The sequence below is a fragment of the Argopecten irradians genome, chromosome 7 (genome assembly GCF_041381155.1).
Source record: "Argopecten irradians isolate NY chromosome 7, Ai_NY, whole genome shotgun sequence".
NCBI lineage: Eukaryota > Metazoa > Mollusca > Bivalvia > Pectinida > Pectinidae > Argopecten > Argopecten irradians.
In genome coordinates, this window is record NC_091140.1 from 19,689,335 (window position 1) to 19,811,230 (window position 121,896).

General features: G+C 33.4%; 2 protein-coding genes across 2 annotated transcripts; both read left to right on the top strand.

Moving 5' to 3' along the window:
* Window positions 1-65,209: 65,209 nt before the first annotated feature.
* LOC138327069 (uncharacterized) lies at window positions 65,210-113,115 on the top strand. Its single transcript, XM_069273054.1, has 16 exons — window positions 65,210-65,249; window positions 66,557-66,881; window positions 75,731-75,795; window positions 88,659-88,733; window positions 90,017-90,096; window positions 90,454-90,574; window positions 101,030-101,121; window positions 102,292-102,418; window positions 102,794-102,913; window positions 103,197-103,401; window positions 103,630-103,694; window positions 105,079-105,186; window positions 105,828-106,010; window positions 106,814-106,911; window positions 107,422-107,563; window positions 108,516-113,115. Exons 1-16 carry the CDS (start codon window positions 65,210-65,212, stop codon window positions 108,800-108,802), a joined length of 2,133 nt encoding a protein of 710 aa, XP_069129155.1. The 3' UTR covers window positions 108,803-113,115.
* Window positions 113,116-114,130: 1,015 nt separating this feature from the next.
* LOC138326845 (uncharacterized) lies at window positions 114,131-118,348 on the top strand. Its single transcript, XM_069272841.1, has 5 exons — window positions 114,131-114,148; window positions 115,057-115,283; window positions 116,839-116,937; window positions 117,368-117,487; window positions 117,902-118,348. The coding sequence occupies exons 1-5, from the start codon at window positions 114,131-114,133 to the stop codon at window positions 118,125-118,127; spliced, it is 690 nt and encodes a 229-aa protein (XP_069128942.1). The 3' UTR covers window positions 118,128-118,348.
* The last annotated feature ends 3,548 nt before the right edge of the window (window positions 118,349-121,896 follow it).

Below are 121,896 nucleotides of genomic sequence, written 5' to 3' on the forward strand. Positions count from 1 at the left end.
ATAATTTCATCAACTCCTCAGTGGTTATGTACTGCATTTGTTTAACATGCATGACTTTGGCAAGGGTATGGGTACAGTGCACATGTTGTACCTGCTTCATAGTATTGATCAACGATTTGGAATTTCAACGGTATCAATCAAAACACTAAACAATGTGAAATTTGTCAATATTTCTTGTTATATGTTTCATAAGGAATATAGAACAATACATTTATGTCATATAGTTTGCTTCGTGGTTATGTAACAGAATTAGCCTCATTGAATTGTCCCTTTAAGGATCTAGTGGAAATAGTAATTTCTGAATATTCACGTCTGTCTTGTCTTCAGTAAAATTCCCCTTTTCCCCATCAAACACCGGACTAAGACCATGACCACAAAACAGAAACGAGACAATATAAGGACACAAACATTGATAACGTCACACAGGTAAACTGGACATACGTACACAGGTTTATACAGCTGGTGACAAACGAAACGAATTCGTAAAAATGGTCCTGTTACACGTATTTGGAACCATACCTTTTTCTATATTAGCACATTTACATTAAAACACGTTTATAAGGAACACGCTTACAATGAATTCGTTGTTATAACGTTATATTTACAGTCAGTGGTGAATTGATAGCATAAACCCCGTTGATTTCAACCAAAGGCTACTCAACTTTATTTCTCGATAAATTGAGTATGTCACGCGCAATTCGGAGGCGCGCGGATGAATTTATGATGGTCCAAATCAGAAACTTTTGGTGTTTTCAGTACCGAACGTTCGTTCGATGAACATGTACATGTATCAAAATAACACATATACATGTACGTGTGTAAATACAAATGTAGAAAAGCTACATTGTTTATGTTACTACCGTACCTCTTCGAGCAATGCTTCCGTGCGTATGATAAATAAACAATGTTGTACAATGTACAGTTTTGCACATTCGATGACGTCGCAATGTTTACATGTTGTGTGTCGGCGAGTCTGTGTTGTTCGCTAGAACATGTAGATCTACATCCTATTTGTTACATCGTATTTTTAACATCTTTGGTTGTACGCAAATGGATAAGATATGTCAGGACAACATCAGTCTTTGAGTTGCATAAGTTTACCCAAAACGACCTAGTACGATAATGCATTTTTGTTCGCCTCTGAGGACAGACAAGTCCTGTACGTTATCTACTGTGAATCGGCGAGAGTAGGCCTTACATACACAATGTACGTTTGGATGTTTCAGATATCAATGAAACGGAATCCTACAATTGTAGCTTTACAATACTTGTAATAGATATCTCTAATATTTATTGACGTGTTTGAAACAATAATATGAATATAAGCTAACATTTTGAGAGCGGTAAACGTTTACAGTAGTGGGCCTACCTGTGTTTGTACATGTTCCTCGAAACGTCGTCCGATACATTTGCAGATCTCCAAAATCCGGACATAATGACATGGAACTATGTAAACATCCGTGTATTCAAGAAATTTCAAACGTGAACTGATTTAGTAGAACTCAAGTGATCACAAAATTGAAGAAACTCTCTGTTTGTCATACCTCCTTGACACAGGCGGTTTGAATCGGACGCCGCGTCACAACTACGTTAAATATCCTGACACGTTATGAATTGTGTAAGCGTGTACTTTGCACCATGGTGTTTTTAACAACAGATAAATAAAACGTTATATAGTTTCATACCGGGAAAACCCCAGATATATGCTTCATCAGACGAAACTCATTTTATTTGTATGTTCATTGATAAATTGGCGGGAATTTACGCCACTTCGAGTGGCTGTTCCAAATGCCTGTCGGAACCAAACGATATAATTCAGTTTTAGTCTTATAAATGCCATAAACACTGTTAAGGATACATTTCTAGCTATGAAAATAATAATTAAGACTGTAAATATGAGGATTAAAGTCTCTTTCTGGTGGTTCTATCGAAGGATAAAATTGAGTAGGGTATCGATATTTGTTTCATGGACCGCTTCGCGGTCCATTCCAAATATCGATACCCTACCCAACTTTATCCTTCGATAGAACCACCAGAAAGAGACTTTAATCCTTAAATATTTACAGTCCCCGTCAAGGTCTTTATACGATGATATATAAAGTGTATAACGGACTATACTTACAACGATGTGATTCCATTGGTCCCAAGAGTTTCGTTATGGCATTGTTTTACTGCGTTTACACCATACTTTTTGCGTACTAACCAACGAGCATGGTATGTGTCGTAATATCGGTGTTGCAGTAAAAACGACAACAAATAAACGTATTATAAATTAAAAACTAGAAATGAAGCGCTACAAATAGACAAAACTCGGAATATTAAACATATATAATTCAAAGTTAAATAGAGAAACAGATAAAGACAACTGATGGGTGGTGTCATCTTTTTATTTGCCTATTAGAAACTGAAAACAATTGGTAAAATATACCATAAGACATTTCAAAATTAGGAAAATACTACATGTTCACAAGATCTTGAACAGATAAATCTGTTTGACGGAACATTTTCTTATAAATACAATTATAAAATATATGGTGTTGACTTAAAACAAGAACTAAAACAAACATATCTGTTTTCATATTCTTCATGCAGAAGACAAATTATTTGATATTTAATATTTGTTTCATTTCATAATTCCAATAAATGAAAATTCGCTGACAACAACACTAGGTAAACATATAAGTATAATGAATATGCTATTTATCACGTGTCTTAGCACAATACACGTGCTGAATTCGTTAATTTGCATGCAAAACTAGGAAATACTTTAGCAACTTTGAGAGTCAAAACTGAATTTGGTACAATTTCATCTGTTTCATAAGTAAAATAACTTTAAAATAGAATATGATTTCGTTTCCAATAATCTTTTATTCTTTTGTACAAATCTATCTAAATATAGAAAATATCTTTGCAGTAGTTACGTACACTTTGGTAGACAAACGTCTTTTTGCGATGGAGGAGTTAATGTTTGTTAGTTACGTAAACCAATAACCCAAATCGTTGTCTTTCTAAAGTTAAGAATTCATCGACCTATTAAAACGTTGACATTAAGCTCTGCCATTGGTAAATGCTAATCGGATTCGGCAAGTATAGTACTAGCATGACGTTAGTATTACGTTTCTGATCATTTTTAAAATCTGTCATTTCTTTACAAGATTCTGAAAACTCTCGTGATTAAATAACATCTTTTCTTCGTTGTAACCACGGTCCATGCCAGTTGTTTATTTACTATATCAAAAGAGTATCCTTAAAGATGCTCCACCACTGACAAATGGTATTTTTTCACTATCAAAAACAGGAGCAGACGATTTAGCATTTTTCTTCAGTTACAAAAGTTACTTAATTTACACCATTACCACCATTGAAAAGTTTGAGCTTCTTATTTCACTTAGTTAAAAATATGAAAAAAAAATTAATTGCATCCCGAAAAAATTCCGTGGCACTATATCCTATATGGAATGAAGTACTGATTGCGCATGCACCAAATGCGAATTTTATATTATTTTTTGTGTTAAATAGGCATATATATACATGATGAAACACCAATTATTGTTCAAATGATTCATATCATTAATACTCTGTCGGCGGTGGAGCATCTTTAAATATTGTTATGAAAGAAGAGTCTTTTTTCATATTCTCATTTGCAGTTTCTAATTTTGTAAACTAATTTTGATTTGACAAAACTGACATTTGTTGGAATAGATTGGTTTTATAACACGAAATTGGCTTTTTTATTACAAAACACTGAACACAAAAATACTGAACCACAGGAATCTCGTTTTGTTCTCAAAATAAACATTTTGTAAATAGACTAACATTTTCTCACCAAACTTATGTTTGTTATTTTATATACAGAAGGAAATGTACGTTCATGTACAAAATGTACGATCCATGTGGTCACGGAGAGAAAACCAAATATGAATATAATATACAAACTATGAATATTAAATAGGAATACTTGAATACTAATGTTTGCCAATTGGAAGATGATTTTTACATGTATATAACACATCAGTATCGGTTGCTTGAAAATAAATGAACTTACGATATCCAACATTCATTAAGTCACTGTTTGGTCAGTTATTACGCATTACATTGAATTCTTTAAATGTTGAAATCGAATGTTGTCACGCAACCTGTCTGATACTGTTCTTAGAATTAGATAATAAAACATAGTCATAAGGTTGACTTTTTGCATATGCCGGACACTCAAAATATACGGCTCGATGTAGCTCTATGCATAAAGTCATTATGACCTTGACAAGTGTTAATTGCATAACATATCATGTATATATATATATATATAATGATGTAATACGGTTGCATTATTTTGAATCTTGTCCCAAAAAAATATTATATGTCGTGTCGTTAGCTCATAATTTTCTAACCATAATTTTGTTCTTGTTGACAATTTGTTAATGTATTATTTATATACATACGAATAAACATACATTGTGCTAAATACTATGTACCCTTCAAAATACATCAAAATACATTTTGCCTAAACGGTTTTGACCCTAGCGATTGCAGGTAATCAGCTAACTGCTCAGTGTATTATATAGCGGTCTGCTGAGTCCAATGAAAAGCAACTCTCGTGCCTCTTTCAATTTTTCAGGTTACCAGGAAGAATTGTACTTGCCTCATGAATACTGGAGCGTTAAGAAGATGTGTTGAACTTATCTGCTCTGCCTGTCTAGGGCAGGCGAAGTGAACCGCATTGCGGCTTTCCTTCTTTTGTCGTAAATTTGTTCTGAGAACGTTTTCGGTAATTAGTCGCAAGACTGATATTTCGTTCTTTTCAACAATTCATCCACTTAAGTTAAAGATACGAGAGCGATTAGAAATGAGTTTCTTTCCTATATCGTACTCTTCGCACAACACATAAGCACATGACTTGTGAAACAGTATAGTTTACAAATTAAGGCGAATGCAACTAGCAGTTGACATTAGATGGAATCCTTTTCATGGGAGATTTTAAAATCGATTTTACCTTTATTTATATTTTTCCGAAGTAGCATTTATACAGAAACTATAAATGAGTTTAAAGTCTTATTGTTTTAGTGTTTTGTTCTTAATTCAAAATTATATTAACTCGGCTGATAGTTTATGATACGATTCAACTTTTTCTATTCATAGAATTCGGTACATGATATTTACGAAAATCAGCTTTAGGTCTTTGCTGGATTTCTATAATCTACAAGGAATTTTCGAAAACTTTCGAAAAATAGTAAAAACTATTATATACATTAAGTCAATTAATGTTAAAGGAATCAATCGAACTCTCTCTGTACATTGTATTAATATTTATATTTACATGTAAATAAATGAATAATAGAAAAGAATTTATACGTCTATACTACACAAATATATAGATCTAAAGGGAGTTTCTGATAATGTAATGTTTAGAAAATACAAATGAGTTTGTCGCTGACCTTTTATTTATGTTACGCACGGTGTCAATAGAGAGGTTTTTAATCCAATTAAGGTATGAGGACAATTAGGACTTTATGTATCCGTCCAGAAAATTAGGCTTGTCTTGTCCCATTAAATATATTACAACAGCCACCTGAACTGAAGATGACAGACATATATATTTCTAGTTCTGCTGGGTTAACCAACGCAGTCTTACCCTATACGAGTTACGAGTTAATCTCCATGTACTTTCGCTGGCGTTCTTTTAAATGCATCGCTTTAAAATATATTGATAATGTCTCTCCCAATAAAGTTATTGTTGATTTTCTCTACCTTTCTCTCAACAGTAATTATGTACTAACATTCCGTAGGTATTATTGTTCTTACCTGGGAGTGTGCTTTTGGGAAAATTAATCTTGATGTACCTTAACGTTTTGAGCGAAAACAGTTGAAAAATTTATTTACATTGTGTTTAAAGTTCAGACGTCGCCATCTAATTTTTAGTCTCGAGTTGACAAATAATGTCAGCGTACAGCTTTATCAAATGCGTTTGAACAATCTTAGTATCTAACGGAAACCAAAGGTATTTTAGTGTTAGTGACGATCGAAGATTCTCCTGTCATTCATCTGAGGGAAACAAATGTAACAGCTCGAATAAATATTGATGATTGTTTAACTTATTGCTATGATTGCCACAGGATAAATGGCATCATCAATTATATTTGACTTCCTAAATCCTTTGGAAACTTGAATGTAAAATTTTTGTGCAATAGTCAGGAACACTTGGTGAATGGGTCTAGGAAAGTGCAGCCAACAAGAAGAACTGCCGTATTTTTAATTGTTTTTGAAAATAATAAAGATAACTTAAAAATTAAATATTATTGGTTAACGGAACATCTTCCTATGGCTTCCATTAAATTGAATTTAAAAAAAAGTGATTATTAAATTTCTATGAATAAAAAGAGCATTTGAATTACGAATGATTGAGATGAAAAAGGTAGTAAATGCCTTTGATATAATAGGGTTAGGTGTAGGTTATGTTGCGTACCAAGAGGATAATTATTTTACAGAAACAGTATGCAGGGACTACATGCATGAACAAACAATTAGAATATGAGGCTTTATATATATTATCTTACAAAATAACAATGGACGATTCACGTGAGTAGGCGCCATTGATCATTTCCATTAAGCTACTATGATTGCAATGATTTGATGACGAATGTACATGTATTGATGTTTTTTGTAAAGATCACTGAAAATCTCTGTAATTTGGAAAGGAAGACATGTACTTTGAAGTACATCGTAATTATTTTTTTAAAGTACAGATGTAATCTGTGAATCTGTACCCGAAATAGCAAATGCATGTACTGCATATTTATTTCATACGTGTGATGCTACCGTAAAAGTTGCTATCACTGATTAGATTAAATTGCTATATGTAGAAAGCATGGTGCATAGTCTGAAAACGAGAGTAATCAACTGTTGTAGCTGATATTGATGCAATGGATTTATTTACTAAAATTAGTCAAATGCATACATATTATATTCATTTTTTCTGAAGATACATGGATAGCAGAGAAACCTATGAAATGTTTTATAAAAGTTTTATCAAATACTTAAGGTCGTGGTGACCGAATGAAAAACATGTCTCGATAGATCACCACAAGCCTCCTAACATTGGGTCGTGAATTCGAATCTTATATAGGGTAGGTGCTAAGTATTGACTGCTGGTCGGTACCTTTTCTCAAGATTATCCTACTTTCCTTCATCTATAAATCTCGCACGTTCTTAAATGGCACTGGCTGTTTGTTGGACGTTACACTAATCAAACCAAATCGCATAATCACTCTTATATTTCATTATCAACAACATTTTCCGCTTTCTTTTATATTTTATGTACTAACTATATGCTATAATGTATACATTCAATTTAACAATAAAAAATGATATTATGGTTGATTTAAATCGATAATAGGGACTATATTTGACTGCTAGGTATCTGTATCTGATTTACTAAAATCAAAGACACCATCAACTAGAATGAGTTATACTCTGGGGATAGCATATTACAATAGAAGTATTCTGGAAGAGGAGGGAGGGACTCCATTCATAAACTTAGTTTAGATTTAAAGGATACAAAGTAAAGTAATAAAGCTGCCCTATGCCAATATCAATTCTCCAGTATCAGATTGCAATCTTATTTCGGCGTAAATACAGCCCTGAACCCTTGCCATCTTAAACTGATATATAGATTAAGATGAAAATGAAACACTTCACCAACCGTTAATTAAAATGCACACATAAGCCAGTCACATATACCACGATAGGTAGGTGACGTTAACGATGAAGGTTTTCGGTTTAAAGTAATCTAATCAACATATTTGATGTCTATTGGGAAATTCATTTTGAATCTGTTCTCAAATCAACGTGTTTGTTAAGATCAATCTCAAATTGGCTTTTTAAATTGCTCGTCTTAAATACCAGGATATCACCGTTTTACATTCGTATACGGGGCCATTTTCTGAGAAGTTTGTTGATTAGATCCAGGGTCGTTTTTCTCTACGGAGAATTCCTGAAAATCTCCGAAGACGATGGCAAACAAAACCTGAAGCCACTACATGACTTTGTATGAGGATTGAGAAATAGATTAATTACAAGTTGGTCAATCTGTCATTTGACATATTTATTCTTTTTTTGCAGAAATGAGAATTGTGACCATGAGATGATGAGTTAGTTATTAGTGAATTAAGTAAGAAATACACCAATGACGATTGTAAAATAATATGATGTATTTGTCGCTCATTACTGAATAAGGCACTGGGAACGATGATCAGGCCTTTTTTTAAAATTATAGATAAACCTGAATTCCGATTGGAATTTACATGTTATGATGATATCGAATTTAGCATTTATATCATCCTTTCTTTACATTCACATGATACATTGCAAACCTAGTTCATTTGCTAGTGATTTCAGATTCTAGTGTTTATGTTGAATGAACTTAATCACTGCGAGGACGGGTCAGAACATCGAAACAAGCTCTCTGAGGACGAAATATAGAGATGTAGAGAAATGATAGAGAAAGAATAGCCGTTTGTTTTATCAGGTCGAAAAGTACGCGATTTGGACTCAAAACGAGTAAATATATTTAGCAAATTTGAAATTTCACGATTCGGCCATAAGGGCTTATATAATTCTTTTATTTCTGAATTTTTCAATTGAATCAAAATGTCGCATCCATAAAACCGCAAAACTATAAACCATGCAGACATTTATATTGTAGTTTGTTTGTTGGATTAAGTTATTATTATCATATTTTGGAGATAAAAAGACTTCAAATGCCGTTAAAGCATGCATATTTTTATCATAAATAAATATGCAAACATAATTAAAACTTTATCACTACCATTGAAAGTTCAAGGCCTATTTCCGCTGGTTCCGGACCGTTAGACGTTCTTAATAACGACATAATTATTTAACAATATCCAAGTTCAAAGGTAAATGTAAAAAAAGATAAAAAATTACACACGTGCTTATTCTTATTCTTTGTTTTATAATAAGTATCCTAAGGTATATTTTTGAAAATCAAATAAACAATTTAGCTAATTACTTATCCTCATGTGAATGTTAGTAATTAGTAAGCATCGGATTTCTATATATTCATCCTTAAAATAAAAGTTGAAAAAATACGATTCTTCCTACTCATTTTTCGCCAGAAATGGTAGCTTTGTATGTTAGACACGTGCACATACTATTTGACACGTGACACGGAACCTATTCAAAGAAAGATTGAGTCAGTCTTCAAGAACATGAAGCAGAATTCATTGCTTTTTATTCGGCACGAAAGTATGCTACAAAAAACTTGTCGTTACCTAATCATGGTGCCGGTTTAAAATATCTCTTCTCTCTGATTGATATCGGTTGTCACACTTCCAGCAGCCTAGTAGTAATATCAATATCTGTTTCTCTGTGTACACGTGTCTCTAATTGTTTAGAGGTTTTTGCCAGCAATCGATAATTACATAAGCATGGACGGTGAGTGAGTAAACCCTGTCGAACCCAATGAACTGTTATACATTATCTGCACCATTTAATATATGTGTGCTTACAATACTAATAACAAAAAGTACAAAGTATGATGTGAAAAAGGAAAATCATGAAAACATAAACATATATGTAAAGCATGAAGACGGATCGCTAGCTGTCAATCAAATCGTCAATGTACCGTACGTGACTTTGTGTTTTGTATTATGTATGCGTCGACATTTGCTACAACATCAAATAGATACACGTGCGTTTGTGTGCATGAGTCGTTGCTATATACTGTTTGTTGAGGGCCCATACATGACCATATTTACTGGTGAAAAGGTAATATCGACGTAATTGCCGAATGCTTGTTGTAGTTTGAGTGACACTGTTGTAGGACATACATTTCTTTACACTTGACCTGGTTTCAATGCATCCAATTTAAACACACAAAAACAAGCCTAATCTTTCAAACGAGCAAAGCCTTTTGCCAGTGAATGATTAATATGGATTAAGTGCACGTGTTCAATTAATTGGAATTTGATTTTGCAGATGCTTAATCTATATATTGTTATTAACTTCCATTGCGAGTTCATCCTAAGGTTTCGTTCATATGTTTGACACACCATAGGGATATTACTTGACACAACACTTGTGCCTTTACACAACCTGGCAGCACGGCACCAGATTTCTTTGTTTGAATAACGATACATGAATCTGTTTCATGCCATTCAGATATTGATTGAAAATGCATTAGATTATCTGTTTCATCTTTTTGCGTTGATTCAATATATATAATTTATATACAAAATTCACTTGCGTAAGCCCGATCTTTATGGTTCGTTATTTGAGCAATAAAATCTCCATACATTGCGTAAAACGATCTGACTGTCAACACAAGTCAGACATGATTGACTTAAAGTCATGTAACTAGTCATATTTATACAAAATATTATTTGATTCTGACCAAATGTAACCCCAAAATAAAATATCTATGTAATTTAGGGATAGGGTTTTCAGCGCTGGAGTAAAGCTATTTTGTCTGCCATGCTATCAGGCCATCATGACAACTAAACATATGTAACAAGAGTCTGCTTGCCCGCTAATCTATGGCATCGGAGTGTTGACTAAATTATCCCCCTGCTGAAACGATTATCTATTCGAATAAATCAAACATGTCGAAAACATAATTTTGGCTATCGCGTCTGATGGCCGCTGGAGCTGAGGAAGAGCAGTTCTTTTTGATCTGTGTCTGTCACGCGAGACACTCGTATACATATATATTACAATATCGTATAACAAAGGTACTGTGCTAAGTAAATCGATAACCGATTTGCACAATTATCTCATCAGGACCTGAAACACAATATAGAAAAATAAATGACTTCCTATCATTTGAATGTTCTATATGTTTACTTAAGGGTAATGTTTCAGTCGCGGATGGCCTTTACATTGTCATGATATTTGATAGGTGTAAATACAAAAACAAAACATAAAAAAACGCGAAAACATAAATTGATATAATTGACCGATTTTAGTATTATATTTCCGTGTAAATAATTTTTGAATGAATTTCACCTTGCCGCTTGTTTAAGTCTTCGAACAAGTCACATTGAGATGGCACCGTTTCTCTAATTTGTATTAGTTATATTATGTGACTTATCTAAAAGACATCAATATAATAATATCAAAATGTGATCAGACCTATTAGAAATTGACGGTGACTACTCAAAGATTTTACATTATAAATGACAGGTAAAAATTCCCATCACAACGTCCGCCTCCTACTAACAGATTATAAGCTTTTTCCGCCTGGTTGCTGTATATTTCGTTCAGAATGAGATATACCATAGTTATGCTGAGTATCATAACCAAGCGGCATTAGTTATTTTGTCGTGTTCAGTGCATGTAGTTACTAATCCTTTGCACCACCATGTGGCTAACTCTATGCCTAAGTTCAGCCTTACTCTGAACGTGGCCCCTGCGAGATGGTATTCATGACATCATGAATATTCATGAATGATTCATTAACTTTCAAGAATATTAGCAGATTGTGGTTCATGAAAAAAATGTTCATGAATGTTCATCAAATAACTCTCGAAAAAAAGAATCCATGAAACATTCATGATTGTTCATGATCAATTTGTTAAGAATTATCCATGGAGTTTTATGTATGACTAATATTTATTAAAATTCTTCAAAATGAATGAAAACGATTCATTCATTTTAAAGAATTTTAATGAATACCAGTTATGCAAAAAACTTCATTAATGATTCTTGACATGCTATTTCATTCATTTTTATGAATTTTAATGAATATCCACTGAAGTCACATGACTTGTCACATGACCACATGAGTTACATGACTTCTATATATACTTCCCGCCAAAACAAGCACATATCTGCTGGCATGTGGAAGGGGCACTGGCATGTTAATGAACGGATTATTCCATTCCTGGATCTTAAAAAAATATATACATGCAGATGGAACGTATTCTTGGTTTTCCTATGTTTCTAAAATGACTATTCGAATAACGAATACCGAATAACTGTCCAATTTTTTAAAGATGATAACAGATTCATATTGCGACATTCAGCAACATTTATAGATAAATAAACATTATATTGGTTAATAATGGCAAAATGTTTATTATCGTTTAATCTAGCTATACACAAACATCAAATGATAGTTATTCCCGGCTAAAAGTAGAAAGTAGACATGTCTAGGTAATGTGACCCGTGGGAATATAAACGAGAAGTTGATGAGGTGTGATCGGTATCAGTCTGCATCGCCTAACGTGAGAAAAAACTGGTGGTGGATTGACAAAGTACTTATTACAATTACCAGAATCAACATTTGTGGGATTGTTAACGTTACACATGTATGGGTTTGAAATGAAATTCTTATTTGCAATAAAACATTTTAAAACACCTGTAGATTGGATTTTTTTTATTTCAACACTTATTCATTTTAATGAATACCAATCAGGATAAAATGCATCATGTCAAGTTTACATTTCTACTCATTCATATTCTTACAGCTATGATGCCAGACACCTAATCGGCACAATTTATGACGATACATCCATATTCCAAAATGCTATTTTTCAATACAAAAAACATTATCAATCTTTCTTCTAAGAATGATATCCTCTATCTTACGAATATATCAGCGACTTTTTGCGATTCAATGAGCTTGACAATGGATGGTCTTAATATCTAAGTCTAATGGTAAAAATCTTAATGATTTGTAGAAAATGACATCCAAACGTAAACTGATAATAGTAGGCCCCATTTATTACATCAAGAGATTTTGAAGGTCATAATTATGTTCTAATGACGCCTATCTGGTATCAATGTCATATGGATTTAGTTTAGTTTTATAAAATCATACAAATACATAGTATACTCATATGAACTTCTAATTTATAGAAGTAGTAGTGACATTTCCAGTTTTGTCATCCATTGATCTTTTTTTTTAACAATAATACATTTTATGGTTGCTGAACCATTTGAACGTTTCCGTGCTCTTGCCTATTTTCATAACATTCCTCTGTAGATATTTTCTATACCAACAGTAATTGAATTAAAACTATATATGTACATGGTTTTCTCTTGGTATACATTGATCATAAAACACCATCTTTAAATGTTAAATTAATAAAGTTAAGCAATAAAACCATTAATATCATTTTCCGCTACATAAATTGATTTTTTTTTTAAATTCAATATTCAAATTTTTTAAGCGTGGAATCGTATAAGTTTAAGTTCAAAGACCTTGCGTTGACATTTTTGTAAAACTTATATTATATTTCGTATTTACTATTGATAATAATTCATTTGGGGAATTGCGAAAAAGAATAACCAGAAGGATCTCCTTTTGAGTCAAATCAAAGTGTAGCGTTAATTCAATTCAGTTCACGTGGCCAATTCTGAAACTACATGGAATAAAGGATTGTCAATTATGAGCATATAAGCATCTTTCCCCAGCTAGGAGGTATACGTTTAGATAATCTATTTATAATATATCATATGTCAGTGGTTACAAAACCAATTCATTAATCATTATGTTCTGTATTAGAAAAAATATGCCAAAAGTAATGAATTTAACGTTGTAATACAATAGAATGATGACGTCATGACATTGTTAAAATACTTATCATATAACCTTTCTGTCATATTTAAAAGAGATAACAATATAATATTTCAGTCTTCCGAGCCTCATACATAGAAGGTGAATGTTCTAGACCTAGACGGGTCATACAGAGGTTTGACTGCTGAGGACTTTGCTACATGTAACCCTTGAGATATAACACCTTCTTTGATATCTCTTTACCCGCATGTACATCCTGTGCACATATCGCGCCATTTTATAACCACATACACATTTTTAATATAAGACACAATATATAGCCGATCTTGGATTTTAAAAAACCGAAATACGGGATATTAAACTATATGAAAATGCATCAATTGAAAATGCTTATGGCGACAGAGATTTGAAAAAAAAATCTAAATGATGTCGTAAACCTAGGATAAGACTGAAGGGGGTTCTAGAAGATTCTATTCTTTAATACCATATACTGTAGGTAAAAAATGTTTGATATAGTTAACGTATATCATGTTCTTAAATTGATTATTAGCTTGCATTCTGAACTCGTGTGATGCTAATACCAACTTTTCTGTATACAGTTGTCTCGTTTCTATCAATTTATTTATGTAATGTGAGCTTTACGATTTATAACATATTAAATATATGGAATCGGAAATGGAATAACTACCTTAACTATGAAAGATTTCTAATGTTACTTTAAAACAGTAACAGTTTTTGTTATTATGAAGAAGCAACTTTTTCTGTTAAGTTAAAGTTAGGTTTACACGCAATTTTAAGTCTCCACAGACTTAGTTTGCTTTTCGTATTGCCCACTTATTGTTTAACGTAAACTTTATTTTATTCATTCATTATAAGTAATACAATACCCAAACAATCAAATAGATATAACATGAAATGGATTAAGAAACAAGTGTTTACACTTATATTAACCCGTCTCCATTGATTATTTTAAACTTATTGTTTAAGTTATGGTACAGTATTATATAAAACCTTTATCGAGTAAATATACATTATTTAAGGAATGATTTTTGTTGTATTTTTTGTTGTTTACTGGTGTGTAAACTACATTTGTTGGACAAATATTTCAAATGACGTTCGGTAGTGCGTCATGATGAAATATCTGTCGAACAAATGCAATTTACACACCAGTAAGCCACAAAAAGAAAAACACTTCCTTATATTTACATTTTATCCGACTATTTCTTTTAAATTTTATGTTTCGAAAAAACAAAACTTTTTTCAACGATAATCGATTGATGTAACAGCAGGACAATTGATGGAATCCCGGAACACCTGACTCCAATTTGGCGGGAAATATTGTCAAATTCAGAAAGTACACATAATAAGGTTCCACAATAATACTTTTTCATTCCATTGATGCAATATTTCTCTTTTTTATTTTCTGAAATATAATTTAAGATATTCATTACATTAAAATTGTTAAATTGAAAAATTAAGAATACAGAGATAATATAGGCCAAATCTGATGCGCATTAACACTACTTGCAGAAGTCAGTATTCCGGTGTACGTATTCTTGCGCGAAAGCAGACTTCGTTTGCACAGGTGTAAACGATTTCCCAATTGGAAGCATTATATAACAATGAAAAACGAAAATGTAAATATATCAGATTATGTCAATATGAATTCCAATTCAAATATAAGTGATAAATACAAATAAGCAAATTGATCGTTTTTCATATTTTGTATTGAAAGTTACTTAACAACATCGGTATAATCACTAATCTTACAACCAAGAATAAATGAAAGAAAAAATAAATAAAAAAATAAGAAAATGGAAGAAAAAAGAGGGAAATAAACATTAAGTGTAAATAAATGGAAAGTATTTTTTAGATGAATCAGAAATTTAGAAGAATTGAAAATAGAACATAACGAATGTTAGAGAAGTTTATGAAATATATACTAAGACCACAAACCCCTTGAAAATAAATGAATTATGAAACATGGATATGCTTCCACAACTATGCCAGCCATAAATTAGAGTCTCAGATGTTTAAGACTGGATTACCAAACTATCATAAAAGAAATATGCAGGTAATTTTCTCGAACTAAAACCAAACACACATACAGACAGCGTTTCTATTGATCTGAGCAGACTGATTCTGACATAGGTAGTGGCAGAAAAGCAATCTGTCTTTGATCCCCGGGGCAATTGTTTATTTCGGCTTTGCTAGTCATTTCCCAATAGGAATGTAATATTGAAGATGAACACTTTCACATATGGCAAAGTAGCTGAAGTCATTTTTAAATGTGAATTTATCATACAAAACACGCTTTAGTAGTTACTTAAAACCAATAAAAGGCAACATCATTTTACGTGTATGTGACGCAGACAAAAACAATGTACCTTTTTCTGTTCATTTTGTCGGTCAGTACATTTGATGTATTGTTCTGTATTAGACAATAGTATCAAATTTTAATAAAAAAATAAATTGATTAGTTAATGATGAAACTTCTACTTTGGCCACATATCGCCTCACGTTCTCTGAGAAATGGAACAGTGCCGGCCGATAGTACAAAATAGAAAAGACAAGTGTATTACAACCTTACAAATTAATGGTAGGCAAACATCTTTTCTCAAGTCTGTTATAAATTGTGTTTGAAAGTACAGAAATTCACTGAAGAGTCTTGAATGCTAGTTGTATGATACCGATAGACTGATAGTCCATTGAATAAACGTAAGGATGTAATGTAAGAAATGGAAGTTGAAATTTGTGTATGTTAGATAGTAATAATCAAATGTCAAGATAATGAAATTATTTACACAAATGAAGTAAACATTTGCTATTAAAATCAACTATTTTGGATGTGATGAATATAAGTAGAACGATATTGACAACATTATCCCTATTTAAGTACACATACAAAACTAGTTCATACACGTCCAGTGTTAGTTGCAAAAGAATATACACGTCCAGTGTTAGTTGCAAAAGAATATACACAACTGACATTTTGTGATATACCCTTTTCGAAAAGGTTCGACTTTAAATATGCCAATACATTTCTTTTGAAAATATTTACAGCTGAAACATAGGCTGTATTAAAATGTAGATGCCTTTGTTTATCTGGTAATGCTGGGGATGGGACTAACAAATTTGTTTTTTCGACATTCTTATTCAATATGTCTCAACCTGATGCAATGCTACTCCTATTGACTTAACCAACATTAACATCGATCGAGGTCAGACATATAACCACATCAAGTTCCCCTCCCCCTCCCAAACTGAGTTCGAATCCGATGTGAGCCAATTGGTAACGTTAAATTTATTATTCATTCCAACTGTCGATCAAAGCATAATAACCCAACTTCTTACGATTTCAATTTTTTTCGTGAATACTCTGGTATTCAAAATTGAATTGTACATCCATAGCTAGACACCAAACCAAAGGTACACTTTTCCTTTAATTATCACACATGAAATATGCGATGATACTGGAAATATTTAATGCACCCAACGGTTACTTCAATACCGTTGACGATGATGTATGCATTATCTAATTCAATTTTAACTCAAAAACCTTGTTACCAGTAACGAAATTGAAGACAAAGCCTGAAAACGTTTTAACGTTTTGCAGTGTAGTGTTCAGTGGGGATATCCATTTCTAGGAAAAGACTTCAAACACACACCTGAGCTAGCTGTAGGCGTTGAATCCCACTCTCAAATTGTCGGCACTATATTAAATGGACGACTAAAGAGAAAATCCGTCCATGACTTTCCCACAACGTCGTGCAGATGTAAGTCTGATATGTACCACCATCGTCCCTTCTCAGTGCTTAAAGTATACCATTATATGTGTTATATTCTCTCAAAATTCTTAAATAATTTGATACTCTCGATATCATATTCGCTTCGGGAAATATGTAACTAAATTATAGAATACATACTAACCATATACTATGATTACTTTTGCAGATGGTAAGTCCAAATTATTATCGAAAACATACATCCAGTTAAAACTGAAATAGTTCATATCGGTGCGCGTAATTTAGTTATCTTACCTTAGTATAAATGAAAAGATGATTTGATTATGTATAGTATAACAATGATGTCTTCAAAGGGTATATTGTGCAGAGAAGTTCACATATAGTATGTATAAACTTTGATACATCTCCGATTAGATGAAGTGACATCAAAACTATTCGGGAAGATTTATGCATGTTTTATCTCTAGATAGCAATATTAGACGAAAGAACAATCATTTTTTGATTGCATTTAAAATAATTTTGATCGCATAAATTCAAACGGAATACCTCAGCAACAAAAATGCACTGGCACTAAAGCAAACAGTCGCATCATTGCGTTCGACATCACATAAAACTGATTAAAACGGAAAACGAACACCATAAACTTACAGGGGTTTGATTCTATAAATGTGCCTTTTTCGTACTTGGTTTCATATTAATTGATTCTTAATACGTTTTTAGCTTATTAATTTGTTATACTATCTGTCGAAATGATGGCACGTCAGCTGTCAATGAAACTTTTTCTATACTGTATATTACTTTGTAAATGGTCTATACTTCCACATTTCCTCCGACAGTTAATTAGTACACATGCGTGATCTTGGCCGCATACAACTTGACGATCGGGCAATTCCCAATGCTGCTGTAACAGTATTGGTCATTGTTGAGATTAAGTCGTGGATAAATGTTTTGAAGGAAAAATAAATGAATAAAAAAATAAACAAACGTTCCTAAAGGTTAAAAGAGTATAGTCAGCACCACAATAATGAAATATATCTAAGTTAAATCCTATCATATTATCAGTGAAATGTTTATCCTTTGGGGTTTTACGATGTTCTTTTGTACTTTCAAGATAAATTTTATTTCCTAGAGAATTATCTATTTCCCCCATAGATGGTTATAGCTTAACCTCTTTACACTAATCGCACTTTCTATTTAGTTTTTTTTCACATTGTGTATGTTTGTGTTTCGCTTTGTAAACACAAATTTCATTGATGATATATGAAATATATAAATACTGAATAAAGATTGATCTATTGTAATGCTATAAACACAGGTTGGCCTATATACCCCTACCAGGCATATCTGGTTCACGTAGTTTTCTGCGACAATTTGAACATTGTAAAACACGAATTACCTCGAGGGTTTGGTAACCTAATATTTATACCGATAAAAACACAAGAAAGTGGATAGGTATCGGGATCAATAAGATCGGGCCTAATAGGTTCCGAATGAAACACGACGTTATTAGGCCGGCTGGTATAATAACGGTGTTATTAGTTTAGAGATGTTCCTAGAGTATTCCGGATATTTCAGCAATATTGATAATCATCCAGATATCGCTTGTTTGTATTGCAAAAGTAATCCTATGAAGAAAAACAGGCAAATCTCGAGGTAACAAACTGTCGGCCCCAGTGCACATGCATGCGGATCATTTGTTGTAGAAAGTACGCATAATTTAATATGGAGGTTTATTAGAACTGAAACATGCCAAGAATACAATACAGAGTTTCTGGAAACAGCCTCGCCGAATGCATTTCATCGACAAGTGGACATGCCTTATTTATAACGAAGTTCTATAGGGTCCATGGTTATGGTCTAGTAAATATAGTTTGCTGCGCGCTCATAAAACAACTCAACATGTCCGAAACTCTTCATTGATTGCGTTCTGAGAGGAGATGCATAAAGCATTGTTATCTTGCGTGTTTCAGATTACAACTTTAAGGAAATGATATTTTATAATTCTTTCATAGATAAGAAAATATGAAATTATATATGAAAGATATATGATATATATATATATATAATATGAAAATATATTGATATTAATCGTTTATATGTTCAATAAAGCTGTATCAAATTGGGGACAGCAATATCATTGTTCCTAGAAAGGACAGTGAATATCCAAGCATGATGTATATTTCATCAATAAACTAAATATCTAACTCTATTTACGACCTTTGTGTATTGATTAAACGTTGAAGATGCTTTTCTTTGAATAAAGATGATCTATTCAGATCCTCAATTAGGTCTCTTTTGATTTACCAATCATTCAACTAAAACAATTATTTTACATTTTAAAAACACATTAGCAAAAGTATTTATAATGATGTATTTTTTTTAATTTATTTAGTGTTTGACACAAGATTTCATAAATAAGATTAATATTTATCTATTTTATACTAAGCAAGTAATAATTGATAGATCATAATCCTAACTCTGTTTTATATATTATGTAAGTAAACAAATTAAAGCAGTTCGAAATATAATTCATCTCAATGAGTGCCAGGTATACAGTAAACAAACGCGTTTGCGTATGTGATTAAATTGGGTGTCTGTCACGGACGATCAAAATTCGCGAAACTAACAGCCGTGAAATAGTTTCAATCGTAGATACATTATAACAGTATAATTGTAATTTGTGAATTTAGAAATCTTCAGACGCGAAAACGTTAAGTTCAGTCGCCGCGAAGACAGATTTGTTTAAAACAAATACTATGAATGGAACCTAACAGGAATAGCGACAAACCCATTAATCCACGTGCCAGTTTGCTCTACGTTCTGCAGTACAGCCTGCTCACTCCCTACATGCCTACTCTCTCCTAGCGTTATATTATAGCAATGATTTAAGAGCGACGATGTTTGATATTGGAAAAGATATAGTCCTCCCAATTTGTATTTTGGCCCAATGCGGTTCTAATCAGATGATCCAATATCGCCTTGTATTTAGCTGTGTGAAACAATTGCATTGAGCACTATACACTCCGCTATCAGGCGACTGCCAGAGAACCTGGTGATAACGTATTAGAGAGTAATACTCGTGTGTTCTGATCACTCTGCACTGTCGTCAGAATAACAGGTGCCCGTAAGGCAAAACGGAGAGAAAATTTCCTGGAAATTGTGTAGCTAAAACTGGTCCTTTTCACTGCTATCAGACTATCGTTCCTTTGAATCGGACGGGAACAACATCTACATGTAATCAAATTTTGGCTACAATTTAGGTTTTAATTAGAATCGGGGTCCGGATATTAGCATGTTTTAGGACCTACTCGTATGAGAAACAAAGTTCCGAAACAAGAACGATATTGAATAATAGTCGTGGTCGGCACGTATTCCTGGCTTCTGTCAGACGGGAATGGAATCATTATTTGATGATATTTATCAACAAAGAAATATCGGCCACGTTGATTGATCAGGTTATTGGGATTTAATCATATTTGAGAGTGCCCGAACAAATGCTAAAAGATGGTTTCAATATATATCTAATAAAGATCTGCGATTCGCAGGAAATGAAAACCGACTACTCGTGGAGGGAAAACATATTAGATAAACACACTAGGACGGACCATCGACCAGAGAACCATTGTGTAGGGTACAGGGTACAGAGGAGAGCTGGTCTCACATTGGTGTCAGAACAGAAAGAAAACTTCACCGTTAACCGACTGTTTTGAATAATTAATAATTGCCAGCTCGTTGAATGGACAGCAGCCTTGTGAGGAGGCTCCCAATGGCTGTCAGTGGGTTTTCGAGAAATAAATACACACACACATATATATATATACTGTATACACCTTTGGGATAGCGTGTTATTGGACCAGTCCTACTAAACATCGGATATCGACATTCGATCGTGTACTGAACGGTTACAGCAAAGTGCAGTCGTGATATCGACTGTGATTTATAGAAACATAGATTTGACGAGTTATCATTTACCTGGACAAACTTTGGGAATAAAGTTTAGAGCAGTTAGCACAATTCTCTGGCGCCGTCACATCATGTGTATAAGCAAATTGACAGTTTAAATCTTGAAAAAAAAATATGTAATAGCGAAGACCACGTGATCTATTGTTTCCTGGGAGCTCCTATGAGAGGTGAGAAGTAAGGAATCTAACTAGTCTGCCCTATAAGACATTCACAGACTGGGGGACGTCTCATTAAATATTTACCTAACTCTATTAACACCGCCAGGAAACTTAGTGTGTGATTTTCACATAGACGCTCAACAGGGGATTCGGTACGAACGAATTTTTAAAGCATATTGGAACTTGAAGATCACAAGAAAATAGGATAGACATTCACCTGATGTGATATAGTATACCCTGTTATTTTTCCATCCTATGTCTATGGACACCAAATCGGTAGCCATACAGAGGAGCTGAAAAAGACATTTGTTACTTTGAGTTTGGACTGCGAAGACAGTCAACCATTCTAAATGACAAAGGATTCCACGGCTCGAGGTAGGTTTGTGCTGCTATTTGTCTTTACACCAAATAAAACGCCCATGGGATGTGTGGCGGGCTGCCTTCAGTGGGATTAGGCCACTGTAGTGATATGTTTCCTTGTCCAGTGATTCGTTTTTAATCAATCTTGTCTGTTTAACTTCTACTTGTCCATCTCTCCTCGTTTGCCAATATCTTTTCTGTCTGTTACGAGTTTGAACTACCATAGGGTAATTGGAAGTTTTTTCTTTGTTTAAATCGTGTCTCATGCATCTTATGTTTCTGAAGTCAGCCTCTTACTTTAAAGTGTTTTGTGTGTGTTGTATTCCACGACGTTTCACACTAAACTTACTGCATTACTGTAATTTCGTACATATTGTCCTCACCTGGGTAGAGCCATCTATGATTTTGCAGTTTGAACACTTAAATGTTAAAATATTTTACATAATGATGATATATGAAAGGACAATTCTAACAAGGTATTCGGATATTTTCTCACATTTCATCTGTGATAGGTTCATAATATCCCAGAGCTATAGCAACATTTTCCTTAAATAAAACGTATTTATGAAGTCCTTAAGTAATTATGAAAATATCGTATTACAACGTGGTGCCATAATGTTCAATTGTGCATGATTCGATACCAATTTCAACCCGGCTGCTATTCTTTTCTTGATAACCTTAATTTTCCTACAAAATTCAGGCATGTTTAGCATTTGAAAAATATTTCCCTCACGTAATGATCCTTCAATTGACCCTATTTTGCTCTAAATGCATTGTCTATTATTTCATGGTGTCAAAATGCGTTATTGGATCAGAGTATATAACTATGGAGTTCAGTTCCATGTAACGGCATATTTTATATAAAAAAAACTAGTTATTATAGTGTATATTCACACCATTTTGATATTCGATTTCCTATCCGAGGAATGGTTTTGTAGCAAGGAGGTTAGATGAATCATTATAACAATGAGTTAATTTGCTAACATCATTTGATATAATGCCGTTTGCGCATTAGCTTTTAACAAGACTTTATTCGGTAATTAAATACAATTTTCCTGATAAATGTTGCATGAATTCGATCTTTTGTGTTAAAGCGATACTTTTATCATTAAAACACAAGTATCGCAAGAAAAAGGTTTGGCACATACCCAGGTTAATGTTGTATTCTGTGCAAGGATAATGATTCAAAAACTATACATATAACGCTTTCAACTATAGAGATGCTGTTCAGATAGGATTTTTTTCTGATACATGACATTCAAATATCTATCACAGAAAAATCGTGATCAATTGGTGTATTCATATCAGTCATTGGTAAACTGAGGAAATACAAACATACTTTAAAATTTGATAATTTTAGAGCGATGCTGAATTACAGATATTTACTATGATTTGATATTGGCTGATAGTAAAAAATGTATTGTACAAGCTTCACGTTCCAAGGTTGATCTTTTAAGTTGAAGATAGTTCTGAAAATGTATGACCTAAAATTCAAGACATAAATACAACACACATGTTTTTATACATTTGATATAATTTGACCTTAACATTAGTCAAAATATCAAATTTTCATTCTTTGTATGAGAAGTTAAGTTGATTTATTCGCCTTTTATCAAAATAAGTGACAAATGTATGGATAGGACTGAAAAGTGGGTGTGTTCGATTAAAAACACATATTCCAATTAGATTATAACAGAAAGAACGAATGCTAAATAAAAATAACTCAATTAACTTACAATGTATCGAGGAAGTTGGTATTTCAAAAAAAAAAAAAAAAAAGATGCCAGGCTCGTATAATAAATACTGAAATTGCATTATTGTCTAATTGGAAACATGCTTTTTCCTGGGAGAAAACGGAAATGTAATTTATTTCTATTGACAACGGTACCAGCGATTCTGAAATTGTCTAAAAATATCTGATGTTGATTGAACGTAATAAGCATCCAGTTAAAAATAAAAAGTGTCTATTCCATGTCATACTTGCTTTTGATCAAGTGCGTATCAAATAGATCAATAGCTTAAATCAAACTGTACAACGTAAAGCATATTTCGAAAGTCAGTATTACATATGAAAGAAAACTTTATTACTGATTTTGAAATATGGATGACATTAAAATATTTCAAAAATTAATCGAAGAATACGTTAAGTAGCCAAACAATATAGTTAGCACGGGCGATGAAAGAAATTGAAAGTAATTGTTGATGTTGTGTTATCTTATAAGTGTTTTTTTCACATAACTATGCATGTTTCACAATGGAAAAAACATGTGATAAATTCCATAGCTGTTGGTTATCATTTATTGTTTACACACTCCAGTGTGTAAACACTTACGGCAACTCTGATTGGTCAACTCCAAGATCTCTTATTTCCGATTGGCTCTCAACTTTGGGCTACTTTTGATAGCACATTTTCTTTTAAATAGCATTGCATTTACCCTTTAACAGGTAGTTGCTTATTCAAAGTGTTAAACAAGAGAATATTGGCTTTCTATCTAAGCACTATATTTTATGGCGGAAGATATAGCTACACACTGTATGGTGGTAAGTTTCCCTGAATGAAGACGAGAAAATGGTCACCACGGTATAAATATAGAGTTAAAGTTATGGGATAAACAAGTTCCCTACCCCGTGACTGATGTTCATTATGTTTTTCTAAACTCTCGTTAGTTAATTTTCAATTTTTTAAAAGACAATCGCTAAAGCTCGTTTCTTTTCAAAATTTGAAAATTAACTTCATGTATCTCGAGTTTGATAAACATGATAAACAACAGTCACTTGTTGGGGAACCTCTATGTAATCTCTAGTTTTATGTAGTAATTTGCAGGGATTACAAATTGATGTATTGGATTGGACTATCTTAACAAAATCACTAAAGTAGCAGCGTTTGTATTAAGTGTGGGTGGGTAGTGATATTATAATCTGTGAACGATTAAGTTCAAAAAGTGGAATGTGTGAGATCATTTGCTTCAGTGGTGTGGGCATAAGACAAAAAGGCGTCATACTTGTTTATTCATAAAATATGATTGTTACGTGTACTGCAATTACAATAGCACCGAAATTAATTGTTCAAATTGATTTACGCCAACTAGACAATGTTTAATAGGCTTTTGTAAGTGTCGGCCGATATTTACCGCTCAAATATAGTTGAATTAGAATTGCTTGCTAGGCGTGGGTTGGCAAGTAATTGGTCATCGGCGACATGCTTTTTTAGTCGGTTATTAAACTATCAAATTCTAGTAGGACGCGTACGCATTTGAAACTTTATAAAAAAGACGTATTGTGTTATAGTGTTTAAAAATATAGTAACAATCACGGTCGCTATCATAGTTTTAATCAATATCAAGTTGCTTGGGACCAATAAACGATATTTGTACGATGGGACGTTGACATTTCTTAATATTTAATAATATCATAAATTATTGTACACTAATACGCTATATAGTGAATGAAATGATATATGTACTATAACATTCTTAATATCGCGTGTTTGTACTCGCTGGTTACCTGGTTTCCAAATTGTCCTAAAATAGACAATTCACATGTACATTGAACGGCTATGGGGACGTAAATGACACTTATTATCATTGGATTAGTGATCCTTAATCATCAAACCATTCTAATCCTTTCACGATAGATCTAATAGGTTGAGATAAGTGCATAGAGAAATAAAATCAGAACCTATAAAAGCATGCTGAAAACGGCAAGTATTTTTGAGTTTTTTTTCTGTCCACTTTTATAGGATTATCGAATTTCAGCAGATAAATGCATCACTGCATAATCCATTGATTTCAATACCATCTGCTAGTTTCTATGTCCGCTTCACAGTTTAAAACATCTTAACATATAATGGTGTTCATAGAAATACAAATAATCCTAAATTAATTAATTAAAAAGTAAATCTAAGATTAGTATTTAAAGAGCTTACAAATAAGCTTATCTATAAATGGTACTGTCTATTTCCGAAATCCACCATAAAAATTTCCTCTAAAAGGAAACTGATAATTAACTGTGGAAAATAGTCCATATTGCATTAGCCATGTAATGCATTAGATAATGACAGATGAATTGTCTCTCCTTTACACAGAGAAAATCGACATCATACTCAAGTCGGTTTCATTGCATTTTTGCGTCTTGGAAATATTAGCTTTATATAACATTTATGGTTTTGTTGTTATTTTGCAAACCAATAAATTTTGCTTAATTGCCCTCGTAGGAAACTTGGAGCGGCAATTTGTCAAACCGAACGTCGCACTCAAAATTAAAACATAGTGCATCGCAAAAAGACGCATCAGTCAAATTCCTGCCGACTACTGTTGTACTGTTGTAGGTGTTATATATTCAATGGACAAGCGTTGAAACAAATTCACAGATATTGAAAAGAACGTTGGCGTTTTCTGTGATTCACGCAAGCAGAGAAAAAAAACATTGCATATTCACAACTGGTTTACTAGATCTAACAAAGACTTTAGTGTCTCAAAATATTTAATCACGTTTTATCTGATAAAAATGCTAAAATATAAGTGTATATGATTACAAAGTGGTAATCATGGACGAGCAATTATAATGTTGCTTTCATTCAAGTTTATATCGTGATTTACTATACTTATTAGTTGTAACTACGGCTGAAATATGTACGATCAATTCACAGAGTGAACGCAACAAATTACATTTTAAAAGGACCTCCTACATACTGTGAATCACGTCATTTTTGCGTATACACTACGTGTATATCGCGTCATCGTTATTTTCTACATATACGTGAATACATAAATTCGCGGCCAAGGATCCTTACTGACAATCGTATCATTCATTTATACGTTTTTAAATTCTTTGCGATACATTTGGATTCACGTTCGAAGTCTCAGACAGAATTATGTGAAATTGTATAAACATCGCGAAGCTAAAGAGGTTCATAGTATTTTATCTTACTTACCTTTATCATAATTCAATGACACGGCTTAGAAGTGTTTTTTTTTATATTTAAATATGCGTTAATGGAGAAATGCTATGAGTACAAGAAAAAAAAAGAAAAAAAACCCACCGACCTACAGCATTTCATCTTAAATTGCCCAATATGAGTCTCGAATCTGCGACAACCACCCGGGGTAGATAACGCAGAAGCAGAGGGTGGGCACTAAATGAATCATCTCACAAATGTATCAGTGATCAAAATGGCCTCTGTCAACATATTTGAAATGCAACGGTTTGTTTGACTCAAAGTACGCCTTTCGTGACGGTGATAAAATACAATTGTATCTTTCATAGAATGAAGCTCATTTAAATTAATGTCTATAATGTAGCCTGCAGTTTATAATGATATATAGGTTAGCTAACATGTAACATGCTGCTGCTGTCGATCAGAATAAGAAGATGAACGGGTTGTCAATATGATCAGTAAAGCACTAAAGTTCTAGCATTAATTTACATATTCCTATAAAAGTACACTCTCTCAAAGTACAGGTCAAGATATAACACGATAAGAATAAATGTATGTTGGCAGTCTCACCAATTGATCACATTAGAACCAGTTTTGGTGATTAAATAAACCAAACACAACTGATTTTTATTTGGTTAGTGGAGGTAATATGACAGGACAATATGAACAGTTTATATAATTAGTACAATGTCAGTTAATTTTTATGTATATGGAGTGTCACAGCCTGCTGAGCACACGTAATTTTATCTTGAGTGTAATAAAATTCTGAATCACAACTTAATTTTGGAATGATATAGTACATCATGACTGCTGTTATATCGTAATTGTACATGTGCTTCAAAATGCATTATAACGTAAAAGAATACCGATAATCAGGTTGTAAACCTTCCGGGTTTGGAAGTACACTTAAGGTAGGCATATGCCTTTTAATGACGTATTAACTATATGCATGAGATTTATGCATCCTGTGATAATTTTAAGTATATTTTCTGTGATTGTTTATAAATTTGCTTAATTTTTCTGCTATTTTAACTAACAAATGATATAATTTTACTAACAGGAGGACCATGTGGTAGATAAGCCTTTGGCTTAACATGTAAATCCATCCTCAATAAATAAAGTTTATTATTATTATTATTATTGTTAGTGATTTTTCAATATCTTTTCAGCCGCTTAAGTGATTTAAGTACAATATATATTGTTAGACAGAAGTATACATGGGAAAAGTGTATGCAAGGATTTCAGAGACTGTAATTTTTGACCAGGTGACAACATTGAAGCTGTCATTCTTCTGAACCTCAATTTACACCTAAATCCCCCCTGATTAATCAACACGTACACTAGCTACCCGCGAACATGAATTAAAATGTTTTGTGAAACGTTTGTTGTTATATCAAGGATAAATTACATTACGAACAAAAAAGTATTATTTCTCTCATACCTACGTGACTGGTTCATCTTATGCAAACTATTTTACGGCCGCGGTGGCCGAGTGGTTAAGATGTCCCGACATTTTACCACAAGCTCTCAACCTCTGGTATTCGGGTTCGAATGCCACGTGGGAGAGTTGCCAGGTACTGACCGCTGATCTGTGATTTTTTTTCTCCGGGTACTCCGGCTTTCCTTCACCAGCAAACCTGACACGTCCTTACATGACCCTGGCTGTTAATATGACGCTAAACTAATAAAACCAAAGCAAACTACAGCCGTATTTATGTTGTCCGAGGCTGTATCACATACAATACAACCCTGCAGTCAAGGCACCTAAAAACAAAAGTTATTTGTCAGATTTTTTTTTAAATTCAGACATGAAGGTGCCAAAGATACATACATATTTGAATCCATTAGGTAGGTTTGATCTACCGTTATCAAGGACGTTCTTTTTAATCTACCTAGCATGCGGAATTAAACTAACATTCCGCGAATCCTTGACTTCACATATCTACTGTCTAAAAAGATAAGTAATACATGTATGTCACATCTGTACTCGCAGTGATTAGAGAAGATGAATAATCCCATGTGATTTTGTAGGTAACGAATATCCTTGAATGTTTTTTATAATTGATTTTCTACCACCATTACAAGAAAAACACTGCCACAAAGATTGACGTCATATTTAGTTGGTTTTCTTTAAGTGTCATATAATAGTTCCTATATAAAATTCTTATACGGTATTTTGTGTTTGGTTTCACGGAGTTGATAGTGATACGCCTCATGTGATGATCAGGGTTACGAATTAGGACGTAGCTGGTTTACTGTTATCAAAAACCCTGAATGGCCCATTGTAGAACATGTTATGAAATCATCACTCAGACGATTGTCATTAAATCCTGTAAAAGACAATGACAATGCAATGTAATCATAAAATAGTCATATTCATTTCAATTGTATATTCACAAAACATTTCAAAATTGTTTATTTTTTTGCAAAGGATGACAAAAGTATTTCTTTAAAATACATTGTTTCTGTTGTCTATGATGTTGCTAATGCTTCATTTAACAAGAATGGAATATGCATAATGCTCCAATGACGAGATAATAGTAAGCGATGTATTGCAGTATCAGCTAACACACAACAATGCCATCATGTGAAAGCGCCAAATGAATGTATGTAACGGAGTAATTATAATGCAATAAACTTGAATGGCTTAGTGACCTGATTAATATCCAAATATAACTAATTAAAAGCTCGAAAGATTTTTCTCTGTATGTAGGTGTAATTGTATTTTTTACAAAAATAAACGTCATTGACAAAAGACAAACTGTATGTCACCGGTCATGGCAATATAGGACAGCGGACATCTGCTTATCAATTATCAGCCAGCATAATTATTTACTCAATACTTACATAGATTTTCTACCCGATCAATGATATGAATACTAACTTTTATGAAAAGCCATTTTAATAGTACATTTTACTAGATACCAAATGTTATACGATACTCCAAATGAGTTTCCGTTAACACAAAAGCAAATACCAGTTCATTATTCGTAATAACGACCAATAAGATGTGACTCGAGAGTTTCCGAGAGGATAACACATAAGCTTGATAGTCAATACGTTGTACGATAATCATTTCATGTATTATTGACATTGAAATGCTATTCCATTTTGTTTACGTTTTCTTTTCCGGTGACTCTATAAAACTCTGCTGACATTGATGACGACAGTTTCAGCTAGGTGACGTGATGAAAATAATACTTCATTTCGATAACAAATTCTTCATGAAAATTTCCCTATTATTCAGACGGTAAAATGTGTATCAGATTAAGAACTTCTTGATTTATGGAACGGCGTTGTTTTGTAAATGGGCAACTGATCAACTCAATAATTGATTAAGTAATCATCTTTTTATCAACACTATCACATTTCAAGTGAATAATTTGAGCGGATATACTAATCTGTTTTACAACAGAGGGATCACCAATCGAATGGCCTTCATGCCTACCCTAATTAAGAGCTTTATGCTTAATAAACACTAACATTGTGTTGTTTTTGTTTTTTAAGACTAAATAATCTGAATTAACTAATTACCCTAAATGACCATGACCATGAATACGTCATTAAATAAAAACAACAAACAAATCATAATTAAAATGTCATTTCTGAAGTTTCTTTGGCTTAATTGTCGTTATTAATTTTGTTGGCGATTGAGACATGACCCATTAACTAAAACTATGATTGCTTACCGGTTGAAATGTTTGTCAAATGGTCAATCTGAATTCACCATTGATAATAGAGCAAATAATTTATCTATTATCTACACCTATAAGTCACTTCATTGCTAATATCTATAAGAATATATTACCAGAAATCTACTTATCCAACAAAATACAAATATCCATACTTTTGTGAAAAAAGTTCAAAGATTGACATACTTATCAAGTTGAGTATAACATTTAAATAAATACAAATACGAATATAGTTCAATAATATTTTAAGTATCAATATCATATTGTTTATATATTTTGTTACTTTTCATACCACTTTGAGATTCAAATCGATCATGATTTCTAATTCAATCGCTTTGTATATAGTTGCTGAGAATGTCGCTTTCACCCAATATCAACGCAAAATCAGCTGGGAAGTAATGATGGATCACGATATTTGATAAATGTTGTTTTGGTAACGAACGCACCTTGTAAAAGAGGAGAGGCGTACTAATTCCTATAGACGAACAGGTGTGACAATTTGATGGTATGCAGGTAATCAGCCCCGGCATCACTCTTCATGTGCTCATTGATGCAGGTGCGAATCGATATCAAATCGATTGACAGATGAATTGTAGGCTTAATTGCGAATGTCAGGCCCTGCAGCATCACTAAAATGCACTTTAAAACATCAATAGTGGCCCAAAAACACAAACATAGGATATAACATTACTATACAGAAATATTAGAATTTTGTATCCAGACGGATTATATTCAGAAAGAATTGAAAGGTTATTCAAGTGCATTTTCGATCACATGAAATATTAAAAAGCTCATAGACTAGGAGAGTTGGATGTACTTCCGAGGAGAACAGCAAGGATCGCTAATGAAAACACTCCCGTAATCTGGCTGGACTGTTCAAATAACGAATTAAAGTGTCAATAATCATAATATTTTATTAAAAAAATAATAATCAGTGATACCATTATGGCAGGATTCAGAACCAATGCCAAGAAAGATTATCATATGAGAGCCTACATAATATCAAGGATATAACTTTAAAATGAAATGAATAGATTTAGAAATGGTAAACATTTGATAGAATGTTTATCTGATAGACCGTTCACACTGTAAAAGGTCAAGATTTAATGAAATAACACGTTAAACATTAATGTAGTTGTACAATATACGTAATGTTTATAGACAAGGCATTGTCAATTATCACATCCCATAAAGAAGTAAAAGCAATGCGTAACATAAATGTGGTTTTTTGTAGGGCAATTTAGTAAATTCTTTCCGGCCGAAATCAAAGCCTAAAGGGGTCTCAGGATATTGGTGTTGACTAAAACTATTAAGCACTATTAATAATGTAGAATTTACCACTTGTCATACGCCAACATGACTGTGTTTGTGATGTATCAATTATTCTTTTTGGTTAAATGTTGTGTTTGGTCCGATCATTTGCATAGGAAATTTTCACAATATAATATTGAAGATTTCCACATTTTTAATGTCAAGTTTAGATTCTGTTTATTCCAGGAAAGTATCACACCTTTGTGTACATGTACGAAATAAGAGATTTCTAACGCGGTGTCCTTATCGATCGCATTAGGATGTCTCATTATGGCATTAAACTGAATTTCTACTGTCCACTTTCTATGATAGTGAAGTATCACTGTAAGTAAATATTTCATATAGACTAATTTAGAAATAATTAGACTACAAGAGTACCAGGTAATTAATTGAAATATGATATCAAAAACAAATATAATATAATTATTGATAACCCATAAAATATAAGAAAACTTTCAAAATAAATTTCAGAATGTTGCATAATAGTAAATCTGTTATTTAATAGATATGTAGGATTTTTTATGTTAATTAAAAAAATCCAATGGTTTTAGAAGAGCCTGATTAGTGTATTGCTTATCTTGTTAAAGTAAGTAAACCCGAAGCTGACCCTATTTTATTATCCACGCTCAAAGGGTGAATATTGTTCTTTCTTTAACATTATGGGTCTAGTTATTGTTGTTTTGTAGTGATTGAGGATATCAATGTATGCACCTTATCATCGCTCTAGCCTTCTAGTACCGGTGTGTAACTGGACGCATGCAATGACCTCAATCAACTCGGACGCTCCTTTCATGCCTTGCTAGTTATTTAATGTGTAACACACACACGTATAAGAACCTCACCGCAAAACACATACATTATATATAAGACGACTTGTGATAGAATATTTAATGATTTGATTACTGGAGGATAGTGTTGATACAATCAACGGAAACAAAATCTGCCAATGTGTTCTTTGATGAGATTTTCCCCTCACTACCAGACACATCATTTCACGGAATACCTTTCTTCCGGCCATGAAATGTCTCTCAAAGGTTCTCAACTCCTTAAAAAATGTCTGGTTCTGTACAGGATTCGTGTTGTATCAATCCCTAAGGTATATACGAGCTGAATCTAAAGGTTTTGTTCAGAGAATAAAGTACATAGTTTAAATCTTTGATTTGATGAGCTGTATTAAAGCGCCAGGATCACATATTATTGGGTTAAAGAAATATTAACACCATATTCAGTGTTATCATATTTCGTCATATTGAATAAATAGGCCACTGTGCCTAGTCCGTGTTATGGACAGTATTGTAATTGAAGGAGCATGTGTATATGCCGAATGTATATACGGCAAATAATACATGTCTGCTAAAACACAAGATATACTGATAAAGACAGGAAACCCATTAACAAGAAAACAAGAGTTAGCACTATTGGAAATTAACATGTAGTATTAATGTTAAAACAGCAATTCTACTCAATTTAATCATTAACATAATTTTATTACAACATATATGTAACATCGATTGTAAGACACATATATATTCCAAGAATACGATTTGCCACGTAATTGATATATGGATATTTAAGTTTAGATAAACAAAGCATTTTTATACCAATTACCTCTATGTAAGCAAATTTTGTAATGAATCTGTAGAAACATAAACATGCAGCACATAATGCATTGATATAAAATTGTATTATGCTCATATGTATCTATCAGTGAGAGTTTATTAGTCAACCATGGATTATTAAATGACAATAGAAGCAATTTGTAGCAAATGACTGTTCTTGCAGTGATGTTTTGTTTCCCCATGAATGAACTGTCATTGTGAGTAGAATGAGTGGTATGTTCTATCACAGCAGATATACTAGTGATATAAACTATTGTTTGGTCCTACGAAATTGGCTTTATCAACAACCATCCTGGAGCCGTATAATGCTTCTGTATATAACCATATTTTACGACTCTTAATAATGTAGGTTAATCATGACAAATGAAGAACGAAGGGTCGGACAGAAAACAAGTTCGAAAACATACTAGTTTCATGTTAGATTATTCTCGCATAACGTCTGTCTGTCGAACTCAATGCCACATTTGTAGAATCGTTATACAGATGAGACGTAACTTAACAATGCCATTTACCAAATAAGGGCATGGAATGGAAAGCAGAGAAACAATTTAGCATTAATCAGGAAAAGATATATATGGATTTCTGGCATGTAAGTCTAATATTCTCCGAGGTCTGATACAGAGACTGTCTATATTATCCTCCCTTTCCCTCGAGCCATCCGCGTGCAGAATAAGCTAACGTGCTCAATGTCATTTCCATTACCTGTAACCACGTATCATATACACCTGATGCTATTTTCTTCATCAAAACCGTTGGGTAACAGCGCCCCCTTTGGTGTAGCCTGCACTATTTGATTCTAGTGCTTCTCTACGACTTTACTCTTTACGGAACAAAGATATAGGAGCCCAGCTGCCATGTAAAGTATGATTGGGGGAGAAGGAAAGAGAGTCTTCGAGTCGTTTATTCCTCACCACATTGATCCAGGTACAAGTTCTGGTATGAGGAGAGCGAGGATGAACCCATTCGTCTAGCACAGTAAAGCTACACAAGAAGCCCCGAGTGAAGTCAGGTCGTAACGTCAAATTACTTCAATTACGTAGAAGTAAATTAGATCTAAGGTAATTGAAAGAATTTTAAATGCACACAAAAAGTCTGGAAATAATTCCTTACGTTCTTTGTATTGTCCAGAGTGACATTTCTCAGGACAAATATATTCAATTATGTACCGTCCTTATTTCCGGTTGATTTATTTAGGGCTCAGCGGAAAACGAAAAGATAAGGTTCTGGACCTTCAGTTCGGTTCCTTCAACTGAGTCGTAACACTGTCATTTGTTTTGTCTTAAATTGGAATGAATTGCAAACTAACACTTAAATTATGAGAAAAAAGGTCAAAGTTTTCTCAAATGTGGATGTATGACTTCTCTTACTTCTTTTTTAATGCAAAATTATGTAAGAGGAAACAAATGTGTACAGATAAAACATGTTAATTCTATTTTTTGTGTGGTATACCGCGAAAAGTGACCGATTAACAATATGCGATGGTAGGATCTTGTCAAAAGATACCAAATACCCATGTGTGATAAGTACTAATCCATGAGGAAACAGAAAAAAAACACCGATGGGAGAAAATAGCACAGATGGGAGAAAAAAAAACAATGATGGGAGAAAAAAAACCCAACGATATTTTTAATTGCAAAACACATTCCAACTCACACGAAATGTAATTACCGTGACCACCTTAGGAACAATTCTCAAAAGACGGCACATGATTTAAGGATTGAATCTTGCTTTGGTCGATTCCCAAAAAATCGACCGAAGCAAGATTCAATCCTTATATTTTAGTTCAATCGTAATATATTTGTATTATATTTTATTACAAAGTTTTTTAAGTCTCTGGGCTGATTTATGTCGAGACGTAAGAACATTAGAATTCAGCTAATTAAAACAAATAGCGCAATATTAGAATTTGACATATGTTTAATTAGAAGCAATTATATTATCAATGCATTCCAGATGAAACATAAAACATTTACAACAGATTCAGAAATGATTGCAGAAATCGTCCGCTGAAGCTGCGGAATGATGATGTCTAGACTGTGTGATACGGTTGTCTACCGCTCGATTCAAAATGGAGAGTCACCGTAACGTGATGAGAACGGAAAGGTTTCATTGGTTTATGTAACCTCTAACTTTGATACAAGTTGAACAACTGATTAAAGGTGGATCAACATTAATTGACTTTTACATATATGTCGTTTTCTTATCGCCGTTTAGGCTCATCATTTGTTTGTAACTAAATGTTCTAACTTTTCGACATACGTGACACAGGGACATGACACATTTAATTATTCTACGGTAGGTAATGTTGCTCGACTCGAACGATAAACAAGAGTCAGTAAAACAATGAAAGGGTAGAAATTGATCCGATAGACCCAATCAAAGCATATAGTCAAATCGTATAAATCTGTCCGTAATATTTTCACTTTTTTCAACCACCAGTTTAGATCTACGGCATGGTAGGAAGCTATGCCTAGGCAAAAGTAGATCTAGATAAAATATTTTCATGCGCGAAGACTGAAGTTAAGATACTCAAGTTCATGAGCAAATGAAACAGGATTTATTAAGTAGTTTCATTGAGTCCAACTTCAGTAAGAATTCACCTATATCATATTATTTATTGTCCTGTTTGACGCATCTGATAATCCAGATAATGTACTATGCTAAAATGTAAAAGGTATTGTATGGTCAGGAGGTGAAGGTGGTCTTCTTAACGGACTCTCAGATGATCCATAAATAAAAAAATATTTGAAACATGATATACATCGAGACATCTAAAATTTCAAGATGGAGCTTAGTAGAGTATTGGTATGATGCCTGTATATACGTAACGTTGTAGTGTCGCAGTGACATTTATCACAAGTGTTGGCATCCGTGAACACAAAGAAAATAGTGTATTTGAACGGTTTAAGAGTATGTCACATTTTGTATGCAACATATTACGCTATTAAGGTACAAGAGGAAAACATCTTTGTAATGCCATTAAATAGTAAATATATGAGCAATGCATTAACACACATTCAATTTCATTGCAAACTTTCTTTTCAGTTTGTATTTAATCAATAACTAAGTTGAAACCTACTTTTGATCGACTCTAATTACTATATTACATACCTTACTTTTACAATGCATCACATGCTGCATATACGTCAATTCATAGTGCTCTATATTCGGTAGCTCTGTCATAGTCTAAGCTTAAAGCCTTATCACCAATACATCTCAATAGAACATAATCAGTATTGACTGACAGGGACACTAAGTTGGCAGGACTAGACTTAAGGTGACAGTCTACATACCAGCACACCATGTCCAGGGCTGTGTCACTGCACTTGTCCATTAGACGGACGCCGTGCACTACGAGATCCAATCAGTGATTGGCGCTATTAATAGTTTATTGTCGCCAGCATTGTTATGCTTTCTAGATGTCCCGTACCTGAAACCAAATCCGGCACTGTATATTTTGACAAAGATGAATATATTACATCAAACTTTTTATTCGCGTTGAAAAAGACGGTTCTGCTTAAATATGTATCGTCTAACTACATGGTAAGACTCATCTTAAAAACAATTATTTTGTCATTAATATAGGAAAGTTTGATGATCTTTAAATCCACAGGTTTAGTTCAATAGTGAATGCGGAAAGTGTATCACTAGAGAACATGAAGCAGTTTTGTATAAATTAAACACAAGTAGTGCGTTTAGAAAGAAAATTTAGCGGTGGACACACGGAGTGACGAAAAAAGCAATTAGGCTTTAGACATCGCTTTGGACTACATATACTCTTGATGTTTGATGAATGCGAAAGTCTAGAACTTAATTTGCTAGACCCTGTTATATCCATTTTAGGAAATTCGCAAGTTTTAGCATGTCAAAAGGAAAGTACAAGTACTACAAAATATCCTTTTGTCATGTTTGAGAATTAGATTTTTAGTTATTTCCCTAAGAGAAAAAGCGTGTAAAAATCTTCCTGGACCCCCCCCCCCCTCCTTTTTTTTTTATCTCATCAGGTATTTGTTAACGGAAGAACAGCACATCAAAATATAAGCAATACACTTGATGCACTCTTCCTTAACATTTGTCATACATCCGTACGTTACTATTTTGGATTTAATTTTGAAACTTGGTGATGCCGAGGAGTAGTCATCACTATGTGAGCATATACTGGCGGGAATAGATTATATCATTAATCATTCACAAATACATATATTGTAGCCGAACCTTTTGCCGTATTATTGACTACTGGATACCGCTTTGTTTTCAAGAGAAATAAATTCTGCACAAACACGCTAGGAAGACCAAACGCAAATTCAAAGCGTACACGAATAAGTATGTATGGAAGCACTACGAGTATTGTCAGTATGAACCTTTGAATGATTGTATTCGCGAATATGTAGAACATTACGAAGACGTGAAATATTTTATACTCTAAAAATGAAACCAATACATGATGTCCATTATATAAAGTTCGGTCGTACCATATTGAAGTTGAAGTCAAGTTAGTGCCACATATAACGGTGAAAAACAGCGTCATCTTGTGACGCTCTCTCATAGCCGTCTTCCAGCCATCCATGTGCTTGTTCCATAGATCAAGGTCGTACTGACTCCTACAAAGGTAGTATTAGTTTACCCCTCGGTGCCAAATCAGGATTTTTACGACGGTTCTTTTTTTTTCTTAATGGTGATGAAACACCTACTACTACAATCGTTTGACCTTCTTAACGTGATTTGTTTGCTCTTTGACCGGCGACAACTGTTTGTCTTATATGTTTTACGATACAGTCAACGCATTCATGATAATTGCATATGCTATCAAAAGAAAGGCACGTCAATGCAAATTCTAACACAAGTTAGGTTGAATTTAATTGTTTTGTAACCATTGTAATATAGCCAGTGTAATTATTAAGCTATGTGTTCATGTATGATTTGTACTTACTGTTATAGTATCCACGGGGATTATCAAGTCAATTGAAGTCTTGTGACTGTAGAATTAAACCACAGTTATAGGTACTTTGTTTGACAGAAAGAGGGTCATGGACATAATGCATGTTTCAGTTTCCACACAGTGTAGTTATATAACATGAGGGCGTTACCGAGTAAACATATACAACTCTACATCCCTGCTGGCGTACACCTATATATCATCTCTCGAGTTGATATTTACATATCCGATCCCTGTACTAAATGGTAAATTGTTACTATTTACGAAGAATATTTACTCATTAACTTTATTTTTCAATTACTAATGTTGCTATTATTGCACCAATACATTCGTAATCATGCTTTTTGTAGAAAAGACAATCAATCGCACAACCCCATATATGATAGACAATACATACATTTTTTTGTTAAATGTATTTCTCGGTCTATTACATATATTTGTACATCGTTGGTTTATGTTCGGTGGTTTTCCTTTAAATCTCAATTACAAAAAAGTGTTATAATAACCTTTCCAAGAATATCAAGTTGCAAAACACCCGAAAATACTATTCCATGTACCAGGATTCTGAAAACAGTGCCCTTCATCAAAGTCAAATAAAAGTGAAAATCTGTAATTCAATTACAATGTGACGCGCAATTTGTTTGATATACCGCTTACATATACTGTTTGGAAGTGTCGTTCCAACTTTTTGGCGGCCGAATCGATTGTTCTAGTAGTTTACCCGGAGGAATTATAAGTGATCGGAGTATGCGGGTTGCCTCCCATCTGATCTGTAAAACCTGCGGTAGTTGAAAGCAAACTTTTTGATTTCAATTAAAAAAACATAATTCAGTAGATTAAGTTTTGTATAGGGGTGATAGAAGCGTCTACTTCCGGACGTGCTATAATCTGAAATAATTATGTCGGAAGGTGCAAAGATGCAGGGATCCGACACAAGCATGTAAATAAATAACAAAACCTTTACGAATCGTTGAACTCAGGTGTAAAATCACAGACACTCACTCTTCCTGTGTTGCGTCAAAGGTCGACTGGAGCAGAGGGACGACAGACGTTTCTGGTAAACTATTCTGACATATTGACACCTGAAGAATCTATCCTCAAACCTTCTGTACCCTCTAAATCCATACTAGTTTTCTAATGTTCATTTCTATAAGATTGTTTTCACTGATTCATTTTTCTTTTCTCATAATTTGTATATCTTTATAGTATCTTTATAGTATTACATATGTACATGTAATTGTAATAAAATCTGTCTGTCGTAGACTTTCCATTCAGGAACAGTCATCATAATGCATGCAAGCCCAAAAGCTATTTCACTTTTCTGATATTTTGTGTGTGTTTAGTATTAGTATTTAAACTCTTGCCGTTGGGTTTTCTCATTGTTTGTCCAAATTATCCCATGATATGTTTTTTTTCAACATACAAACACAGATTCGTGGATATAGTGATATATAATAAAGCAGAATTCAGTATTCTTAATTTCTTCTCAGGTTTCTGAAACAAAACAAAGTAGAAAATCATACTTGATCGATGATGTGGTCAGCTGGCAGCTCAACAGGTCAACAACATATTGGGAAATTTGGCCAGAGAGACTTATTTATTATCTATGTGTTTTAACACAACTGAAGTATGACCACTATGACCACAAAAATGACCCCCCAAGACGAAATCTGCGTGGCGCATTATAATAGTATAATCTGTATTGTTCATAGGAGATCAAAATGCCAAACGACATGTTTAGGATGTTATTGTTGTTCTTGAAGATTGAAAAGATTTAAGTATCGCTTCCAAACTATTGTTTAGTCATCTACCAATATTACTAAGGAAATGATAAATGACAACCAGTCGAAAATAAAACTCAAAAGTAAAGACGATGGCATAATGTTTAAACCAAAGGAACCAATCAGTTGATATATCTTTCTGACGTTTGAGCATCGGAATGTCAATGACACCAACTTAAATGTATTATTTTGAAGAAAAAAACCCAATATGATATACACCTGACCATGGCATTTTTTCACAAAGAAGGGAAGTCACTAAAGGTCCACAAAAATAACCAAAATGTCAAGATTCATCCTTTTGGTAAGATCATGTGGCTTTTATAAAAAAATAGCACACTTGGTTTAAGCACTATCGCTCTTTTATTTTTTGTTTATATTTTGCAAGATAGCGCACTAGGATTAAGTATTATGCAGTATTGTTCATGGTATATATAACTTGTTCAAGACCTGCTATGTCGTCTGTGAGGCGGTTAGGTGTTAGGCACTAGTCTGTCCACATAGAGTGCAGTATATATAGCCCGGTCAGTGACAGATATATAATTCTGAAGAATTAATCTCCATGATGTATTGGTTCGATAGACGAACATGATTCCTGCGATAGTTAACTCGTCCCCAAGGTCCAATGCCATCCATTTTGTTTATGGACAAGAGACAGACAATAAGTGTCCGAAACGTCCTTTTCCTTATGATTTAAATGTGGGAGTGAACGTTTGTATATGTATATTGCACTAAAACAGCAACATAAAACTTAAAAAGAAATCTTGTACTGAACATTGTCATTGACTTATACAATTATGTTATCATCTCATAATCTTAAAAATGACATCATCGTTTGTAACGCCATCTCTGATTGGCTGAACAGATATTTAGAACATTCACGGGGAATAGATTAAATCATATAATTAACTTGAAGTTATACATAACTGGAACAGTAAGAAATAAAGGAACAAGTACGTAGAATAAAATTATTCATTTATAAAAATTCGTCAAATTATTGGCGCTAGTATTAACTTCAACGATTTACTACTACTACACTTTACGCTTAATCAAATAACTTTACACTATGAGAATGCTTGACCTGCTAAATGCTAGGTTTAATAATCCTTTCTGGTGTTTTCTTTTACAATATATTATTTTTATCGGCAATTTTAGTGGAATCGTACCAAAAGCCATGTCTATATTAGAAAATGAAGGTCATTATTTCAGGTCATTAAAAACTTGATACCTTGATGGCATGATATGATAAACATCATTTTATGATTTTGTTTTTACATTATGATGGTGTAATTACCAAATTTGCTCCATCACGCTGTGAGTTACTTTGGAATATTGAATATTACATGTCATCCATCTTTGTGGCCTATATGAGATGATGAGATGAGATGATGATCCAGCCAAAGTATGGATTATAAGCAGGGGATATGTAGAGATTGCTAACAGTGTTTATCTAAACACGTTATTGAAGTTAGCGAGTTAAATGGACATTTCAGTGAGGCTACTTATGTTGTATAACCACGAAGCAAACTAACACATAAATGTATTGGTCTACATTCCTTCTGAAACATAAAGATTGGTAAATATTTTGATTGATAACGTTGAATTCCAAATCGTTGATCAATACGATTAAGCAGGTACAACATGTACTCTGTACCCATAACCGAGCCAAAGTCAAGCACGTTAAACAAATGCAAAACATGACAACTGGGGAGTTGATTGAATTATTTTTAAACAATTATATGCATCTAATAAAGTAAACACACTATTAAAAGAGCGATTTGAGAAGTTCCAGATTAAAAAATCTTAACTACACTGGCAAGGGCCAGGGTTCGGCATACAATGTGTAATTTCACACAATTTCTACCACAGATAGGTTTCTGGCTTATCACAGTAAAACCAACTTTCTAATTTCTGTAATTAGTTTTTGAATTTCTGGTTTGTTTCCGATATATGTGCAAATCTTAATGCACACTTAGACTGTATAAACTAATACCTCATGTCACTTGATAAACCTGGAATTATATAAAGTGTATACTTGATACATCGCAACCCCCTCCTAAAAAAAAAAACAAAAAAAAACATACAATATTTTTCCTGAGAATACAGCAGAATATGCAAAATATGGTATGAATATTTTTACAATAAAATGCGAAATTCAGGTTGGAAATTTGACATTTGTGATGTGATATCAAACAAAAATACCTCACCATCACACATTTTGAAGTGCCAACTCTCATCAAACTATTCGAACGTTCCTCTGATAGTCTGTATCTACAAAGAACATTTAAAGTGTAGGTCCCAAATGTATATTTTGATCTTTCGTACATATGTACTTTATCTCTTTCAAGCCCGTCAAACTTGAGACCTGAGACATTTTTCAGTGTAGGTTTCAGTTTTCTCTTGTGAGAGTGTGGGAGCAGGTGTGTTTATAACGCAGTCAGTTTTAACGAACATTCATGTTGTTTGTTTTGTATCTGACTCGACTTAGTCCTACACGAGTTTAGCAATAGCGGAGGTAGAATGCATTCCATTTGGTATTTGATAGTTGTCTCTGATACTATTACGTAATGTCGAAATAAGGATGTTACACAATGTCTAAATAACGGTATTAATTTTTTTGAATCTGAAAATGTTCCTCTTTGAATTGGATATGTTTTAAGTTTTGGGACGATGTTCCTGATAAAAATGTAGTTATTTTAATTCATAGAACAAACATTGCTTAAAATGAGCAATATCACTGATTCGTTTGATTTTAGGAAAAAATATAATAAAAAACGCAGTATTTTACCTGCTTTTTTAAAAATGAAGACCGTTTATTTCGTTTAAGAAATAGTAAATAGAAATACTGATTATACAAGTATATATTTAAATGAATGTACATGTACTCGAATAAATAACACGTGACAGCGTTTAAGGGGTCATCAGAATATCTCAATAACACTGCTTCGTTGAAAGAACTCTCGAACTCTGAGTTCACGTGATTGACATCATGTTTGCATCCACAGGATTACTGAAGATGAACTATATCCGGTGACATCCGATTAACTGTGTGTGTTTGTAGGTAGAAATAATTAACTCCCTCTTGTGAAATATCAACCTTCCACTACCAATCATTGTAACGTATCCGGTACACAATATCAATATTGATACTAATTTGAGTCAGTTACATTGAAGCATGATTGGATTGTTCCTGAGTTTGTTTTTTTTTTTTTACGGACTTTGAGAGTCTGTGGTCAACTTTGAGATACCGAAAACGACGTGTAAGGTACGATTTGACGTCTAATCCTACCTTCCGGCGATTATGAAATCATATGTTTACATGACTTTTGTGACGTTATTTAACCGAAAGTTGGGACTATTTGACGCTAAATCGTACTTTACACGTCGTATTGGTATCGTAGAAATCCTGATCTGGAGTTTGATTGTGGAAAATTCAATGAGCGCAAATCAAAATTCATACACATAGCTTCGTGCAAAATATTCGTGATAGTACAAATAGCGCGGCATGTTTTATCATTAATATACATTGTAATTCAAAGTTAACATAAAAATATGTATATCTAAATTGATACAAATCAACAATCATATATTGATGTGCTTGTTTCTTTCTTCAACTTCCAAATCGATTACCGGGATAAGGCCAATTTTAAATGACACCATGCATTAAATATAACCAATCAGCGCTTCGTAGTGTTTAAATAATCGTGACATCATCTGTTTGGCCTTAAGAAAAAAAAACGAAAAAAAAAACGCGTCATTGTCGAATTATTCTGGGACACTATGGCACAAACAAGCGGTGGCTAGTCGTTCTGTAAGTACCTATCGAAGAAATCATGGGCTATTTTGTAGATTTATATTAACATTTATTGCCAAAACGGGAAAAGTTATGTTTATTGGAATTCCAACTGAAGATATTACCCTCTAGGCTTTTATGTCAATGCTTCAATGACGCTATACCAGTTCGCCTCTTATTTGTCAATATGAAATAATTGTGCATGGAACAGTTTTAATAATCTCAATGTGCCTTTTATCGTGGTACCGTCAGAATTTAAGATGACTTACAAGTCAAACGAAGATAGTTTCACTAAGATTACATTAATACGTGGAATACAATCGGAATTAGTTTGACCGTCTGATTCCACATTTTTGGCATGGATAACTATGGATAGTATTAGCAACATATCTTGTGCACCTATGCCTTCGTTCATCGTCGGAACCCCACGAATCACAAATTAAACTATAAATTTAACTTTCGACGCTGGCCTTCGTTGTGTTTATTCACACAATGTAACTTGACCACATTCGGGAATTGTTTTAGCTATCCTCCTATAATTATCAAGTTACATCCCCATTGTTTATGGTGAAGAAAATAATATCAGCAGTGAAATTAAACACATTTTAATCAGGTTCCAATGACACCGTGGGTAACTGCCACTAATTTCATGACAATCAAATTGGAGTCATACGTTTTTAATCTGTATTGCATCTCTGATTGTTTGAACACCATGTTGTGCAGTTTTTGGATTTTTTGTGTGATTTAGAGCACGCATGGGATCGTTTTACCACTGATTAAACATGGTAAAAAATCGTTTATACTTTAATTTGGTGATACGGCTTGAAAGGAGAAAATTTAATTAACAACATTTCTGATGGTGTATTGCGTGTGGCAGAAGCGTCCGGAATTTTAATCCAACTCGTGGTAGGGGTGGATTGTGTTGTCGGAAGCCATGTTACCTGCAGTCATAGGAAGGAATCAGAAGATCAGGAAATACCTCAGCTATGTGAGTGAAAAATGGCCAGGTGGTAGACTATCAAAATGAAATAATTAGAATATTTTAATCAAAATCCACCTTCACACTTTTAACAAAATATCGGTCAGCAGAGGTTATATAGTTCATCAGTACACAAGGCAATGGTCATTATAGTTTCCAGATAACCATGCCCTTGCATTAACTGTTGTTTGTTTAAAGTCATGATTTAGGTAAAACATCTAAGCGAGACTTCATCCCTCCTTTCTTTTTTCTCAATACGGGTTTGGGAGTGGCTAGTAAGTAAAGTAAGAAGTAAATAACATTATTTGAAATAATGATGACATACGATGAAACAGGACATTCGTCAAGCCTTTTTGCAGCCAATGATCAGTGCTGTTGCAAAGGAATTTATTCAAGCAAATACTTTTACAAACCATGTAATGAATTGGAAGGGGTATTTGGTGCAATAGTGTGTACATTTTGCTATGAAGAAAATAAGATAAATATACTAGTAAATATACTGTGCAGTTTCTAACGACAATTTCAGCATGTAGATGTAGCAACGCAAAGATTTTAGTGCATCACGTATGAATTGGTTGCCAACGCTATTACTTTACTCGTTTCATCCGGTAATCTTTTTGTGATATTTAATGTAAAATTCGAAGTTTAATGAAAGTATGAATGTAGAACGTTTTTTGATATGTTGCTTGTTATCTGTATGAGCTCGTGTTAAAACGTGTGAAGTAATGAAAGCATCGTTTGCGCTCACGCAATTGTGATATTCATATGAGCGTGTATCAAAGACCAGATGATACTTTGCGTTACTTGATTACGGTTGGTATAAATATGCTTAACACCATCAGCGTAATTTAAAAAAAACACTAATAGTTGTTGTGTAATTATACCACATGGAATATCTTTCCATGTAACGTTATATACCCTTTGGGTTTATGTTCACACTTAGTCCGCCACGATGTTTAATTCCTTGGGGGGCATTCATTATCTCACTTAGTTATATTGTTGTTTAGTGGGAGAATTGATTATTTTACTAGCTGGTTATTGAATTACGATTGGACTTATAGGGTCAAAAGTCTGTCGATAATTTAAGCTAACATATTAATATTCCCCGTGTTAATGACTTATTTATGAGAAAACGTAGATAATTAACAAATCAATAACGAGTTGCCGAAATTTCCCCATAATTTGCACCGTGTAGTAGTCATTATTGCACAGACAGACCATGTTCCCCCCCTCCAGGCCCTTTTCTGTATTAATTGGCTATAGGCTTATTTTTTCCTTCTCACATACCATTGAATTAGTTTCCGGATGCTTCTATTTCTGTATGTATATGTTCTAAGACTTCAACGGGAGTGTTCAGTAGCCCACTAATTGTTTAGCAAGAGTTGCTACATTATTCAAGCGTGTAGCTTTGGTACGGTACAAGACAATTCCCAGCTATTGTCTGCTGAATTATGCAGACCACTATCGGTACTATCGTCTCGGTATGGTATAAGTTGATGGTTTGCCGAACATGCCAAATGCTCAATTTTTCAATCCTTCTTGCAAAGTACTTGATAACTAGTCAAGATAACTTTCTATCGAATCAAGTATATTGAATAATACATTAATAGACAGCGGGTCTTTATTTAACTTACTTACAGTTTTCCACATAGTCTAATGCACAATATTAATCGTAGGTTCACATCAACGTGTATATTTCATCGCATTGCTGATGCAGTTTTCGAATGTTATGCAACCACAAGACCGCGATATGACCCCGTGATCTCAGACCGCCAGACGGACGTTCCAGTAATTCAGGGTTACTGACCCAACCGATGGTCAGCCAAATGTAGTGCCGATAGATTTTCTTTCCTTTCGGCATCTTTAACCCCAAAGACCAGCACGCGAACCGTTTCCATTTCTTATCAGTATAGGCGCCAAATGTGAAAGTTGAAAAAATTCCATGATCAAACAGCAGGACACCCATGGTATCCAGACAAGTGCGAAATCATGTGTTCAACAGATATGATTACTAGTTGTTTGTTGATGACACGTAAATTATGTTAGGAATAATGCAGTACTTTTATTGGATTACTTCATTTTGAACATGATTATGTTATTATAGAACAAATGATTATTGTGCTTCCGTAAATGAGACCTAGAAAAAAGTTACATATTGTTGGAATACAAGACTTTTCGTGGTGTGAGCTTTTTCAGCTGAAGGAAAGAACAACGTCTTTGAAATATTTCATTATTTCAAACGAATTCCCAGGTGATTAAACAAATAAGAAGACAAATATAACAAGATATGAAAGAGCTTATTTAGCGACCTATTTTAGACTGGAATGCCTGACAAACCCTGACGCCTCTCTGTAACTAGCTAGTTGGCTCATTATAAAGCGTCCACATTTAAAGGTTTGGTGGGTGGCACTCCCTGAACAACATGATGTTTTACATAGGTTTTATTTTGGATGGCATAAACGTTTTCTGACATTTCCAGCCCCCGCACTGCACACCGCACTAAATATGGGTGATCCTTGCTATTCTCCAAGACATTAACGATAAACTTTGCACTGTCTTCTTTATATTAAGAGCAATAAACAAATCACTATTTTGTGATGGATATTGTCTCTGAATAAGTTAAGACGAGTTTTAAGTGAGATAACATATTTATTAATCAGCGAATTACGACTTGACAACATGTAGGACCTATCAATCAATATTGGAATGTCTGCACGTGAGCGTTAATGGGGAGAGGTCGATAGATATGTCAAGATAAGTCCCACATAAATAGGTATACTTAATTAAAAAGTTAGATGAATCCTTGAAGAGCTCTTTCAAGAACAGAATCGGTTGATTCATTACATTCTTCATACATATGCATTGTTTTCTCTGCTGTTACAGTATTTTAACGAAGAGGTTAGATTACTATTATCATCTCAGTGCGAACAATGTAATTGAGAGTTACTTCATAAGAATACAATGGGTAATATGGGTAGTGTTTTGTTACAACATACTTGTTTAAGGTGGTATTGCCAAGGGCAATATCCTTTATACTTGTTCTATCAAGTAGATACAAATGCATGGTGTAATGTATCTTCTGTCAAAGCATGGAAGAAATAAACCGGTCAATTATTTCTAGAATGACATATTCATTGGTATACAGTGGAAAACGTATCGACATATTAAAAATCGTTATCCAAATTCAAAAAACAACTAACTAATATTGAAAAGGATTCTGTTAGAAACCATGATTGAGCATCTACATTGAGCATAAAATCAGATACTTCTGATGGTTAAGCGTTCGCTGTCATCCTTTATTCAAAACAGGTCGAATACAGCTCAATGTAGAATCCAAAGTGATAGTAATGCTGACAAAGCATGTTAAAACATTCAATTGACATGGAAAAACGCACTTCTATTTCAAAAATCGTTTATGATACATTTCCCTGACGAAGACAGCCATTTTTATTTTCTTTCTATCGTCATTCCGACGCGCTCACCGACTCCTTAATATATAAAAACGTGAATCGACACTGTCCTAAATGGGGTGGGCAGTCTTTCAAACCATTTTTGAATTATGTAACCTCATTATGTTGTTTCAAATCACAGATGCACGTATTTTAACATACATTGTCAGCTTGTACAGCTGTACTGAGTAATCAAGTCATCAGATTGTTTTGATAAACGAATCTAGAGTACGTATAAACCATAAATCGTGTTTATACTAATCTGTGGAAATGCCTGAACAAACAACTGTAAACAAGAGTCATTGAGCATGCCATCCTTTTAAACACAAAAATAATTCAAGTACCTATAGCAAATCGAATGTGTTTACTCAATCGTCATGGAACGATAGCATTCGGAGTAGATGATAAATCATTATTGAACTGTGAACGGAAAATAATTGGATATTCTTTGAGTATTCAAATATTTATACAAGTGGAGTTATATAAACGATAGCAGATTTTTTTTTCCGAATATGGCTGAATTACTGTTCAAAACATTAATCAACATAGTCGACTGGTTTTGGTAACGTAATGAACCTTCTTCAATAAACTGTAAAACAGTATAACGGTAAACAAAAGTGTGTCAACAGATTTATATAATATGTCCATGGTGGTAGATACGTTGAACTAACAAATCTCTATCCGACTTTGAGAACAGTATTATCGTTCTATGTTGGCATTATAAACGTTTAATGCATAGGCGACAATAAATTCGCGCAACACGCGATAACTTTTCAGCACAGATATATTGCTAAAATCGGAACGGTTACAGTATTTGGCTTGTAAAAGGTAAAAACAGAATCAATATTGTATACTTAATCACCATTCGTTCTTTGTGGCAGGGCGTGGTGAGCTCGGAGGTTGGCAACTCAACATCAAAAATTCGTCAATTGTTTTTCACTACACATACAATGTAAAGCCATTTGAATATTTCTCACGTTACTTAGTCTTCCGGAACTCGTGGTCTAAATGATTTTGCAATTTTTTTCAGCTGTAAGGATCCAAGTAACTCTTAATTCAATTTCAGATCCATTTCTAGTAAAAATTGTTATGTTTTACGTGCTTTTAATGGTTTAAAATCATGTCCAATATGTTTTTTAAATCTCCAGTGAATATGTTTGTTAACCGACAAACGGTTATGATTTCTGATTTAATGTACCTGACTTTGAATCCCAGCTGTTGTTTACTAGCCGTAATTGCTCTAATTCTCTTCTCATCACACAGTAAAGACCAATATCGCAATCGATTTTAAGATAGATTCAGTAGGCAGTGTTGGGAAGTTGCACTTATGGTACTCTGAGGAACAACGAACTCCCACGTGAGGACTACAGATTCTAGCACGTGGATACCAAGCGTTCAGTACAGAGGGATAGTGACATTGTTTGATGACAATTGATCTCTTTTGGGGGTCTTTAAAAGTTTATGTCGTGATTTAGTATATTGTGGTACGACTTCTTACTACTAAAAACTGGTCGATTTTCTGAGTATTAGCTAGAAACTCACATTATTTCATCGAAGGTATTCAATAGAATCCGTCGTCTGTAATCCGTCGTCTGTAAACAAGGTTATGGTAAAAAGGAATTCATCGTATCCAGTCTTAAATAGAAGACGCGAAATAGGAAGCTTACAATACTGATTTTTTACATCAATTTTTATTGCATTATTGTATTACGTAAAATGGTATAAGGTTGTGTTTTTTCATTTATCACGAAATTTTGTAAATTCGTAATTTTTATATTTTTTAAAAATTTGATATTATCATAAAGAAGACTTGACTATGTTCATCGCTAGGAATGGAGGTGATGACAAAATCTTAGCATATAATATCAATATATCTGACTTGAAGAATGATTTTATCAACAATAATATTGAGATTGAGAAATTCGTCACGAGCTTTTTATTTGCCATAGTTTAAAAACATAATACAACTGGTTTAAACTCTTTGAATTGTATGCCCTAAGATCCGATATAATAGTTGTTTTAAATTCTTATACCGTGTAATGGATAATTGGTGTCTAAAATAAATATACATTGTATTAGGGAAGATATATTTATAACAAATAGGCAGAAATAGTATAAAGTAGAAAAGAGGATATCTTGTATGTTTGGATATATAGATGCTTCACTCGAATGTGATTCTCAAATCGATCCACTTCAAAACTTGTTTATATTTGTTTAAGGATTTTGGTAACATATATACACCAGAAATAGTAATAATTGAAATCAGATGATTTTTAAGTTGATGATCACAGGTGGTATAAAATAAAAGATGATTTAGGACACAGACAAGTATCTGGTATCTATCGTTGTGTCTCTGGATATTTCTTTTCTATGCAAATTACACGGCGTCCACAGGCGATTAACGTACTCTCTCATGTCAATAAAGATCGGTATGCAAATCACTTACTAATCTCTGGTAATATGTCCAAACAACTGCCATGTTTATATGCTTCAAGTGCTAAGTCAATACCATTAAGAGTTGATGGTAACACGATCTGAATCAACAGATGCTTTGGTAAAATGGACTTCCTCCTATAGCATACAAACGCATCCTTTATCGCGATGCTTTAGCGAATTTTGTAAGCTGAAATAGGTGGATAGTTGGTAAATGTGCTTATCAAAACTCATCTGTGTTATAACTCATTTATCATAACATTTATCAAGAAGAGAAATGACAATATTGACAATGACAGTTGATGCTGTCGTCTGTCAGACGAAGCTGTCATTTGTCAAAAGAGATTGTAATAAAATCCGTGTTACTCTTATGTACAGCAACACTACCGAGTGCGTGGCACGTGGGTCGCGCACGCTATCTTCCAATTAGACCGTCAAAATTCATGTGCTACGTATGATCCATTGTCGACGTAGAACACATACCCGACTGTTCCTAGAAGTATATACCATGCTTATTTGTATGGCGCTATCTATCATAGACTGCTCCCTCACTAAAACACTGTCTTAGGCAATGCGTTATTCTCATAGCCCGTTGAAAAGACTGACTGGATAAGGAGTGTTCCTATAATGGATCAACGAGTTTCAGTGTGAGGCGATCAACATGTGTTGGATACGATATCGATGCTACTTCAAAGGTATTTGTCTATTTTTTATTTCTCTTAACCCTGTCTGAGGTAATCGGTTGGGAGTAATCCAGTGACTTAGGTAATAAGGTATAGCGTTGAGAAAAGTATTTTTTTATCTTTAGTGTATTTGATTTAACGGCGCGATCTGATAGATATCATGGTACTTTAATAAGCGATTTTTTTTTCATGGATCTAAATAATATATTGATATATGTTAAAGCATCGAAAAGTTATATTTTGGTAATGCCGCAGTACTGACTTAGGGCGTAATGTTCAGTAAATTGAATAAATGTTTAAATAATTAAATGGATTCCACAATATGATCTGTAAGAGAGTACTTTTCTAAACCGAATATCTATTTTCATAAATATTACAAAATAGATTTATCAATTCGTTTAAAATGTTAATTATAAGATTTTTTTTTCAGTACGCTTTATGTTTTAAAATGTGAACACAAGATCTAGATTTTTCTTCGAAGATATTGCCAAATACGAAACTGCATGCAATGTCATTTAGGAATGAACTGGCATAGATAGGCATTTCAATTTATTAAAGTATAATTTTGTTGAAATTGCAATTGAATCAATACAACTAATTAGTAATTTGCTTACAATTATCATATAAATTAACATGTTTACACGCATTACAATGCAATCACATGGTGATATTCATCTATATGTTGATTTCTATCCAACTTTATCAATTAACACATTTAATACTGTGCAAGTATGAACCAAATGATTTGTTGATTGGCACCAACCAAAGTAAATAAGGACGTTTTACATAGAATAAAGCCGACATCATGTAATACGATGATGCAATAACAGAATAAATATAAATCCGGTTGTAATAGCAGCATCCTCTATAAGTCGGCCGATATGTTATGAGCCTGCATGATCCGGGTCTATGGCAGATGTATAGGTAACCATTATCGAGCTTTGTCTGCAGGTGTCGCTGTTACCACCGTAGGTGAATGGTGTACTCAGCACCAAACAGCTCATCATTGTCTCGTATTTGTAAGTGTGATATGACATATCTGAAAAAAAAATAAGTGAAGGCTTGTCAGAGACGTTTTGTTCTTACATAAATGTTTTCGGTTAAATTTGCGTTATCTTGTTTTGGGAACTTTTTCCACGTCGATGTAATTTGGCGATTTGAAGCCTTGGTTCTGCTGTATCTGTGCTTGCAATATTTCGCAATCTTTCCGCAGGTGTTTGGCGAATGCGAAATACACAATTCTAATATGTTCTGAACTTGTGATTATTTTTTATATATATATTTTTTTATATTTACAGCTTCAATACATTCTCGATGCTCAAATAACGTTATGCCCTCTTAAGAACACTTACCATTTTCATAGCATATTGATGACCAGAAACTTTTCATATTTTACAGTAGTTGTCTTAAATCATTATGAGGTTCTAATAAAGCTATGCACTACTATGTAATAGCATATTATGTAAAATGGATCCCAGGTGTTTATTCACCGTCAATATGCAGTTCCTGAGATGGAAAAGGATACAGGGTGATATACGAATGATCTGTGTGTAACGTAAATGGTAATGACGAATACAAACAAAATATAAGCAACATTTTACTTGGTTTTAAAAACGTATTTAGTTTTTACAAAATACAAATGTGCGATACATTTTGGTATTGCAGACCGAGAATATTTTTATACAATTTAGAGATGAAACCCGATGTTTTAAACAATGCATATGATATAATGGTTCTTAGTAAAAATGATTTTTTGTCAACCATTATACGGGTATTAAATAAATCATCATTACATTAATGAAAAAAACCCAGTTCTTTCCATATTGCTACATGTAATACTTAAATGAAGTCCCTTCAGGAAAAAATGTTAGAATAATTATCTTTAAAACGTGATAGTATGATGTAAAACATGAATAAGTTTTAAAACCCGATCGGCTAGTTAAGAAAATATCATAGATTTTAATTATAATGCTGCAAATAAAAGTCGATATCAGTAATTCTGTAACTTTATTGACTTAAAATCTTATTACATGTAGGAGGCCAAATTTCCAGTAGTCTACAATTTGATCCCGATCGATTTTTTTGGTAAACAAATAATCATATCTAGCAGTTGACATAACGACGCATTCACATGCGTTTATTGGAAATTCGTATTTCTCCTATAATACGATTTTCATTTCAACCGAGCCCGTTTAAACAGATTGAATCTCATTTATTTCCCGACAGCCAGTATTGACATTCCCTAGACGTCCGTTGCTTTCTTTGTCCTTCAATTATAGGCTATTTTTCTAAGAAACTCATGGGTATTACTTATCCCGACATGGGCTAACGTCATGCTTGTCAGATGATAGGGACATGCTTTATTTCCATGTCACAACGTTTCTGATGCTATTGAGGAATATATAAAGCTTTTGGCGATGAATACATGGTTTTAGTTACGTTGATCGTGACCTTGTTGACCCATTCGTTACAGAGAGTGAATACTACTCGACTAATTTGTAGCTGATCAGACCCCTTGATTTATTTTTGATACTTCATTAGGTACGAAGAAGCCTGAGACAAATTGACTATGAAATAGCTATCAATTTTCCAGTATACAGAACATTTCTACTGTGAAAATTCTATAGACATGAATGTACCAATTAAGCGCAAACAAACCAGAAAATATTTAAATTAGAGTTGCAGTATGTCTGATTTCTGGTATACAGACATATGATGTTGTCATTATTGTCATAAACTTACTTGATGCACATTATACACAAATCAGTTTTATTTGAATGTTTCCCCAACTGTACTGATAACTCTTTACATCGCCATTTACAATCCAATCAAGCCTATTTGTCCTCTTCGGTACTCACCCAAGCCTTCTTAATGTGTGTACTGGACCAAAAAATATCTCCTTTCTGTTTTTCTCTTCTACTCCAAAGTTTATGATGGGTAAGAGCAAACATTTGAATCGCCTAATCAATGCATAAAAGCGTTATTATTCTTCTGTATAGTGTACACGTCTATGGTGTAACCTTGAATCTTTAAAATATTATACAACGTACATGTATATGTAAACCTGGTGAATACTAGCCACGATATACATTCTATTCAGTTCCATCGGTTGAGCGCCATACTAGAAACCCGGGTGTCCCGAGTTCGATCCTTAACGACGGCAATGAATATATTTATGTGTTAATCCTGTGCTCTGTTCCGTATATAACAATGAATGCTAGAAATCATACTAATTTTACTAGTTTCAATAACAGTTATTGTAACGTGCGCTTCCTTTTACGAAACACGTGGCATATTACTATTTTGCTGCTGTCATTATTGAGCTGATACTCTTGTTTCACCCTGCTGTTGTGATGTTGAATTACAATAAAGCTGTTGTTGTTATGCGGGCAATATCTAACGATTTGTAATTAAATTAAATTAGCTACTAGGGTTCTCTGTTGAATTTACGTGATACATATACGCCATTGCAAGTTTAAAGTGTGATTATTATATATATATAAACAGTACGTACTTTCATTCTATAAATAACAAGCATGTGTCACCAATTAAGCGGATTGTTGACACATGTAATACACTATATGTAACTAAAATGTAATATATAGTTCCCCATTCCTTTTCATAGTTATCCTTGTTTTTTTAAACTTGCATTTCTCGATGAAGTAACACTTGAATCAGCCATTTAATTATTTTGTAAAACGTCCGCCATATACTTTTGTAGAGTCCCCCCACACACACACACACACAAAAAACCCCAAACAACAACAACACACAAATCAATTACCATCCATAAAAACAAAAACAAAACAACAAATACCAAATACACCCTCACAAAACCCACAAACATATTTCTCCATAGTTAAGGTATACCGATCTTCAATGCATTTTACCGTCATTTTGTCATATCTCATTTATTAATATACCTAATATTTTTTTGGATACATCACTTATAGTGTCGATGGTCGTTACAATTTACTTTTAATATACGGTGAAGTGAGTGAGAGCAAACTTTAAATAAATGTTTGTTTTTCTTTTGTTCATTACAATATCACCAGAAACCTATCGATACAGACCTTATAAAGGTACAAACGTGTAGAATGCCATAACAAACAGGCATACTGCTCGGAAATACGATACATAGACCTCACAGTTGTAGTGCTAGGCAGAAGCTGTTTTGATATAGAATTCCTCTTGCAGATATAGAACCAAGCAAATTGCCTTTAAGCTGTATAACCCTCAACACATTCTGCTGCTAATAGCAAAGTTAAGTGCGATAACCTATCCTTGATAGTCCAATTATTGAAACGACAATTCTTTGCTCACTTCGCTGCTAGTCTTTTGGGACGGTACAATGACATCGTCCTACAACACAGCATAGAGCCAGAAATAACGTGTATTGGGTAAGACTGATTCAGTATTGTATACTTCTGGTGTGGCCCTGGTACACTTTTCAAGTCCGGATGTCTAGATTCCTGCATTAGGATGTCCTATAAGAGACAAGCTATGGAGCTTTGCCGCAAAATGTTAATGTTTGTACCAAATATCAAGCAGAGTTTTTCTTACAAGTTTTACATTTGAATAAACTCATGCAAATGTTAAGCCGAACATGTGAAATGAGTACTCGAATGTAAGAGGAGATTTGATGTAGGCAGAAAGTTAGTCTGACTTCGGTGAAGACAGATGCATATGTAAAATTTAATGCAAGTAACAATTCAAAATTTTATTTACGAGACATACATGTAGTTGTATGTATGGATGTTCTAATAACGAGACCAGGATATACTATATGTAAATAATTAAACTGTGCAATGGCTCCTTTAGAAGATAAACTTTAGTGAAGAAAAGAAATAAGACTTTGCCACAATGACTTTCTGCCTACACTGGAGTCTTCAGGTGTAATCCAGAATTGTCTCACGGAAAAGTCTGAATTTTTTTCCCATTAAAATGAACCATTGCATTAATTTTGGTTTACGTATTCTGTGTTTGCATATTACCGAGTTTTCTACCCTTGCGGGTAGTTATCGATTGTGACGCAATGTGTTTACAAGCATACTTTTCGGAGCAAACGGCGTCAATTACGCTAAAAAATAATGACGTAACAAACGATACCTTCCCGCAAGGGAGCTAACTCTATAATTATACGATACAATACTTGACATGAACCAAAATTCAGCTGTTCTGTATGCTTAGATATGATTTTCAAATGTTTATTAAAGATTATAAATATTGCATTGATTAATTTTTAAAACGACATAATAACATGCAGAATACCAAATCCAAACATGTTAAAAATAGACCGCAATATTTCATTTTTGGAACACAAAATGAAAGCTGATCGAAAGCGAGGCTATAATGAATATTATAGTTGCTGACACTTTTCTAATTTACGATAGTTGGCATATGAAGTATAAGTTATATTTGTTAATATTCGTTATAAAACGATTTCTGTTTAGTGTAAAAATGATATAAATCAAAAGTCAAACGAGAGTTGACAATCGACGGGACATCGCAAACGGAGGTTCTTGACTTAATTGCACATGTACATCACGCAAGTGTAAAGTTGAAAGTTGTTCCAGTCTCTTGCATTCCATTAATATTTACCTACTTTCCTAGTCGCGCACAATACTGACCCTTGTCATACTCTGTTTTCTATTGGAATTTATTTGTGTTCGCTTCACTGACGTTTTCGACACATCATTTTGTTTACAATCCCTTAATTTGTGCAGTGCATTGTGGGAGGTCCCTATTTAGATGGAAGTTCCATTATAATTATCTAATCTGACATATTTGCACAATAACTGGTAATTTATTTAGTAAGCTACATGTATCTGGCACGTCATAAATGTATTTTATTCAAATTTACATATTTTTTAGGTTCATGTCCCTTTAAAAGGATTTAGTTAATTTCAAATATTTATTTTAATTTTATACGATTATAAATAAAATATGATATAAACTATTAAATAATAAAGTATTATTAAATAGATCGGACAACAGGAAAAGCCGATACAAATCCTTTCCAAAAAGGAATGGACACTATAAAACAATAACGACTAGCATAAAAATACCTATGTTACTAAGAATACAATCACATCACAATCATCTGTAACTTAAATTCTTTAAGTACATGATGTCTGTGTCACTAGAAGCTTTAAACACATTTACACATCTGCTGGCAAGACAACGCGTCTATCCCCCATATAAAGTGTTGGATCAATTACAAGGACTTACTGTCGCGATCATGTAAGTTCTATGTGAAATAGGACTGTGTGAAATACCAGACAAGAGATTGTTTGAAAATAGCACACCACAACAAAGGCAAATATAGTGTTGTAACACTGACGAGGACATAGTACATTTTTATGAATTTATAATAATAAAAGTAAAAATATCAGTAAGTTTGAAAACAAAAGAATGTTGAAGGAAGGAATTTTGATATACTTTTATGTGGTGTCCAGTACTAGAGCGTGCTTTGCATTTGTTACGATTTGAGTTTCAGAAAGAAAAATACGCTAAAATGATAACATCATCACCCCTGTTTTACACCATTTCGTAAAATATCAGATGACTAAAAAACAGCTGACAGAAGATAATTGTTTACATGCCACATAAAAAGGCAATAAAAACAAATTTAACCCCCTCCCCCCCTCCAAAGGAAAGGAAAGGAAAGTAGTCCTCATAAAACTGTATTATGTCATAAGTCAATGTCAGTATATTCATGAACAAGGTTGACAGTGTGAAATTGTTATGGTATCATGATGTCATTCTAGAGTTGTAAACGTTAAAAAACGTCAATTAAATTCAATTCGGGTCATCCTCAATTCCAATTTTATTTTTTTACTTATTTCATTATAAGACATGGATCAAATAAAAATAATCATTTTACCTTTCATGACTGACAAATGTCAGCGCATTAAAATTAGATAAACGAAGTTTCCATATATATTGAGCCATTGTTTATTTCTATTTAAATATCCTAAATTGACCGTAGCTAAGAACATTTACATATCCATGACGAAATCAATGTTTAAATAGAAACAAAGTATCAATATGCATGAGAACGTCGTTTATTTAATTTTAAGGCGTTTCCATTTGTCAATCATAAAGCATTAAACTAAAACAAACAGACGTTGATTATGATTGAAATTAACCGCAGTAATACCATATTGTCTACAAGTACACCTAAACATTGCCATCCTTGTAAAGTTTTATTATCGTCTGCTAAAGTCGGAGGCGACTAAAACGCTCTATTTTGTCCCCTTTTCCATGGCAAAGTTTCCATTTTTTTTGATGACTATGAGGTCACCTTTATGGCCTATAAGGGGAAGTTTGCTTTTAGATAAGTAATTACACGTATTATGGGTTTCTTTATATGTATTGTAGCCATTTTGTGTCTGACTTGCATTTGAAGCTAATTCAGCATAGTTTGGAGCGATATTTGCATCGCGAGTGTCGATCAAAAGTAGTATACGCTTACCCTTGCGAATCACATGGTGCTATAATCATTGTACCCTTTTAGGAACTATATACTGTTCTTGATGTTCATGACTATATTCTATACATTACATAACAATGATAATGAATCATTAGTAATAAAAGTGACTTGTCTGCAGCAAATTAAATACCACATCCCTCCAAAAACCATCCATTTATAATATCTTTGAATTTGTACATCATGTATATATTTTTCACAATTACATTTTGAATATTTTCTTGTTTACATGTGTAACAATGGTTAACCTACTTTTCAGTGGTCTCATTCCATCAAATATGATATTATTGAAAATCATGATGAAAAAACCATTTGGTAATAGACACACACTTCTGTGTCTGGAGAACCTTTATCTTCATCTTCAAATTGACATGTTGACACAAATAGAGTAAATGTGATCTGAAGTACGAACGATAGACTCGAGATCTTTTACAAAATATTCTATCCCTGTGTGTTTCTGATATAAACACGAAGCAATGATAACGGTTTTTATTATCTATCCAATAAAATAGTATTGAAAGTGACATTTTATAGTGATTGATGCATTTTCTTTTTTGATGGCATTTCTTTATTCATGATGTATACTGTGGGAAGGAGGAGAACTATCGATACACGATGTGCATTGCGTGTTGAATGTATTATATATAAATGTACCAAGTTAGAGGGAATCGTGAAATCACTAGAATTCCATATGGTAAGAGAAAATCAGTTCACAGTGTTCTTTTGAATATATATATTTTTAATTTTGTAATCGTTAACGAAATGTGTTTTGTGTAGAAATGCCAGTCAGTCATAGAAACAAATGTAATGTCATTTAAAACTACTTGCTATCTGTAATATGGATGACACATTTGACCTTTGCTGACCTCAGGGATGACTGTGCCACAAGTGAGAGGTAGACAATTTATACATACCTCAGGTTACCCTATCATTAACAGCTTCATATAGAATCAAAGGGTAAACAGATTTATTTGAAATTAACGTGATAAATATAGTGTCTGTTTAAGTAGTTCGTGTACATCTGCATACATTAACCGTTGAAAATAACAAACAAGAAGAGAAGGTTTGAATTTGCTTGGCTTTTGAAACTTTCTCCAATGTACATGTAACATTCCAATCTATCGGTATTTAGCCATCATAAAGGTCATGGTAATGCTCAGTCATAAACGTCATCTTCAAAACAAAATCGAAAACCCTTTATGGAAAGTACATATTACATGATTTGTATGAAGTTTACAACTGACTTAGATGTCTAATGTTGTCTTCCAGGTCTGCATGTATGTATGTACTCTTACACAAGGCTATGTATTGCTTCAGTGCAGTAATTGTCACATTTCTTTGTATTATTTCAGTGACAGCCTTTATATAAGAATGGATGTGACGACATGGTCAGCGTTGGTTATGCAAGAAGACGATAGAGGAACAGACGGAAACGCTGACATTTGTGGAAAGGAAATGTTATTATAGGACATCCTCACGCATTTCGAACCAACAACACCTAACGAACAAGGATCATTCAATCAAGCAAAACGAGCGTCTCCCATGCACGCGCATCTACAAAATACTTACGACCTGACATCCTGATCACGTGTTCAAATAGGCAACAATTACTCTTTAGCCGGAGAGGAAATTTGTTGTTTGAAAGAGTCGAGTCACAAAACGCATTACAACCAGTGTTTATTGAAATATAAGACATTAATCTGGCTAGGCCTGGTCAAGTGTACTCAGTAAGTTTGAAGAATGGTCTGTGTGTCTGTGGATATTGCATACATGTACTTACACTTCTTTATACTGTGATATATTAGAACGGCAAAGTGTTTCACTAACTTCAAATGTATAGCTAATATGTAAACTGCAAAATTAGCAACATACCTCTATTGTTATGAAATCGTGCTCACTGACAACGTTCGTTACATATAATACTCAACACGTGTCATTGAACTAAGATAATAGCCAGATGTAATAGATAAGATTCGATTACAAAGTCATCGAGTCTTAAACCCTTTGCGCGTAGAATTGAAGTCAATATATCTCTTCAAACTCTACAAACATCTCAATTTATTATATCTAATTAATGTTATATCATTGTTGCATCTCTTGCAATGCTTGTTGACATTAGAACACATTATAAAGTAATGGTTCAGTAAAGGCATTGTTTAAGCCGAATCTGGTAATAAAAACCCTGTTTTGTATCATTAAATTTCAGTTAATGACGACCTGGATACAAAAAGCGATATTTAGACTTTCCAGGATATTCAAATCTGACGATTAAGAACAATTGTGGCTTGGTTTTAGGAGATTTGTTCTTTAAGTGATATCATTGCAACGTGTGAAAACTTGTTAGATACATTCTAGGAGAAATCTATGGTTTGATAACTCGAAATGACTTTTCCAGGAAATGTAATTCATTGCAAGAGTGTGTTCGATTTGAAGGAATTATCACCTAATTTGTTGTAAAACTATTACCTGGAAGACATTGTATTACGATTAACAGAACGAAGATGCACACGAGAATTATCGCCCTATTTCTGCTCTCCTTTATAAAAGGTAAGTCATGTTGTTTCCCTCTGACAAACAAAAACATATTTTAGTCAACACCTCTGTGATCATAAAGCATTTTCCTGAAATATAACATATACAACATATGTTTTGAATCTACTGCTTTTACGTTGAATTAATTAATTCTATATTTTCATTAAAGAAAGCTCACATACTCTAATGACTTTAATGCTTAAATGAATGATAAAACCCTTGTTGTGCTATTAGCTATTTTAATCAATTGCCATCAAACGTCAATGGATTTTAGTGAATCATCATATAGTCTATAATGTTGCTAATTGTATCGTATTCATTTCACCTCTCGAAATGCTTTATATTAAGCCGAACCGTTCGTAATTACATACCGAAGATAATTAATTACCATCTCAATGATAACCTATGTCAATGGATTTTTTTATCCTGAATCATGTATGATGTAATTATGACGTGTTATAGTTCGTCTCAATGAAAATCAAACAGAATAGCATAATGATTTACACAATTACCGTTCTACTATCGTTTTCATTGGACCAATTGAACTCGAAAATGTCTACGATAAAGAATAGATGAAATACTGATTGAAATCAATGTTAATAATTTATATAAACACATTTGTATTTCAACATAATAAATATCCCTGCGTCTACGTATCGCTTCCATAGATGTACACGTTTCTGATATTCACCGCGATAGCCTTTATATTGTAAGTCATTTCGATAATAACTTAGAAACCCTCCATAGTATTTTCAGAATTTATATTGTACGCAAAATGCAAGCTTAATTACATATCAGATAAATTAATGGTTCAATAAAGGGAACAATATCTTTCTGTTGATAGTCATTGAGAATAAAATCAACATTGTCATAAATACCAAAGACACTCTGCTGAGAGTTAGCTTTCTCATAAACCGATTTGATTTTGTCATATAGCTATGGCTATCAAATGTATCTTACAGTAATTTGTACAGAGCAGTCAAAACTCAGTGATTCGGCAAATTATCATATTTACAACGGCAAGAATGGCGGAAGAATAGCTGTTGTGGTAACCTTGTTATAAAACAATAAGTCGGATTGTTCCTTCGTCGTGATCACTCATCGGTGGATAAATATTTAGGGAACACAAGATAAAATGTCAGAGTGGCTTACTGTCAAGGTTCCGTTACTAAGATATCACTATTTCTTAGACAATAATCTAATTGCCATGTCTGTGTGTTTCTCCCATACGTGACCGGAAGCCATAGGGCTGACCACACACGACATCATGAGTGATCGAACAATGAGGAATTATTATTGCCTTCATTACAAAAGAGTTCCCAATCGTAATAAAACAGTCAGAAGATCTAGAAAAAATGACGTATTGCTGGACATAATAGGCTCCTGGGATACGGTATCCATATTTAAAGTCTATGTTAGTGAATACGTCGGAATGTTTGTTTATTTTTCTGCTTTCTTTATTTTACCGAATTTCTTCTCCAATGAGGTTTATTTTAAACACTCATTCCCCATGAGAGGAAATTAAGACAGCATGAACGGCTTATTACCTACACATTCTCATTTATACAATCGTTAAGCATTCCAAGAAAATCCATTCGGTCTGTCTTTGTAATCTTCACCGTCATCAGTTCTCTTTCGGGACTCCTCTATTAGATTCCTATATTTAAGTTTATCGGCAGTGATGTAGTGATTTGTACACAGACCGATCCTCTCGGGATTTATCGCTAGCCTCATTTCCCCATTCTTCAGTGTTTGGTATCTGTTATATGATCGATGTATAATACCAAGATTGGTACAATCTTCATGAGGTTCTGGTACCACAATTTCCTCAAGTTGTGCTTGAATTATGTACAGACGAATGCGCGCGCGATGCAAGGGACGTTGGGTTTATCACATGACACAATATCGTCATCTTGAAGGTCCTTTGAAGATTTTGGCTCCACCAAACCTAGCCTTGGTTCTGCATTAACCAAGCGCCGTTGCAGCTGATATATCAATATTTGTGATTTCTTCTTAACAAGGATTCTAAATGTGGTCTGATCATTTGTCATAAATGGGGAAAGAGATTGTTTCATATGTAGCATTCACTATTAATTTCACGTCGGTGTCCATCTTAATTCTCTATTACTCTTTCCCACAGAGCAGTAATGACACTTTTTCAAATCATACTCCGCAAACAGGGAGGAAATGTTTCCGAATAATGTTTCCAATGATAAAATATCAAATAAGCAATGCATGCTTTTCACTAATAAAGACTTGTTTAGATACTTTTTGTACAAATGTACAATTTCCTCATAATGCATTTTTTAAAATCTACGGCATCATCAGTACTTAAAAGAATTATTTGTTTTTCGAACATAACTTAAAAGTTATCCTATCCTACTGATAATCGAAATACCCAAGGGAAAAATCGCAAGCTTTTTACAACAGAGCGAACACAGAGACCATTCAACGTTTGTCGTATTTACTTTCAGTTTCATTCTTTGATAATAAGTAGTTACTAAATGACTAATCTTTGACAAATAAGTTAACACCTACTACAGAAATTGGATTTAGAGAAACAGCAAAAGCTAAAGCCAAGCCAGCAGGGACAAATGCTATTATTAACGAAGTACAATGCTCTGATGTCTCTTACTCCTTCGTCACTATCCGAAGTGATAACCTAGATGGGTAAACCTCAGGGACTAAACCTCCTACCAGCAGTATTCACTTTTCATTACCTGAATGATATAAAAGACATTTCAAGGCTATATCACCGTATCTTTACTAGAAATGAAATCCAGTTAATAATCATGCAGGATAAAAACTACTATGGATTGAATATGCGTTCTAAGTATAACGACAAAATACTGAACAGCAGTATCTCATAGTTCAGAATTAAAACACAACCCGACGATGATATTCTCAATATGTCGCAGAAAACACCAAGTGGCTTATTGCAAAGGTCATCTCGAACCGAGTTGAACAGTAAAATCCGGGTTACGCTACAATACCACACATACTTCTATTATATTAGGTGGCGACACCTGAAGGAGTTTCGCGGATGAAATAAAGAGAAGAGAAAGGGAAGATAACATTGGTGTTACTCTTAAAAGGGACTAATTTTATTAGATTATAGAAAAATATACCATGGAGTGAAGCCATTTAAAGATTTTTTAGTCTATTTGACACATGTGACATTGAGTGAAGGTCAATACTTCTATTATTTTTTGCCAAATTAATTTTACATTTTTCGATTTTATCATTAACTACTTTATGATTGATTATATGTGTATTCCGGCTTAAGCCGGTTAGCTCATTTCTTGAAATCTATCATGAGTTATTTGAATGCCTATTGTTAATGTCACATACATTTTATTTTCTGTCTCTTCAGAAAGTTCCGAATTCCCTCGAACATGTCAACATTCAGACAAATTCATTCTATGCAAACAAATATATTTATATATCAATGCTTTACCGTAGTAGTAGAAACATTGGGATATCAGGTGTTGTAAAATACTCGTATAATAGTTCGGCTAACCTTTTTTTGAAATGAATCACAATGATATATCTCTACGTTTTGGGTGTTGCTATTATTTAAACAAATTCCATTCCAAGATATCACTGTTAGGCGACCGAAAGTATTGTAAATAGAAAACTATCTGACAAACATCTGGCATTGTATATACAAATAAAAAGTCTTTATTCTCAACCTATCGAAAAGAACGCATTCATCAGTGCCATTTCTGCCCAGCAGACCCAATAGCCCAAACTCTGAACAAAACCGCCAGAACCAACGAAGCACGGGTAATGTCTGGAGTCTTCCGGGCAGCACAATGGCAGAGAGCCGCCTCAGTCGAGACAATTCCTATTATCGTATGTAGAGCTAGAGAGGAGAGTGATTGTCCATTTATTAACAGTTAACTACAATACTGGACAGACAAGCGGAAACCCGATGCTATGGAAAGCAACATATAAATGGCCATTTCTATGACTAACTTAATGTGGGTTAGTTAAGAACTAACTGCGTTAGAAGTCAAATTTTCTTGAGCGCCGTGCTGAAGTGTACAAATTGCGTTAGAGACGCTTCTGCTTAAGCGCTAGATCCAATTTTCTGTATATCGTTAATGTAATCTAATTTTCATCGCGCGTGGAATCTGTTGTTACCGTATAGTCCCCGAGAGCTTCCTATCGTTGCATGACGCCATTATGGCTATTTTAGCAAGAAATCTGACAAAACCTGAATTCGAATTTAATGTTTTTTGTACTTTGTGATAATTGATCTAGCACCTCGATATTTTGTGATAGCGGACATATTCACTGCTTGAGCCTTTTGATTTTTAATGAATGATTAGCACGCAATCACACTCGCAAAAACGAAATGTTTTTGAAAGCCTGATGAAAGTGCAAAAATGGTTACTATCTCACATAGGAAGTGAAAAATACTACGGAAGAAAACCAGGGAATTTTCGACGGACAATTTAAACCGGATGTGTTTAAGATTAATTAAAGAGTAAGAGTACCATTCTTTGATTAATCGGGTAGTTCTTTGGCAGTATGAACAACTTATCTCGCTCAAGAACCAGTCATCTATTCTGCACAGAATAATGTTAATTATACATTTTTGCATTTTCAAATGACATAGCAATGAACGTTTCAAGTAGATACTGTTCATACTGTAACGAATGGTATATGCAATAATACCAAGAACCATATAGTCAAATACAGTCAAACATGATTATAATGACAAACAAAGGGACCATGACAAAATGGTCTTTATAGTGAAGTTGTCTTCATACCAGGTCAAATGGCAAGGAGTTAAAATTTATTATTTGTGAATCTGTTATCCAACAGGTAGTCTGTACATAGAAGTGACCGCGAAGTGTACATAGAAGTGACCGCGAAGGCAGGTTTGACTGTATTTGTTATACTGATTGCACTTTGTATGTAAATACCTGTTCCTCTAGACTTTTTTTAATCGACAATATTTGACATGGTCACATGTTTAATGTATATAATTAGTTATGTGAAGAGCTCCAGTATTGGCACGAAATATATTCAAACCTTAGTTGACACTAGGTGTGGGCCATTTATAATTTCGATTAATTCCTTATCTATTATTTGACGAAATGATATATTTTCTCCTGTATGCAATCAACTTAATATGCTGATTTATATTACAGGTACCGCTGGTGAATGCATCTACCCGGATTATTTACAGAGCGGAGTGATACATGGCGAATTACAACCATGGAAAACAAGAACTTGGTGGATTAATGTTCGAGACGAACCGAGGTGGAAGGAACGAGAGGAAATTTATGTAGATGGGTCAAATATGTGGTACCAGCGTGAAACAGACTATATTCCCTGTGAGAAAAAAACTAGGCGGGTTTCACAGGAAGCCCCATCATTTGGAAAATGTGTTACACGAACGTTACTTTATAATCGGACTTGTTTGGCACAAGAGGGTTACAACAAATACAGAATTGTCCAGTACAGTCCAGGAAGGTAGGTGACATTGATATTCCGCTTATGCATATTACACAGTTATCTCACTTACGGAAAAATATCGATTATGACGTCTTTTTATGAGAAATCCAAGTCGTCTTCTCTAAACAATATGACGTAAAGCTTGCAAACACACGACGTCGCAATCCCTATACATGTACCTACCCACAAGGGGAGATAATGATTTCATATGAACAGACAGAAAAACTAGAGTTATCTAACGCTAATGATGATCGTTACGCCATGTATGCATGACATTTACGTAGACAGGATTGCATAACACCGTATTTTTCTCATCCATGGGTTTTGTTTAGTCCAAAATGATATCTAGTATTTACGAGCGCAACCTAGTAGGAGTAGTTGAAACAAAGGCAAATCTATGCAATATATTATGAAAGTTATGACATAACAATCCAAAAGTGTTTTACGTTTGAGTGTTAACATCGACTTCGGTAATTGAAATGCAATTTTCTAAACTTTGATTCAAGAATTTCGATTTTCGAGTCATATGTTTCAAAACATCGTTGCACCTTAATACGATAAATGATATTGGCAATAAAAATATTAATCTGATGCCAAATTGTTTATACTGAACCATCGCAGCTTCATATTTAAAATAACTCATAGCATAGTATGATGCTCATAACTATTCTTCTTATATCGGAGTTCAGCTATGATAAGAACCCTTGAGAATCGAACGATCCTTTCCATGTTTGCTATTTATAGGATATAGAAAATACTAATTTGATCAGTATTCCAAATCTGCCCACAGCAATTAAATCTCCTCCTTTTCTACGTATTTTCTTTTTTCGTTTGGTGTGACTCTGTCGGTACGTCCTTGACCTGTTCTCCATCTCATCCCTCGCGCCCCAAAGAGTCACTATATGTACTATGATACACAGTCATTCATAATCCTACTTGGAGTCTTAAATCACCCATACCGTTGCTATTCATTCCGGAACAAAGTTGTACTAAAATTTTATTGTTCATCCGACACTCATAGTTTGCTGCTGGTACACACTTACATCCATCTCAATGCGGAGGCACTAGGTGATAACCATTTTCATTTGCGGCAATGGCCGAGCGTTACTCTCTAAACTCTAACGAGAAGCGATGTTTAGTATCCGTATATCAAATTAAATGCTGCTCGAAGACTAAATGCAATGCCTTTAATCGTAGTGAAGAATTTTTAATTGATGAAGTAGTGTAATTAGCAATTGTGAATTTCTGTTTTCAATTTATCCATGCTAAATTGAAGTTGACAGGGCCACGTGCTATTATTTCCCGGGAAGTTTATAGTGCTATTTCGTAGGAACAGAGGATTTAGATAGCTACATACCGCCGTCTATGTACATAGTCCCCCTAGACACCTTTTGGCATTGTCTTCGGATTTTATCTAAACCCATAACAATACAATTATGAGGTTTATAATAATTCGTAACATTCAATTTAATGTGAAATGGAAGGTTATGACAAAATGCAATAACAAACAATAATTAATTCTAACAAATTATATCGAATGATTGAAACGAAATTTCTGTTCTACTTTTTTATTTCCATTGACAGTGGTTTTTTCCAATAATCGTATTATTATATTCCATGTTCGTATCCCTACATTATAACAATGATTTGTTGCATATATCGATACTTCTATATCCCTTAATTGTTATGTATATTCCGAATGAAGTCCCTCCACGGAGTGGGGAAAATATTGTGTTTGCTCCGTTTCTTCTTCTTTTTATTCTTCTTCTTCTTCTGGTTCTTCTTTTTCCGCTGCGACTTTGTCCGACAATTTTTCTGGAAAACTATCAGTCGAATCGCGATGAAAGTTTGTGAGGTCATTTCTGGTGATATGCAGATGTTGTCGACCAGAATCCAGGATTGCCACCACAGCCTTTCATTGTTCAAAATTTGACTGCCTATATATATACACTACTGGTCCGATTTGCCTGGAATCGGTTCCATATGTAGTTTAAATCAGATTTAAAATTTTAAATATGAAAAATACCATTATTATATAAAAAGAAAATTCTGACCGTTTCAAATTTTCTGCCTTACTCTTAGAGATCCATTCTAGGTTCACTTTTATTTTTTGCTGATATTAGTGGTATTGCTTCCATTGATATAACACTATAAAAATTACCCTGTGATCCAGACCACAGCTGCCATTTTGAAAAATAAAAGGTGTAAATTGAATCATATTTTAAATGTATAAAGTGCAAATACAATTATAGACATTGTTTTGCCTAATGAATGATGTGACTTTTCAAAAAGCATTTTTTTCTGCGAAATAAAATTTATTTATCGGTATAACAATGTCACGTCATCATTCAGGGGAGGTCACTCTTGTCAAATTAGGCTCTGTGGGGAACTTCATGTGACGGCACCTGTCACAATTAGAATTGTGTGAGCAATTTGCTAATCATTGTATATTTTTTTTCTGAAACTTTCATTATTATCAAAACTATCATTTTAATCAAAAATAAGCATGCATACATAAAAATAAACATAATATTGATCGAATTTTTCTTGCTTACTTTCTAACAAAATATTTTATTTCATGGACCTTGATTTACATTGCACCCCGTTGTCGGAAACTACTAATAGCCACCTTACACCTTAGTTTAAACAATGATCAACCAGTGTTTGCTTTAAAAAAAACAAGGAATAAATATACGTGGAATTTGGCTTATAGAAGATAACATATAAAAGTGAAAATGGATTAGAAACATCCGGATGGTATCAATAAAATAAATAACGATGGTGTTGTGAAAAACTTATATGAACTTCTTGTGTTCTGTCAATATCGTTTGTGCTATATTTGTTTAAAGTGCGATCTCAGGTCACATATTTAAATTCAAATGAAGTCTGTAAAGTCAAGTCTTAAGACGTAAATATACGATAACGAGGCTGTCCTAAAACTTGAGATAAAGAGACCTCCAATTCCCCGCACTCTCGTTCGGCTATCAAATCTTGGGAAGCTAATCAGGGTGCTGATGTGAAAATTGCGTAGCTTCGTAAAATGCATTGCAAGTTATATACACTGTTTACGTAGCTGCTTGGAGAACGCGGATGTAAAATTCCTCTTAGATAAGTCCCTTGGACATTACATTCAAGCAGAACATTGCTCCTCCGAAATAAATTAGAAATTAAGTTCTACGAGTACTAGTGCTCTTTGAAGTTATCTAAAGTATAACAAAATCAATGAGAAGGAAGCCAAATTATGTCATTTGAACTATAGGATAGAGCTCGTTCATTAGTTTTGCGTGAGGTCAATTGGAATCGGGATCTGTTAGATGTCGTATAATTACATAAAAATACACGTCGTACATTAACTCTACAATTTGGATCGCCAGAGTATACCGGGGTTTTGTATTCTATGCTGAAACAAGGGAATATATAGTCCATGCAATACTAATCTAAGACCATTTGTATAAAGGAAGTGCAGCTATGTCATTCACCTCATTCGTGCAACATAAAACTAAATAATGAAATTTTATACGTGTAAATGGGTAAAATAGTACATTTTGTGAAGATTCTGTCATCGTATACAATACACAGACCGTTGTTTCACTGAGTTGGAATTCACAGGAAATCCATGGGGAAATCAACCTGAATTTTGAAATAACAGCCAAAAATGACTGCTAAAATAGAGATTTAATTGGATAATTGACTCGTTTTACGACTAATGCAATCAAATTGCTAATGCTGATTCTTTCCTCAGTGAGTACGACTGAATGCGTTTGCAAAAGTAATAGTTCCTTTGTACATAGCTTTAATTTTATTGGTTTGAAAAGAAACACAGACGTGTAGCGTCTGTTTCAACTACAACATAACCAAATCTAAATGCAGGTTTGAGTTGAAACACAATCTCTAGCGTTTTTCGCGTCGATTTTGTAATTCTATCAAATGTATCGAGAATCTATTTTCAGTCTCTTCGTTTCCAATCTTGAGAGTATAACCAACAATTGTTTTTACTTTCTACTTACATAAAATACAGAATTTGAGTTTAGAAAGAGAGGAATTCACCCATTCTTGCAAGAGAAATAATACAATTTTAGTTTATTACATATTGTGATATATGCACAATAGTCATATTTTGTAATGACGAAATAATTAAGATGAAATAAATCAAATTCCAAAAACCATTTGTCATAAAAGTTTATTGATAACATCTAATTATTCATATATTGTATGGTTATTCGTAAACATGAAAAAAAAATCTTATAATATATACTTAAAGTGCACCATCGACATCGAACATTATATGTGTTGTTTGAAAATGAAAAATACGCCATGCGGGACAACTTAATTTTTGCGTAATAGTTAGTATTACTTACGTTATATTTATGTTTAAAAATATTTTGTACCTAAATTCGGTATCTCATATACTGGAAGAAAACTTATTATAAGGAACAAAACCGAGATTTACCTTTTGAAAGACATATAATTGTCAAGTCTGGTGTATTATATTTAGATAAGTGTAATATCCCGGCCCATGCCAATGTGCGACTAATACACCGATCAAGCTTAGACCAACACACACTGTTACCAATGTGTAGACGATAGACTGATAGAACCCTGCTATAGAGAGATCTGTATCGTCGCGGGATGAATCAGAGCACACATCGATCGCTCGTACATTGCCAGGCTGGTTGTGATCAACCTTTCTCAATATAACCCTCTTAACCTAGCCTTCTAAAACAACACTTCAACTAAATTGGATTTTTGTATTGGATTTTTTGTTTCTGAATGAAAATGAAAACAAAAAATGCTGGCCGATCCTGTTGGAGGATTAACGCTGTCAACCACCATTTAACGTATTGGAGCTGTTGAATGCTCCTACCAGAGGGCTCAGGTGATCACTGCCGGAATCACTTCCCGTTAATCTAACGTCATAGTGTAAAAATCGAAGGCGATTAAATGATTAGATAGTTTGTTTATTTATACACAAGTCATTTATTTCTGGCTGAATCGGTCCTGTTATAAAGAGTTAGTTAGGTCAGAGGGTTCTAATGTATAGGATTGACATACAAAACTTACTAGTGAGGGTGAGGATAATGACTTTGACTTCTGGGCCGACCTGTACCGACGCACATTGACGGGTTGATTATGCTACGTGTTTATATTTGCTTTGTATAAATGCAATGATAGAAATAATCTGTTTCTGAATTTCTTAATTTACTTTCCGTGTAAAATATATATGGGTATACACTGTGTTTACATGTAATTAAAGACGCGGTAATTAATTATCAGTTGAGGCGCAACAACCGTAAATCGCAACAGCCGATTCTAGCAATTCACTGTTAGTTGTAACTATATATCTTTACCACGTTCATAAATGTACTTCTTGTTTTGTTGTGTATACCGTACCAAAGCATTAATGTTTGTGTTTTATTAGTTTAACGTCCTTTTAACAGCCAGGATCATGTAAGAACGATCAAGGTTTTGTTGGTGAAGGAAAGCCGGAGTACCCTGAAAAAACCACCGAGCAGTTGTCAGTACCTGGCAACTGCCCCACATGGGATTCGAACTCACGACCCACATTTCCATGATTAACGACTTTATCTCGGCGGTTTAATTTCACATTTCTGTGCCAACGGACCATATCTTGGCGGTTTAATTTCGCTTTTTTGAGTCATAATATTCTACTGTATATGTTCTCCTTTTATTTTGTGGCGATTTATCTTCGCGGTTTCTGATCATAAGAAAAAAAACCAAACAAAAACCAAAAACAAAAACAACTCAAAACACAAACAAAAACCAAAAACAAAAACAACTCAAAACACAACAAAACAACCGGGAAATTTAATCACGTTTGAAAATAAGCGGGATTAACGTATCTTAAATTACGCATATACATGTTTTCTACACATTTTGTTATACTAAGTTTAATCTTTACGTTTCTTAATTTCTAAAGCTACCTTTGGATGGTTCCATGATGAATCACTGCCACTCCAAAACTAATGCCCCCATGGCCACTGCTTGCGCTGGGGTTTAATGTCATTGAGTGCGCTTTGCCAACACAATTTGCAATGCGATTCGTAGATGTTTGGCTCGAATTCCTCGAGTAAGATTTAATTGAAACCTTCCCCATTCGTTATATTAGCCAAATGGGTCCTAATAGGGCTATGTTTAATCTCATCCGTCCCTGCTTTGTATACGGGCGAATGATGTAAACGTAGGCTATTAATGACATTACTGTGCCACCTACCCGCTGCATGTGCATACAATGATGTGCACTCCCTTGCTATTGTGTCACTTGCCCTCCATTTCTGAGAACAATAAGAAAAAGAAAAAACAAAAACAATAAAGAGATACATAAATAAATAGATAAATGAACAAAGAAACAAACAACAAACTAAATAGATAAATGAACAAAGAAACAAACAACAAACTAAATTTCGCGGGTGGTTTATTTTGCTGTATCCGCGTTCCTACTGAAATACGCGTATTCTACTTCCGAGATATTCAGCTATTCATCGACGTACATAAGAACATATATTCACAAATCATTAAAATGGTTGAACTGCGGAATATAAGCACCACGAAATACTGACCAGTAAACTGTATACTACCAAACAGGTATGATATACAGACATTACATAAAGAGGAGTATAAGCTGATATAGTCTGTAGACGTTATGTGTCCTTTTATCTTTCCTATCATGCCGGAAATTAAATTTGTAGCGACCTATAGCTTGGATTACTAATAAAAAAACGGTCGACTGTTTCAATTACGGTTCTCTGTGACATTTGAATGACAAAGACACGAGTAAAAGGTTGATTAAACCACTCTCTGCCTTGATTAAAACAAAGCCTATTTATTGCCCACGGTTTGTTGTAGTAAAAATGTCGATATTAAAACACTGGTTTAAATTGAAATATCAACAAAACGAAAATTTGTATCCGCTGATTGCATTGTTGTTTTCGTTTTTGTGTATTCTTATAGCGTTGAATGTATTGCTGAAATGTTTTTGTGTATACTCTAATGGATTGTTCAATCCATCTGTGAATTTTCTTATGTACGCTAGAGTTTACGGTTTGTTGACTTAGAATTATTTTTTGAAACCACTTTGTATTTTGTTTTTATCACATGTTTGCAAAATTGATCTCAAAGATTTTTTTTCGACAATACAAAAAGAAAACTGTAGGGAAATATTTTAAAAACAACTGATACTAAAACTGCATGCTATGACTGGATGCTTTTCACACGAGAATAAATACAACTAGACTCGACGTGTTATACTATGTTATAATATCCTGATCATCAAAGGTTTAAAACGTCCTTACTGACCACTATTCATGCATCTGCACAATTAAACCAGGGTAACATGTTTTTTATTAATCCAACAATCGTACGATAGATGACAAAACAGAGAAATACATATAAAATACACAATTTTTCTTCATTAACTATGGAAACAAAAAGCCCATATCGGATTAGCAAAGTAAAATCCTTAAACAGACATTTAAAATGTCGTCCCCACAGAAAGTTTATGTGTTGACAATTGAAGGGTTGAATATTCCTTTTAATTTTAAACCTTAAACATAACAATGGTCAGTCATTGTCACTTCTATGATTTAAACCTTTAATGTAAAATCTATCGGACATAGACCGACTCGTTAATGACAGTTGTCTTATTACCCTGATTAAGCGTCGTGTCGGATTAGAATACTAGTACAACTATTATATAATAGATGTTCTTTGTATAGAGAGTTGAACTAGATTTTACTGTAGTACTTTTCAAGTCTCAGCATACCATCAGATATGTGTTGTCATATAAATTCAATAGCAGCATACTGCAAATCATTTGTGCTTATAATATACTATTCAACTTGCATGAAACAAATATAGACGAATTACATACCGATGATGTGATAAGGTAATGTATTTTTATATAATGCAAAGTATATTCCTAACCAACACCAATTTGATTTTTCCAGGTATTAGGTTCATATTTTTTTACTCATCTAATATATCTAATAAAAGTACAAATAAAAACCTCTGAAAGCATTATGTAAACTCACATACCACTGATGATATGGCACATTAATAATGAAAGTAGTTTTTTTTACGAAATGATAAGATGTAATGCATATTTGACAAGCCCAGATATAGCAACAATTTTATGAGCTTAAAGCAATTTCCTGATATTTATGTTTTCCGTGACACAGGTTCATGATAAATATATGGTAGAATAGCAGAATCCGAAATAAATGACGCCATGTCGTAATAACGTTCGTTTTATTAGCCACAGTTAATGCCATATTATGATTATGCTATACTAAACGAGACGGACACATGACCTAATTATTATATACTCTTATGTCTATACAGCACTACTTATATCCCTAACCGTTCTATAAAAGACTAGCATATCACAGATTTATCAACTCTCAATATTGTTTTGCGATGAAACAATACTCTATATCAAATATATCAATATGTGATAATGAGATTCGTACTATATAAGATGGGACTAATTTCATATTAAAAGTACAAATTGTAGTGTTGGGGTGGGTGGATTAAAGACCTTATATTTCCATTTGGTATATTTTTTTTTATTGATGATCGGTATTTTTTTTAATTAAGAAACAGCAGATATATTTCCTATTTGAATGAATTAAAATTACCTTCCTTTGCTATATACATACCCCATCGGTCTATTGCCGCACACCTGAAATGAATTTCCCTACCATTTTTCACAATAAATAACGCAAATACTCTCAACTTTATCAACATTGTTTTTGTTTTATCATTCAACAATGATATTTTTCTTCAGGACGTTAAAAGCATACAAATTACTAATACATGGAATTGTCTCTTTCTTTTTATTTCTTCACTAGGTCTCCGGTGTATCTATGCATGATGTACATCAAAAGAAGCGACACTATCATACAGACATTTCAAGGTGAGTGATAGATACATGAAACATCAGTAAATGAAAATTTCTGTCGTTTGATCACCTTTTATATTGGCCTTAGCCGTTTCCCCAGAAATCGTTCCAAGGTCTATATACAAAAGACGATACAATGGAAAAGGAAGAAGATATCATATGACAATTTTGTCTGGTACAATTGTGTCAGGTTATAAACCAATTGTAAAGACCTCTTTTGTACTGTTTGAGTTAAGTTTGATATGGATACCCCATGTTTTCGTAAATCTTAGATTCATAAATTCTGAAAATATCCGACATTATCTATGGCGTTTTAATTTAAAAGGACTTTAGAAAACTAATTAAGACATCACATTACATGTTTGTCCCCATTAACTTACAACTAAGGACTAGAAACTAAATGCATAAATATTGTAAGAATCAAGTACTGAATTTCATTGAGGAAATAAATGATAAAAGGTAAAATTATGGATAAGTATATGCAAAAATTGATAATGTCATCCCCCCACAAAAAAAAAAAAACAAAAAAAAAAAAAAACAAACAAACAAACAAACAGACAAACAAACGATGAACACCAATACTGCAGACGATGATGCTTACTGGAATTCGTAGAAAGTAGTTTGGAATAAGTTTTATGTCTACCATACGACAGGGATATAGTTATAATTACAATAAGCTTGAGTAAGGCTATGCAGTGTTGGAACCGTACTACCGGTCGCAGAAGGACACAGAGCAAAGGTTATTCTCTCTCGATAGGTCACATACCATTTTATATATCATCTTAACGGTGTTTGTATGCTTTTGAAAAACGCATGCCATGCTCACAATCGAATGGATGATAATACAATGCATAATGAATTATTTGATTTCAAAATACTATATTTATTTAGGAACACAAATGTAAACGTTGTTACCATCAATCTGTCCTCCTGACTATTGTATTGTAGTTGAAATAGCCGCAAAGCAGTTTTAATAGCAGTCACAAAAACTGCTTTTCAATTTCATAATTTGTATTTGGAATCATTGTATTCTTTACTCAGACACTGGACATCCATTTTCCATACTTTAATATTGAAATATGAAAATATAAAATTATCATTAAAACAAATGATGAAAGAATAATTAATATTTACAAAACATGCTAATTATACTGTATCGCGTAATACATTTAATACACTCATCGAAACATTGGGTATCCATGCTGTACACTTTATGTACTAAACAACCAGTTCGGAATATTTTATAAAAATATTGCCTTATCCACTTGGAGTAATTATTTCTGTAACTTAATTTGCGATAAATTTGTAGTCTTCTTACCAATTAGAATTAGACTTTCTATCGATAAATGGTAATTTGCTTAAAGTTGTTCTTTAACCAGTATTTATACCCATCCTTTGTTAATTAGAAACACACAGATCTGGTAGGAAAAAAGGGATTTTTTTAACAGATACGCTTGCCAAGGTTTTCAAATGACAAGAAGATTGATTAAATATAAATTGCTTTAGCAGCCTAAAGATTCTTTCATTTCGTATAGTATCAGCATAATTGCAATAATTCAGCAGCGAACTATGGACAGGATTTTCCACATTAGACGTTCAATTAGTTCCGACTTTTCCATCCTTAATATGTAACTATTATCCAACAGAATAGCGCCGTGCATAATGCGAGATTACCTGCATTTATAATTACCAATGGCTAGGTAATTTCGTAGTCAGAGACTCATTTTCAGTCTTGGCACCTGATGATACGCACAAGTACAAACGACCTATCGTTATAAAAAGACACACATATTATATCTTAGAATCGGGAAAAATGCCATGTATCCACAGGATCTTTCCTGATGTACCGTTTCTGATCTGTTAAATGTGAAACTTTAAACTTTTCCGACACAGGAATGTAACTGATGCAATATAATGATATTAATATTGTAAGGTAGACATCATTATTTTATTTGTGAAAGTTTATAGATCTCCTGTGATATGATATTAGACTTACAACTTGAAACTATAGTTCTTTTATGATGTTTGCTATTTCACCGCGACGTGATGTTTTGTAAGACAAGTGATATCGATAAAAATGTCGTGGCTTACCTTTCTGGGACACCTGGCTGGGTTTTGATGTCGTGGCTTACCTTTCTGAGACACCTGGCTGGGTTTTTTATGTCATGGCTTACCTTTCTGAGACACCTGGCTGGGTTTTTATGTCATGGCTTACCTTTCTGAGACACCTGGCTGGGTTTTTATGTCGTGGCTTACCTTTCTGAGACACCTGGCTGGGTTTTTATGTCATGGCTTACCTTTTCACGACACCTGGCTGGGTTTTATGTATGTATGGCGTTACCTTTCTGGACACCTGGCTGGGTTTTTATGTCGTGGCTTACCTTTCTGAGACACCTGGCTGGGTTTTGATGTCGTGACTTACTTTTCTGAGACACCTGGCTGGGTTTTTTTATGTCATGGCTTACCTTTCTGAGACACCTGGCTGGGTTTTTATGTCATGGCTTACCTTTCTGAGATACCTGGCTGGGTTTTTATGTCGTGGCTTACCTTTCTGAGACACCTGGCTGGGTTTTTATGTCGTGGCTTACCTTTCTAAGACACCTGGCTGTTTTTTATGTCGTGGCTTACCTTTCTGAGACACTTGTTTGGGTTTTTATGTCATGGCTTACCTTTCTGAGACACCTGGCTGGGTTTTTATGTCGTGGCTTACCTTTCTGAGACACCTGGCTGGGTTTTTATGTCGTGGCTTACCTTTCTGAGACACCTGGCTGGGTTTTTTATGTCATGGCTTACCTTTCTGAGACACCTGGCTGGGTTTTTATGTCATGGCTTACCTTTCTGAGACACCTGGCTGGGTTTTTATGTCATGGCTTACCTTTCTGAGACACCTGGCTGGGTTTTTATGTCGTGGCTTACCTTTCTGAGACACCTGGCTGGGTTTTATTTGATGTGTGACTTACTTTTCTGAGACACCTGGCTGGGTTTTTTTATGTCATGGCTTACCTTTCTGAGACACCTGGCTGGGTTTTTATGTCATGGCTTACCTTTCTGAGATACCTGGCTGGGTTTTTATGTCGTGGCTTACCTTTCTGAGACACCTGGCTGGGTTTTTATGTCGTGGCTTACCTTTCTGGGACACCTGTCTGTTTTTTTATGTCGTGGCTTACCTTTCTGAGACACTTGGCTGGGTTTTTATGTCGTGGCTTACCTTTCTGAGACACCAGGCTGGGTTTTTTATGTCATGGCTTACCTTTCTGGGACACCTGGCTGGTTTTTTATGTCATGGCTTACCTTTCTGAGACACCTGGCTGGGTTTTTATTTCGTGACTTACTTTTCTGAGACACCTGGCTGGGTTTTTATGTCGTGGCTTACCTTTCTGAGACACCTGGCTGGGTTTTTATGTCGTGACTTACCTTTCTGAGACACCTGGCTGGGTTTTTATGTCGTTGCTTACCTTTCTGAGACACCTGGCTGGGTTTTTTATGTCATGGCTTACCTTTCTGAGACACCTGGCTGGGTTTTTATGTCATGGCTTACTTTTATGAGACACCTGGCTGGGTTTTCTATGTCGTGGCTTACCTTTCTGAGACACCTGGCTGGGGTTTTTTACCTACCGTATATCCGGTTATTTTCACGAGAATGATATTATCGCGATTTCGTAGAACATTGCTATGATCGCGAGAATTTGATCCGCAAAATATTGAGAAATGGTTGAATATCAACCCTTAAATCCATATCGTGAGAATTTAAAATCGCTAACATATGATTTTCTCGTTTTTACCTCAATTCGCGAAAATTTCGGCCCTGAGAATAACCTATACGGTATTGTACAATAGACTGAAAACATACAGTATTACTTGTCACAACAGACTCATATCTAATCCGGATCTCTGTCTATTCCGGCGAAGGTGTGTGGTATTTTCTGTATTCCTTTATTTGATGTATTTGAATTTGATCGGCATTGTTTGGAGCTTAGCATAAGTTTTGGCTGTTTTGTATGACTTCTTTATTAAAGGAACCAACCGATGAAAATTAAAACAACTAATTATTACGTTATATCATTGCAGTACTAACACAAAGGAGAAAAATCTATTAATGTAGTACAGATATCATTACAATTGTGCAAATAAATAAAGAGTATGTACTCCTTAAGGGTATCTTCGTTCCATTTAGCAAATCAATTCAGTATATAATAATGAATTAAGGATTAATTTTAAGACAAGGGTATATTTTTTTCGGAGAAAGATAAAAAATGATGGATTATGAAATAATAAGACTAATTAAAGCCGCATAATCCGTATCTTTCAGGGTCCGTAAATCAACAAAAGAAAATTAGGGTACATATATTATAAAAAGTTATCAACTTTCCCCTAATTACTCACCCAAAAAGTCCCGAGTTCAAAAGAAATTAATGATTATAAGTTCGATATCCAGAGTGTTTGAATATTCATTTTCAATCGTAGACGATCACGTGACTTTCCAGACCAAACGAAATGGCGTGCCAAGTCAAAAGTGTGTCGCTCATGTTAGCAGGAACTTCTACGGAAGAACTTGTTACTTATCATGAACAAGTGAATGTTTTGTGATGTGATGAAGTTAAAGCGTCCCCCAGAACAATATATATACATTATCGTCGTGTAAACAATACTTCCATTCGGTCATTTTGAGTGTTTACAATACGGCGATCGCGGTTGACTATGCTTTGCCTAATTTCCGGGGGCCACCGGAGGGATTTTTGTGGGAATGGTATTTAAACTTCGTATAAAATACGTGTTGCGATACCATACATCGTACTAGACAAGATAATAAATTGTACAAAAATGTACCAGATATATAAATAATGGTATTGATAAATAATGAAATAGACAATACACATCGTACTATATAGAGACGAAAATGGTTATCTACATGTAAATCTCTGGTGATATTTTTTTTTAATAAATATCTCAGACGATATTTGACTTGCCTTGGATAACCATATAACTTGTTTTATAAAGGTCCAAATGAAATATAATAATAATAAATCAAGTAAAATAAGCACGGAGAGCAAACTTGACATAATATGCATTTTTGTTCAATATCATATGTGTATACATGTATACATACATATCTATTAGTTAAAAAAATCACCATGTACCGCCATAAACGAGTATAAAACTTAATACATGTTATTGTATGTATATTTCTGATATTTATGTTGGAAAAGCTCCATGTTCGTTAAAAACATGATGATAAATTTCTGGTGAAACTATAAACATTTGGTTATATGATTTCAAGGATTACAGAAATTAAAAAAAAAATAAAAGAAAGAATGGGGTTGAGGTTGCAATAAGGCGGTTTAATGTGTGTTAAAAGTTCTGACTGTCTAACATGCAATTATGTATATATTTTCTGTGTAGATAATGAAGACAGCTCCCCTAGTTAGATTTGTGATGTACATGTACATGTACATGATAGGTTGCCAATGAACCATATAGCTACCATATAATATGATGTCCAGCCGTGAATTTGCCTCTGAATCAAATGAATCAGAAACATGTATAATGAAAGACCTAGGTGTTTCTTATACAATCATATTCATGCACAAATAGCACATTCATATACATTGTATAGTGTACATGTACACATATTGTGCATTGATTGAATTTGAAGTCAATAAAAAATGACTGGAGTTCAAAATAGCATCCAGTAGTAAATAAGCTGACCATAGCATGTGATTCTCATGTCATCAGAGTAATTGCAGTAAAATTCATTTTTTAGTATATGTATATAGTCTAACCTAGTGGAAAATCTAACTTTATTAGTTGTATTTTGTTAGTTTATTTTTTTTATATTCCAGCAATCCTAATTCCTTTAGTGTGATCTTGCTCCAAACACTAAGTGAAGTTGCTAAGAGCTTGTACATGTAGACCTTGATTGACCTGGACTAATTAGAAGTTATTGTCAGTCTATTCCTTTCTAATTCAATCAAAACTTTGCAACTTAAAGTAGTCAATAATGAATAATGCAATTTAACAAACATGCATCACAGGCTATTGTCTCTACAGATATATGGATATCCTTATATATGTGTGCAATCTGTGTATTACACAAGATTTTTTTTTATTACACATAGGGATATATGTATATCTATAGAGCCAAAATCTTGTGATTTGACACTGACTTTTGACCCAAATAACCTATGATCTAGCTCCAGTCTTGTTTGCTATTTATTTTCTGTATTTGAACATTTCTAAAATGAACACAACATAATTAAACAACTCAGATAAATGACATATATTATTTTAATTGGTTTATTTTTCATAAATTGGAATTACATCCTTGTCCCATATAAATTATTCAAAAGTTATACATACTAGGTATGTAAACATGCAATAATCATTATTATTCCTTTTTTCATTTGTGTGAAGAAATAAATAATTTGAAAATATCCTGGTGATAATAGTAAAGAATTATGCTAGGTTTGTTCTGTCCTTCCTTCCTGACAATATTTTTTTTCTGGTTCATAATGGGTACATTACAGACAGGCTTTATTTTTTACTGTCAGTTTTGATCTCAGAGATACATGTAGTTGTTTTTCCCTTTTATTTTTGGGCGAGCTGCCATCACATCTTGCACTTCTGTCATCTGGTTGAAGGTCCCATACATTCTATAAAGAAAATATGGAGTAAATGTCAGTCATGTACATAGATAAATACTGTATACATGCATGTACATAATCTTTTAGTGTTAGCCTACATGTAAAACAAACTAGTTCCCATTGCTTTCTGTCAAACACAAATTTATAACAATTACACATTTTTTGAACACGTTTATCAAAATCAAACCTCACTAGATACTAAGTTAGTCATTTCTTGAATTACAGGGGTCTAGGCATTTTCATGTGAAGAATAATGGTACTAATTAGTGCCAGAATTTATGTAGCCTAAATGTATTGGACATAATATATAATACATATTTTAAAAAGTCAATTACTATTCTTTACTTAACCCACTTATGATGTATTGGTGTGAATTTTATATAACTAAGACCAGCAGATAGGGTAACGAGTACATGACTAAGTGACTGTAAGTATAAATAAATACAATCTTACACACACGAGCACTAATGAAGTAAGTTTGAAAGTGGCTTCTTTAATACAGTAATATCTATAGCATACAGTAAAAGGATATATATCACGATATACATAAATACACAAATAGATATCGGAAAAGATATCACACTCCTGGCGCTGTAAGCCTGTAACAGTAGCTACATGTATGCGATCATCTTTTAAGGAAACGCGTATAATACGACTCTATTATTGCTTCTGTTGTAATCCATGATTAAATCTGTTATATCAGTGGCGTAGGAAGATGAAACGTCATGGGGGGGGCAAAGGTCCTCAATATTTTGTAACCCCCCACCCCCACCCCCCTACCCCCCCCCCCCACCCCCGGGCAACGCCTACAGGAGGAGATTAATTCAACTCCCATCCATATAATATATGCTTTATGTACATTTTTCATATATCGCTAAATTTAATCCTTGTACACATTTATAGACAGTGGGGTCGCTAAAAGGAAATTAACGAATACGCAAATTGGCCAAATTAGGGTGTGAGCGTCGAAGGCGCAAGATTTTGGTGTTTTATTAGGGGTCTGAGGGTGACCCCCGGGATGAGTTTTATGTATTTTGATGATTTTGCGATCGCCCGAAAGCGCGAGAAATTTGGTGTTTGGGGGGTCCGGGGGTCTCCCCCGGGAAAAAATTACAATTTAGAATGGCTTAGATGAGTTTTACGATGCATTTTGATGAATTTGCAAGCTCCCAAAGGCGCGAGAATTTGGTGTTAGGGGGGTCTGGGCGGTCTCCCCCGGGAAAAAAATTACGATTTAGAATGGCTGAGATGAGTTTTACGATAAAGTTTAATGATTATAAAGCGTTCTGAACATGGTAAAGAGACATTTTTTTTTAAATAGTACATAGAATCCCTTGATGGACATTTTTAGTCTAGTTTGTGTGTATTGAATTTTTACAATTTAAGGTTTGACATTATGTGCTTGAACCTTTTAGGAAATGCGCCGCGCAGCGGAAAATTTTCTAGAATGAAGTACGAAAAATGTGCAGGAGGACCCTTTTTTCTTTCAAATAAGCTTTTTTAGAAAATTTCAGTCGGCAAAAATGGGGGGGCAAAAAAAGACATGTTTGCCCCCCCCCCCCCCCCCGTCCTGGGGAACGGGGGGCAGTTGCCCCCCCCCCCCCCCCCCTCGCTTCCTACGCCTCTGTATATGTTTCCCAATTTATCAACACTTTTCCTGATTTCTAATCTCTATTTTACTATGGTACCAATTCCAAAAAGCGACCAATCAAACACTTATATAATATAACTGTTACCCCTTTGGGGCCCCATCCACCTTATAGAGACGAAGAGAAGTCAGTTTATGTGGTTTTGGTAGATCATTCACAAATCATAGTTGTTGTCATAGCTCGAATTCGTTTCCATATAATATTCTCAGCAATTCATAACATTTCTTAGTTTAAATAACTTCCTTATTCACTTCGAATCAGCAGTTGATGCTAAGCCGGCGAGCTTTCACTGCAAAGCTCGCTCCATTGCGGTAAACAACTTTTATTTCCGGACATGCGCAAAGTAGCATTTCTAAGCTTTGGAGGCGTTAACTTTTGACTTTCTGTCGGACCGCGCATAAGTCTAAAATGAAATCTTTAGACCTCTTAACTTTCTAGACTTGTAATTTGGGGAAAGTTCATAACTTTTTAGGGCAATTACACCATATCTTGTCATTGTTTGTTTTACGGACCCTGAAAGATGCGGCTTTAAGACAAATGGTTGCATATAGTTTGCCTAATCTCCCAGGCGTTGTCAATGCTTAACGATTATTATGGATAAAACATATTTAATAAAAAACACATGTATTGAAGGAAATTCTTCAACTATTGCAATGTTATTTGGGATTTTTTGTCTTTAATTTCCTGGATAGGAGAATGAAAAGGTAATATCCGAAATGTTTTTAAAAATGGCAGCAGTTAATTTCCCTTTGTGAAAGACGTGCAGAAATATTTCAATTTCAAGCGAAATTTTGATTAAGAAAATAAACATTTCGTGTTTTAAGGAAGCCATCATACTTTAAGATGACAAGTTCGAACATATACTTTGAAATATGCTGACATTAGCACATTGAATCAACTATGACATAACGTGTTTAAAGATAATCATTCAGAAATCCATATAATAGGCATTAAGTGTTTTTGAAGAATTGGAATTATGTGCTTATTAACGATGAACACAATAATAACCAAGGTCAAATCCATGTTAAATTATACACGAAATAAAACAAATAGTCAGGTACATTTGTGTAATTATATAACGATAACGGGAACCGTATTTTATCTTCCTGCGTCTTTTATCAGATGTCGACATTTCGCACATGTTCATGGTGTTGGGATAACCCCTTAGAATATCTTCTCAGTAGGGATATGTAATTCGTAGATTGTGGGCACATGAATGTTACTATCAAATAACAAAAACCAAAAGGTTAATGATTATGTTTGTCATACAGCTTAGTTGTTAACGTCCCTGGTGATTTAATATATAAACATCTACCATTTCGGTTATAACTGAGAGCAATGACTGCATTGAATCTGCATCAAATAGCCCCTTTAAGAACCGATCGCCATTTTTATACTTCAGATTCAACTAATGTAAGGGAATACACTATGAGTAAATGCCATATAAGGTCATACACACTAGTATATAATGCGCGATAATGCATATACCTGTTGAATGTAAGCAACTGGATCATCATAAAATGGACCATTTGTCATATACAAAACACACATTTACATGAATTTAAGTAATTATATCTAGGAAATTATGGTTATAATTGACCGAACAGTATACAACGTATTTGCATCATAAGTCAACATTCATCAAAATTCTGAACAGAGTCTCCTTAATGTTTGATATCCAGACAAGCTTTGATGAAATGTCATAACTGATAGAGATACACTATTACGTCGCAATGAAGCCTGGATCCATATCAACAGTCACGCAATGATCATGAGGGGCGATACACAATGTATATTTAGAGCATAATAAATGGTAGTTTCAATTTGAAGAAGTAACAACTGATGACGGAAACTAAAATAAATATTATTCTTTTTTTTTTTTTTTGAAAACTTTCATTATCAGCGCTAATTTTGTAATTCATCGTGGTGGAATACTTCAGTTTAGAGTAGCTTATAATCCACATGTTCCTTTATTGTAGTAGTAAGCGACAATAATATGATAATCTCTCATTTTGAACACTTTTGCGGATTGACACATGATCCTATAACATCTTATGAAATGGCAATTAAATGCTTATACTGATTACCAACGCAAGAATATGAAATCACATAATGGAATACCAAAATGAAAAACTTCAAACGCTTTGTAGCATGGCAGTTTGTCATGTTGCAAAGCGTAGTTAAATGCATACCAAATAAAGTGCAAATTAGGTTGGTTAAATACTCTTGTTTCCTGAAATGTATACTTTGTGACCAAGCCTTGAAACAATGAGAAGCAGTTAAACACCTGATTTATTGTTCGTCACACAAGGAATTGTTTACAGACAAATAAGGTTCTAATAACAATGTAAAATTTACGTATATTCGTTATGCCGAATAACAAGGAAACGTTTGCCATTATCCCGTAAGTGATCTGAGGTAAATGTATTTTTGCGTTCCTTAATTGTAATTTTTGTTTTGTTTACAAGTCATTTTATATGACTTATCATCTATCAAAGCTTATTTTGGGTATAATTACAAATTAATTATGAGCTGTCTTTAAAACTGAATTACCATACCATCGCTTAGTGACTGGGTAGTATATCAATAACAACGTGTCTTTGATTCACTCAACAGTTCCTTCCTTCCTTCCTTTATTTTCTCTCTTTTCTTTCTTCCATTCATAACCACCCAATAAATCCTTTATTATACTACGCTTTTCACTGGGACAAACAAAAGAACGTAAGTGTGTTCCATATGTGCATGTATATAAATACGAACCCCTGTACGTGTATCTCGAGTCTGAATCTGACTGAATGACTACACAGCACACGTTGCCAAGAAAGCCAATATAGTGAAACTGAATACATGTATATGTCTTAGCTTTCTAGGTTGAGTCGACAGTTGTGATAACTTGCCATGCTATACATAACATTGTGTTGACAGGCTTAATTTACATGTTTGGGATTGTAGTGTAGAGTGGAAAAGTAATAGATCAGGCCTTACGACTTCAAGTCAAGCGCCTCTCCGATCTCTAATAGATTCGGTTACGATATGGAGCAGGCATCCGTCTCTACAAGCAAACCTTTGGGGGATTCTGATTTTCATGCCCGCCATGGGAATCCCGATATGTAAAATAAATATGAAGACTACATTTGCGTCAAATATTCTAGTAATTGTTTCATGGTAAAAGAATAAACAGTTATATAGCATAAATTGTGAATAATCTCTATTCCTGACTTGTGTGCTTTTAAACAAGGCTAGGAAATCCAAGCTCTAGTGTGTGGGATATCAGTAGATATTAATACATAGTGCCCTAACACTAGATCAGAAAAAAGTACAGAGATAAGCGTTCTCACGCCGCGGCGTTTTATTACATTATCTATCTAACCTATTACCGACATGATGAAAAAACAATCACAAAAAATAATCGAAGCACGGATTCAGATATTTTTACTACAAATCGGCTTGTTTTAGCCCAAACTGACGGTAATAAAGATCACTACATAAACTTATGTGTAATACTCGTATTTTCCTAGAAAACTACTTCCTTCCTTTCCAAGCTTTTAGGTACAATGATGCTGTGTATATATACAGTATATAAACCACATAACGCAAGATATCGTAACGTTTTGGCGGCAGGTTTATCCCTTTTGTCAGGTCGTCGAGAGGATCAGACTGGGAATTCAAAGGGATAGAAGAGCAGACCGATTCAGCCACATAGATACAACCGTGTTACACAGCATCAAATACTTCACTCTGGTATTTGGACTAGTATTTTTAGAGTAGGCGTGGACGTATCCATTCATTTGGACAGATGAAATATTGTTAGATGTATTACGATTTAGAATGACAAAATCAAGGACGTATGTTTACATTATAACAAACTAGTAATATGAATCGTGTCATTTAAAAAAAAACTTATCATCACCATGACTTAATTTGAAAAAACACACATATTAAAAAACATGAAATACATTAATATTAGAAATTTGATATTTAGTGTGTTCCGCAGGAATGAGCGTCTCTGCTTGCAAATCAAATTTCAAATCTGGTATTTCTTTACGCTGAAATTCGGATACCATGTCGACTGCAGATCACAATGTATATCTTCGATATGATGAAAGAGGCGTTTATATATCATATCCACAGTTTTTTTTTCAAATTTTAAAACACAATTCTGATTAAAACTAACTCGATTTGTCATTTGTCCTGACATGAGTGTGATCCAGAGGAGGTGTGACGATTTAACACTTGTATACCAACCCATCTTTTTGTCACATTCTACCATATCTGTATAGAAATTTCTAAAAACAAATCCTAAAGAGTGGCGATAATACATCCATCCCGCATGATTCTGTTTTTAACAACGTGATTTAATGACATTTAGCCATTTAGGTCTATACTGTAATATAATTAGGTAAAGAAAAAGAAAATTTGACATGTTTCGTAAATCTCCTGGCGTCGTGGAATTGGCGTTAATAGTGACATTTTGGAAATGATTTCGTGTTATAGTCAGATCGACTGGGTTTACTGGTATCTTTTCTTCCATGTGGAAACATTTACAAACTGTAAAAGAGTATTATATTGCTTTTTTATGTTGTTTCAGGCCCCATGCGAGACAAAAATATACCGGATTTGTGCAACCAGCAGAGAATGATACTCGACAAATGGCCGTGGATAGGTAAGGAATTGAAGTATTAAAAGAATAGTAATTATTTAAATGACTTACTCCGAATTTATATTGCAAAACAACTGAATTGGTTCTACAAATCACCAAAAAAAATACATATTTGTAGATAACCCCTGTAACGTTAGACTATTGTATATATATGTACAATGTTTATGCAAAATCGGTTTTATTTGAATTCTTCATTCAAATGCGCAAACGCATTAAAAAGAGGAAAATAAAGACTGTCTAGCATGCAAAGATTAATATCTTAATTTCTACAACAATAGGTGGTGCTATTCAACTCACAGGACATAGAATAAACACTGCAGCTGTTGATTAACAATTTGTTTATACCTGTGTGGTATAAACTTTGTACGCATTATATAATATTCTGAATGACTGACACGGTGAACTTTGACCGAACTACTTATTTCTCAGTGTCACGTCATCATTGTCAACGTCGTCATCAATAATCAAATGACGTCATTCTATGTTGTGATCGCCGCTTGACGTCCATAACTGCTGTAGGAAAGCTATGTCGTTGTGTCAAAATACGTGACGTTTTCATAAATGTTAAATTGACCTTCAGTACTAGTAATTATATAATACATCTTGACGGACAAGAATTTTACTGATGGGTTTCGTAGATTTAACGTGTATGAAACAAACTTGATCTTGAAAGTAATGGCCGGATGATTATCTGGCGGGAAATAGACGATACCGTGTCGTGCGAATGCTTTTGCATGTATTCATGTATTCCGACATTGAGTTTTATTTTCTTGAAGCAACTTTGAAGATTTGAACTCAATAAGACGTTGAATGAGTATTATTTAACCTTAAAGTTGTTCCCAATAACAAGAATTTGATATCGATGGATTCTTTATCAAACGATGACTTTTGAATATTAATTAGTGTCTTTTTGCATATGAAAGTATTACTACACCTTAATTGCACATTCCGGTAAATACACGTTACCTTATCCCTGCCGTATTTCTATCGGCTTAAAACGAATATGATTGTGGTAGAAACAGGTCACACTACTCGTGGTTGTTGAATATTGAATTTATTCCACACTCGTAAGTTACTTTTCAAAAGTTACAAATGACACTCGCTAAAGCTCGTGTATTTCGTTAACTTTTAAAAAATAACTCACTCGTGTGGAATAAATTCAATATTCAACAACCACTCATTGTGTAACCACTATATATTTGATATGTATTACATGGATGGATTATCTATGACAAAACCGTAATAAAGAATACAATTTCATTTTCATATGTGAATTTGTATTGTAGCAACATGGAAACCACAGGGAACAGACTGTCCAATCAGTGGAGGCTTTACATTTAGGACAATAAGTCGACTGACCAATCAGGTAAGATTTAGCTGGCAATTTGGTTTGGAATCAAGATATCAGAGTCATACCAATCCGTTCTATTCCAAGTGGTTAGTTACATTTTAATTATATTGTATCTAAATATTTTTTCAAGTTTTACGCAAAATTATCATTTTAATAGTTTGAAGTTGATTAAAATAATTTATTGAAAAGCGTTAAATGTTTTATACATGTTTTCCTTCAAAAAGGTTTCTTTTAAAATATCAATATTAACAAGCACCCTTTATAATGGATCGCCGTATATACAAGGAACACTGCATCTAGATTATAAACACGATTATAAAGAAGGGATTAATTCATGAGATATTTAACATTTTTCACATTCTTGATATCCAGGATATTTGCGAAACAGATTGGCGAAAATCAAAATTAGAAATAGAATGTGTGAAGGGAGACGGTCTAGATTTTATAGCACCAAAAGGGAGCAAGTGCAATCCATTCTTAGCTCACGGGGAACGTAAGTATCAAACAAACTTCGTATTAAATAACAGAAAATAGCTACGGATACAATTGTCTTGTTTACCAGTGACGTCACCAGTGACATATTATTTGAGATTTCACCAGTGTTATATGGCCTGGTTATTTTCTAGTTTAATTTTGAAACAGATCCGTATTAGTATTTACGTCTAACTGTTTCTACCAATACTGACAACAACTAATCTAGTGATATTCCTTGGACACGTTGTTCTATCTTCAAATCAATGTACTGAATTTTAACCTAAATTTCAATACTAATTAGGAATAAATGCTAGAATTACAAAAAAAAAAAAAAAACACCTTTAAATATCTTAAATCGACTTCCATAATCATTTGATAAATCAATACTTTTCACTTTTCACAACTTAAATAGTTGGAATAGAGTTGTGGCCGGGATGATGAGCTATGCTGTTCATTAATATAAAATTAGGAACAGTAGGTGCACTGGGTGAAAAATTAAAGAGTCTGCAGGTTACATGCAAAACTCAAAATTCAGCTCGAAGCAATTACGATAACTACTAAACTACATAACCTGGTGAAGTGAACGGGTTCATCTCACTTTTGAAAGTCGAGGATAAAGAAGTACATTTTAAAAGATGACTTTATTCTCTACAGGGTGTTTTCATGTGAGCGTTTTGCCTGAAACTGAATCAATTATTTAAAAGCAATTTGTTCCTACGATGAAATCTTAAAGTATAGTATCGGGGGAAAGTTGATTACGTTAGGTGTACGTACAAAACTTGAATGATGATCCCACTGTACTGACGTTAGCCTATCCAGTATTCAGAGCATTATGTTTTGATTTCAATTTCGTTTGTACATTTCGACAAAGTTGTCCGTCAAAGCTCGCCCAAGTCTAGAATGCGTTTTACCTAACTTATAGAGAGCTGTTTCATATACGTGCTACCCTTATTTATTGTACACACGATTTTCTATTAATTTCATTAGCTGCGATTTAATGTTGCTATACTAACGTTCAGGTTGATTTCTACAATTTAAATACCTGCGAATACAAATGTACCTAACAATGGAAAGATTGACAAGAAAATCAAACTAGTTAGCGTCTTGCTTTTAGAAAATTGACAATGCACGAAAATAACCACGAATAAGAGTAAAACAGAAAATCTCCCAGCAGAACTTAACAACTGTACAGTACCTGATGGTTCTATTCTGTATATGCATATTAGTTTTCTCCCCTTGAGAGTAGGTATTGATTGTGACGTCATGAGATTGCGAGCATATTGTCATACTTTTTGGAGAAATGGACGTGAATTATGGTCACAAAATAATGACGTACATGTAAGAATCGATACCTACCCGCAAGGGAACTAACTATGTAATATGAAAAGACGGGATATTACTTTTTTTTATTTTCTGTTCTTCACTTTTTTGTATCACTCTATAATTTTGTAAAATTAAATCATGAAGTTGAATGATCTTAAATATGCTATTTTGATTGTTTGAGTAAAACAACTGAAAACTCAAGTTGAGAAATTTTTCGATACTTTGTATCATTTCATTTACATAGAAAATTGATTAAGGAGTTCTGTATTATACATAAACTAAGAAAACAACCTGTTTAACAAGGATAGCTAAATTTACGTACAAACCAACCGTAGGTGTCTATATCGCGAAGTATATTTAAAAGCAGTACGAGGGACAATGTGTTGTGATTATAACATAATATAGTGTTAGCGTGTTGAAATCTTTAATGCGGCAAACACTAAAACGGTATTCGTTTACTAACTCTATTGTTCTCTCCTTAGTTAGAACGGATTTCAATATATTATAGTATATCGAACTCTCAAAGTGTCATTTTAAATAATTCATTTAACTGGTTTGTGTCGAATACAATGTTGGATTCTGTAAATGTTCAATGCAGAGCGGGGATAGACTAGACGTCTTTGCTGATAAAGCATCCTACTAGTGTATGTACGATCAAAGGTTGGAACTCAAGTCTGTCTGACGGTACCATGTACTGACTTCTGTCCAAAATATTGGCGTTAAATATTAACACTCCAGGTGGTGGCATAGTGTATAAAATAACGGGTGTTTTTCATTGTGCAAGCTATATTTTTTTTTATTTTTTTTTTTATTTTGTTGACCATCCATGTCTTGATAAACCAATTACCAAGTCATCCATATAAAGTGTGAGGCCTAGCAAAGCAATTTTCTCATATTCTGTTATGATATGAAGAAACATTTCTATTAGCTTTAGTTATAGGATAACCCTTCAAAGTGCATGGTATACATGTAGTTGATCAATCTCACACGAAGCAAAAAAAAACCCGAACTCATCTCTGATGCTAATTCGCATAAGATCTAGAGTTTGTACATGCTTAAAGTGATAAGCTATAGAGGACATTTGAATGAGACTGACATAACAGTAATAAGCTATAGAGGACATTTTACTGATACTGACCTCACAGTAATAAGGTATAGAGGACATTTTACTGAGACAGGCCCTACAGTAAAAAGCTATAGAGGACACTTTACTAAGACAGACCTCACAGTAATAGGCTATAGAGGACATTTTACTGAGTCAGACCAAACAGTAATAAGCTATAGAGGACATTTTACTGAGACAGAAATAACAGTAATAAGCTATAGAGGACATTTTACTGAGACTGACATCACAGTAATAAGCTATAGAGGACACTTTACTGAGTCAGACCAAACAGTGAACTATAGAGGACATTTTACTGAGACAGACCAAACAGTTAACTATACAGGACATTTTACTGAGACAGAACTAACTGTTATAATCTATAGTGAACATTTTCCTGAGACAGAAATAACTGTTATAAGCTATAAAGAACAATTTACTGAGACAGAACTAACTGTTATAAGCTATAGAGAACATTTTACTGAGACTGACCTTACAGTAATAATCTATAGAGGACATTTTACTGAGACTGGCCTTACAGTGATAAGCTATAGATGACACTTTACTAAGACAGACCTCACAGTAATAAGCTATAGAGGACACTTTACTGAGACTGACCTCACAGTAATAAGCTATAGAGGACATTTTACTGAGACTGGCCTTACAGTAATAAGCTATAGTGGACATTTTACTGAGACAGAACTAACTGTTATAATCTATAGTGAACATTTTACTGAGACTGACCTAACAGTAATAAGCTATAGAGGACATTTTACTGAGACTGACCTAACAGTAATAAGCTATAGAGGACATTTTACTGAGACTGACCAAACAGTAATAAGCTATAGAGGACATTTTACTGAGACTGACCTCACAGTAATAAGCTATAGAGGACATTTTACTGAGACTGACATCACAGTAATAAGCTATAGAGGACATTTTACTGAGACAGACCAAACAGTAATAAGCTATAGAGGACATTTTACTGAGTCAGACCAAACAGTAAACTATAGAGGACATTTTACTGAGACCGACCAAACAGTAATAAGCTATAGAGGACATTTTACTGAGACAGACCAAACAGTAATAAGCTATAGAGGACATTTTACTGAGACAGACCAAACAGTAATAAGCTATAGAGGACATTTTACTGAGACAGACAACAGTAATAAGCTATAACAGAAGTAATAAGCTATAGGGACATTTTATGAGACAGACACACAGTAATAAGCTATAGAGGACATTTTATTGAGACAGACATCACAGTAATAAGCTATAGAGGACATTTTATTGAGACAGACATCACAGTAATAAGCTATAGAGGACATTTTACCAAGACAGACATCACAGTAATAAGCTATAGAGGACATTAAACTGAGACACACCTAACAGTAATAAGTTATAGAGGACATTTTACTGAGACACACCTAACAGTAATAAGCTATAGAGGACATTTAACTGAGACAAACCTAACAGTAATAAGCTATAGAGGACATTTTACTGAGACAGACCTAACAATAATAAGCTATAGAGGACATTTTACTGAGACAGGCCATATAGTAATAAGCTATAGATGACATTTAACTGAGACAAACCTAACAGTAATAAGCTATAGAGGACATTTTACTGAGACAGACCTAACAATAATAAGCTATAGAGGACATTTTACTGAGACAGGCCTTACAGTAATAAGCTATAGATGACACTTTACTGAGACAGGACTAACAGTAATAAGCTATAGAGGACATTTTACTGAGACACACCTAACAGTAATAAGCTATAGAGGACATTGTACTGAGACTGGCCTTACAGTAATAATCTATAGAGGACACTTTACTGAGACTGACCTAACAGTAATAAGCTATAGAGGACATTGTACTGAGACTGGCCTTACAGTAATAATCTATAGAGGACATTTTACTGAGACAGACCTAACAGTAATAAGCTATAGAGGACATTTTACTGAGACAGAAATAACAGTAATAAGCTATAGAGGACATTTTACTGAGACAGAACTAACTGTTATAAGCTATAAAGAACAATTTACTGAGACAGAACTAACTGTTATAAGCTATAGAGAACATTTTACTGAGACTGACCTAACAGTAATAAGCTATAGAGGACATTTTACTGAGACAGAACTAACTGTTATAAGCTATAAAGAACAATTTACTGAGACAGAACTAACTGTTATAAGCTATAGAGAACATTTTACTGAGACTGACCTTACAGTAATAATCTATAGAGGACACTTTACTGAGACTGACCTCACAGTAATAAGCTATAGAGGACATTTTACTGAGACTGGCCTTACAGTAATAAGCTATATAGTGGACATTTTACTGAGACAGAACTAACTGTTTTAATCTATAGTGAACATTTTACTGAGACTGACCTAACAGTAATAAGCTATAGAGGACATTTTACTGAGACCGACCAAACAGTAATAAGCTATAGAGGACATTTTACTGAGACTGACCTCACAGTAATAAGCTATAGAGGACACTTTACTGAGACAGACCAAACAGTAATAAGCTATAGAGGACATTTTACTGAGACCGACCAAACAGTAATAAGCTATAGAGGACATTTTACTGAGACAGACCAAACAGTAATAAGCTATATAGATCATTTTACTGAGACAGAACTAACAGTAATAAGCTATAGAGGACATTTTATTGTGACAGACATCACAGTAATAAGCTATAGAGGACATTTTACTGAGACAGACATCACAGTAATAAGCTATAAAGGACATTTTAGCAAGACAGACATCACAGTAATAAGCTATAGAGGACATTTTATTGAGACAGACATCACAGTAATAAGCTATAGAGGACATTTTACCAAGACAGACATCACAGTAATAAGCTATAGAGGACATTAAACTGAGACACACCTAACAGTAATAAGTTATAGAGGATATTTTACTGAGACACACCTAACAGTAATAAGCTATAGAGGACATTAAACTGAGACACACCTAACAGTAATAAGCTATAGAGGACATTTTACTGAGACACACCTAACAGTAATAAGCTATAGAGGAAATTTTACTGAGACAGGCCTTACAGTAATAAGCTATAGATGACACTTTACTGAGACAGGACTAACAGTAATAAGCTATAGAGGACATTTTACTGAGACACACCTAACAGTAATAAGCTATAGAGGACATTTTACTGAGACACACCTAACAGTAATAAGCTATAGAGGACATTGTACTGAGACTGGCCTTACAGTAATAATCTATAGAGGACACTTTACTGAGACTGTCCTCACAGTAATAAGCTATAGAGGACATTTTACTGAGACTGACCTCACAGTTATTAGCTAAAGAGGACATTTTACTGAGACTGACATCACAGTAATAAGCTATAGAGGACATTTTACTGAAACAGACCAAACAGTAATAAGCTATAGAGGACATTTTACTGAAACAGACCTTACAGTAATAAGCTATAGAGGACACGTTACTGAGACAGGACTAACAGTAATAAGCTATAGAGGACATTTTATTGAGACAGACCAAACAGTAATAAGCTATAGAGGACAATTTACTGAGACAGGACTAACAATAATAAGCTATAGAGGACATTTTACTGAGACAGACCAAACAGTAATGAGCTATAGAGGACATTTTACTGAGACTGACCTAACAGTAATAAGCTATAGAGGACATTTTACTGAGACTGACCTAACAGTAATAAGCTATAGAGGACATTTTACTGAGACTGACCATACAGTAATAAGCTATAGAGGACACTTTACTGAGACAGGACTAACAATAATAAGCTATAGAGGACATTTTACTGAGACAGACCAAACAGTAATAAGCTATAGAGGACATTTACTGAGACTGACCTTAGAGTAATAAGCTATAGAGGACACTTTACTGAGACAGGACTAACAGTAATAAGCTATAAAGGACACTTTACTGAGATAGACCTAACAATAATAAGCTATAGAGGACACTTTACCGAGATAGACCTAACAATAATAAGCTATAGAGGACATTTTACTGAGACTGACCTAACAGTTATAAGCTATAGAGGACATTTTACTGAGACTGGCCTTACAGTAATAAGCTATAGAGGACATTTTACTGAGACTGGCCTTACAGTAATAAGCTATAGAGGACATTTTACTGAGACTGGCCTTACAGTAATAAGCTATAGAGGACATTTTACTGAAACAGACTAAACAGTAAAAAGCTATAGAGGACATTTTACTGAGACACACCTAACAGTAATAAGCTATAGAAGACATTTTACTGAGACAGAAATAACAGTAATAAGCTAAAGAGGACATTTTACTGAGGCAGAAATAACAGTTACAAGCTATAGAGGACATTTAACTGAGACAGAACTAACTGTTACAAGCTATAGAGGACATTTAACTGAGACAGAACTAACTGTTATAAGCTATGAAGAACATTTTACTGAGACTGAACTAACAGTAATAATCTATAGAGAACATTTTACTGAGACTGACCTAATAATAATAATCTATAAAGTACATTTTACTGAGACAGGCCTTACAGTAAATAGCTATAGAGGACACTTTACTAAGACAGACCTCACGATAATAAGCTATAGATGACACTTTACTAAGACAGATCTCACAGTAATAAGCTATAGAGGACATTTTATTGAGACAGACATCACAGTAATAAGCTATAGAGGACATTTTACTGATACTGAACTCACAGTAATAAGATATAGAGGACATTTTACTGAGACAGACCAAACAGTAATAAGCTATAGAGGACATTTTACTGAGACTGACCTCACAGTAATAAGTTATAGAGGACATTTTACTGAGACCGACCAAACAGTAATAAGCTATAGAGGACATTTTACTGAGACTGACCTCACAGTAATAAGTTATAGAGGACATTTTACTGAGACTGACCTCACGATAATAAGCTATAGAGGACATTTTACTGAGACAGACCAAACAGTAATAAGCTATAGAGGACACTTTACTGAGACAGGACTAACAGTAATAAGCTATAGAGGACATTTTACTGAGACTGGCCTTATAGTCATAAGCTAAAGAGGACATTTTACTGAGACTGGCCTTATAGTCATAAGCTATAGAGGACATTGTACTGAGACTGGCCTTATAGTCATAAGCTATAGAGGACATTGTACTGAGACTGGCCTTACAGTAATAAGCTACAGAGGACATTTTACTGAGACAGAAATAACAGTAATAAGCTAAAGAGGACATTTTACTGAGACAGACCAAACAATAATAAGCTATAGAGGACACTTTACTGAGACAGGACTAACAGTAATAAGCTATAGAGGACATTTTACTGAGACTGGCCTTACAGTAATAAGCTATAGAGGACATTTTACTGAGACTGACCTCACAGTAATAAGCTATAGAGGACATTTTACTGAGACTGGCCTTACAGTAATAAGCTATAGAGGACATTTTACTGAGACTGGCCTTACAGAAATAAGCTATAGAGGACATTTTACTGAGACTGGCCTTACAGAAATAAGCTATAGAGGACACTTTACTGAGACAGGACTAACACTAATAAGCTATAGAGGACATTTTACTGAAACAGACCAAACAGTAAAAAGCTATAGAGGACATTTTACTGAGACACACCTAACAGTAATAAGCTATAGAAGACATTTTACTGAGACAGACCTTATAGTAATAAGCTATAGAGGACATTTTACTGAGACTGACCTCACAGTAATAAGCTATAGAGGACATTTTACTGAGACAGACCTCACAGTAATAAGGTATAGAGGACATTTTACTGAGACAGGCCCTACAGTAAAAAGCTATAGAGGACACTTTACTAAGACAGACCTCACAGTAATAAGCTATAGAGGACATTTTACTGAGACAGACCAAACAGTAATAAGCTATAGAGGACATATTACTGAGACTGACCTCACAGTAATAAGTTATAGAGGACATTTTACTGAGACAGACCAAACAGTAATAAGCTATAAAGGACATTTTACTGAGACTGACCTCACAGTAATAAGTTATAGAGGACATTTTACTGAGACAGACCAAACAGTAATAAGTATAGAGGACATTTTACTGAGACTGACATCACAGTAATAAGATATAGAGGACATTTTACTGAGACTGACCTCACAGTAATAAGCTATAGAGGACATTTTACTGAGACAGACCAAACAGTAATAAGCTATAGAGGACACTTTACTGAGACAGGACTAACAGTAATAAGCTATAGAGGACATTTTACTGAGAATGACCTCACTGTAATAAGCTATAGAGGACATTTTACTGCGACAGACCAAACAGTAATAAGCTATAGAGGACACTTTACTGAGACAGGACTAATAGTAATAAGCTATAGAGGACATTTTACTGAAACTGGCCTTACAGTAATAAGCTATAGAGGACATTTTACTGAGACAGACCTCACAGTAATAAGCTATAGAGGACATTTTACTGAGACAGGCCTTACAGTAAAAAGCTATAGAGGACACTTTACTAAGACAGACCTCACAGTAATAAGCTATAGAGGACATTTTACTGAGACAGACCAAACAGTAATAAGCTATAGAGGACATTTTACTGAGACTGACCTCACAGTAATAAGCTATAGAGGACATTGTACTGAGACAGACCAAACAGTAATTAGTATAGAGGACATTTTACTGAGACTGACATCACTGTAATAAGATATAGAGGACATTTTACTTCGTCAGAACTAACAGTAATAAGCTATAGAGGACATTGTACTGAGACAGACCAAACAGTAATAAGTATAGAGGACATTTTACTGAGACTGACATCACTGTAATAAGATATAGAGGACATTTTACTTCGTCAGAACTAACAGTAATAAGCTATAGAGGACATTTTACTGAGACTGACCTCACAGTCATAAATTATAGAGGACATTTTACTGAGACAGACCAAACAGTAATAAGCTATCGAGGACATTTTACTGAGACAGACCTAACAGAAAATAGCTATAGAGGACATTTTATTTTTTATTGAGACCGAACTAACAGTTATAAGCTATAGAGGACATTTTATTGAGACAGACATCACAGTAATAAGCTATAGAGGACATTTTATTGAGACAGACATCACAGTAATAAGCTATAGAGGACATTTTACTGAGATTGACCTCACAGTTATAAGCTATAGAGGACATTTACTGAGACTGACCTTACAGTAATAAGCTATAGAGGACATTTTACTGAGACTGACCTCACAGTAATAAGCTATATAGGACATTTTACTGAGACAGACCAAACAGTAATAAGCTATAGAGGACATTTTACTGAAACAGACCAAACAGTTATAAGCTATAGAGGACATTTTACTGAGACAGACCTAACAGTAATAAGCTACACAGAACATTTTACTGAGACAGGCCTAACTGTTATAAGCTAAAGAGGATATTTTATTGAGACTGACCTCACAGTAATAAGCTATAGAGGACATTTTACTGAGACTGACATCACAGTAATAAGCTATAGAGGACATTTTACTGATACTGACCTCACAGTAATAAGCTATAGAGGACACTTTACTGAGACAGACCAAACAGTAATAAGCTATAGAGGACATTTTACTGAGACTGACCTCACAGTAATAAGCTATATGGGACATTTTACTGACACTGACCTCACAGTAATAAGCTATAGAAGACATTTTACTGAGACAGAACTAACTGTTATAAGCTATAGAGGACATTTTATTGAGACAGACCTAACAGTAATAAGCTATAGGGGACATTTCACTGAGATAGACCTAATAGCGACATTTATCTTCAGCGAATAAAACTAATTACACATAATCTCGGAACCATATCTATGACTTAGTTACGTCTACTGTTATACACGATTCATTTTTCCATCATTTGTCTTATCTATATAAACTTTAGTTTTAAGTAAGTTCTAAATGCAACAATAATTCACAGTCCTAATAAATCATTTTGTATGGCATTATCCCAATCATTATCTTGCTGTACTTTAAATGTAAATTATGATATTAGATTAAATAGTATTATATGCATTGTCTCTCCAGGAAAACGCCTATACTGTTGGGCAGGCTGGGAATACGGAAAATATATATACATGGTAGCATCGGGGGAAGAAGAGGATCCTCAGTTCTGTATTGTAATCATCATTCATTTACTCTACATAATATGTATTGTTGTGGCATTTCGAATTTCCAAATATTTTGTTGACAAAAGGATGCTAAGTGTCAATAGTATAACTTCAGGCATAGTGTATCTTCTATTTTTTATGTAATGTTGTAGCATTCATCGCATTTCACCAGTATGATATTTTGAATTAAATATCATTAAAAATAATTGAACATATTCATAAAAACTAGACGGTTCTCACGCATCATACGAGTTAAGATGTGAGATTTATCATCTATATTCAATATGATTGATAACCTGGTATATGTATTATTAAGTATAACAATAGTATGAAGACTACTACATTTATAATAATGACTAATACGGTTAGTATAAAGACTATTACATTTATAATAATGACTAATACGGTTAGTATAAAGACTATTACATTTATAATAATGACTAATACGGTTAGTATAAAGACTACTACATTTATAATAATGACTAATACGGTTAGTATAAAGACTACTACATTTATAATAATGACTAATACGGTTAGTATAAAGACTATTACATTTATAATAATGACTAATACGGTTAGTATAAAGACTATTACATTGATAATAATGACTAATACGGTTAGTATAAAGACTACTACATCTATAATAATGACTACTACGGTTAGTATAAAGACTACTACATTTATAATAATGACTAATACGGTTAGTATAAAGACTATTACATTTATAATAATGACTAATACGGTTAGTATAAAGACTACTTCATTTATAATAATGACTAATACGGTTAGTATAAAGACTATTACATTTATAATAATGACTAATACGGTTAGTATAAAGACTACTACATTTATTATAATGACTAATACGGTTAGAATAAAGACTATCACATTTATAATAATGACTAATACGGTTAATATAAAGACTACTACATTTATAATAATGACTAATACGGTTAGTATAAAGACTATTACATTTATAATAATGACTAATACGGTTAGTATAAAGACTATTAAATTTATAATAATGACTAATTCGGTTAGTATAAAGACTATTACATTTATAATAATGACTAATAGGTTAGTATAAAGACTATTACATTTATAATAATGACTAATAGAGTTATAAAACAGAGTAATACAGTTACCATGAAGACTAATAAACTGTTTATTTTTGCGCAGAGATTACCAAAGAAACAAGAGGGAGAGTTCGTGGCCCTGGTATATTTTAGTGTTATTTGCCCTGTTGAAGACGATGGCCAACCCCCTACTGGCTTTGATTATTATGAACTTCACCTTGAGAGGACGGGTAAGGCAATATAGGATATGTAAATATAAAATGATTTATTATAATTGTTAGTTGAAACTCAATTTTTAAATAGTATTAGTAGCTAAACATATGCGATATTTGAAAATATGTATAATAAAGCGATATATTGTCGCGGATTACATATTTTCGTGAAATTTTGCCAGTAAGGTGGAACTGATATATATATATATATATATGTCGACAATAATGTTGTTCACAATATTAATGCATTGACTTTATTTGTTATAAGATTGCAAAAAGTAAATTATAAAAAAAAAAAGTTTTTCTATTTCCTTCAACGGAAAAGCATGTTCGAACACTACAGTATCTTATATATACTCAGTTTTATAATATTTCATTTATTTCCTTTAACAGATCCAAATGTTTGCGAGGATGAAAATACTGAAATGTGTGCAAAATTCCGTGAAAGAGGTGTCTGCGACAAGCCAAACAATAAATTTATCCAACACTGCAAAAAGAGCTGTAATATATGTGGTAAGTAATGTTCACACTATCTTAAATATATTTGTATCAACATTATACTTACACATTTGATGAATATTTATGAAAAAGAAAACCCTATGTTTCCAAAAATAAAAATGGCATGCTACAAATCTAAAGATTTCTTATCATAATTTTATAGATATTTGGATATTACAAATATACAACAAAACAATCCAGAATTATAGTTCTACACGTAAGTATGAGTACGTTACTGCGAGTTGCTTCCCTTTGAATGATACTTTTTGGATGATTTATTAAATCGTATTTGTTTCAGAGGACAGAAATGAATTATTGCAGATGCAGTGTCGGTTCGATGAAATTTTACATGGTCGCTGGGTACTATATGACAGAGGGAGAAACGAAGAAATCCATATAAATCACTCTGTGCTGGCATTTTCGCACTTCGGTTCTTTTCACTGCATGGAAAGAACGCACGAAGAACGAAAATATAAACTACTCTCAGTATTTGAAAATGGATGGTAATAATTTTTCTATTAACAAAAGTAGTTTAATGATAGATACGTTTTAATTTTATTATAATATCAAAAATATATAAAATTAATAACAAAATAGATAGATAGAAAGAAAATTGAAAAACAAAATAAACAGATAAAGCTTGATAGTAGCTTAAATGATATATACCATGTAAACTAATATTTAATAGCTCTTCGATATATCGACTCATATCTAGTGTGATTTAATTCCAGTGCCAAACGATATTCGTGTGTGGAACTTAATCGAAGAAACAACAACATTCTTCAATATAGAATAAGTAAGTATGAAAACAACTATGTGGATACCTTTCATCAAAATTTATTTTAACAAAGAAAACGATGACTACACCATTTCAATATTATTGACCAGAAAGTCAACGAGATAAGATAACAGGCATTGTTTTTCCGAGCAAGAATGTGGTTAACACAATTCAACGCATTCATGAACATTAACACATAATTTCATCTAATTGTAAATAAAGGGAGATAACTCCATTATGCTTGTTACTTTAACGACTATAAGCAGGTGATTTATTCCAGTGATTTAGTTTAGCTTCTGTAATACTAAAGCTTAAAAATGCAGGTTTAACAGTAAGATGACGTCATTCCATGATTGCATTGGGCAAATCGAAGACCGCTAACATACTGCATCAATGAAGAAGTCTGGGATTGTGAGATTAAACCATAGACATTCTTATATAATTAATTTTCTCTTTGTTTCTGGCTTTTTGATTGGCCTGTTCATTTTATTTCATTCCATGATGAAAAAAAAATCCGAGAATGGCGCAGAAACCCTACATTATCGTGACGTCACAATAGAAACATTGACGTTGCGTATCGATTTGGAAAAAATAATCCCTTGGAAAAAGTCAATGGAATCGTACGTGTAAACGTATTTCATTTTCTAAAATAGCCTGGAAAATTAATTATAAGCATTGAAGTCACTTTTTTTTAATTTCATCGGGGTATGAAATAAATTTTGTTTGCAGACTTTTGTGAGAATCCGCTACGCGGATTCACACAGTTTGCAAAAAAAAAAATCATACCCCGATGAAATTAAAAAATAGTGACTCCAATGCTTAAATGAAAAATAATACAAAATAACTATGAGACATTCTCTGAAAAGCTACATGGGCATTTCATTATACAGATTTTTAGTTTCTCTTGTAAGGAGCACGTGGCCTATTATATAGTGTATATTCCTTCTTCCTTTGTTACGGCTTTAATTGTTATCTCATTCAAATCTTATAATCAAAGCCAACATTTAGAGGAGGTTCGGATACAAGTTCCGAAAAAAATCAAATTCTAGGAGTAAAATCCGGTTTATGATATGTATATATAGATAAAGGACAAAATACCAGTATGCATTATACACTAATGACGTCATTATACGTCATTTTTTATATAAATCTATTTTAAAAATGTCGTTGTACGTATATTTTGAACATTTAATTTGAGCTTATCTTCATTACAACAATTTTAAAAGACATTCAATCTTTGAAATGATAAATCCTTTTCTTGCGGTAAATAACTAAATCTCTCGTCTAAATGCTGTTATATGAAAGAAACATTTTTTAATTTTCTGTTAAGGAAATATTTTTTCTTTTAAAAACATTATAAATAAAAAGATACAAATGAATCCTGTATCTACTGTTCATTTAGGTCAAAGTCTCCGTCATGACGAAGAATTTTCGGAGATGTGTCAATTCCATGACGACCCCTATCCTATATTGGATACTTATAGAAGTTCTGGAATGAAAAATCTAATATGTAAGTCACTGTTTTGTGGAAAGAAATTATCTTAAATACAATTATAGTACAGCAATTCAGATAAGAAAATGAATGTTCACTTCTTAGTCACTACACCGTAAGTGTTTGGATTAGATAAACATTAGTGACGTGTCAGTTTTATTGTTTCGTGAAATCATGCTAAAATCCAACATAATTATACCTTATATTGAAAAAGTCATTATCTTCTTATTAGCTGTTGTTTGAATATCATTAATTTTACAACTTTTATGACGACCGTTACTTTCTTATCATTTTATTTTACTTGTTGATATATTTACTACATGTGTCATATGTGTTCAATTATTAACTACCGTCTCATTTTAGCATTATACAACATAATTTATAATTACATGTAAATTGTCACATCATACATATTTTTTAGATATTTTGTGTACTCCTTCTTTGCATATTACAAAGTAATATGGTTAGTTATCGATTGTTACGTCATTTTTGTGAGCGCTATTCACGTCGTTTTCTCCAAGAAATATGACCTTAAGCTCGCAAACACATTACCTCAGAATCAATACATACCCGCAAGGGCAGATAACTCTATAATATGCAAATACAGAATACTGCTAATTAGTAATTATTCTTTTCTAATTTCCTTTCCCTTTTACCAGTGAAAGGTCGCCTATGGGACCAGTTTTGTGGACTTAGAAGCACTATACCATTTAACGGGACCTTTCATGGCCAGGAGTGTTCCGGTAATATATCTGACTGGGACGAACAGGGCTGTGTTCCGAGAGGCACGCTAAAAATAAGTGCAGATAATTGTCTCCCCTTATTAGCCTCTAAGCGAAAACGTAAGTTGAGAAATATTCATATTGTTAATGATGTATATCTCTGTTCACATCTAAATGCCATGGTAAAATACATTTGCTGAAAACAAACAATTATTTTCACTAATTTAACTAAAATACTAAGTAGTGTGACACATTTAAAAAGGCCAGAAAAAAGTTATCATAATGTCTATGGCTGTAGGTAAAACTTAAATAATCACTCATGATATACAAAAATAGACAAGAAAGGAAAATCCATTAAGATGGTCCAAGATAGATATAGAATCCGAGATATTTTGGAATATTTCCAATGTCTAAATGAATGCTTAAAATCTGACGAAACAACTTTCCTTATTATGTGTTTTATTGTTTATTGCTTTTGTTGTTGCTATTTCTAACTTCAAAGAGATTACACAAATGATAGAGGTACATTGAACAATAATAATTGTTTAAAGAAACAGTTATCTAGAAGTGGAAAGACAAAGGCTATAACTTTGGTTCAAAATTTAGCGTGACAGCTCTGTCCTGTAAAGTATTAGGGATAATATATGTTCTTTTACACTAACAATGTGATCATCTAACAAAATTGCTATGGCAGTGGGAAGAAACAAAATAATTAAGCCTAATTTACACAAAATATATAACTTATTTCCATAGACTATACAAGTGGCAATATTTTTATCAGACATATTAAAAAAATAAAACAAAATATAAATTTTATTTTACTTTGTTGGTATATGAAAAAGGTTCAACCCTTAAAGTGCTAAAAGCGCTAATTTACATAAAGGTATCGTATATGAATTATATTTAATTTTGTTTTTAAACAGAGTACCAGTGCCTTCTGTATTTAAATGACCAAGTAGGACTGTTTGACCATCTCCTGATAACACGGTCAATGGATGGGCGTAATGAGTTCAACTGTTGGGTAGGAAATATACATTGACGATTATTTATGTTCCGTCGAAGTATATTCCATATCGATAAACAGTGAAAATGATAAAGCAATGTCCTTTTTATTTCCTTTCAAATATAAACTGGCCATATATCAATCCGTAAGATTGTTTAACCTTCAAACAAAAAAGGTACATGTAATGAGAATAACTAAGGCAGACATATAATGCAAAATATACTTTATTGTTTCTACCATTTGCTAGTTTTTTTCAGTTTTGATAATTTCGCAGGGTCAGAGAGAACGACATTATCATGCATTTTAAAAGCTTCACCATGTGAAATACTACATGTTTTAGCCAATGTTTGTTTTATAGATTTGAGTATTGGCAAAATAAATACATGACATCAAGGTATGGATATGGTTTAATAAGAAGATATTCCATGGAAATCTTAAAAATAATCTATGATGGAACAATGATGACGTTATGCTATTTTACATTTTAAAAATGTTGCCCTCCGATAATGATCAAATCTTTGCTCGTAGGTAATATCAACATATTCGGGACCAGAATATACTTATCCATACCGGGTAGTATACCAAATGCCGACACCCCAATGTTCGTCCTTCTCAAACGTCTACGTACATGTGGACAGACGACCCAAGGCCTCCCTACAGCTTATAGATGGTGTGTATCAAGAGGGATCAGTACAGCAAGTTACTTATGTTAGCCTGACTCTGTCAGATCGTCCAGTTCGTCTACTGCTTTTAACTCACTGCAATCAAAGACAACATAGTTAACAATTAACGATATTGAGTTGTATTGGTTGGCATATTAGTATTGATATTGCTTTATATCTCTATTCAGTAGTATACATGAGAACCACATTGACGGAGTCAATGCAGATAAACGAAATGCAGGCAACTACATATAATATCAATGATAGCATATTACATGGTACAGAAACACAACTGTATACCTTGTAACTATTGTGTTTTGATTATGTCATAAAACATTATTAGGAATATAATCATGCATTCCATGCCATTTAAGTTGTTGTTAAATAAAAGAAGTTGAGAAATTCAAAAACTACATTGCTATGCCTGTGAACGGACGTGGAATGTGAAAAACTGCACAATCAATCTTCTTTTCTATTCACTATTCCGTCTTTGCATATTACAGAGTTAGCTCCCTTGCGGGTAGGTATCGATTGTTACGTCATTGTTTTGTGAGCGCAATTCACGTCGTTTTCCCCGAAAAGTATTACTTTACGCTCGCAAACACATGACGTCACAATCAATACCTACCCACAAGTGCAGATAACTCTGTTATATGCAAATTCGGAATACGTTTATCTAGTCTAAATGGCAAATAGTATGTACTGGGTAGATAACAAATTAATGTCTAGATAAACATTTTACTAAAGAAACTATTTTTGGTTTTCATAAAATAGGATAATGAACAATGTACATGTATAATAATCGCTTTTTCACAAAGGTTAAACCACGATATCCTCCCATTTAATCTACAGACAATGTTCGTAATGTTTACGATTGCTTTAATGGTTATCATTGATAATTACAAGAAAAATTCGATGCCAAAAACATGCTTTAAAGAATGAATACTTTATTTTTTTCAGATCGTATGTCGCGAAGATGTATACCGTCAGAAAGGGAAACAAAAATCAGTCAGGAACAAGAGAATCAAAATATATCCGACGTAGAATCAACCACTTTGGATGACGAGAAACGCGAGATGTACAGTATACAACAAGGGGACAATATCGATGAGACAATTATTTCAGTAGCCGGATTAGAAAATAAAAAAGCAAGTCTGTTGAATGGCGCTGCAACAATACAATTGACTTTTATTGACGTTTTCATTAAAGTTTTAATATGTGGAACAATGGTTATGATCAGTTTATGACACATCATGTTGTGAAAATAATGATTATATATTACATGTTCTTATGTACGCACATGAACAAGTATGATTTAAGGATATCATATTTCAGAAAAATGCATATAATGCCTGTCTGCATTGTATGAGGAATGTTTTAGAAACAAGCTCATTGACTTTTACATTATGTTTTCGATAAATTAATTATTAATCAAATGACCACGCAATTTTGACACAATCATGCCTACTGTTATGAATTATCATGATTACATTTATCAGATAAATATCATTGTTCAAGTAAAATACAAAAAAGGAATCCTATGTATTTGAGTCAGAGGAGAATGAAATGGCAAGAATAACATGCATTAACCAATGAACGTAACTGATTATCGACTCATTGTGAATATCAAAATAAACCTTACACTTGTGGGTATTTTATATAGACAAAATGCAATACTTTTTGTGAATAGATACATGAATGACTGCCAAACATATTGACTTTACACTATTGGGATTTTTCTGGACAAATGCGAATTATCTATAAACTTACATATTATTGTATTTTGGTGGAAGTTTTTTACTGTTTTTTTAATAAAAAAGGCATGCTATATTGTACCAAATTTTGATATAATCAACAAATGGAAGACCCATTTTAACGACTATTCCTTAACTAAAAAAAACCTTTACTTTAAATTCCCTATTTTAAAGCATTGCAAAAATTAAGAGAGAGTTTTATATTCAGAGTGTAAGGGATTTCGTTTAGTTAAGGAATGATTGTGAAACTGGTCATTTCCTCTAGAAAAAAAACTAGAGTACCATGAGATTTTATTTTCAGATTTTAGATTGTTAATACCATACAAGAATATACTGTAGTACTGTAACAGGTAAAATACTGTATATTTGTTACTAAATAATTACATGCAATATCTAGTAATCATATACTGATAGATGCGAACTACATTGTATATTAGCTGCTGGTAACTACAATTACTATTGTTAAGTCAAGTCATTTGTTCAAATAGTATGCCAAAATCTTATTTAGAAAATGCAATATACACAAAATCAATATTATGAATTACTTTTGATTTACCTAATACGAAACTGAATATAAAACATCGGACAGACTGATACGAGCATAAGCACGTAGTCAATAGAATCGATGCAAGATATAGAGACTTCTGGCGAGGAAAGGATTTCAGCAATTTGTAGTATAGATAGAATTTAGTACTCAACTGTGATTTGAAATAAGGCTTCCATGATTGTTTTACCATATTTTAAAATGTACCATTGATTATGAAGAAAATTGTTGAACTACTTTAATGATTATGTACATTTAGGCTACATAAATGTTATTCTCGATAACGCATCCACTTAGGAAGTTAAAATTCCAAGCAGTAAGTCATAAACAAGACTTATTCATAGTTATAATTTATGATTTTATTATTAAAATGAATTTTCTTTATGAAAAGAGAAATAAAGAATATTTCTTATATACATGGTATGATATGTATCACCGCAAGCTACTGGCAAAGTGGTTATAATTGCAAACACACTGTACATAATCATAATGCAGTGCATTTGTGTTTTTACCACAAATATCTTATCAGATTTATATTTTGTGTCTGTGTGAATGCAAAGAACTCTAAGAGAATTATCAATATGCTGTGCTCTGTTTCTGATCAGTAATCGTTAACAATTTGCTTAATACAAAGGCGATCGATAGAAGATGGGGTCGTCCATGCATACGAGCGTAATACACTCATTTATCGTGCGTTATCAAAGTTGTTATATTTACAAATAGAAGTACTTTGTACGTGAATTATAATTATTTTCGTATGTAATTGTTGTACCTGTAATTGACAATTACTTTGTAATTGTAAGAATTGTAAGAATATGTAAATATGTCTAAGCCCCTTTTGTGTTTGATAGTTATAGTTTTTAAACATACGTGCTGTATTTCATAACAGAATTTTGTATTTAATTTTGAGAGTATGACAATCGATGATATCTGCTAAAGAGTTTATGTACTGTCTTATGAGCAAGTCACTAGTATATAAAATAATGTTCATATTCAGAAATGTGATCTGCCTTAACTGTCAAACAATATTAAGCGACCTTAGTAGATCAATCTTGTAAAGGTGTATGTGTTTGTTATTGTATATGTAATTGTAATTAGTATGTGTAAATATATATGTTTACTATTGTTCCGTTATCTAGTAAATATGTGTATCATAGATAGTCGTATCAACACTTGCATATTTTAAGAATTCATAACATAAGTGAGCGTGAAAAAAAATATATTAAATTGTGACGCCGTGGAGAAGTTGAGAAGTGAAAGCTACTACAAATAAAATACATTGCTATTCAAGTACATGAATGGATAAGAGAGAAATACATAGCGATCAACATTGATTTTCTATTGATAAACCATCATTCATTTATGTTGCATATTCATCGAGGCAGTTGTCTAATTAAAACGCATTAAAGGTGTTTATATCTAATGCATATTAGGTTATAGTTTTTTTCAAATTCTGTTTTTGTGTTTTTGTTCTTGCTATGTTTATCCTCGCGAAATCCCCCCACCCAATAAACACTAGGATGATTTACATTGTAATATAATAGCGCTCCAGCAAATTGAAAATGAGTCCGTGTCAATTTTAGATGTACTCTGATTTTCCAAAATTCTCACTGGCTAATTGATTGCCATGGTTTTATGCACATTTTTTATAACAGTATTGAGTCAATTTCTGTTGAAATCTCACATTCGGGTCGACATCACATTCGGGTCGATGTCACAATCAGGCAAAATAATCAAGCCATCGTTTTTTTCTTGTAATTCAGATACATAGCAAGAATGGCATGTTATAGAAATATATACAGTATAACTTATATTAAAGCTTACTTTAAGCTAAAATATTGACCTCGAATGGGACCCTTCATAATTATTATATGCTCTCAAAACAACTCGAATTATATCGCCGGTATGCCTATCACTTTAATAATTTGTTTGCATTGAAAACGCCATTGTACATATAAAATTGATGTTGTCTTATTTAACTTTGACGAATCTTAATTTGAATTTTGAATTTATTTTTGTATTCATTTTCTCCGGGGTTTTCCATTCTTTTACTTTGATTTGATATGCTTCATTCAATTTCATTAGTATGAAGTTTGGGGTTATATCTGCATATGCAAAATGAATTTAACGTTTTCGCAGGAAATTTATAAAAGGCACAGAACTAGTAAATAGCATTATTCTAAATGTCTTTTGGGTGGATGAAGTCATAGACAAGAAAACGAATGGACATTCTTTTTCATAGCCTCATCCCGTCTATGAAAACTGTCCTTCCGATTTCTCTCAATGACTTCTAATTAACGAAATTAAGTGAAACATATCAAACTGGATTATAAACTTTTTAAAACATATTTAGAATAATGATTAAATAGTATTTATATGTACTTTGTTTGTGGTAAAGAACCCTCCGTTGTTTTCATATTTTTTCTTTATTTTTTTTTTATCTGAAACTGATCATGATTGAGTTCTATAATATTGTACATAGTACTATATTTGTATTGTTTTATGTCCATCCTCATCAACGAAGATCTGTATGCATGTGTAAAGTATATGTTTAATTATTAATGTAAATCGTGCTTTATCATTTCAAAAGTGAACATCAAAGCCTATAAAGCTTCATTTGGTATATAGTAGATTATGTATATATATTAACAATAACATAACATAATTTCATCGACGTTTATATAACGTTAAGTGAATTGAACATATAGATTTTTTCATATGTATCAACATTGACCAAATATAATCTTGCGATACATAGAAATATAAAATGGTCAATATATCGTATTGTGTCTGACGTAATTGCATTCTGCAGAAACAGCTTGTTAAATGTTAATTTCCGTTATCTTTTTTAATTATTATTTTATGTTTCATGTGACATACATAATTGACAATGACAAAGAATTATTGAAAGCCATGTGAGTCTGATCATGACATTTATGTACAATGAATCAGCTGGTTATTGTTATAATGTGATGTATAAATTAATAGATTACCAATCATTGCGTTTGTTATGATTAATTTATTAGTTAATCTGCCGTTTACCAACTGGACTTCATTTGTACATTTGACGTACAAGTGCGTGGACATTGGCAATTTCGCTTCCATTTGATGTCTTTCTCATAGGAAATGTCAAGTTGATTCAGCTCTATTGAAAACGAACAAAAATATCCCTGTTGACTCCTCTCTCATGAAAAAAAGAACAAGCTACTACGACAAGCAAACCTATATATTAGAGTAATCAAATTCATGTCTATTTTGGAAAGCTTCAGGTTTCTTTGTAAATCACACTATGGCTTTATGTATGGAATGTCAGTTATTATTTCCTAATTTACTAGCAAAATATAAAGTGAAAATATATTGAATCTTAATGAAAAGATAAATAAAATGCATTAATTAAAAAGTGTCTATCTGTTCACTTGAATATAAAGGTTTCTATTGCTAAACTCTCTTTCATCAAATAAAGGATATGTCCTTTTTGGAATACATTTCGTGTGGTGATGCCGTGTGTCTTGATTTCAAAGTATTCTTTTTTATTCATTTGTTACAGTGGAGCGTTTGCCCATTTTACGATGCTATCTCAGAAAATGCTCTGCCATAGACACCAAACAGCATACCAAAAGCGGACCCATCAAGTCATTTTATACCGAAAATTAACCGGAGCAAACACTACTTCTCAGTGTAGGAACAATACTCAGAGCCTTACCATACACTAATAAAAGTCACGTTTTGAAGGCAGAAACTTAAAGAAAATATTATTTTATTCTAGCAACACATGATGTATACCTTTTAATTTCTTATTTATGTCTCGGGCATCATTTTCAAGTGAATTTATTCTTTCTAGATGACACAACAGTCATATATGCAAACTTGTCCACGCCTGTCTATATTTATATATTACATTTTAGTATGTATAATATTTCATATTTTGCCATATTTGCTCTATTTTCTGACACATGTAACGCAGGCCCATATAAAACACCAGTATATACTTATTGCTGAGGAATAGTGCGCATGTGTAGTATAAGTATTATAACGTGTATTGCTTGTAGACATATGCAAATTATATTTCTGCCGCATACGATTTTCAAAGGAAACTGTTGAACTAGGTTTTGTTAGTTAATAGCGTGTGAGAAAATATAAAGATATCATGAGCGATATCCGTACATTATGCTAATAAAGATGCCGATGGCGATGCTCAAGAGGTATCAAGCTATGGTTTAAATAGGAATCGTAATGAATGTATTTCTTAGTAGGCAAGTCCACGCAGTCGCAGAACGATGGATTTTCTACCACTGGTATGTACATATGGTTATATATACAGTGAATAGAATAAGTGAAACCATAATGTTATATCTTTATATTCTTAGTGTTTTACACATTTCATTTCATTATTTTAGTCTAACAGTTGCATCACGATCGCTTTCAACTTTCACCATTTAAGAATTGGTTCACATATTAACCTAACCTTGTCTTCACATGAAGCAGGGAAATATGTTTGTGTCCAGAAACATAATCATCATTTTGTAAAACTTTTACAAAACATCTAACGTATATGCATAATATTAAGTGTTCACAGGTAGTTTCTTTTAAGGTTTGGAAGCTTTCAAATTATTCAATGTTTAGAAATGTTTGTCATTACCCTAGAGCACGATGAGTACATAAAAATGTAATACAAACAAACTAGACTCAAAACAAGACGCCACACATACATCACAACATATACACATAAAGCCGCCTTTGAAAGACTTGGCTGTTAATAGGACTTTCTAACCAATCAATCATCAATAATAACATAGTGTATAAGATTGGTTTTATTTGTTATATCTCAAATGTACTCGGAAAATAACGAAGATTTCTCCACAAGCGGTATTCGATTTTACGCAAGATACTAATGTACGACCAAGTGTAAACTACAGCTGACATTAGCTTTTCATATCTTTCATGTACATAACAATGAAATTAAATACCAATCAAAAACATATAACATCGAGAACGATTTGTTGATGTTTTGGGACTTGCATAATGGTGTCCTTACAATTATGTTATTAGCTTTGATAAACGTTTCTTAAATTACCTACCAATCCAAAATATATAACATCGAGAACGATTTGTTGATGTTTTGGGACTTGCATAATGGTGTCCTTACAATTATGTTATTAGCTTTGATAAACGTTTTTCCATGATGTCATTATCTCGTTATAAGGTCTTGCTAGGAATTCTAGCAATCTGTGATAGTGCTAGAGCAGCCTATGGCGATGTAGATGAGCACGATATCAAGTATGGCCCATACGAAGACCCACCAAAAGATGATGGCGGAGATATACCACCGACAACACATGAATGTGAACACTTGTATGTCGATACACAACCAATGAAATGCTCGGATTTCATCACAGAGATTCCTAGGTCATCTGAATTCCTGTGTTTTGTGTAAGATTTTTATTTAACGTTTTTTGCTCTTGCGATTTGCTTTGCATGTTATGTTACTAAATCTATGTTGATCGCTCATAATCTAAAATATAGCATAGTTTTGAAGTGAAAATCTACCTTAATTTTATGAAATGTGTATTACTGAAAAATGTGTTTTTGCAACTTATGCCAGTACCGTCATAGCAGAATCGAAGACATATCATTATAGACAAAACATCTGACAAAGCTTAGCTTATAGATTTGTTTGACGATCATTAAAAAATTAACGCCTATCTTGAAAGTGTACAGCGTATACTTGATTTTAACACAGTTCAGCAAACTAACAATTTATCGAAATCGACCTTCAGTACCTCTATGCGAAAATTATAAGATTTTGTCATGTGTGGATATGCAGATTAGGGATGTTCTACCAAAGTATCACACAATGTAGGGTTGCTAAACATTTTGTGGTCCCGAAGGTTAAATATCCCTATCCTTCATATCTATACAATAATGAAGTGATACTTTTCTCTTACTCGACGTTATTTTTTTCCAATTTTATAACTATGATTGCTCACAATTTTGAAAAATATGTTCGAAGAAAACAGCAACTGCAAGTCAGTTCTCCATAAATAATAGTCCAAACTCAAGTTTTTAGTTTCATGATTCAATTTAAAACTGATGACACAATTTCCAAATAACAGCAGACATGTACGAGAATGTTTAACAGATATAGAACTCACCAATTTCGTATGAAACAAACAGAATATTAACTGTGTTTCTCTCATACCTACACGTGTAATACTGACTGGTCCAATAGTCTGGTCTACACTCATGTCGTCGCCTAAAGCTGTTTTGCATTCCTACCCATGCAATAAAGCCTCGTGACGTCACAGCGTCAATAAAATTATTATTTTCTCGGTATAATTTAAACATATTTTTTCAGACACTAGACTTGATTTACGTTAAAAGATACAAAAATTTGCGTTGAAAATATGCACAATTTTTATGTATGTGGAATTGATTTGCATTCGCGTTTTTTCCGAATTTATTTTAGAATAGCGGAAATAATAGTAGTAAAATTGCAATAAAACGTCGAGATATGAGAGAAAAATACTCTTTCATATGTGCAAGCCTCGGGTTTTACAACATTTGTGACCCTCGTGTAGAAAATCCCCACCCTTATATCCAAATATGAGTCTTCTGATATACCTCCAAGGCAGTAAACCTATAACAACACCAGGGGGATTTTATATAAATAGCGAGAGGTTCAAGATCAAGGCGTTATACATTGTCTGTCTGTAGTACTGGTTAGTTCAATTTTCTTTTTGTTTGATATGATTGCGTTAGCGTAATTCCGCATTCGAATTACACATTGAAAGATATATCTCAAATTGAATCTAATGATATAGATCATTTTTTTTGTTATTTGGTATATAGATCTGTTTATAATAAGACTATAATTTGTTAATATTATGCCTCTATTTTATATATTGATTATGAAGGTTTTGATCCCGTACTATGATTTCGAACTTAACATATTAAAACGCATATTGTGTTTGTTTCATTATTTTAGAGATGCCGCCCATTACTTGTTGTACTCCGAAGACTATTATTTTTTACTGTACGAACTGAAGCAAATCCCAAAACCTAAATCGATTCCAGAACCAGAGGGGTATGTATTTGTTTTAATCATGATGACGTTTTCCCCAAATAAATGGGAATAAATAGTAACCTTGCCATAATTTAAAGCTTTCCAAAAATCAATATGATATGAATATCAGTTCTTTACATTATTAAAAGCCAAAAGATGTTTTAACTAATATACGTAACGTTTTTCAAATGTAGATGATTCTTTAAAACATATGAAAATGATTGGAAAAAAATTACATGCAAATTCGTAATAAACTAGAAAACTTATTTATATAGTTAACCATATACCATAACTATCAATAAAATAAAAGATGTTATTGTAAAATACCGGTAGCACATTCTGTATTGTAAAAATACAATAAAAGACGGACAAATCTGACATATTATTGTGCATTCGAAGAAATCTAATGTTGACAAAAATATGTATGTTTATTATATTGATCTCGTTACAGAACGGCGCGTGAATGCAGGACAAAAAGTAAACAGTTATTAGGGTACTGGGGGGACTACGGGCTGTTCTGCTGGATAGTATGGTCAGCCAGACAAGATGTGCGGTGTGCAGCCTGCGAAAAGTAAGTCACTGTAACTCAATATTTGATTTTCTACTTCTTAAAAAAACCGCTCTCATAGAAATTAATGACACATTGAATTGAAAAGAAATGGTTTGTTGAACCGGAAAACGGTTGATCTGTTGCTTACTGGTGTACAAACTGCATTTGTTGTTCAATAGTTCCTCAAGTATCCTAAGTATTTTAAAACATTGTAATGGGCCAAAAATGTCTAGATGTCAATATTCTTTTCATTTGTCATAAAAACGTCATGCACAAATATTTACTGGCTTTTACATTAATATAATTGCATAAACTGTATATACTTTCCAACGCGACGAAAATATTTATAAATGATCGTAAATGTTTGTAAATGAAAGCTATATTATAAGGTCATGTTTACACAATTTCTTATTTGTTTTAATTTGTTTGTTTCAGTGAATACTGCTGCCGGGAATATAATAAGTCCGATAGTACACATTTGCTACCCCCTACAAGTCGCTGCCGACCGGGTGGATATACCTTACAAAAATTCATTGTGTATTGCGCAAATATCAATTATCCTTACGAAGGTGACTTCCATATGAAATACACGTACCTACCGTCCTGCTGTGAATGTAAAACTAACATATGTGTGGAAGACAAACACAAAATAACACTGTAACGGACGCTTGAACAACTGATAAGGCCAGAGCCAATTTATCTAAATAGTCCTGTTAAATAATAATTCAATTTTGATTGAAAAGAGCATTTTCATTGACTTATAAATTTACTTTATGGGCTTATAAAGGAAAAACATGGCGTCACCGTATGTAACGTTCCTTCCAACCGATTGATATTACGGCGTAAAGATTCACAAAAAATGAATTTGGAATTTTGAAGATATTAATTTGCATATATATGTTATGTGGTTGAGATATAAACATCAAAATGAACTTTCATCATAAATGGCTACCTGAAATAAATATATATATGTATATCTAGATATATTTAAAAATGAAACGCATTTTCATTAAGTTTAAGCATAATAATTCGCTTGTGTTTACTATTTTAACCAGTTTTACATGAAAATAATGAGCCCCTGTTCACAATATATTTCGACAACATACAACTGACAAAACAATAAAGGCATAGACAAATAAAACGATCTGTAGTTATCCTTTAGTGTAAATGGTTTTGGACTTTCCCGATATCACAGAAGACGGGCCTTATCAGACTGTTCATACAGTATAACCCGACCCTGTTTCATGGACATGGCTTACGGATCTTGAATAATGATATTGAACTTAACGTATGGATATTTCAAAGCTGGACAAACAATTTATTGACATTATACATTTTGTTTCAAATAAAAACTATATGTAAAAAAATATATTTGTTTTTTTTCTCATTTTATTTGTTTATTTAAAAAAAGTAGAATTTGCAAATATCTGATACCGTAGAGCCAGATATTTTCGCGGGCATGGTATGTGGACAATGATTGCGAACATTTGATCTGCGAAATATTGAGAATGGTTGAATATATTCTTGAATCCATATCGAGGAAAATTTAAAATCACTTTAATTGGATTTTCTCGTTTTTAAATGAAATCGCGAAAATATTGGTGCGTGAAAATAATAGGCTATAAGGTTTAATAGGAATTGAAATCAAATACACTTGGAGTCATGATTAGATAAAAACGAACTAGGTTTAAGGATAATAAAGATACCATGTAGACTAATAATTAGAAAAAAACAAGCATGGAATTAACTAATTTTTTTTTAATAAACATGGACTGAATAATAAACATTTATAGCGATTCCCTGTAACATGAGTGTTTTTTCGGTATTGTTAGAATGACTGGTGTAATATGACATTACAATTTTAGCAATCGGATACAGTAAAACACGTAAATAACGCACATTCTTAAACAAGGTCATGGTTATAACGCAGTGTGTTTCATTCCACATCAATGTTCATGTAAGTAAAAGGGACGACTGCTTTGTCCTCTGTTAGTATAATGTCTTCGGGCGAGACTGATCTTTGTAAGCGGGAACAATTAATATATGTTCTATAGAAATGCATTCAAACAAACAGAATTATTATGAGACAAATCAAGATGGCTGCCAATCTAAGCATACTAGAGTAGTGCCACATTATAGATGACTTTTTACCACGTGCTGTCCAACCAATTAGTGTATATAATCCAGTACCTATCAATTCTTCAGCCAGAAACAACAGACCAAAAAGAAGTTTTTTTGTGATTTTTCATTTCAAACTGGTCTAACATCGAATTGTAAAGACACATTCGAATCAGCAGGAATATATACAATCATACTCAGGAGAATGTAAGCGAACCACTGACAGATATCTATCTTTTCGGCCGCCATCTTTGTTCTACAATGGGAGTTGATGTCTCTGGTTTAAGGGTGGTATGAGTATTTTGTTCCGAGCACATGCTCTAGCGTTCTGTTCTTGTTATTAGGGTATTAAGATATCAATCACGTGTTGGAGTAATCCAATAATATTAGACGTTGATAGTTACAATCTTCTGATGGGCAATACCGAACAACCAAGAACATTGTTCACTCTCTAGGACTAGGCCGCACACAGCTCTTGCTTGAGCTAAAAAAACACTACAGGTAAACTATCACGTGACGTATTATGGATTTCGCATGTCGAAAATAGAATGCCACTGGTAGTCTATTTCATAGTTCGCATAATAAACACCAAATATCCCTTGGTACACGTGTTCGTTGGAAAAATTAAAGTGTAATAATTATAATTACTAATTCATAATGACGCCTTACCTGGGTTGACGTGACACAATGTATCCAATATATACGAGATATGAAGAGTGCATCATCTATTTTAAAGACAGCTTTTGAATTATTTTAATCATTTTATTTGTTAGTTATTTATTGCATGTTAAAACAAAAATGATAGACAGGCATGGTAACGATTTGAAAACTGAACCTTCAGTGACATGACTCCACGTATCAACCATCTGAGCTTTACAGACTTCATGCTTCGGTTTCTTCTGACACGGAACTAAAATATTTGATAAATCATATTTTTTTTCTCATTTTTCGACACGAGCGCATCGGAGGACTACGTTTTAGGAATAGGATTAAAGTTTTATTTTACTACACTGAATAAAATGAGCCATAGTAAAGTTGGTCCTTTAACTGCGCTCTATGTAAAAATAGTATTTTAAAACGAGCAAACACCAACCAAAAGTCGCAATTTGCACGACGATGTTACTTTGTGGTCATTTAATGCATTATCTACTGCTATTAACACTCCTTTTCCCCCAAATAAGAGCATTTATTCGTATTCAGAAACTTTATATTTTTAATTTTTATTTTTGGATTTTGAAAACGGTCACCTTTAGGTCAAAACGGGCCAATATACACCATAACTCAATAAAAAAAAAGTAAAAAAGAACCCAAACATATTGAACGCGTTTAATAATTTGATACATCATTATCATTATGCGAATGTCATACATAGGATTTTATCTATGCAGAAATCATGCACATACAATGTATTGGAACTGACTGAAAATTGTAATGAACACAACCAAATCGCATATTGTACTATTTTCAAACATATCTAAGGTTGACAATTTCAATGCAGATACATATGGAAACATTTTCAAAATAAACATTCAGATTGTTAAATATATGTATTCCGATCACGTTTATCTTTTCTTATATCAAATATTAAATCAAACCATAAATCATCATACAAAGTACATAAACAGTTAATCCGACACAGTATGTAGCCGTTTTTTGTATGAAATATATTAACTCAAATTGATGTACGATCAGAATGCATTCTTTAGAATAGTTATCATTTTATCTTAATTTGATCAATTTAATACATGATCGGTAATATTGATGGTCGTTGTCAACAGCGTATTTGTATACATGTATAGTGGTTTGTATTAAGGCAACAAGATATGCTGTTACAAATAATTCTCATTACATATCTATTATCATACTTAAACAGGAATTACTAAGGCATATTTCCATTCTAATTTCAGTTTCCTGTTTGATCTATTTTAATCCAGATGGGAAATATCAGACTATGAACTCCCATCTGGTCAAGCATATGAATACTTAACGTGTCCGTCGCGTCACTGACAATGCTTGTGATGTATACTGACGCCTATACATAACGGTCAGATAGTTAAAAAGTAATTTTAAAGTTGTTAGGTCTTTAAATTCCAATAGTATGATCGTGCTGCCCAATAGCACTTATTGAAAAATACCATGGCACATGTACAGTTTCCATTTGTTTATTTGCATACACCAGCGCATGAGATTCAAAAAACATACACGTAAAGTATTGAATATTAATGATCGTAATGGAAATATAAGTAATAAACTGTTACCAGATAGGACATACAGTTGATGTGAAGCCCAACCGTGAAAATATAAATATTCAT

Excerpts from the sequence above, each read along its gene's own strand:
- LOC138326845 (XM_069272841.1), top strand. Across the intron at positions 115,284-116,838 it reads TCTGAATTCCTGTGTTTTGT|AGATGCCGCCCATTACTTGT; the intron begins GTAAGATTTTTA and ends TCATTATTTTAG. Across the intron at positions 117,488-117,901 it reads CGGTGTGCAGCCTGCGAAAA|TGAATACTGCTGCCGGGAAT; the intron begins GTAAGTCACTGT and ends TGTTTGTTTCAG.
- LOC138327069 (XM_069273054.1), top strand. The coding sequence starts at position 65,210 with ATGGCAGAGAGCCGCCTCAGTCGAGACAATTCCTATTATC. Across the intron at positions 90,097-90,453 it reads TAAGTCGACTGACCAATCAG|GATATTTGCGAAACAGATTG; the intron begins GTAAGATTTAGC and ends CTTGATATCCAG. Across the intron at positions 107,564-108,515 it reads CTCCCTACAGCTTATAGATG|ATCGTATGTCGCGAAGATGT; the intron begins GTGTGTATCAAG and ends TATTTTTTTCAG.